The sequence below is a fragment of the Amborella trichopoda genome, chromosome 11 (assembly GCF_054954075.1).
Source record: "Amborella trichopoda isolate Santa Cruz 75 chromosome 11, AtrichopodaSantaCruz75HAP2 v2.0, whole genome shotgun sequence".
Lineage (NCBI taxonomy): Eukaryota > Viridiplantae > Streptophyta > Magnoliopsida > Amborellales > Amborellaceae > Amborella > Amborella trichopoda.
Window position 1 is genome coordinate 42,800,887 of NC_142346.1, and position 144,179 is coordinate 42,945,065.

Below are 144,179 nucleotides of genomic sequence, written 5' to 3' on the forward strand. Positions count from 1 at the left end.
TATCTCTCTGTTTCACATAGCCTCGCCACTTCTTCGAAGCCGGGACGCTATGTTTCCTCCATTATCGTTGAAGTCGTCAATCTCTACACTTCCTGTCCTTCTCCAAAGCTCCATCGCCACCACCATCATATCCCATCCAAAATGCCTCCTAATTATGGCTATTTGCATTATGGTTTAAGCCCCGTGTAAAATAGAAGCAAAAAGCTCATATCTCTGAAATCATTGGAGCCCAATTCTCCATAATTGCATGTAACTCATCAATGGATTCGAAGAAGATTATGTGAGAATCACCAAGTCAAAACGGATTTTCTCTAATTTCCTACGACCTTCAATGTCGGTGTGGATCTGTCAAGCTCGAAATGCTCTAGTCCATCCAATTTCTTTGGATTCCTCCAATTTTTACCTATTTTTCATAGGTTTCTTGTTTACCTTTTGCTTTCTTCTTTGGGTTTTTGTTTACTATTTTCCAATTTTCTCTGGTTTTATTGTTTAGTGATTTTTGCCCAATTTTGTTTGAGTTTTTGTTTTTTACCTGGTTTTCTTTTGCCCTTTGTTCGCTGGTTTTACACCCATGTTCCCATTTTCTTTGGGTTTTTTTTTATCGTGTTTTTCTCCCAAATTTATGTGGGTTGTGTTTAATATTTTCTATCAAATGTTCTTTGAGATTTGTTTACTGGTTTTTCACCTAATGTTCTTTGGGTCTTTTTTATTTTTTAGTGGTTTTTACACCATTATTTTTGGGTTTTTGATTATGTTAGGATTTAATAACCCTCTTAGATGTGGAAATAGGAATTCCAAAAGTTAGATCTCACCAATATCAAAGCACGAGCCATAATATGATAAATAAAACATGAAACATACACTGTCACAAAAACACCAAAATTTACGTGGTTCACCCTAAGAGGGCTACATCCACGAGCAAGACAAACTGAAATTAATCTTTGACAAAATCCAATTGAACAAACCCTTTTAGACCCTCATCTCAATTCCACAACTAAACCACATCTCAATTCTACAACTAAACCACTGAAATTAACCTTCGACGAATCGAACAGACCCTTTTAGACCCTCATTTCAATTCCACACCCTCATTTCAATTCCACAACTAAACCACTATCCAGGAAGAGACGCATCTCTATCCATAGCTAAATCAGAAGAGACCCTTGAAAGCAATCGAGACTTTTCTCTCATTTAAGAAACTACTCAAAATCTTCACAGGAGCCACTTCTCTATCCATAGCTAAACTGAAAGAGACCCTTGAGAGCAACTGATACTTTTCTCTCATTCAAATGATGACCTACCCAAAATCTTCATAGGAGCCAGTTCTCTATAAGAAATCAATCTATATGAGGCACAATCTACCTTTATAATAAATCAGTCTCTTAATCTACACGAGGCACAATCTACAAGAGGCACATATGTGGTGTTTCTCTCAATAAGAAGCTTTCTAATCTCTAAGGAGGTGAGTTATCATTCTCATATGGTGACCCAAATAGGGCACACCAACTCTTTACATTTTCATACCATATATATAAAGTTAGAAATCCATATTAAATCAAAAACTTCATATAGATGTTACATATATGTCAAAGTTAACAGATATAACAAAGAGTTAAAATGTTATTGGATTTCTATTTGAAACTTATTGATATCAATCTTAATCCCATATGAGATTTTCTTATATGGTTGATTTTTGGATGTCACCATATCCAACAATTTACTCTCTTTTTACCCAATTTCCTATGGGTTTTGTTTATACCCAATTTTCTTTGGGTTTTGTTTGCTGTTTTTTCTTTTAGTTTTCCTGGTTATTTAGTTTATTGGGAAGGTAAATTTGGTGAAGGTGAGTTAGGAGACAGTTTCAGTCTTCAAGAAGCCTGCCCATTTTGAATTGTAAAAGGATAGATTAATGTCAATGGAGATCTCTTTCTATCTCTATCTTACTTTTAGAATAGTCCCTAAAGAACTTGCTCTTAGGAATTGTTACTTCAAATTTCTAAGGCACCCACATGGCCAAGCATTATAATATTTTTTTCTTTATAAAATTGAATATTCATATATAATTAAAAATATTTTATATCTTTGGCGTTTCCTTTCCTATAATGCCATTGTTGGGAACTAGGAATCCCGAGTTGCTGTCTCTATTACATGTATTCAATCGGCTGTGTACAAAATATCGATTTAAAACTTGTAGTTCTGAATCGGTATCCTTCAATGATTTAGAGCAGCTAATTCGTCGTCGATGTTTTCATGTGTAAAACACAAAACATACGACCACTGGTCCTAACCGGTGTTTTTTACACAAAAATATGGTCTAAAAACTTGAAGTTTCGAATTAGCGACAAAAACATGCATTCGAAAAATTTTATATAAGGGTGAGGTTCTGAATAATCAAATTAAGACGCACTTCAAAAATTCATTAGAAGAGGTTGTTTTGATACTAAAAAATCCTCAAATCGATCATCTCGACTTCAAAATGTATGGACTTGAGAAAAAATAGATTTAAAGTATTGGAAATAGTACAACTTGTAATGCATTTAAGGAGGCATCAATTTACGATCAACTTCAAAATGTATGGACTTGAGAAAAAATAGATTTAAAGTATTGGAAACAATACATCTTGCAATACATTTTATGGAGCATCAATTTTCAAGATTATCAAGTGTTCATAGATCTGCTCCATCTACACTATTTTTGAAGGTTTAAATTTTATAACGAGAGATGAAAATAAATTTTCAAGCCATTACAAAGATTTTCAATACTAAAATAGCATACTTCGACACTATTTCAAGATGCGCCTTATTTTGATTATTTAGGGCCTCACCCTTATATAAACGACCCCCTTGACATATTGGCTCCGATCCGATCATTTTGGGATAAAAAAGAAAAAAAACTGCAACGAGAACTGGTATGAATAAATTAGAAAAATATAGAAGGGAAATTTATTCTAGCATCTCCTATTTATTAGGATTTAAAAATCCCACTCATATTTTATAAATTATATTTATGTCTTGTTTTTCAATTTTTTTATTTTTTCCCCACTTTATCATCACTGTGGACTTTAAAAACTGGAATTTAATCTATTAACAAATCGGTGTGGAAATTGAAACGATGAACATGTTATTAGTTCGGATTTTAAAACTCCGAAGCAATTGTTTGAATTTTGGGAAAAGGGTTTAAGTAGTTAAGAAGTGGTTTTGATTTTGAAATTCCAAAATTAAATTTCAAATAATCCGGTTCGAAGTTAATATCTACTAGCTGGTTCATAGAAAATGGGGTCGGAAGAGAGGTCGTTTAACAATCCGTTAGACATGAAATTCGGTGGGTGGAGATTGCTTTCTACGCAGATTTAAGAATATCATTTTTGGACTTTGACCAAAGTTAATCACTGCCCAATTTTATACTTCACAGTAGGGATGAATGTGATCAATTCATACCGAAATCAAGCTGCCTTATTCTATCTTGTTTAAACAAAAGACGACACGTTAACGAAAATGCATAGGAAAATTACAGAGACAACGAGTCCAACCAATATTTTTAACACAACTTTTTATCCAAAACAAATTTTTATAGCAAATACCCTCAAGTAAAAAATATTTTTTTTTTGACAAAAATGCTCTTGTCTATAGATGATGGTGTCACATCAACATCTAAAAAGAATGTCGAACCAAGCACAATATGCCAGATCGAGTGCACATTGTTACACAACAATTGCTGGACAACGCTTTGGGCCTATTATCGAATCGCATGGGCTTGTTGTCGGACCCACATGGGCCTATTGCTGAACCACTCTTTGGCAATGCTCGACCACATGTGCCTATTATCGGTAGCTCTTTGACAGTACCAAATTGCATAGGGATATTATTGGACTGCTCGTTTATATTGTAAGACCACCTTTTTGTACTCATTACATAAAATGTTGAGTAGTGGGTGTTAGACGAGAGAGTGGGCATTTTGATCCTAAAAACTATGGCTTTTTTAGCGTTGCATTGGGGTAAAGTTTGTAATAAAAAAATAATTTATTATATATTTTTTTATTTACCATATTTTAAAAAGGGATCTGGTTTCTATGCGGCCAAACCCGCAAATGTAGAAATGCAGGCCTTTTAATAAATCTATTTTTGAGATAGGTAATTTTTAAGGATATGTAATCACTAATATGGAGTTTTTGAATATGAAAAAATAAATAAAATTAAAAAATTAAAAATAATAATTTTAATATAAAAAAAAAAAAAAAAATGCTTTCCCCTTGTTGGAAAACCCCGAGGGTCAAATGTTTGACATGACTGCGAGGTGGATTTTTTAATCCGCTAAAAGCAGGAGGGAAATTAGCCGCTTGAAATTGAATGTTATTATTATTTTTGTTCCTTTATGGAGAGAGTTGATTTTGAATATTCCATGATCTCATCCATTCCCCATCTGCAACTCTGCAGAGAGAGTCCGTGTTGTGTTGTGTTTCAGAGAGAGAGAGAGAGCAGTCCCTGCTCTAGAATAGAGTGAAATGGGCCATACGGTATCAAGATCTTCTACGAGTGGCCTCAGTTCAGAGGTCTCTTCTCATTCATCTTCGGAATCTCGACGCTCTCGATTCCGGCGATTCCTCAGACGACACCGTCCTCACGATGGTGATCGCGACGATGGAGCCCCCACCACCAAGAACCTCACTACTGAAAATTTCTCCGGAATTGCTCTAATTCAACTCCAAAGCGTAAAACTCTCTCTCTCTCTCTCTCTCCCCCCTCGCTTCAACCCCTGTCATTAGCTATCTTCATTTCTCTTCTTGTTTTACCGGTACTACTATTATGACTTTTCCTCTCCTCCTCTTCTCTTATTCTTCTTGTTCTTCGACTTTTGCTACCAATTTGTTTTCCTTTTCAACTCTCATTTGTCTTTCTTGAAATTTCAGGCTGAGATGCAGTTCAAAGACAAGTGGTTTGCCTGTGTGTCTCTTGGGGAACAGACTTTTCGAACTACCACCTCTGAGAAGTAAGTGGGGTTTCCTGTTTTGTGTTCCATTTTTATGAGTTAATGGGATTTATTGTTTTGGGTTCCATAGTTGAGATTAAGTCCAAATCACTTTGTTGTTTTTACCCCCCTCTCTCTCTACGATACTTTCATAGGATGGAAAGGCTAGAGACACAACACAAAAAGTCATATAAGCCAAGCGGAATGATGAATTTCAAATGCTTTTCATGGCCCAGTGTCAACCCGAGAGGAACTGTAAATCTTTCAAGATCACAATCCTCAGTTATGATCTGTGTATGATATAGATTATGAAACCCATGCATGAAAAAAAGTATGGGTGAGGAGTATTGCAATCTTGTCTCATGAAATGTATAATAACCCTTCGCTCTCATTCCTTCCCCACTCTCAGGGGGGTTTATATACATATGCAATTTGTAAACTACAGTACCTAAAAAAAAAATGAAATTTAAAGTACATCCTCATATTAGGCAATGCGTCACATAACATAATTAAGTGCCTTTGTAAGAAAAGTGTGTGCTACTACCTACCTTAAATAGGAAAAGTCATAATTATAAGTTATAACTCATGGGAGATGCATGGTTTCCGTGTCAGATTCAAATGCTATAGCGCATCAGGCGAACTTTCCTATGGTATGACTGTAATTGGTATTGGCTAGGATTGCAAGAATTCGATAGAACTACTGTTCATTGTATGTCAAGCGGAGGATTTTTTCATAACTGTTTTTATATAATTCTCACCATACGGTAGAAAAAGGGCATTTATCTCTTTGATGTGCTGAATTTCCATATGAATGTGTCACAATTCACTGCATTCAGATAACAAATTGTTCTCCATGGTGCCATACTGCCATCAAACATTTTCTTGGGATTGTTAAAGGATGAAAGGGATGTTGTATGATTATCTTATTTGTTTTTATTCAGGTTCTTGAGTTTTATTATGTCTGTCATCCTTAGTTTATCCACCCCAAAAATTTAGTTTCTTTATAATTATTAGCTTTCATCTTTTTTCACTTGATAATTTCAAATATAAAATGAGAGTCGTAGTGAATTTTATGTTCATTACTTTCATAGTCATATTCGGACTCATTTTATTGCTTATGCATGCTGACCATTCATGAACGATGATGCAGTACAGATAAGCCCGTTTGGAACTCTGTGAGTAATTCTAACTAATCTTTTATTGCTTTAATTAAGAAATTTATCTGTTACATTTCTTATGAAAATCTCATCGTAATGTCATTAAAACTTACATCCTAAGGGATAAGTAATGCATTTTGATGGCTATGTAATGGTTTGATGCTGTGGGGAATGTCTCCCATAAGTATGGACTTGTTTGTCGGACAAAATGAACAATTTGTGAAGATACATGCATACACCAATACATTTGATTAATGGCTTATTGTGCGAAAATCTGAAAACCAGTTTAGAGCCACACGTATATATTGTTCTTTCATCTTTGTTAAATTAGGCACTCTGCCCTGCATATTAAACTTGGCAATTTAGAATTTCAAATCAAACGAATGGTACTTTTTGGTATCTTACTTGGTTTTTTGGGTTTATTTCCTTTTTTTGTTTTCTCTGCTGTCGTTTTTTTTTCGTTGTCACCTTTCTCGGTGATTATTGCTACCTGCTTGGGCCTTTTTGTATCTTTGTACTCCCTTTACCATCAATACAATGTCAAATTTATCAAAAAAAAAGAACATCTCAATTTGAAGAGACATGGCTTCTGAAGCCTATATCAAATACTACATGAACACTATGCCTAGTTTAGCTTAAAGAGCCTTATAAATTTATCATTAAAGAATTCTCTTGTTCCTTGGATAAACTTATTAATCAGTGGAAATGCCTAGGAATGCCTATTTATGGGGGTATTTCTATTAAGTAGAGGCTTTTGTGTCGAAGACAAGGATCTCTTTAGAAGCATTAGGTAGACAAGCAAGTCAACTCTAGATAATTCAAACTGAATGATAAAGACGTCTGGAATGCTTTCTCATCAACGGTATTTCTTTTTTATTTTTTCTTCTTTTGACATAGGTAAACATAATATTCACACTTCAGCTGTCATAGGATTACCTAAACAACCCCATTATACATTCAAATTTTTATTTTGACCATGTGTTACACTCTTACCATTCTTCATTCCATTCTAAGGGACTTTAAATTGTAGATACTCTATTACAATTATCTACTCCAAAGTCCAAATTTGCTCTCCTTAAGTTCTCTGTTCTATGGTCACATGCTCTGCAAAAACTGGTAGAGTTTCCATGGCCACCGCACTTACTTCTCCGAGCTCGCGTAAATTACAATATACCCGTCCAATCACAAGAACAACCACACCTAGCATTACAATCTGCATAAATGGCTACTTTTTGGTGCCTGGCTTTCGCATTCCATGGAGTTGATGAGGATTGACATTATGGCACCTTTCTGCTTTTCACCTAAATAAAAATCTGAAGTTGTTTGAATTCCGCCACTTGTTAATTCTTTATAGCTTAATGTTGATGGATTCGCAAAAGGAATATGAAAACAGTGATGAAAATAGTGAAGCTATCTTCAGGCCCATATTTTAATTAGAGATGAGAATAGTGAACTAGATGTTATTCAGGGTCACTAGAATCTATCTATTTACTAAAAGGTGAAAGCACGGCCACTCTGGGTTGGAAAGAATAGATGAAGTTCTTTCTAAAACCTTTGACATTTGAAAGCGCTTCTCTTAATGTGATAAGATTGCATAGAATGAATGCTCCAATCCAATGGAAACTCTGGGGGGTCATCTATTTAAGTGTTCTTTGTTTTTTTTGGTTGTCTTGTGTTACTGTGGTACATGAAACAAGGCATGTAAACTAAACAATGTATATTTATGCAAATATGGCTGTAGCTGGGATGAGTGGGTTTAGGCATCTTACACCTTCATAGTTTCTTTTGGTTAGCTTTCCCTTTTGCCTGAACTTGATTCTCATTTTCTATGGTGGAAGTTTTGATACTTGTGAGAAAATAAATTTGCTCAAACTTGCTCAATTTCTAAATGTATATTCTTTTATGGAATTATTGGAATAATGATGATAGTAATAGGGGTTACCTTTTATCAAATAATAATTGAAAATGACAAAATTGTTTGATTGGCAGATGAACCACATTAAATCTTTGATTTCTTGATGAAAATCACAAAAAGATGTAAATAACTTTCCCAAAATTTCTCATTATCTTTGTATTTATCTAATCTTGTGAAGCCCATAATTTATATAAATAAATAAATAACTAAATGAATGAACAAAAAATTTAAATTGACATTCTTTTATCTATAAGTTTCTTTATATATTTCTGGTGTATTTACACTCTTAAATGATCTTGAAGCGCTATCTTTGTGGCCCTGCAATAGGCATTTAATTGGCTTCCTCAAGTTGTTTTAGTGCCAAGCTTTGCTAATCCTTGTCACCCATAGGCCCTACTTCTTTCCTTCAAAAAAAAAAAAAAAAGGGACCTATATTGTCAAACACATGCTGCGAGTAAACTATGAGAATTGCGTCGGGGTTAGTAATTTATCAGTTTGATGAAGTATATACTAACATTCGCTTATATTTAACTTATAATGTTCGCTACACAAAATTGAAAAATAAAACAAATACATATGAATATCCATTTCTTAATAGTGAAAAACAAGTTCTTGGGCTGCACATTGTGGAAGTAGCATCACACAGATATGCATGAAAAATGTACATAATGTTTCCATCATGAGACAAATTTTACACATAAAATTCGGAAAAGAGTAAAAGGATAACCAAAAATTCTTTGGAGCCTGTCATGAAACTTAAATTGGAAGGGATACTTCCAAAATCCATGACACTTGAGTGATCATTACCTATTTATTTGGTGCCCAGTGTTCTTAGGTTATGTTCTGTTTTGGTTGATTCTTCTTGTGTTAGCTATTTTTAGGTGTTGGTTTGGAATCTGATATGATTAGCCTCCCTGAACTTTATTTTTCCTTCGTTAAAATGTTTTATTGTGTTTATAAACAAGAGACAATTGTATTTTGCCACAAAAGAGAGGGAAGGGGAAACCCAACTTTGTTTGTCTTTCTTGAAGCTCCAAAACGTTGAAGTTTTGTTCATGCGAATTAAAAAAGGTTCTGCTTGTGTTCTATAATTAAAGTTCTGTTAGCACCAATTCTTGAAGAAGGATCTCCAACTGTGTTTAGCTGCTTCGTCCGTAAATACTAATCTGGAGCTTTCTTTAATAATTACTTTGCAGGAGAAGAAAGTCGTGTTGGAAAGAAATGGGCCTCACATTGCACGCATAACAGTGTTTGAGGTCTGTGATTTTCTCTTGATGCTTTTTCTTCTTAATTAGCTGGAAAAAGCGGTCTCAAAAGAACCTTGCCATCACGAAATGATTTGCAGGTTGCTAAATTGCCAGCAAAAAAACCAACTTGCTTTTGCTGGGAAATCATGAAAAACAAAAGAATATGCAGGAATCTTGTAACATCTTTTCAATACTAAAAATACCAGTGGCATTGAAATGCCGGAATACTAGACTAAAACCTTCTTTATTTCCAGGAACATCTCATACTGAATTTTTTCTGAGATTGTATGTCTATGTTGACAGTTGACAGCTAAATTCATATATTTGGAGTTGATAATTATAATTTATGCACATTGTGATAGAATAGTGCAACAAATTCTGGGGGAATGCTAAATATGCGTGTTTGGGGCTTTGCGTGACCTTATTGCTCCACTTGTATGACCTTCATCAGACTGTGTTTTTAAGTGAAGTGAGGTGTTAGTCTATGGAACTTGGTTCATGTAGTTTGTCTAGAGGGGGACGTGTGTGAAAATTGTTCAAGTCTGAACCTGTTTCCTCTCGTAAAACTTTCATTTATGATATTGTTCAAACTTGCCAATTTTATATTAATCCCAATTGAGAGATTATGCCATATGCCTTCCCTATGTTGCCTTTGGTTTCATTTTGGGTGCTAGTTTTTTGTTTGATCCATTCCCGAACACCCTATTTGATTGAATGAAACCAGTTCCTGCTGAACTCCATGCAACTCCATATGAACGTTCCTTGTACACTTTTGATTGGAAATTTTTTTTTTGGGTGGATGTAGCCTTTCCAATCCAATACTAGGTGGTTATCAATGAAATCAGTGGTTGTGTGGAACTCAAGATATTAAATTAAATTTTTTTCTTTTTATTCAATATACCTGTCACCTGACATCCACTTACATGGGCCACTATACGCTGCTGTAAATTAAATTTAAAACCTTAAATACAACCTAAGATCTTTACTTTTACTGCCAAAGCAAATAAAAACCATCCAAAAGCAATTAACAATCTTCCATAGTTTTGAGTACAATATATGTTCTTGGAAATTCATAGAAAAATATAACATAGGACTGAAAAATAATTAAGTCTATTGGGAAGACTTACTGAAAGGTGCCTGAAGTTACCTTCCACTATAGTTTTGAGTGCAATATATGTTCTTGGAAATTCACAGAAAAATATGAAATATGACTGAAAAATAATTAAATCTACTGGGAAGGCTTACTAAAAGGTGCTTGGAGTTACCTTCACAGGTCTTGATCCACCCCATACCCGATTCCCTGACCAAAGATGGATTTTTGTCCCGTTTGATCTTGCTGGAATTTCAGAGATGTGAAGCTTCCACGAGCAATATCTCCTACCATAGGGTTTTAGAGAGCATAGAAACCTAATTAGGATTTGTAGGAACCCTTAGGAACAAATTAGGGCTTGGCTTGAAGGCATAGAATCCTCCTATAGCTGGGCATACCAGTTTTCCAAACAGCAAAATCCTAATGTGCCACCCTTATCTTATCAAATTTTGGGTGGCATGACCCTTTTTGGAAGGGGGGAGAGAGAAAAATGAATTTTTTTAATGGAAGAGAGAGAGACTTGGTGCATGGAGGGGAGCGAAATGTGTCTTGAGAGAGAGGGGCTCAATGGTGTTTAAATAGAAATTATTGTCCTATTTGGATTAGAATTCCTTCCTTAGGTATTGCTTATCCAATGGCACAAATTGACCAATAGGAACTTACGAAATCAGTGGCGGTGAGAGAGAACAAATCTGAGCCATCCATCTCACAAATCAGCCGTCATGATTTTTGGAGGATTATTAGGAACCTTATCCCCTTATAATTTGACCCAATACCAATTTCTATTAAATTAGAATTATATCCAATCTAAAACTTTCTAATATCTTTCCAAAATCTGTAGGCAGCCAAAATAATTAGAGTTTTGGTCTAACCAAACTTCTAATTAAAACAATCTTTTAACATTTAAAAGATGGAAAATGGTTTGATAGGGCCGCAACTCTATCAAAATAAGTAAAGCCTCGCCTCATAACTCATTGAGAGTTGCAATGCAAGCATTAGAAAACCTTTACATTGATTATCTTTGCTTGAACATTATGGTTTTGAAAAAAAAAAAGGATTCCAGGCTTTAAAATAGTGTATATTGTAACAAATTATCTAGACCGTCTATTTCGCCCTAAAAATAAGTGTTCATAGATTTGCAAGATCTGTATCATTTTTTGAGTTTAAAATATCATTGTCAGTGTTGGAAATTGATTTTAGAGTCATCATGGAGATTTTTGTTGTTGAAAGTGCTTTCCGGGTGAGGATTTGAGGTGAGGCTTTATTTGATTTTCATAAAGCCTTGGCCTTATAGAAACCTCATCCTTAAAAGATTCTCCTAAAATAACCGTTAACAGAAAAAAGAAATGTTACATAAATAAAAGAAAGAGGGTGTGCCACCCAAGAGAGATTAAGTGGTTCCCACAATGGCCCATGTCGCACTCATGGGTGGCACACATGTAGGGCTGGATCCTTGGCCCCACATGTGCCCTTCCTAAATTTCGAAATTACGAAGTTGCCCTTTTGAAGGATTTTACAGCATAAATAAATTTTTAAAATTCTGAAAATTTGTAAAAACATGTAAGAACATTTGTAATACTAAAATAAAATATTTTAAAAGTGGACTGGTACCAATGGGTCAAAATTAGCGACAACAAGGGTACTCCACTTGACTCAAGAGCCATGACCTACTACTGTTTTCTTTTCCAACCCAACAAAGACCCACCCATGACCCACAGTTTTGATGCAGGGCCTTATGATTAGCTTGTCAAAGTTGGACAATAAATAGTGGAACCATGATCATAGATTGTGGATTTTTGTCCCCCTCTTTAAGAGCAAGTCCAATACTTGTCACCAAAGTGCAAAAGTGACTTTCTCTATGCACATGTACACGTGTCCCTCTATAGGGTTGCATTCTCAGTAATGCGGTTGTCATGTATACATGCGGAAGATTGTTGAGGCTTTAGCTCTTACTCTCACACATAGGAAACCACACAGTTCTCCTGGCCTACAAACATTATCCCTGGTTATCTCTCTGACCTCAACAAGGGACAACCCATTGTAAACCATTCTTGGTACTGCCACATGCCCAGGGGTACGGGTTTTGGACATAACCATCGGCATAATCCGCCTAACTTTTGGTCAGTCAACACACACTCCCATTGAAGTGCATATTCCATTATGAATTATCATTTTTACAAGCTCTCTAGGCCTTTAAAGGCCACAAAACCCAACAATCAATTGCTCAATGGATTGCTAGAAATTAGGCTTGGGTCAAGACGGTAGCTGTTGGGTTTTCATAGCACAATGTCTCAAGTTCCATTCCTATGTAACCTTGTCAAAAAAAACAAAAACTAAATGGATTGCCCAGCTACTTCACCAGCAAACCCCCTGCCTTGGAGTCTTAGCAATCAATAGACTGTTTCATAAGTGAAAAACCTATTCTTGACTTCCAATCCACTCAAAGGAGAACTTGAACTATTTCTTCTTCCAGTGTAAGTCTCCTGGGTGGATGCACTGGAAAATCTTAGAAAACTTGAATTTGTTGCAAGTTTTTCTGCCAAGAAAACTTTTTCCATTGGCAACAATCTCCTTAATTGTGCTAGTTTATTTTTCCCATAATTTCTCTATTATGACTGGAGCCAAAAAGCGGTTCTTGTATGATCCTTGGACACCTCTGCTCTAACATACATAAAATGTATGGGATCCCATGCAAGTGACCAACTCTTTTTATCCAACTAATCAATATATCTTCTTTATCATCATCTGATGGATAACGTTTATACTTTTTATTTCTGATAGTTTTTGTTCGATGAATAGCAGGGATTTTATATTTCTTGTAGCCATGAAGACATAGTTGTTTATTATATTGTTATATTATTTTTTTCAGTGTAGGGCTTCATGTCTTATAATTGACTGGTTTTACAGACCAACAGGCTTTCCAAAAATAATCTGATCGGTTATTGTGAGATTGACATTCTAGAGGTTCTCAATCGTGTAAGTTCTCCTCTTTCCTACCTGTGCTTGCTCTCCTTAATGCAAAATATGCTGGTGAATATGAGCTATTATGGTGCTATTTGTGTTGATGTTTTGGCTTGTGAAGAAATGTTTAGGGAGTGTTTGATTGGTGGAACTTTTTGGGAGTAGAAAACCCAAGTTTCACCAAATCAAACTTCCGCGTTTGATTTCACTTGTGGAAGCCGCATACTAGTTGGGGTGGCTTCCTAGAGCATGTAAATTTCATACTATTTTTTATACCTGCCCCTTCCATACAAAAGCATGGAAGGGATGGTTTCGATATTTTGTGGGAAGGGGGACTTTCGCGGCCCTCTCTGCCACAAGCAAACACGCCCTTACTTTAATGAGTTTGGAAAAGCTATCTTCTACAAATATAGATGATTGCACAATAATGCAGGCTATGTTGCTGATTGTTTCTTTTGGGATTTGAGAGTAATTTTAATTGACCCAATTTAGAAAATTATTGACTAGTTGACGAGAGTTTCCCGAGTCCCATTACAAGCACATAATTGACCTCAATTGTGTATTTTCTGTGAATCATCTATCTGACAGTTCCTCATTATTTCCCTGTTCAATATGATTTTATGTTTTTATGAAGCAGATGAATTGACTCGTGTTATTGCATGTAGATATTATCTATTCCCATGCAAATATTGAAAGTTTCAATGTTTGAACCAGTGTTGTTAAGACCAGACTAGTGACCGAACTGGTGAGGGCACTGGTCTAGTCAGGCCGGATTGGTTCACCAGTTAGACTGATCAATTAAAAAAACAAAAAAAGAGAAAATAGTATAATGGACATATTAGAGGTTCAAATCAGGTAGATTTGATGGCCAACTTCCTCCCTGAAAATTTTCAACATTGTGCCAGAATTAGGGTATTTTTTGTGTTATATATATATATATAAATATATATATATATATATATATATATATATATATATATATATATAGAGAGAGAGAGAGAGAGAGAGAGAGAGAGAGACACCAAAGGTGCTCTCTCTATAAACAGTTGTTTCTGAAACCCCAAATCCCAAATCCCAAATCCCAAATCCCAAATGAAATGCCTCCAGTTGAATTAAGAATTACCGAAAAACCACCCAAAAAGCATAAAAGATTCCTCAAAATCGAAAATAATATGGGCACTTTTCATCCTTTAGTTGGCTTGATTGGGACCAACCGGTTCTGTACTGAATCAGTGGACCGCGGGTCCAGTTAGTAACTGGCCGGGTCTAGTCATTGATTGAGGAGTCCATTGGTTTGATGGCCATTCTTTTCCAGGGGTCAAACAGACCAGAAAAGCCACTAGTCCAATTGTCGTTCCAGCCCGGTTAGTCAAGTCTGGTTCAAATAATACTAGTTTGAGCCAATGTAGAAGGGATCAATATGAGTATTTGAAATAGGAATTGGTATTCAAATTATAAACTTCTATTAAGAATGGTAAGCATGGTTGTCAGTAGCTTGGCATATTCGCCTTTTTGGTAAAGCTGGCATGCATATATTGACTGATAAATATGATGGAGATAGAACTTGGGTCTAATTTTGCTCTATATTTGGTTAAGCATGGATTTGTAGTGAATGGGAGACAAGAACCTTGAAGATCCTGCCCGGAAGGTGTTGTTTCAATGTTGGAGACTTTTTTAGTAGTCGTGTGCACTACATGTCGGTTCAAAAGCCTTTAGTCAATCAAACTTTGTTGTGTACTCTCACTTTATTCCCAATTGATTCTCGTAGTGGGTACTTGTTTGAACTGTGAAATGTGTTCTTCCTTTACTTATTTTTACTGTTGCTTCTATCTTGTCTATTGGAAAATTTTCCCAATCATTGCCCTGAAAAATTTGAGCGTGATGTCTGAAGTGGCTGTGGCTTTATTTCGGTCCCGTCTTTTAATTCATTATATTCTCTTCTTCTTGCTCTTCTAGTCCTAATTGAGTCCATTTCCTGCATATCAGTTTTAAAACTGCTGAATATCATGTGGTTTGCACAGGAGTCGGATGATATCTTTGAAGTACTAGATTTGATCGATCCGGTTTCTCCTAGCAAAGTTGTGGGTACAATATCTCTGTCATACAATGTTGAGGTATGTTGGACCATGCACATTTTGCTCTCCTTGAAATTTGTCTTTAGTGGACCTCCATTGACCATCATCTATTTATGTATGGAGGCAGTTACTTGTCTTGTTTATTTTTTCAAGTGAGTTATGCTTAACGTCCATTTTTATTTTATTTATGCATGATACCAACATATGTATCTGTGAAGATTTTATATTTCCTAAAAGCATTACCTCTTTTTCTCTCTGTAGACTCTCATTTCTAAAATCTCTCTACTTATAAATCTTTTTGTTTTGTTATACAAATCCAATGACACATAACTGAAGAAACAAATTGCACTAATGGAATTTTTGTTAATTATAAAAAATAAATTAACAAAAATAAATATGAAATTCGATGACAAGTCACCAAAAGGATTGTATTCATCTCTCCATAAAAATCTCTTTTATGCTTTATCCACATATCGATTTTAAAAGAAAAATCTGTTTTGGAGAAGAGATATGATTGAACAAAAAGTAAAGTTAAAAATAGAAAGGCCTTTACATGCTAATCATGTTTATTAAAAATAGGTTTATAACAATAGTAAATTCTATACACTAGTCAGCTTATCCCAAAAAAGAAAACTCGAGAAAAAAAAAATGACTAGAGAATTAAATGGCCATAAAATTGTACAATGAAAATATTAAAATTTTAATTTAATATTTCATAAATTATTTTTCATCTAATCTTTCTACAGGCCCTTAATGTAACACACATGCCATTAGCTAATATAGCAATATATATGCATTTCTAACCATGCGTATGTGCTCATATAGCATAGACATTTATCTAATAAGACAAGCACATACCATATTTGATCCCCTTCCTTCTCATTCTACCTCTATTTGCATGCATGCATGCATTTGTGAGTTCTCAGTGCATATGTAGGAAGTGTTTATAGTCATGCGCCTATGCACGACTGAGTTTGCTCTTTTGTATGTTACATCAGCCTAATCTTTTTGTTTTTTAATGGCATGTAGGATCCCATAGAAACAGAGAAGAGTTTTGCACATCGCCTCTTGGCTATAGTGGTATGTTATTTTATGTTTCTTGTATTTTCATGCTGTGGATTTCTCTGTTAGAATTCATACTTATACTCAGTTTTATTCATGAAAACACCAAAATATTTTTTATGGCATTTGTCAAATCCATGCACAATATTTTAGGTTAGTGCTTAATTTTTAGGCCTAGTGGTCATCTAGTGTGGTTTCAACCTTGTGCATTTGAAATGTTCAAGTCTATGCAGTCTCTGTAATTTACATCTTGTCTATGTAGATAAACTGTTAACCTTATATTAAGAGTAAAAGAAAGTTTTTCTGTCTTTTTATTTATTTTTTAACTGTTAACCTTGTATTAAGAGTAAGAGTATACAACACACAAAAACTGCCCAACCCAAGGGCTCAAAAAAGCCACAGAAAGCGCAGCAACAACAACAAAACTATACAGGTAAAATTACATGGTAACAGATACAGTTACTAAACACAGTCGCCAATTACAAATATTTGGTAATTTTTTGTTCCAAAAAAGATTAGGGCAAAGCCACAGAAGCTCCTTGCTTCGCCAGTGCGTCGGCCACTTGATTGGCTTCCCTCCAAGTATGAGTCCAAGAGATCTACATATGCCTGCAAATTTCGAAAATCTCATCAAAGATAGGCATGAGTCTCTAGGGTGGTGTAGCCTCTCGTGAGGCCCAGGAAATGACATTTCTTGAGTCACCCTCGACTACCAAAATTGAGCTCCAAGAAGAGTTTAAGTTTTTGAGGCCTTCCAACAGGGCACGGGCTTCCACTGCGGTGGAGTCCGCGATACCAATGTGGGAGGCATAAGAGAAGAGAAAAACTCCATCATGGTTCCTAAAAATGCCCCCTATACCTGTTGGACCTGGGTTGCCAAATGAGCACCCATTGAAGTTGAGCTTGATGTACCAAAGTTCCAGGGGTCTCCAATGGGAGGAGCGGGGGACACACCTGGGTCTATGATGAAGGATGGTTGTCCAATTAAGGAGAAAATTAGAGGCAGAGAGGAGCTTGAAACGGTTGTGGTTGGTGGCCCAGAAAATGACCATGGAGATGATGGACTCCACGATTGAATGACGATGAGAATGTTGTCCCCTGAAAATTTTGTTATTGTGTTCTTTCCATAGGGACCAAAGGATGGCTACTACTGCTGCTTTTCAAAGCATAGTGCCGGATTTGGGCCATATAAGGAAGCCCATTATCTGAAACAGCTGTGGAATTGATTCCGGTGTCACCCACGTCCAACCGAAAAGTTGAAGTAGGTCCTCCCTGATGAAGCTTGCGAAGTTGCAATGGATGAACAAGTGTGCATATGCTTCCTCCTCTGATTGGCACATAGCTCATCTCTTAGGGATTTGAAGACCTCGTCTTTGGAGTTGGTCCACTGTGAGGACTCTCCTATAGGGACCTGTATTCTTGGAGGAATAAAAGGGATCCAGGCCTTGGCAATGATGGACCGTTATGAAGGTTGCAAGAGGGAGGAGCCGTTTACTTTCTCTTTTTCTTTCCTTCTATCTTTCCGCCTTTAGGTCTGCATCGTTTCATTTGGAGGAAGTGGTGCATTATGTACTTCCATTACTTGGTAAAAATAGGTGAATACTGAGACACTGTTTTCTTGTCTGGATGTCTATATAATTATTAATTATAATAAAATATTATTACTTATAATATAATATTAGAAAGCACTTCCATGTTATAAGATTAAAAATATTAGAAAACACTTCCATGTTATAAGATTAAAAATAGTAATTTCCCATATAAAGTGAAATTAGTATAACATCAAACATTTATTAATTCTCTTTACTCGTCCAAAATTATCACAACCTAACGAACTATAATATTATACGTTGAAATTGAAATTATAGGTTTATATTTGATAATCATTTTACCGTACAAATGAGAATAAGTTTGAAATTTGTCTAATTATATCATCTAATTTAAAATCTAATTTACAACTATAACAAAAAAAATACATTATATAATTTATAATATATATATTAATAAGTCATATATAAGATTTGGTTATCAATGTAATTGGTATAATTATTAATTATAATATTATATAATATTATGCTAAACATAATTCTAAAAACAAGATGGCTCTTGCCTGTATATTTTGAATTGCTTGTATATTTTTATAATAAACGTAATTTATTATAAAAGGATCGCTATATTAAATAAATTTTTTTATAATAAATGTAATGCATTAAAAGGCTCACTTTATTAATTTATAATAAACAAGCTTTTCTTCCTCATTTCAATATTTCCATGTTCTCATTATTATTAATGGTAAGTTTGCAGTGCACCTTTGCATGCATAAAGGTTTGGAAGATGCCACACCAAGGAAGATGCACCTCATACCATATGTGTTCTCAAGTTAATAAGTTTGCACGCATAAAGTAGTGGGAATTGTCTCACATCGAAAATTTCAGGGAGAATTCACTTCTATAAAATCCTTGAGGCCCATCTCTATAATTGCCACTGGTTGAGTGGGACGCGTGGCCAGGTGATAGTGATGCTCATTGACCCCGTGATGTCATACTGTGCAAAAACGACAAGTCGTGATGTCAGCGCACCGATTTTGTACATAAATAACACCGAATCCCTTTTTTTGGCCAGATCTAGGATGGTCCAGCCGATTCTTGATCCAGAACCGGATTGGGGCAACAAATTTTTAATTTGACATAGTTTTGTCTTTTTAATCATGCTAGCAGAACTCCAATTAAAAGTCCTTGGATCATTTGTTTCTCAGTAAATATTTTGAAAAATTAAACTTGTGGAAAATATTGAATTTTCTCTTTTTCTCTCCTGTGAGTGCAGGACTATGATGAAGATGACCACTTGTCTTTCTCTGAGTTCAGCGACTTAATTTGTGCATTCGGTAATGAGCTCGCCGCTAGCAAGGTCTGAATGCCGGTACATGTTATGTTTACTGATGTTTAATTGTCACCATTTACTCCTTGCGGATATATTTCTTTCTTATGGTTGTGGTGTAGAACTAGAAACTGATTCAAAATTGTGCTCAGATTGGGGAGCTTTTCAAAAAAGCAGACAAGAACGGGGATGGTGCGGTCAGCATTGAAGAATTATCAGATCTTCTCGCTGTTCAACAAGAACAGTACTAAACTATCCTTTTATATCCCTGCAATTCTCTTGAACCTCTATTAATGATTATAGAAAGCGCAGATGTGGGGGAGGGACTGGATTTATCTATTAATCTTTCACGCTTTCTTAGCTAACTCGCATAATAATCCTCATCTTCTGATCCATGTTTATTTACTCATCTACAACCACATTGGTGCATTTTTTTATCAGATAATGTTGTACAGGTACGCAAGAAGGGTAATTTGAACAAAGTGATTAAAATATTGTATTTTTGAAGTTTTCTAAATCATTTTGCATAGTATTCTTCTCTCCAAACAAATTCAATATATATGTATGGTTCTTCAGTGCAATGTGTATTGCTTTTGCCACGAACAATAGTCCATTTGCGTTTTTGCCAGTTTTCAAGTTATTCCAATTGTTATCCTCTGATAGTCTTGATTAATCCATATTTTGGCATTCATTGCAGGGAATCACTCATAAATTGCTGCCCTGTCTGTGGTGAAAGTCTTGGAAAATTTGATCAGTTAAATGCTGTTATTCATTTGACTCTTTGTTTTGATGAGGGGACAGGAAATCAGATTATGACTGGAGGATTCTTGACTGATAAGCAGGCGTCATATGGGTAGTATCTATATATACACTAACTAGCACTCAATTAGTATGTTTTAATGTTCCTATTTTCGACCCAACAATTCTTGATGTGTTACTTCAATCATTTTATCTGTTCTACTCCAGAAAGTTTTTATATGTTTGTTATTTGTGAATGCCTAGATGGATGTTCAAATTGAGTGAATGGGCACATGTTTCATCATATGGGATAGGCCTCAAGTCCGGATCAGCTTCTTCACACATTCTGGTTTGAATTCAATTCGATATCATATAGTCACTGCTGCAGCAGTGAAATCGATTTATTATACTTCATATTATTTGACCCAATATTTGCACGTCATAGTTTGCCAATCCATACCCACTCTCGGTTCCTTCCATCGCTGGGTTTGGGTTGACCAGGGGACCTATTGGATCAACTGATGATGTTAAAACAATTTTATGATATCTGTGGGTCAGGTTTGCAAACTATGGATTAAGTAAATATTTTTTAATGGATTATGGCTGAAGTAATATCAATATGACTGAAGTAACATTGAATCCTTTGTTCACAATGTGGTTTCAATCTTATGGTAGATTTCAGCTGGTGGACTTGTGACTATATTAAAGAAGTTTAAAAATTAACTGAGTGCCTTTGAGTGAATGTGTTTTACTGTGAAAACATTTACTCTTCTATAAAGTTACAAAGGTTTGTTTCTTACAAGGTTTTAGAAAATGGATCGGCAACCAGGATCGCCCCTCTGGATTTTTGATCTGGTTCGATCAGATCATTGATCCGGTCTATCGAACTGGAAATTAAAAAAATTAAAAAATTAAGTGGGGCTTGTTAAGGGAGTAAAAAAATAAAAAAATGATAGAGTCGGTTATGTTAGAGAATTGGTATGAACCAGTTGGTTCATGGGGTGAACCGACCGATCTTGATATTTTACTGGATCCGGATTGTTGAGTTTTTGTGGCCTTTAAAGCCTAGAGAGCTTGTAAAAATGGTATTTATAGTGGAATATGCACTTCAGTGGGATTGTGTGTTTTGACTAAGTGTTGGGCGGTTTATGGCCCAGATCATGTCCAAAACCCTTACCCCATGAACCAGTTGGTTCATGGGGTGAACCGACCGATCTTGATATTTTACTGGATCCGGATTGTTGAGTTTTTGTGGTCTTTAAAGGCCTAGAGAGCTTGTAAAAATGGTATTTATAGTGGAATATGCACTTCAGTGAGACTGTGTGTTTTGACTAAGTGTTGGGCGGTTTATGGCCCAGATCATGTCCAAAACCCTTATCCCTGGGTATGTGGCACTACCGAGAAAGGTTTGCAGTGGGTCATCCCTTGTTGAGGTCGAAGATATGCCCATGGATGATGTTTGTAGGTTAGGATAACTGTGTGGTCTCCTGTGTCTGGTTGTAAGTCTGTGAGAGTAAGGACCAAAGCCTCTACAAATTTTCGCACCGTCTGCTCCCCAGCCTTCCCTTGCTTCCGTTGACTGTATAGACTCACCTCCCAAGGTTCCTATCGAAGAGCTAAATGACAACTCTGTCATTCTAGACATGTGCCGCCTCTCTGTTGACTTGGTTTGACCCTCCGTAGATTGTACTCTGCCCGTTTCGGCCCACTCGATTTCTATTCCCATTGCTTCTCTCGAAAAAGCCGGGTCTTTCTCTGTTGACCCGCTTCACCTTGTTGTCGCCTCGGGCTGGGCCAACCCAGTAAGATCTACGCATGTTATGGAAACGCCGTCTATGGTTCATGCAACCTTGGCTAGTACGCTCGCCCGCTCGTACAACCCAGCCTCTGACCCTTCGCCTTCCACATCCTCCCCTCTCGGTGTTGACACCTGTATGGTGACTCACCATACCCCTCCCCACTTAGCCCCCTTCTCTTCTTGAGGTCCAACCTCTAACCCCATCCCCTATCCCCTCTACTTTTCCTTTTCTAGCTTCCACCTACCCTAATCCCCTTCTGAAGGTTCACCACGTATCCTCCCCTACTTCTCTCTCCGTTGCCCCTCTTCTTTTCGGTTCTTTGCCGACGGTGCTTCATCTCCCTTTTCCTGCAGCTTCTGTACTTGCCTCCTCGCCGCCTCCCATCCAATCAACCTCTGTCATCATTCACACCCCCACTCCTTCATCATGCCACCCTCCGCCAGCAGACCAGGTCTTCTCTACCCCAAACCCTCCCACCCCTCTACCCTCCAGCTCTCTAAGGTCTGGTCTCTCACCTCTCTGCCTGCCTCCTCTTGTCAATTTCGATACCTCCTTGGTAGAACCCTTGCCTGTGATCGAGGCCTCGTTTGCCCTCACTCCACCTACAGGAGACGCTGCTACTGCTGCAACTGAGATTTCTACATCGGTGGTGACTTCGTCCCATACAACCACCATGGATCCTTTCTTCCACCCTTTTGCTTCACCCCCCATTTTGGTGGGCTTCCCGGCAGACCCCTCTAGTGGTGACCCCATCATCATCTTGGTCCCCTCTTCGCCTATTCCAATACTTGTTCCTAAGCCTTCGGTAGCTCTAAATCCATATGTCGACCCCTTCTCGGGCCTGCTACCTCTCTTTTTCTCCTCTTCTCTCTGCACCTCTTCACCTCAACCACTTCCCTCACCCCCTACTGACCCCCTTCTTGGACCCTACGGACAGCTCAAAGTACTTTTTTCTTTCACCCTTTACTTCAACCCCCTCAATCTCGGACACTACTCTGCCCTTGCTTGTCCCCGTTACCTCTCACCTTTCAATGACCTTTGCAAGTTGCAGCTCAATGGATGTCAATCCCAAGGAACCCATTTCGTCTACTCTTGGTGCCGTTGTTGACCCCCTAAACCCAACCTCATCTTCGTTTGCACCCTTTAATTCGGTAACTACTCCCCCCGCCGCTCAACTCTCCCTGACTACGCCCCCCTCCTCTGTGATCGACCCGTTCGACCTCTCATCAGGCATTTTCAGGCCTACCTCTGCTAATGGACTGCCATTCCCGGTTCTGCCGGCTTTACCCTCCTCTGCTACTATTGTAGGAACGGACTTGCTGGCTCCTACCACTCAGTAGACACAATGGGAGACCCGCTCTCACCCCCATTTGTGGACTCAGACTATGTTAATGGAGTTGACGTTGGCCAAGGGCAAATCCGCAAAGTTTTGAGAGTCATCGGCTTTCCAAACCCATTTGAAGGACCATTCACGGAGTTTTTCAAAGCTGAAGCTCAGTCTAGTCTAGAGTAAGGGTAAGCAAGAAAAGCTCCCGTGATATCTCAAACTTGTTTTCCACTATCAACTATGATCGACCCTCCTCATCCAACCTCTCCTTCTCACCCACTCACCAACAAATGGCCCCTAATGGCTCTCTGGTGAGACGTTCCCTCAAGAACACCCCCCTCTCCGTAGCCCATCAATGCTGATTTTATCCTGGGATATCTAAGGTCTAGGTCTTCCCCACAAGAAGAACGCAGTTAAAGACCTTTGCTTCAGACACCGGCCATCTATTTTGGCCTTGACTGAGACCAAGTTACCCTTCCCCTCCCTGCTTCAAGTCTGGCAGGTTTTTTGCGGCATCGTCCATGCCAATGGGCAGCGGTGTCAGCTGAAGTAGCTTCTGGGGGAATCTGGGTTATTTGGGACCCAACAACCCACTCCTTGGTCTCCCAACATTTAGTCAGATTCTCGATCATTATTCTTTTCTTTAGAATTCCAGATGGGTTTCAATGGAAATTTACCGCTGTCTATGGTCCTAACCTAGACACGCTCCGACCTCTCCTCCGAGAGGAACTCAATCTGGTTGGTCAACTACCCCACCCAGTTTGGTGCCTAGGGGGTGACTTCAACGTCACTAGGTGGTCCCATGAAAGAAAGTCTTCTACGAGGATATCCTCGACCATGTCCGCTTTCTCTGACTTCATAGCCTTCAACAACCTCCTGGATCTCCCCACTCAAGGTGCTCAATTTACTTGGTCAACATTGCATCCAATCCATCTCTTTCAAGATTGGATCGCTTCCTAACTTCTATTAAATGGGACACCTCTTTTCCTCGAACTCATTCTTTGGCTTTACCCAAGCCCACATCTGACCACTGTCCAATCATCCCTAACACCAATCCCTGACATAGTGGCCCCAAACCTTTTAAGTTTGAATTAGCATGGCTGGAAGAACCTTCTCTTTCAACCTATTACCGGCTTGGTGACAGGGGCTATCTGATATGGTAGTTGGTTGTGCAGGGTTTAAATTGCAATGCAAATTGCAGTTACTCAAGGGTCACCTAAAATCCCGGAGTCGGAATCTTCCAGGGTTCCTCGGACCCCAGACCTCAGAAAACCTCCACCTTGCAAACCATTCAGGCCCTACACAATTTGGAAGAAACCAGGGCTCTCTCGGATCTTGAACTTTCTCACCTCCCTGGTCTTCTGTAATGCTTCTCCCAAGGAAATCCACAATCTCTTCCTCTTCCTTAGATGCTTTGAATTTGCTACCGGGTTCAAAGTAAATAACGACAAAACCACTATGATGGGGATCGATGTCAACCCTTACACACTCAGTTCCTATGCTGATATTTGGGGTTGTGGAAAGGAAACATTACCATCCGAGTATTTAGGTCTTCCCCTTTGGAAAACCTAACAAAAGCTTGTGGTCCCACATTGTTGACAAAGTAGACCGTAGATTAGCTGGATGGAAAGGAAGGTTTCTATCCCCAGGTGGCAGGCTAACGCTTATCAAAGCTACTTTAGCCAACATTCCGGTATACTAGATGTCCATTTTCCATATGCCAGCTGCCATTAGCAAGAGGATTGAGCAACTTAGGAGAAGGTTCTTTTGGTCAGGAGCTGACTCTGACCACAAATTCCACTTAATTGCTTGGGATAAACTTTGCCAACCAAAGAATTGGGGGGGCCTGGGTATTAAAAAGTATTGGTACTCAGAATCTAGCCCTACTTAGCAAGTGGTGTTGGCGCTTGCTTACTCTCAGGAACCAACTTTGGATCGACATCCTCAAAACCAAGTATCGTCTACATGATTCTCCTTGGCTCCCTGAATTTAGAGCCAATAACAGGTCTTCAGGCATTTGGAAGTCTTATGTCCTCTACTTTTTAATTCTTTAAACCCCGGATCAGGTTTCATCCCAGATCAAGGAATCAAATCCTCTTTTGGCATGGTCTTTGGCTGGGCCACACCCTCTTAGGGATAAACACCCTGATCTCTATCGTCTTGCTAGAGATCAAGGGACAACAGTAGCCCAAGAAATGCTACTGACTGGGACCCCAGTTTTCAGGAGAACTCTAAATGACCAAGAACTCTCGAGCTTTGCCTCTCTTTCGGCAGATTTACAAGCCTGTTTCTTAACCCTTGCAGGTATAGATTGCATCATTTGGAGTCCTGCCCCGGGAGGCTCTTTCACGGTGTCATCTTTTTACCGCACTTTGTCTCGACCTCCCACTGTCGCCCTTGCACCAACTTCTATTGTGGACCAGGCCTGGGATTCCTTAGCTCCCCCAAAAGTCGAGGTGTTTATGTGGTTGGCCCTCTCTAAGAGAGTATTGATTGTTGATCAGCTGCAAAGATGTGGTATTCAGATTCCCAATCTCTGCGTCTTGTGCTTAGTGGAAAAGGAAACTAATAATCCCTGTGCATACAACCTTTGGGGAGTAGTCCTCAAGTTGTTCAAGGTGGAATGGGTACTACCTGCTGAAGTGACTTCCATTCACCCCTCAATCAAGCCTTTTCCTTGGGCCAAAGCAGGGATTATGCTCTGGAAATTAGTGGTGGCCGCAGCCTTGTTGGCCCTTATGGATCGAGCGTAACCACAGGATTTTCAGGGGGGAATACTCCCCTTGGTCCAAACTTTTCACCAAGCTCAAATCTTCCATCATCTTCTGGGCCACAAATCACCTCGATTCAAAGGAATCCCGGCATCGGCCTTTCACCTAGATTGGAGCAACATCCTTAGACATCATTGCTCTCGTCCCTCCAGGTCTTCTAGCTGGAAACCACCACCACAGGGGATGCTAAAGCTCACTTTCGACGGATGCTCCCCTCAGTAACCCTAGACCGTTAGGAATTGGAGTCATTCTTAGAGACCACCTTGGCTCTATTGTGGCTTCAGTTTCCAAACACATTGGGCATAAAGACTTGATGGAGGCTGAAGTGGAAGCTCTCCTAGAAGGCTTACTACTCATCCAACATCTCAACTTGCCCTCTCTCATTGTAGAGGTTTACTCCAAGAACACCATAACCTCGGCACAAATTCTTGCCTTCCCCCCCCCCCGGTTTTTGGCTCAATCAGTTGATCAGTTTCATTACCTCTGCGGGAATACATTTGTCGTGTGGACGCATGCTTAGAGGGAAGGAAACCACGAAGCTGATTCCCTTGCAAAAGCAGCAGCGGAGATGGATGGACACTAGGAGCTCTCTTCTTTTTTGGTTTTTTCTCTTTTTCTACTCTTTTTGTATGGAGGATCGGCCTCTTTTCTTAGGTTGCTGCCCCTTAACATTAACTTTTCGAAAGAGGCTTTCGATTCCTTTTTCTCCTATCCTTGAGCACCTTTTTTGTGGTTGGCCAAGGTTTTTGTATTCTCTTTTCTCAATTAAAGGTTAACATTATCAAAAGAAAAAAAAAAACACGTGGGACCAAGGATTCAGCCCCATATGTGTGTCTTTTTTAAGAGTGGGGACCACACCCAAAATTTATTTATTTTTAGACAAAAAGTGGTTACACCACTTTTTATGGTGGGCATGCCACTTTTTATGCTAAAAACTGGTCATGCACATTGTAGGGAAAAGGGGGCGCCCCATATTTTTTTAAAATATTTGGTTCAAATTAATTTTAGTTAAAGATAGGAAATGTTTTGTTACCATTCAAAATCATGATGGCTGATTTGTGGATTGGATGACTCTGATTAAATCTCTCTTACCCCACAGATTTTCTAATTATCCTAAAGGTCAAGCTGGAAATTAGACAAGGCATATTTAGATTGGAATCCTATTCAAAATAGAAAATAGATCTTGTTTCTATTTAAACCTATTTGAATCCCCTTTCTCAAAACACTAGCTCTCTCTCTCATGCCCGAAGTCCTCTCTCTCCCTCATGCGATATTTTTCTCTCTCTCCCTTTCTCAAAATTTGAAACCACTTGACCCCTCTTTTTCCTTAGAGAGGGTCATGCTATTTTCTCTCCTCTCTCTTATTTTATTTTGAGTAGCTTCTATTAAAAGAAAGAAGAGGAGGAACTTTAAAATTAGGCTTGCTGATTTTTGGAAAAAAAAAGGGTGACAAAACCTATAGAGAGTGATCACCTCTCAAGCTCAGTCATATTTATTTTCCATAGCGTTTCTATGAACCCTAGTTGTTTTTGAGGTCTCTAGAAAAGAAGTATTTCCTACAAAGCTTCCCTATCTCAGAATTTCCAACAACACCTAAAGGAGTAAAAGTGCACCATCAGTTAGGGAATCGTGTATGGGGTGTACTTAGACCTGTGAGGGTAACTCCAGGTATCTTATAGTAAGTCTTCCTAATAGCCTTAATTAATTTTTAGTATTATTTCTTATTTTTATGTGAATTTTCAGGAACCTTTTTTGTACTAAAAATTATAGTAGAAGGTTGTTTAAAGTTCGTGGATAGTTTCTATTTTCTTGGCAGTGAAAATAAATATCTTAAGTTGTATCTAGGGTATTATTTTAATTTAAAGCAACATATAGTGACCCATGTAAGTGGAATTCAGGTATTTGAAATAAAAATAAACTTTTTTTTTTGGATTTAATACCTTGAGTTCCACATAGCCACTTCTTTCACGGATCGTCTTGATGGATTCCCAATGCAGATCGGCCGGTTTCGAACTAGATCACCGATTTTTTAAACCTTGATTTATTATATGCATCTTGAGTGATGGATATGTACCCTACTCCTAAAAGGTAATATCTTAGTAATTCTATTGTTAATGTTGCTCCTTACAAAAGATAATTACTGAATTACATGATTACTAAAATTCATGAATCCTAACATAAACACGCACACCTGCAACTCTGCCATACCATAAAAGTAAGTTTTAGTAACCAGTAAAACACCAAGCAAATGACCAAATGTCAAACATTAATAGTACCAAGTACCAATCACATGGTAACACGTCCACTTCATCCTCCCATAATATAAAATGAAGATATACAACAATATGACAAGTAAAGGAATGCAAAACAACACTCAATGACTTGAGAGACCACTGATTGTGATTGTGCATATCATTTATCGTCAAGATGTGCTGCCTCTTCTGTATGAAGATATATATCATTTAGCATCAAAATATAAAATGAAGATGTACAATGATATGACAAGTAAAGGTGTGTAGAAGAAAACTTAAATGACCCAAGCGACTAATGATTGTTACTGTGCATATCATTTATCATCAAGGTGTATTGCCTACTCTGTTTCCACCAAATCGGTCATCTCCTCCTCGTCCAGAACTGCAGTGCTCTCCCTCTTAGTGATGCGGCTACCATTGCAGCCATCTGGTTCCAAACCTCAGGGTGGTACTATTCCCCCTAGACAGATTAGTGTTCATACAAATCAACCCGACTTAAAGACCTCTGTGTCTTGCTCGACCAGTTGCTCTATTCTCTTGTCCCAAGACGATCAGTCGATCTTTTTGCACTCTGAAAGTTTCCTTTAGGAATTGGTTGTCTTGGATGAATGGTAGATTATTGAGCCTGAAAAGTTTCTCGTATTTCTGTGGATCTACATGGAGAGAAATATGATTTAACTGAAATAAACTTGGTAACTGGGACTTATTGATGGTGCAAACTTCTGGAAGTTCACCTATTTGCTTACTTTCCTATGACCAACTGTATAAAACAAGTGACTAATAAACTAAGTACCTCCAAGAACATGCTCAACTTGTGTCACAATTGGATGATGGTGTATGTTAAGCTAAAATGCAAAAAGGCCACTTCTATAAGTTACGGTTCTTACAGATATTGTCTATACCAAAGCAATGTAAAATAAGTAACAAATTTACGATACATAATAACAAAATTTATGATGCATAACTAACTTATCAAATAACGCAAATAGATGTTTTATTAGAGCCACCATAGACTACTCTCTGATATCCTTTTTCTTTTCCAGCATTCTCAGTGTGTATTTATAGTTGATCAATGCCTAGGTAACAGCCTCTGGTTCCATAAGATTCGGATTCAGCCTCTATATATGCACTCTTTGAGGGCCTTATACCCTCATTGTTTGGGCCAAGTGTAATTGTGTACTTCATAGTTTATAGAGGATCTCATCTTCTGGACTATAATCAGGTTTGTGCCTACTTGCAGATGGTGGTTTTTAATAGTCAACAAATTTGTGGTCATTATCAATTTCAAAAAAGATTGTGAAAAATGGAATATTGTTACTTGGCAAGATATCACTGCATTTTTGTTTTAGTGAATCTTTGATAATCAGTGATGAAACCTGCTGACAACACCCAAGCTAACAGCAATAATCAGATGGGTGCCTTCTCTTAGAATGAAGATATTATAATAAAAGTGCCTTCTCAATAATCAATGAAGATATTATAGTAAATGTGCCTTCCTGTTAATCAATAAAATCACAGTCATCGTCTTAACTTTGAAAAAGAATGTGAAAATTTTTGAAATACTTCAGTAGGGAATTTTAGCAGAGATTTGTTTAGGTGGATCATTGATAAGTCACATACTTGGATGACCCCCTTTTGGGGTTGTGAGTTAGGTTAAGAAGGTCAGATGCAAGATTTCTTCTCTTTTTTATTCTATATTTTTTCTTGAGGCTGTTTTCTCACTCTGGGTGACGTGGTTGAGTTACCTAAGTTGCCATAGTGAACTGCCTTTTTCTTCTTTGCTTGCCATCACATTTGAATTGCATGAAATTACCTAGATTTTTCCTTGTTCCAAATGTAGAAATGGATTTTATAGGTTTGGATTGAAACTTTAGTGTGATAGGTTCTTTGGAATTTCTGTGCAGTTGTGTTCAATGTGCTATTATGATCATTCCTTAATACTTTGAATTGCGTATTACATTGATATTTATTGTTTAATGCCTTTGTCTTAGACTTGTTAAATTTAAGATTTGGTGTTATATTTTAGTTTCCATTGCTCTCATCAGGTATTTGATAGGAGAACCAAGAGGCTTATAGAAGAACTCATTGATCCCAAAATTGTTCTTTCGTTACGAGCTATTTACCAATCAAAGATTGGTCTAGGGCTTATTGATAAGGGTATGCTTCATTGACTTCCAGGAGTTCTCACCAAATTCTTTTGCTACAAGGTGTTTTAGTTTTTAAGAAACTTACATCCGTCTTAAACAATATTTTTCCAGTACACCTTTTTCTTTATTTTTTCCCCTTTTTCTGATGAGAAGTCCTTTGTCTTGCATGGCATGAACCAGGTCCCCGGCCTGTAATACCGCTTCTCTCTATTTCTAACATTTGATTCAATTTTAAGTCCTTTGTCTGGCATGGCATGAACCAATGTGTTACATTCTCTATTTCTAACATTTGATTCAATTTTATATCCATCTTAAACATTATTTTACAATTGCATGAGGAGCAAATGAGATCGATGTGTTTCCCTTAAAAGGTAACAAGGATGCCTTAACCGCTTCAAAAGGACTAAAACAACACGAGCATACATTCTGGGAATTACCCTAACCTTGTAAAAGAATGTTGTATCCCTTTGATGAAGAAACTGAGGCTCCCCTAAAACTAGCAGACGTGCAACTGGTGGGATTGGGGGAGGAAACACTTTGTGAATAGTTCCGCAACTCCCAAACTTCCTAGTACCAAATTAGACTCCAGGCAATGTTACACTTACCTGTGGCCAATATCCATGAGGCTCAACATGGAACCATTTAATTCACATATTTCTAATCTAATCATCTAAAGTCTTTATCACTTTATATCTTCTTAAGCATGGTCTTATGATCATAACTAAATCCCTTAATTTTATTCTAGCCATAGCATTCCTTGGGAACATGACTAGATTGCATAGTTTTTTCTATTTTACCTGTTGCTGTAACTGTACTATCACTAGTCATACTCTGATCTCACCTTCATGAAAGAGAAGTGTATCTAAATGCCTGCCAATTAGCAAATCCTTGCATGACAAACGTATACCAACTGCTGAAATTCAATTAAAATACTGAAGAAGAGTAACAAAATAGCCCTTTGTGTTCTGAAACTTAGACTCTCTCTCTCTCTCTCTCTCTTAAGTGGTAACTTTACTTCCATTGTCGCAAAAGTGGTAATCCTATTTTTGTTAATTTAAAAAATGATGTGCATTTATAGAAAATTTTGACCAAGGGTGTGGCCCTGGGTAGAGTGGAATGGCAGAACAAGATTTTTGTAGTGGACCCAAGTAGTTGGGATAAGGCTCGGATGATGATGATAATGATGATGATTTAAAGAAGCTATTTACAAGGCTGAGTCTGTGTACATGACTCCATGATGGATCCTTTTAGTTACTAAACCTATTTTGTATCAAAAGTGGCTTCTCTGTTCCTTCCTTTGCTAAGCATCTGCTTTTTCATTTGATCTCTCCATGTATGCTGTATTGATTTTGTAATCTTTGCTTGATGATCCCTTATCTTTTAAAAAACATATGCCAAGGGCAAGTTTTCTCCTTTTTTGTCTCAAGATATTACATTTCTGGAATCATCCTTAGATCCAATACAGGTCATGGTTTCTGGCTCCAGTAAGCATTGACCGTGCCTTAACTTTGTATGATTCACAATTTTGAAATAGAGCAGATATGGTAGCAGAATCTTGCCCAGGTTGTCCCTAATTATGCCCCCTGCATCTGCTGGACCTCGTTTCCCACACTTGCTGCATCTAAGTTTTAACATTCCTTCAGGGGGTGGAGTCCATCTACTAGCTCTCTTTTGTCTTATTGTTTTCGTATATTCTATGTCTACCCAATGATTTTCAAGATGTGACACTAAGTGTCCCCAAAACTCTTTTCTTACTCTGGACCACAGTATGACAGTTGCTCTTATTTTTTATTTTATTTTGTCCACCCGCGACTTTTATTTTTAACCTTTCCAATCAAATCACCCAAGCAGTTGCCAACAGATTCAGTCTTCAAAGAATATGACCGTCTTTTGGAAAACATGAGGTTTACCACTGCTCTAACAAGGCTCAAATGAAGGGGACAGAACTCAGGTGAAGCTAAGCAGTTCCAAAATGAAGGCCCAAATCTCTGTAAGCACACGGTACAATGCAAAAACAAATGGCTCACTGTCTAATCGTTGTCCTTGCACACACTACATATATTTGAGATGGCATACCTCTATTTATCAAATTATCAACTGTGAGCACCTTGTTCAATGTTACCAGCCATGCAGTTGCCGGATTCTTCAATGGACCATGCTCTTTTAACCATGGAGTCTTGTATCAAACTCTTAGTCAAGATGTGATGCATAGATTTAATTGAAAATGTCCCCAGGCATGCTGGCGTTCACATCAAGACATCCCCCCCCCATTTGGCATATTGAAGGACTTCTTCGTGCATAGCTTTGAGTGACTCAACTTCTCCCTTCTTTAGCGTATGACTGAATCCTGGGGTGCATATTGTTTTATGCTGCACCCTTCAAGTGTTCATGAGACCAGAGCCTTCGGTTTTGTTGCCACAGTAACCACCCCTATAAACCGAAAGCAGAGTGGTACTCCTATCCAGTTATCTAACTAGAATCTTGTGCTTCTTCCATTTACAACTTGCCACCTGATATTTTTGATGAAGGCGGAGCAATAACTATTGACCCCTCTCCAAATTCCTGCGATTTTACTTTGGCTTCAATATGCTTCATGAACCCCACCGGTTATTCTATCCCTTGCTTGCTACTACTAGCCTCCAAAGTTGTTCTTTGTGTATTTTAAATCTCTTTAGTCGCTGATGCAAGAAGGGCCTTGTTTGTTTCCTTAATTTTCCATATATCCTAAATGCCCTGCATTTTGTCTACAAGAAAGGACCCAATTAACCAAATGGATGTGATGCCCCTCTTCTAAGCCTACCCATGAAAAGCTCGTCATTATCTTTTTAATTTCTTTTGCTAGGAAGGGACAAGAAATAAATGCATGTAATATGTCGATAGTTAAGATATTATCGACTTGAATAGGGCGATTCTTCCCTCTAAGGATATAATTTCTTTTTTCCAAGCTGCTAGTTTACTCTGAAACCCCTCTAGGTTCCTTCCCCACGTTCCTTTGCTGCTTTCCTATGGCACAGTGGCAAGTCTATGTATTTATTTGGCATTTTATATATGGTACACACTATACTGCTTGCGAGCCCTAACCTATCATCCAGGACCAGAATCTGTAAAAGCCTAGTGTTTTCCATGTTAATAGCTGAAGCTACCGAAGCACCTTAGTAAAACATATAAATTCTTCATTTGTGCCACAGTTGCAATATCAAAGTGTCACAAGACCTTTAGGAGATGACTTGAACGCTGTTAGTAGGCCAGATTGATAGACTTTGCCAAACATACAAACTAAAAAATCAGACACTATTGAGAAAAGGATAAGCTTCTTTTATCCCAAAAAAAAGAAAAAAAAAGAGGAAAAGGGTAAGCTTCTGTATGCCGGGAAATGCCTTTTTGGTGCTCGCTTGACAAGGATAAAGAAGTTGACTGAGGACAAGCATCCTGAAATCCTGCTTCATTTTTCAACGGAACTCATCAACCGCTTTCTCCACCCAAAAACGCGATCTTGACCAACTTCTTTTTTGGTTGTTTTAGTTTGAAAGACAAATTTGTTGCACTGATCTAGCACATATAGCAGAAGGTCAGCACCAGGATTTGGAGTAGATTGCCTTCTAGTTCACAAACCGCACGGCCATTGTGTACTAAAAAATAAGAGTCAGTCCTGAATTTTCTGACTCAACCTTCCTTCCTTTGATCCTCGTCGCTAGATAGCTTCCAGAAACTCTAAATATGAATGATACGACAAAAAACAGACATTTATAAATACATAGTTATGCATAGGTTGGCACTAGGCAGAGGGATAACTATGACCTATACCCAATTTTATAATAGTGAGGATGCATAAGGACGCAATTTTGTGTCTCTACCATAGATAACACAATTACGGTCCTCATGATTTTCCAACTTTATCCTCCTTATTTGGCTTCAAAATTCATTTATCGCTCCCTCATTTCTCAGAATCATGTATAAAATATTATTTTCAGTGAATGGATTCCTTAAACTGCCAAATTTTAATATATTTCCATGTTTTGTGATTGGTTTATTTGCATAATTTAGAAATGATTTTGATTCTGAGAGGAACATGTTTCATCTTTGTGCAGGAGCCAAAGATATCTTGCTCAACATTTCTAAGAAGCAAGGGAAGCGAATGGATTCACCTGAATCTGCTAAAGACATCCCCAAATTCATTGAATTCTTTAATGTATGTGTTTTATTTAAATAAGTGATATTGAGCTATTGAAAGGCCATTGAATTCATTTGATTTTCCTACCTCAATGAAGAAATAAATTATCATAATAATGTTCATATGAATAGGACTATAGAATGACACTAGATGTAGAATGGATATATAAATATATATATATATATATATATATATATATATATATATATATATATATATATATATATATATATATATATATATATATAGATTGTTAACTGTTCTATTTATAAGAAGGGGGATACAAGAGAGTGTAGAAGTCACCCACAAGCCGGGGCTCTAGCGAAAAATAGGCTTACCAAGGAATGGTAGCCCTATACAAAAAATGGCGTTGCATCTCAAAAGTTAACCCAGAATATATAAACAAGAAAAACAGGGTAGCAAAAGACTGTCTCAAAAAAATCGGGTAGTGCCGTTGTGGGCTCTGTCCTTAGTGAGGGTGTCCGCCTGTGCATTGGATTCCCGCCAGGTATGCTTCCATGAGACGACCATATCCCTGCAAATATGAGTAATTTCGTCATAAATTGGGGTTAGATACCAGGGGCAAGGTGAGGAGCCGGTGCCCCAGGATATTTTGGGCATCTCCTTCAATAATCAGGGGTTGACTCCAAGAAGAATTGAAGAGCTTGGGGCCAGTTAGAAGGGCCATGGACTCAGCAAATTGGGAGTCCGCATGGCCAATGTGGCTGGAAAAGGAAGCCAAAGTGAGACCATTGTGGTCCCTGAAGATGCATCCCGCACTTGCCGTGCCTGGGTTGCCGAGAAAGCACCCTTCGAAATTTAGCTTGGTTTGACCCAGGGGTGTTGGAGTCCAATGATGAGCCTGGAAGATGCGCGAAAGGCAGATGCTGAGCAAGGTTTGCCAATTATGGAGGAATGTTGAGGAGGGTCGATTGTGGTTGGTGGCCCAAAAAATGACCGAATGTAGGCCCTCCAGCAGGGCCTCAGGGGCATAGAGATCTTTCTTGTCCTCCTTCGCCCTCATCCATAGACTTATTATGTTCCATCCTAGGGAGGGACGCTGTACTCAATTTTGGTCCGATCTTTTCTGCATTCTATTGATAAAAAAATCCCACTTACTGGGTAATGATTAGAATATCTCCTATGACCATAAATTCATTTGCAAGGAACACCGAAAGAGTGTCAACCTTTTGTGAGAAGCAATTCCATATGTGGGAACAAAGTCTTCTAGGGAATGTTTTTATTCCTGTCAGTAATGCATCTCTCTTGATTCTGTTACACAACTTGTTTTTAATTTTTTTAAATACGTTCGCTAAGATCACATAACAAATAAATCAAAGCATGACTGAAGTAATTGGAAATGGTTCTTTGTTGATCATTCAATTGGGGTCAGCTACGTCTACCTTATTAGATACCGCGTACTCTCTTCATCTAATCCCTGCCTTCGATCTTTTATTGTCTTGCTCTAATCTCCTTATTGTTGTGCCTTTGTTCTGCACCTTACTACTATGTTAACTACAATTTTGTCTTAGCTCTCCTAATTTGGCCAAATGGGAGTGTAGGAAAAGAGTGCAGGAACACGTGGCCCTTACATATTGGGAAATGGACAATGCCATCCTCTCCCTATCAGACAAATGTTTGTTGTGGTCATTTTGAATTTAATAATTCTGTGACAGTTCAAGTATTCTTATTATGGGGTTGGTTTGATATTTATGCCTCTACATGATTCTGATGCTGAAGATCTATGTGGAAAGCTATTAGATTATTTTCTTAAAATTGTATTGTAACCATTCTTATTTGTTCTAGGATCGTATCAACATGGATGAGTTTAAGTACCCCGTCGAACATTACAAGGTGAGCATTTCTTTCAGACCAATAATTCAAAGTTACATTCCTTGGTTAAATTGTGTTTGCAATTAGTGTTTGTCATTATAGAAACTTGTTTACAAACTAATCAGTGAAGATTGATTTAGGAAAATATAAAGTTGTGCAATACTACGAAGTATTCTGCATGACATGGATTTTTCATGAACACTGTTTTGTACTTGAGTATGGAAACTTGATTTCATTATCAGTAGCTTTGAAGCATATCTTGTATTTGATTTTCATTGAACTTATTCTTTTGTTGCTTGTTACTCCTTGAACCACATTTACATGTATAGGAACTGCGATTATGGAGGATTGAGAGCAATGCCATTGGGACAAGAGAAAGTCTAAAATGATTTCCTCTAGCTTCTATGAGACTGACAAATACTACCATTAAATAAAGGAAAATATTACATGATTTAAAAATTGGAAATGAGAACATGGGTCTGTTGCTTCTGCATACTGTGCTTGTAGTTTGGTAGTTATGCAATGTTATGTTTGTATCATGTTATACAGTAATTGTTTTATTCCACTTCCTGAACGTGACTTTGGTTAAGCAATTAATTAGTTATCTTTTCTGTGAAGCCTGATAACAAACTTGTCCAACAGAACAATAGAGCAGCATTTAGGACCCAGGGATTTATAACTAAATAATTCTTAAAGCCCAGTCTTTGAGTTTCATTTTTAAACCAGTTATTCAGCAAATTTTTCTGGTTGGAAATTTATTTCTTAGGTTGTCTTGTTACGGCTGGTGTACCATAAATAACAAGTCATATTCTCTTTTACAAGACTTTTGTTGTCTAATAAGGTTGAAGATGCACTTGATCTCATCTCCATTAATCAGTTCCTAGGGCTTAATTGGTTCAGATTTCATCACCTCCTCTGATATGCTTAAATTTCTTGGTGACTGTTATTTTTGAGACATCATTGGATATGCCATCAATGATTTTGGTGCTAATTTTCTTCTTGTTCATTGATGATTTCACCACTCGCCTTTAAGAATGAGTTTTTGTTTATGCTCTATTCATATTTGTTATGATTTGTAGAGGGATCAAAGTTAACGGCTCTCTAATATTCATTCGTTTTCTTTTCTTTTGTTTTTTAATTCTTGTTGGCTTATGCATTAAAGAGTTTTAGGTCTTCAATGTACTTGCATAAACCGTTCTTCCTCATTTTATTCATCAGGATGAGTCCTTATGTTAAGCAAAATTAGTCAAAAATGGAAGCGCTGTAGCTTCCTATAGCTTGTCCTCTGTAATAGAGTGACCTTTATTAAAAAAGATTCAATTTGTAAGGTATATTTTCAAAGTTTTGAATAACGTGCTTGCAAAAATGTTTTAATGCTTATGGGTAATTTTATGAAAATTTTGAATATATCAGGGTTCTATTTTCTGAAAATAATGTTGTTCTATTTAAATTACTTTCCAGTGATTCGCTTCACTTTGTTTTGGTTTAGGGCCTGAAGCCGAAGACTTTGGCCGATCAAAGCCAAGGGAAACTGATGACTTTGGTGTCTTGGATTTCTTTAATGCAAAATATGTTTCTTTCACATTTTATCTTTATGTTTCTTGTCTTGTTAACATGATATTAGAGCAATTTAGATCTCAGCAGTCTCTTTTGTTGTAAATTTTTTTGTTTCCTTTGTACTTTCCGAACACAGTCAACAATCTTCTGTTTCCCTTTTGTGTTTCCCTGCATGATTAATTTCAGTATCAATGAAAGTCAGAACTCAATACTAAACAATCAGGAAGCCTGCTTCTTAAACACATCCTTATTCGAAAAAGTTAACTTAGGTATTAACTGCAGCAAGAGAAATGACTTACAGAGTTCCAAGTATAAAAAAACATCCTTTTCTGTTCAGTGCTCACCTTTCTTCGAAGATTTTTGAGGAACACAATGTGACTTGATTAATTACATTTATACTCTGGAAAGTAGATATGTGTTTTGAATACATCTAGGTGAACAATGAAATCTAAAATCATTTGTTTGTACTCTCTTGGTAGTAAGTTGTATATTCTGTTGACATAGAATATAGTCCAAATTCCAAATTTTAATTTATTTAATGTTTGTTTTTCTTCGTGAGATATTCCCATCTTTTGTTGGTTTCATTGTCTTTTGTTTCCAAAAAGGTGGAATCATAACACATTTTCTTTATGGGCAGACATTTAATGAATTTTTCATTAGAAAGTTAAAACCAGGTGTTCGACCAATTGCATATGAAGGAAACAATGGTGTGGCAGTTTGCGCTGCCGATTGTCGCTTAACAACATTTAAATCAGTAGATGATAGTTTAAGATTCTGGATCAAGGTAAATTTTCTGTCTTTGGCTTCAATAGTTGATAATTGCATGCTACGAGATGAAGAAGTTCCTTGTTTGGAGTGATAGATTTGTGGAATAGATTCATATAGTCCTCAGATTTTGCTACATCTGCGCTAGTCAAATGATCAGGCAGATTACTTAATGGGCAAGCTTTCTATGCTTCCCCTACAACATAAAACTTATATACTTCCCCTTATCCAACCCTAAATGGAGGGCTAAGATTGCCCCAATCACAATGTCACGTATCTACACTATTTTATTTTTAATTTTTTTTTTCTATAAACTATTTTGACACCAAATTTTGTACGTCGAATCCTCTATTAAACTCACACCAGCGAAAAATATTAAAAAAATATTTCAAGTAAAATAAAATGACCAAAATACCCCTGAAAGTTTCAAGGGGTATTTTGGTCATTATATTTATCGAAAAATTATTTTTAATATTTTTTATAGGTGCACCCAATTAGAAGATGGCACGTACCAAATTTCATATTCATACAATTTGTATAAAAAAAATTAAAAATAAAATACTTTGAGATGTCCGATCTAAGATCAAACGGTGAGTGACTCTCTTGATCAAAATTGGACGGCTGGATGGTAGGGGGACGATAGAACTTCTATGCTATAGGGGAAGCATAGAAACCTTTCCCTTATTCTTTTATTTTAGCTTCACAGGATTGTAACTTAGTTTGTGTTCCAGAGGATATAAAAAGAATAGGTCATTTTGTTTGGTCATTTGGTGCAAACTTTAAGAGTTTGAATGCTTGACCTTCTTCATCTGAAGCTGGATGTCTACCCCACCAAACCAAAGACTAATGAACAAAGGATGTTGTATAGGTGTCATATATTTTTTTGCAATTTCTTGAGTTTCTTCAGGTTTAGCACTCAAGACTCCAGATCTTGGTGGGTTGGTTTCATGACATATTTCTTTTCTGTCAATTCATGGTGTATTTTTTCAGGGTCGTAAGTTTTCTGTTCAAGGCCTCTTAGGGAAGGATATTTGCTACAATGCTTTAGATGAAGGATCTTTGGCAATATTCCGTCTGGCCCCACAGGTAGAGTGATGATACATCTCATGTTTTAGATTTATTTATAATCATGTATGGATAGATTGTCTGTTATCTATTTTCCTATAATTTTAAATGGTTACTTATGAGTTTTCTCCCTAATGGGTACAGGATTACCATCGTTTCCACGTTCCAGTCTCTGGAACCATTGAGAAATTTGTGGATATTCCTGGAAGCTTGTACACTGTATGTTATTATTTATGATGCCATTTTCCATAAAGATTTTACAGAAGACATTTTTGTTTTATAATTGATTTTCCTTTTATATTGCATTCATTGCTAAAACCCAGTGAGTTATCATGAATGACCAGGTTAATCCTATAGCTGTGAATAGCAAGTACTGTAATGTCTTCACTGATAATAAGAGAGTGGTCTCCATAATTTCAACCGAAGAATTTGGAAAGGTATATGAATTTTTTGATGAAGAATAATATTGATGTGAATTCCGTTTTTTCTTTTTTGTCAATTCCTTTTCACTAGTCTCTATTGGTTGTAATGGCTCAGCTGGCTTTTATTATCCCTTGTTTGAATAATTTTATTATTGGAATCCCCTATATTTCCAAGATAGACCCTGAATGAGACATTCTTTCATTACTTTCTTTGGTTCAAGCTCCTGCATTAATTGATGGTCTTGAGACATTCGCTCTTAATTTCTTTGGTTTAAAGGTTTGAATTAATTGGTTGCAGGTGGCATTTGTTGCCATTGGAGCTACGATGGTTGGTAGCATCACCTTCTTAAGAAAGGAAGGAGACTATGTCAACAAGGGAGATGAGGTTTTCTACCACCCCTCTCTTTTGTTTCTTTCTGGAAAAGTTTCACTTTCAGTACTTGACTGCTAACATTCCAATGCTTCTTTCCTGGATTTTGCAGTTTGGATATTTTTCGTTTGGTGGCAGCACTGTCATGTGTGTTTTTGAGAAGGTTAGTCGCTTGTCTCATATACTAAAACAGCACGAGATAGTAAAGGTGCTGGTACTTGGTCTTCATTTTATGAAACTTTTTGTTGTGCGCAGCTTTTAGCCCAACATGCCTTTGATTAATTGCTCTCTCTGTACCTTTCCCTAATGGATTCTGAAGTGTAGATGAGTGTAAGGTCGTAGTGAAAACCATCACCGTTTTTGTTGAAAAAGCCTCAATAATTTTCAGACAAGGATAGCTGCTTTCATATTGCGGTGTTTTAATCTATGTTTCTTATTCTATGAAAACGAGTCTTCACAATAATAATATAATTCATAAATTTATAAAATTTGTAAGATAAACATTAGTTTTCATAGATGCGCTTGTCTTATGCATGAATAGTTATTCAGAGCTATTATTTTTTGAATTTTACTTAAATAATTTCTCTTTGTAGAAGTTTTCAATTTCATCTTGGATTTCCCAAAGGCAAACTAAATTTTTGAGATGTCCCCAGAAATTAGCTGCCTGACTAAACTCTAAGACTGAGTCAAAAGCTTCAATGTCCCTAGTTCAATTCTTTAGGTGTTATTACCCTGAGCTCCACAGGCAATGTAGGCCGCAGAAGGAAGTTGCATCCCTTTTCTTTTGGACTCTCAATACCCATTCTATTTGGACTTTTCTGTTGACATTGTGGTTCTTTGTGAATGCCTCAGTATTATTGACACTGAATTCCCTGGCTGTCACGTTTGTTTTCTATTTCAATTGCTTCTCGGTTTTGAATTCTTCTAGCCCTGTTAAAAGTATGGGGGACCTCCTCTATCTACTGTTACATTTGAATTTTGAACAAAAATCCAGGATGCGATCGAGATAGATACCGACCTCCTTGCAAATAGTGAAAGATCACTCGAGACTTTGGTTTCTGTGGGGATGACATTGGGTGTCTCCAAACGGAGATCGAATGATATCAGAAGGCCTACTTTGGAGGATAGCATCGTGGGCAACCCTACTTAAGAGTGTTAAAACTTTTAAGAATCGAAAGTGACTGCATTTCATATTTTATTATGAGTTGATCTGCAAACCTATTTGTATATTTTGTATTGTTCAAGCTATTTACAACGATGATTAATGTAAAACTTGGTGTAAAGTGGGTTCCAAGGTTTCTGAATGTATGAGACATGTATTTCTAGGATCGAAGTGCATTTTGATATAGGAAGATGATACTTTTCTGTGCTGACACGTGGGTAGGATACATTGCTACCAGTCACTGTTTTTTCTCTTTTGCATGTGATCTCTAATGTTTTCTCAAGATCACATTCATGAGCACTACACACTCTCTCTCTCTCGCACTTGCACACATTTCATCAAATAAGTAATAAGGTAATTCACATCAAATAAGAAGGTTAAACCACATATCCTCTCTCCCCCATCATCGGATAAGAAAGGTTATACCTAGCCCAAGGGAAGGAAGGAGTGAGATCAGATAGAAGGTGAGAGCAAAAAGAAAAAGGGGGAAATATGTATGACCTTTGAAATTGCAATCTCAGATAAGCCCTCGGGCCAAATTGTAATCTGAAATAAACCCTCGGGTCTGTGGAAAGTGCATGGGTTCCCTAAAAAAAAAAAAACAAAAAAAAAGAAAAAAAAAAAGAAAAGAAAAAAAAAAAGATGATTCATATTTTATTATTTTTTAGGGAAAAAGTTTATTTAATTAAGGTGCATCTCAAAAATTCATTGAAAAAGTTTGTTTTGACTCTAGAAAGCTATCTAATTAATATGGAAAAAAAAAAAAAGAGATCTCAAGTTCCAAAAACAGTACATCTTGCAAGATTTTATTTGGACCGTCTATTTTCAAGATTTTTATGCAGGTCAGCTTGATTTTGAGACACTTTTGGAGTCAAATATTTTATAACTATAGATTTTCAAGCCATCCTAAGAAGTTTTGGCACCAAAATTGCATTTTATGACATTTTGATTTGACTTTGATTGTTTAAAGTTGAAATTAATATGAAGTATATTGTTTTTTCACTGTTGAAATTAAAATATTTACTCGTAATTTTTTAAAATATTCTCATCTTATAACTGGAATTTGGGTACTTAATTTAACCTACATGTGAGGTTATTGAGATAAAGTTTGAATGGAGGTTGAGAGAGAAAGGGAGAGTGGCCCAAGGGTCAGGAGGATAGAGAAAGAAAGGGGGGCTTCATAAAATGTGGGTCATAGTCATTAGAAAAAAGTAGAAAAGATAAAGCTATAATTTGAAGAAAAAGATTTAGACAATTAAAAATCCTTCTTTTAACTGGAAGGTCCGTGGGCTTTCAATGGACCTAAGATTTATTTGGGATTATAGTTAAAATGGGTGCTGTTTGTATAGAGCCGAGGCTCTAAACAATTAAAATAAAGTGCATTTTCAAATAGTATCAAGTAATGTGATTTCAATACTGAAAATCATTGTGATAGCCTTAAAACATATTTTCATCTTCAATTATAAAATTTAAAGGTTAAAAAATAGTATAGATCGAGCAAATATGTGAAAACTTGAAAATCTTAAAAATTTACAAGATGTACCGTTTCCAAAACTTGAAATCCATTTTCTTCTCATGTCCATACTTCTTAATGTCAAGATGATTAATTTAAAAAATAATGTAGATCGAGCAAATCTATAAAAACTTGAAAATCTTAGAAATTGACAGTCCAAAAATGTGTTACAAAATGTACCGTTTCCAAAACTTGAAATCCATTTTTTTCTCAGGTCCATGCATCTTGATGTCGAGATGATCAATTTGAAGATATTTGAGTATCAAAACAACATTTTCTAGTTAAATTTTTTAGATGTGCTCTAATTTGATTGTTTAGAGTCTCAGCTCTATTTAAACTTTTTCCTAGTTAAACATTGGGGTATATATCCAAAAGAAAAACGAGGGATAGGCGAGATGAAGGAAGCAAACTAATGTCACCGCCGTCGTACTTCTGACAAAAACATCAAGCCTTATTATCATCGTAGCAAACATAGAAAGGACTGTAATAGATATGCTATGCTCCTGTGGGAGCATTACTATTAATTTATTCCCTCGGGCAAATGACTTATTTGGGAGATTTTTTTATTCCATCTCAATTTTGTTATCTACCTAATAATCCATAGACAATCATTATCAAAATGAAAATTTTGAATTTTGAGCTTTTTAACACTCAGATCTCACCCTCCACGACATTATTTCCAAGTACATGGGGAGTGGGGTTGATTTTAAAAAAAAAAGTACTAAGAGTGAAATTTGGATTTTCTTTTCCTTTTTTAAGGCTAACCTATGGTTGGAAGAAATTATATCTCCAAAATCTTGGTGTGTCCTAACGGGACTTCTAGATTGGATTTCACCCCGAGGAGTAAATAGACATTATACTCCCAAAGGACAACGAAATCTTTTTGCATATTAGAAAATGGTACTATATTCGTGAATATGGGACCACTATCTTTTCTTTTCTTTTTTCTTTTTCCTTCCAAATAGGCTGGAAAGTATTTCTCAATATTTCATAAATAAATGGGGGACTAGATGGGCGTTACTTATAGCAGGTAAAGGCTAACCAATGCTCCTTCAGATTCATGAATGGGCAGAGGAAAATGGAGCTATTTGTTAATAAATTTAATTTGTGAGTAAATGTAATGTGTGAACTGAGCCTTATAACAAAACCACCCACACCTTGAATGAAAAGAAATTTGAGTTAAAGGCAAAAAATGTCCCCCTTACATGAAAAAGAAATTGTAGAGCTGAGAAGCCGCTTTAGGGAATATGATGGGAAGTAAAATGATTTACTAGCTGACCAGCCCACAGCATAGGTCGAATGGCTAAAGATCAAATGAAAAAAAAAAAGGCCGAGATCTGCATGTTAATAAAATTAAATTAAAATTTTGAGAGTGGAGATTGATGGACCTCAATTTTCACATATGTAAGTCTCATCTAAATGCCAAAAAAAAAACAAGAACTGGCACAAAAATATGGGAATAGACTGAGCGCGCTGTTGTCAGCCATCCATTTCATCTCTTATTCAATTTCAGCCATCTTCCTGTAATGAATGATCCAATGGCAACTATAGAGTAACTGAAAATAAATAGCATTTTAAGACCAAAAGTAATGTGATGGCTTCTATTAAAAGCATAAACAAATGACTCGGTCCTCAACTGCAAGCCAAAGAACAAAAGAACCATATAATAATCCTCATGATCATGGCAAGAATATGGTCGTATGGGTCATCACCACCTATCAAGGGTGGGATGTTGGAGTAGGAGTCAATGACTTGCCCATTCTCCCTACAAGGGAGGGCACTAACACTGTCGTACCCTTCACATAATCACCATAGAATGTTACCATGATCCTTCCCAAGAACTAAACATTAACAAGGAGTTTGAAATTCTAGTTTGAAATTCCTTAGATTTCTTTCAACCCTTTTCCTTCCAAATGGATATTAACCAAAACTAACAGGACTAGAAACAAATTTAACAAACTCAAATCATATTTAACATGATCCAGGGAATTAAGCTCAGCCAGTGGTGGGCCATTAACCACGAAGCATCCTCCATCGAAAACACCAAATTGGTGAATGTACAAGGTTGAACTTAAGGCAGATCTCAATTTCCAAATGGCCACAGGCAGTTTACATATAGAATGCTCACTAATAATCTGGACTCTTAAGAGTACGAAATGGCAGGGAAAACTAGAGACAATTGAGGCCACAAGAGAATCATCAATATATACAATCTGAGCAAAGGTTCATAGATTTGAGGCATTAAGTGAGAGAGTGAGCAAAGGTTCATTGATTCTACGCATATGTATATGTAAGAGAGAGAGAGAGCTCATAAATGGAAAAACAGCTCAAGAACAGTAAAAGCCTATAAGGAATACCTTTTGGTTGATAATATACAATTCTCTCAAAAAACGAGAGTGAGATACAGCACTTCCATCCCAAGTAGACGCTCTCCACTTCGGAGCTGTGTATATATTCCTAATTGCAGCAACACTAGAAGTAGAGAGCAACGCATCCACCGTCATCACTCCTCTGAGATCCCTTACATTCCCTCCAAAATGATGTTCATGGGAGATTCTCACACAAGTGGACTGACAAAGCTGGCACTTCAAATTAACCACCATTTCGAAAGCCACAGAGAGATTTAAAAAAGGAAAAAAAAAACAAAAAGACAATGGGTCCAAGTGGATGCTGATCTACCTCGCTTGTTTCCTCTCAATATTGGTATGGAAAGAGCCAAAAACCAAGGATCACAGAGCACACAGTTCCTCGAGGTAACACCGATCTTCCTCCAAAGTCCTTTTGACGTATACAATTCGCAAAAGATTAAACTCTTATAGCCCGTTATGAAGATGATTTCCAGTCAAATGGGAGATTATTGAAGCTATTCACTGTTCCAAGACCATTTAACAGCCTGTTACCCATATCCTGTTGATGGGCTATCCCAGAATCCTGTGGAATGGAAGACACATTGACCCTCCCGTTCAATCCCATAGAGCTGTTCGCCATAGCCGACCTCATACCATTCATAGGGTTCATAGGCATCGGATTTACACCCCCCATGTTACCAAATCCAACTCCATTCGATAAACCTCCATTACCTACCAAACAGTTTGGACCCTTAAGAGCTGGATTCCCCATCTGTGTAATACCATTTACACTTTTCATCTCATTCCCCGATGACCCAACTCCTGAATTCATGTTACCACCTCCATTCACTTGAGAAGACATCATCATTTCTTGAATTATTTGCTGCATAGAGTTCTGAGGGTCATTCGGATCGGCTTCATTATTAGACTGTGTGGGTAGAGGGGCACTATTAGCAGGGGAGTTTGCAGAGTTGGGTAAACCTTGGTTAGAAGAAGATGGAGCTTGGTTTGGGTAAGGAGAAGATGGGTTCGGCTGAGGTTGCTGCATATTGGGGGAACTGACCGATGGGTTTGAAAAAGGACTACTGGGGTTGTTTTGCCTCGAGTTCATGGAGTTTTGGTGGAGAAGGCTAGCAATGGTGCTAGTGGGGGCTGAGGCTGAAGAAGTAGCAATCGAGTTATTTACACTGCTTGCTCCATTACTAGCAGCAAGATGTGCAGGTGTGGCCTGAACAGTGCTCCGGTCATTATTTGCATTCTGAGCGCCAACCTGTTCTTCTGGCTGCTGTTGCTGCCCTTGGGTAGAGAGCCCTGTTGAATTGCCAGTTCTCCTTGGAAAGTTGATCAAACTTGCTGGAGATATAGAGAGAGTTTATGACATTTAAAACATAATACTATTTTTTACTCATATTGGATGCAAAGAGTTCTAGGAAGAATTTATCAAAGCATTAAAACCACAAAATACACTGAAGGATTTAGCACAATAATGTCATAGCTCTGTTTTTCTTCTCTTGAAAAAATTGCATTGATGTCATCTCATTGACACGTGATGCAATGGTTTCTAGAAAGATTTAAGCCATCAGAGACGTGAAACTACCCCATCAAGAAAAGATAAATCCACATAAGTACTAAAGAATTGAAGTACAAGAAAAGTAGATCTTCGAACAGCTCATTTTATTCTAGAAAGATGTTCTACAAAGCAGAAGATGAATAGGTATTCTTGTTCTTTGAACATTAAAACTTTATTTTCAGAAGGCATGAAATGATACCTAACCATAGAAATGGCAAGAATTGAAAATGAATAGAATAGAGAGTAAAATAGCGGATCCATCTTAGACCAATTAAATATGGCGTAATTCATAATATGTAGCATTGCTCAAATTGATCAACAAAACATGTTGCTTGTATATAAATAACTGCACGTGTATATATCTCTCATGGATATATGCATGGATGCGTGCAATCTCATATGAATGGAAGTGCACAGCCTGTAGGCATGCACAAGCTCAAGGAATGGCTTTGGCATAGAAAGATAACCCAGCCAATCACATGCTTTTACAAAATGTAGGGTTTAATAGTCCATATTCAAGTATGCCGTTTCAAATAGGAATTGGGCTTGGAGTTGAATGGTTAGCAATGAACGTCAAGCAACACTACATCTCAAGTTCAATTCCTACCACTGAACTACCCCCAAAAAAATTCCCTTTCAAAGCACATCCGTACTCTAAAAATTGTATTGGCTAGAGGTTATCAAGAGCCCATATCCCACACACATGCTCACATGCATGCACGAAATGCAACAATCCCGCGCATGTACTAGCGTCGACAAATGCACAATGGGAACACGCAAGCGCGCTTGCACACACACATATATACGCCACCGAATTAAGGTTTATTTTTTATCAATTTACATCGATCTTATTAGATACTTCATTTTCGATTCATTATCTAAAAATGACACTTGTTTATTATTGTCTGGAAGAAAACACCCTTAGATTTAAAAAATCGTATTCCAAAAAGAGACCCATAACATTTCAGTCATTTTGAAACGTAGGTAGGAATACTTGTATGTTTATTATCCAATAGTATATCAGGGATAAGCACAATAGAACATGGTTGGAAGTTGTAAGAAAAGATATGGGAACTTATGGCCTCACTGAGGGTATGGCCCTTGATAGTGCAGAATGACGGACCAGGATTTGTATAGCCGACCCCAAATAGTTTGGGAAAAGGCTATGATGATGATATAAAGGGAGATCAGGCATCCTAGCGAGGCGCACAAACTCCAAATTAATATCCCAAGAGTTCATTGAGCCTCACAGAAAGAACTCCGGCCACATATCTCAGGCCAAAGCTCATGCGACATTAAACAGTCCAAGATTCCAAGTTGGGACAAGGATTGATAGTTTTAAACAGAATAAACTTGAAAATGAGAGGCATAAAAACATAGTAGTACTGTAGAAAAAGAAAAAACATAATCCTTAAGAGTTACATTACAAGGTAAGTTATGAAAATTCTCCTTCAATTGATATTCAATGTGGTTTTAGAAATGGTAAAATGGTAGGCGCTGCAACGACAGCCCTGGTGATTTGAAATTGCACAACGAATGTCCTACAGTTTCAATGTGTCAAAACTGTAATTTAATTTTCTAAAAACACAAAAAGACCAATTGAACAAGTGCCAGATAATGAATCTTTATAGATATAGTACTTGTAACTGAGAGAACTCATGATGAAGTTAAAGGTGGCAAACTCAATATGTCAAGTTGATTGCTTCATTCCAAGTAAATGCTGTTGGCTTTACTGTACATAAATCCATAAAAGGACTGATAACAACTTTGAGATCTCTTTTTTGAAAGTAAATTACTGCCTAATTCTGCAATACCTACATAATTCTCTGATATCATGTTATCTTGCTTTATCTCAAGACTATAATTTTATTTTAATTAATACAAATGCACAAAAATCCATCATATAGAAGTGAATGGCATGTAAAATTTGAAGAGTAAGAATATATTGCTAAATTGCCTTCCTCAAAAGCCTAAGATTTAAATTTAAGACAAATATCACCAATTACAAATAAAATAAAAACACATGGACAAAATGCACATGGAATGATGCAAGTCAGACTAACTAATTCCAAAGATTTATAGAGAAATAAAGACCATATAACACTGCAGAATCCATCGCAAGTACCAATCGCTCATAGGATAAAGTCAGTGAAAAATATGGCAATTAGAGCATAATTCACTGATTAAAGAAATTTTCTTTTGGTAGAATACAGACAGAACAAAATGCAAGAATAGTGTCAAACAAAAAAAAGAAAAGAACATACCCATGGGTCCGGTCCTTGTTTCTTGGCTATAGTCAATCAAATCTTTCATACTGTTAACCACTTCTGATATCTGCCGGTCAAACCAAAGTCCTCAAAAAAGTCACATCATCAATCCAGCAAAATTACGATAATATGCCAACGTAAGGAAAATAAAAAACCCAAAGGTAATTGAGTTCATCACTTAGGGTGCATTTGTATAAAATGCCAGGCAAGGATGCATTTGTAAAAACACAGTTGACAAGGAGTGCAAAAATTGTTCGCTAGGAATGCATGCTCGTCAAATGGAGCTTTCACAGATGGGGTTGATAGCATGGTTGCTATTCAAGAGCACCAGCTGTAATTCCATTTTAGCTATCCTTACAAGGCCTAAGAATTTGAACATAACCATATTATTATTCATGGCCTGAAAGGCACAATTTCATTCATACTAAGGGTTCATAGTAAAAGACCTGAAGGCAACGGACATATCTTTTCGTATATCCTAAATCATTCACCAAAGGAACCTCCAAGGATTTCGCTAATTGCTTTGCAGTTGCAGCAAACCTGAAGCACGGCAACAGTTGTATCAATTTTGGGCCTTTAAAAAAGTAATCATCGAATATTTTCAGTAGAAAGAACAGAACTGTATAATATCATGCTTCATGCCAGTTTCAATAAATCAATTAATCCAAATTAGTCCTTGCAACATTTAGACCCAGCAAAAATCCTGAAGAGAGGATCATTGCAATCCTTTGAGATAAATAAGCAAGAACGGAACTCTAACTTAAAGACTCCGTTTGCAAAATTTAGATCCACCATAATCATAGACAACATGATCACTTGAAAATGTACAGGAACAATAGGAAGCTCTCATTAATGTCAAAAAAAAAAAAAAAAAACCAAGGTCAACAAGGATGAGAGAAGACTCACGAATTACAATAATTTTGCAATTCCTGAGGAGCTTGATTCGATGGTGCATTTTGAGATGCAGTTTGATACTTCTGAGCTACTGTGCCAAGTTGGCCAACCTGCATCAGCAACCTGGTTGCTTAGTAGCTACACATTATAAGCATAATCATGCTCCCATGTATCAGACACTTCCCAATACCAAATTTCACTTCAAGTAGCAACAATGGAGATCGAATCCTAATATGAATGCTTTACAAAATTAAACTGACCCAAATTTAACTAAATATAAATTGAGAAGTAAGGTGCTAGGAATTTCCAAACAAAAGGACCCTATTCAACTTAACAGACCTATGAATCCAAAATATACGCACATACAATAGAATCACAAGGCCAATCAAATTTCCATGTTGTGGGAACCTAAGGATCAAAGTTACTGCAACATATAAATTACGAGAAATATCATTATTCTTACAAAGTTTCATAATTATTCTTACATAATCTTCTCATACAGCAAGCATGCAAACTCAAGATGGTTCACATTAATGGGACAGTATAACAGCAAGCAACTCTTTCCGGTCGAATCACTCCAAAAAAACAAACAAATAAATAAAAGAAAATTGCACCTTTCTTGTCAGAGGACGATTTTAGAAAGATATACTCTTATGGGGTAATCAAGTACTTTATATGCATTTTATTTATTAACAGAGGAAAAATGGTAGAGGTCCAGCATCCATTCTAATCATACTTTCAGTACTGATAACTAGACAAAATAACCTAGTTGCTCTTTTTCTTTTAACATGATTTCACTGAAGGAAGAAAAAAACAGAAAACATCAACTTGTATCCAATGTACAGATAGACAAAAGACATGTAAATATGAAACAAGCTAAAAGAATATGATTCTACCCCAGGTAAAGACGAGCAATAGAGACAATTCAATGCAGTGGGACTATCTTGACCATTTGCTCCAGGTGCATCCCTTGATATACCACATTGTAGGCCTCTCTTGAGAGCAACAAATGGTTTTTTTTTTTTAACCAAAAGGTTGATATAGTGACTTTTTATATCAAGTTGGGGATTGTTGTCGTAATAGCTATACTCAGCCTAAGTTTAGTTAATTTGTTCATTTATAGGGAAAGTGAAGTCTAATTAAACCAAGTTATTGAAATCCATCATTAAACGTTTTAGAAAGAGTAGAAGTCCTCATCAAGATGGAAAGTCTTGTTTGTGTCTTTACTATTTAAGGAAGGAGAGAGAGATAGATGTGTTCCCCAATAGTGTAAACCATCCGGGTCATGGGAAAGAAAAGCCCCAAGAGAGGCAGAACTCCTACAAGTGGTTTCCATGAAATTTTGGGTGGTTTCCCAATTAGAGAGAGAGACTCACAGCTCTCATAACTCTTTCCAGAAGCAGTTTAACAGTGGGAAAGAAGACGAAGATGAGCAGATGTAGGTTGAGAGAGCGGTTTAAAAGGAACATAAGCGCATGTTGCCAGTGTTTAGAAACAGGAAACTCTTGTAGCCCAAATCTGTAAGCTCTCATGCGATACTTGATTTACATTACTATAGAAGTAGCCACTTCGGAGTGAAACACATAACTCTAGGTTTCTAGTGGTTTGTGCTTTTGCTATATTTGTTACCCTCATATTATGGGTGTATTCATTTAAACTGTATTTAGATTGATTACATAAATATCTGGCTACATCCTAATAATTAGGATTTCCAATTTTGCATTAAGTGGGTCATTAAAGCCAAGAGTATGAGACTCCATATTGGAAGGATGCATGCCTTGCCTCAGTAGGGACTTTCCTTTCCCAAGATCCAGATGGGGTTTCCCACTTATGGCACATGTTTATCTTTCTCCCTCATTTGTTAAATGGTAAAACACTCAAGGAACAACAAACCAACCTCACAATCTAACTACAAGAACATAATCTTTCTTTTTTTTTCTTCAATTTCTTAGTCATAGTACCTCTTGAGATCCACACATCTACTTAAGGACACTCCATAATGAGGAAACTTATGCTCTTTAAAAACTCCAACCCAAGAAACTCAGGTTAGCTGGACTCCTCACTTTCCTTAAAGGTCAAATTAGCTAAGCTCTTTATTTTATGAAGTTGATATGTATTAAATAATAGTGCACATTTCCATATGCACAATCACGTAATAGTGCATAATTCAATACGCACGACGCTCTGTGTGCAAGATTCACAAAAAATTAGACCTTACGAAATGGCCAAAAAAGGAAAACCTCAAGGTTCTAATGATTTTCCAAAGTATGAATAGATTTGTTATTGTTCATGTTTCCTAAGAACAAAGATTTTAAAAAATGGTTCGGTGACCCAAATTGCATATCCGGATTTACGATCTGGTTCGATAGATCAGCAATTCAGTCTAGTTTGTCAAATTCACTTCTCTGCGGCTGAAAAGGCCAAAGCCTTCGAAGACTGAAGCGAAGCATGGTGTTGCCGCTTCGATTAGCTTCGATCAACTTCGGACTGATTCAGCCGAAGCTTCGGCCGAAGCTTCAACCTCTTTAGCCGAAGCAAAGAAATATTTATATAAAAGTATTTTTTTTCTTTATTTTGACATTTTTATTTTTAATTTTTTCATTCTTTTTATATGTTTTATATATAAATATCTAATTTATTTATATTAAACTTTTTTAAAAAAAGTCTGAATTCTTCCCCCGAATCGATTGAAGTACCTAATTGCTTCATTTTTCTCACCAAACTGAAGAAGACTCTGAAGCGAATCTGACAACTTTGATCCGGTCTACCGAACCGGTTCTTAAAAAATAAATAAATAAATAAATAATGAAGGTGGAGCCGGTTCCTTAAGAACTAGCCAAAACCGACCATCTCATGGTGGAAACCAAACTGATTCCCAATATTCGACGATTCCCGATCCAGATCGGCCGATTCCGAATCGGATCGGCAGTTTTTTAAGCTTTGTGAAGAATGATTGAAGATAAGGCTTTCATTAAGGACACCTTGTTTGGCCAGGTTGTCTGTGATGCTATTGGCCTCACATGTGGTGGAGGAAGATGTTGATCAGGTCACCGCATAGGAAAATTTCCTCAAAGACTAGTTCCAGACTGCATGGGCACGTGTAGCTTCTATTTTCCCAGTTGAACATCTTTTTTGGAGTCATCCTCAGCATAAAAACAAGGTTCAAACACCAATTCAGGTCAAATAATTGGAGCCCTTGGAGTCGCACAAAGGCCTCGATCATGGTCAATATTGAAAGTCCAACAAGCCCCAAGAAAGGTAAAATTGTGGCATCCCAAGAAAGATCAAATTAGATAATCTTAGGAGCAGATTCTGGATATCGCCTAATCAGCAAAGACTTCCTTATCTACCAAATCTAAATATGTTTGAACACATACCGCTCCTTATCCTGAATTGCCAGACTACTTGCTCCTTGACTTTACACTAATCCGTCCATTTTACCTGATTATATCAGTTGCTTAGCCTACTGCTTGCAATATCTTAATAAGGTTAACCAAGGAAGCCAAGATGGGGTCAAAAAATAACATAGGACACTTAACAAGGTGAATCAGTTAAGCTTTAAATATGCAGCTCAGTGTTTCAGTTATTAACTCTCCTAAATGCCGATTTTTGTGCGATCTCATCAAAAGCAATTTTTTCCCAAAAGCTCTTCTTAGGTCTCCAATACACAGTGCAAGCCCTAAAAAGATGAATGGAAGGCCCTCCTTTGACCACCCCAAGTCAAGCTTTTTCACCAGGATGTGACTAGCAGTAAAAATTTATTTTTTGCTCAAACACCTAAAAACATCTTAACACGACCTAGTTCAATAGGCAGTTAGGCACCCCTCTTAAAATATCACAACAGCAGCAAACAGCAGGTGTGCCTTGCTGCAATATTTATTCAATAACCGTCCCAAGGAAAACGATTCTATCCATCATAAGAGGGGACCCTTTTGGAGAATTAGTGTTTCAAAACAAGGTGAGTTCAGGACTCGCCCCAGTCAACTTGCCATGGGACTCTGGCAAGTCCCATGTAAAGAACATGAGACTCACCCAAGTCTCACACTTCTGGGTCCTTTACATGATTTTTGTAATAAAACTGCCACGTACAGTGTTTTACTATCGCTCGGCTGCAAAACTTGGCCCTTCACCTGGCCAAGTAACTTGGGCGAGTCCAAGTCAACTTTTGCAAGAGTTTGGCACCTAGCCACTCAAAGAGCCATGGGAAAGAAAAGTAAAATTTGAGGAAAAAAATGGAAAAATTAAAAACTTACATAATAAAAAATTACATGTATTATGAAAATTGATGTTTTACAACCAGGAAAAATCACAAAAATCTGAAAAATGGATAAATAGAAAAAATAAAAATAAAAATGTATAAAGGATATAAGACACTAATTATAATATCGATAAGTTATTTAGTAAAAATAAATCAATAGTATGAATTTAAATTGAAAAAAATTGACACTTGCCTAAATTTTCGAGGCTGATCCGTCAATCTTCATGTTTCGTGGAAATCGAAGCCTCCAGTCCTTCAAAAGCTTCCCTAGACAACCCCAATCGAAACCCTAAACCAGTTAAGTTTTTTCGAGTTGGATCGACGAGATCCGAGCTCTTAGAATATTTGGACGAATAGTTAATCCGAAAATCAAAATATCAAAAATCCGATCTTCTTGAGTTTTTTTGTAGTAAATAAGTCAATTATTGGATGCAGAATCCAAACATAGGGTTAAAGATCAAATTTCATTAAAGGTCGACTATAAGAAATTACAAGGTTTTGGAATCAAACAAAACCTAGGTAAAAAGCCTAGATCTCTAGAATCCATCAAATTTCATTTTTTTCCCCTCAAATCTAATCTATCATTGTCGTCGTCATCATCGTCGTCGTCGTTGTCGTCAGAGCCTTTTTCCAATTAATTGGGGTCGACTATATGAATCTTGGTATGTCATTCTGCTCTATTAAGGGCCAAACCCTTATATCTTTTCTCACTACTTCCAACCATATCCTTTCTGGCCTACCTTTTTTCCTTTTTGAGCCTTTCACTTGAACTAACTCGTACCTCCTAACAAGTGTACTAGGTCTGCACCGCATGTGGCCAGCCCACTTAAGTCTACTTTCTGTCATTTTATCGCCTATTGGTGCCACACCTAAATTCTCCCGAATGTATTCATTTCGAATTCTATCCCTTCTTGTCTAGCCACTAATCCATCTCAACATACCTATCTCAGCTACACCTATTCTATGGGTATGTTGTTTCTTGACCGCCCAACATTCCGTCTCATAAAGCAAAGATGGTCTCACAGTTGTCGTATAGAACTCGCTCTTTAGCTTCATTGGTATGCAGCGATCACATAAAACTCTGGTTGCACATCTCCACTTCACCCACCCAGCTCTAATTCTATATGCGACACCTTCTTCAATCTCTCCATTTTCAAAGATTATCAACTCAAGATATCAAAAGTGTATTCTTTTTGGTATTTCTTGGTCATCGATATTACTACTTACCTTGTTTCTACTCCTATTATTATTAAACTTGTATTATATATACTGTCTTAGTCCGGCTAATTTTAAAACCTTTAGATTCTAGAGCATCCCTCCAAAGTTCTAACTTTATGTTCACGTCCCTCAAATCTGATCTATCTACTAGATATATCACGCAAAAATTAGTCTATGAATTTTTTAGCTCAAAATAGTAAAAAATGACAAAAAACGGGGGAGGGAAGTTTCTATCCCCTTTTAAACTTCTATAGTTTAGCGAGTACGGTAAAATTAGGGAGAGTCAGCCCGAATCTACAAATACCTAGGCTAGTCTTATATAGTAGTTGCCTGAGTAACTCGAACAAGTTTTGTTAGACTCACCCAAGTTTCAAAGATTGGCCAAATCTAAACGAGAGTTGACTAAGTCTACCCACATAACTTGGGTTAGGACGTAGCGAGTTCCGGCGAAGCCTAGGTTTCAAAAAACTAATCCATGCATGTGACCTACATGTTCATTAAAAAATGTGGGATAGATCTTCTTGCCTCGTGCTGCAAAAGAAATCTTACAAATTATTGTTAAGCATCACCAATAAGGATATCAAGAAAAGCACATCTCATTGGCATAATAGATTTTGTTCAAAAACCTACCTACAACGTTGAAGATTCTAGAAAGGAACAATCGACATCGTCATCAAGGTTCAAAAACGGATTCAGGCACCTAGGCAATTTGGGTGCCTGCCCGCCAAGGCGGTGGGAGCCCTCAACAATATAAACCCCCACCCCTGTCCCCCACCTCAAAAATAAAAAATAGGGGAGTTCTTAGGGCTGGTTTATAGTTATAAGGAGTTTTTAGGGCAATTTTAAAGCCCCAAACTCCTCGGGATCATGAAATAGACAAAAAAAAAATCAATAAAAGAATACGATATATGCTCAATTTCATCGTCCAAGTAATAAAAAATCAATAAATCACCAAAAAAATCAATCTATTAACTACAAACATGTAAATATATCGTAAAAGAAAAAAAAAATAAAAGAAAAAACACATGATTCATAACATAATGTGTTGTAGCAAAATAAAACCATGTGTTGTAGCAAAATAAAACCAAAACCCTCTTTCAAATATGATAATACTTAAAAAATATCAAAATCAAATCGGTGTCGGTGCAAACCTCGTCTATTGGGTCACCAAAAAGTTCTCAAAATCAACTATTAGAAGCTCCAAATCCACCCACGAACTATTGTCTTTGTTTTGGGAAGAAATGGGAAAAATATAAAATTTATTGATTTTTTGAAAATAACAAAATAGTGGGTTTTGAAGGTTTTTTCTCACCCTAAAGGCCACAGATTGTATATTGGGGGTTTAGAATACCCCCTTCCCCCCTTTTTAGGGGGGGAAAATTATGTATTTTACCCTCACTCGAGGGTTTTTTTCTGCCGCCCGAAAATTGTCACAGGGCGGCGCCTAGGCGGGCGCCTAGAAGCAAAACGCCTTATTCACCCGCCCAAATTGCGCCTAGGTGTTTTGAAAATTTCCTCCTGGGCAGTCGGGCGGCCGAATTTTCAAACTATGATCGTCATATGCCATTCAGACTCTTAATTCAAATTTAAAAGCTAATATGTGCTCATTTGCAACTCGAGGTTCTTCAGTAACTGTGCCCCTTAAAGTAAACCTCTGTGGATGAACAATTAATGGCAAAGCACCTTGTATTCTTCTTGATTTACCCCTACGAGTTATTCTATAGAGACTCCTCAACAGGCTCAAGGGTCTAGTATTTGTTACACCTTGTCTCATAGGAATAAGGTTGATAAAAGTGGAATTTCACCAAGCAATAATTCTTTCCTATTGACATTCTAAAATTCTTGGAAGAAGGCATTCTAGAAAAAGTCTGGTCCCAAATCCTCGTCTCTTCCTAAAATAAGATTTCTTTTTATTTTATGAGCTAACCTCATATACAACCTCCTGCGGTCCACACCACATAGTAGTAGTGTATGAAAATTCACTTGTCAAACTCAGGCACCCGCTCAAGTCCATTTGGATCAGGCAGGTACCGAGTTTTGATCTCGAAAAATATCATTCATAGGAACATGGGTGTCTTTGAAATACCCCATTGAGTCGCAAGTAGTGTTCGCAAAACCGGGCGATCTAATCGCTAACCACCCGGTTCCGGTTTTGGGCAGTTTTGGTTATCAACAGGTACTTTAAAAAATAAAAAATAAAAAAATGTATATAAATTCCCAAAAACAAGGAATTTGATTTGTAATGCATTTTTTTAATATTCTTTACATTATGGTAAAGATTAAACTTTGTTTTGGTTACTACTACTCATTTTATATTTTCCCATCTTTTTCAGAAAATTTTAAAAATACCCTTAGGCACAAATTGATTCATTAAGGTCCATTTTTTTCATTAATTTTCTAACTTCATTTGAATGTGTTTTGTTTTATTCATTCTTTATATGCTTTTCATATTTTAGTAGATTTTTTTTGCATCTTTTTTATTTTTTCAACACTTTTTTTTACCGCCCGGTTAGAGCGGTTGAATCGGTCGGTTAAATCGCTTCCTGGCCCGTGTCCGGTTAACCATTCTGATTCGATTTTGCGAACACTGGTCGCAAGTCAAATCCGAGTGTTAACCAAGTCCTATGAAAAATATCCAAGTTTCACACGATAATAATCAGCATGATAATTGGGGACTCAACAAGTTGAATCAACTCGAGACCCTGCTGAATCAGAATTTTCTAATCATTGCAATTCGCATGATGACCACCACCACCACCACATAGTGAAGGGTCACCCGTCCCATGCACTCTAGGTGGAAAACAAAAAAGTGCATGTGTTTATCTGCATGTCCATACGCACAGAAGGCGTCCAAGCACCCAGGTGGTCCAGGAAGGACAACAACTGTTAACTAATCAAGGTGAACTGCCTGAGCCCAGACAAGATAGAATCCCACCCATAGTTAATGGCATCTCCCAACTTAGGGGGCACTTGCACTCTGGAATCTCGTTACAAGAAAGGCATCTTCAAGGGATCTCAATTTTAAATTTTGGGATCTCGATCCCTAGTGTTAGATATTTGATCCTCAACTTAAAGACCAGGATAACAGCCAAACTCATGACACTCTCTATTTATAGCCAGAACATATATGCTCGTTAGGAGCGACCAAGAAGTTGGGATAAAGATCCCAAAAGGTTGGGAGCTCCCTAACATAGGCATTGTATGGACAGCACTCCCTACCATACGAATCCCCTAGGCTTTTACAATCCTCCACTCCTGATCCCCAAATCACTCCCTATCTATGATGGCACCACCCTGCCTCTAGGTGGCCCATCCTTTGATAATACTGATATCACACAACATGGGTCTCTCTCTCTCTCTTCTACAAAATTTTGAAGTCCATAAGTACCACACTCATCTCATCCCTATCTAATCCAATGATCAGTAATTATGCCTTTTGGTCATCTCAGACCATATCTAAGAGTCATTGTAGTTTAATTTTTCAATCTATCAAAATATATAAAAATAAAACAAAATAATATGGCATTTGGAGCCCAAACTACTTCAGTCCGAAGTAATATGTTATCCCCCCTTTTGCCATGAACCAAGAAAGAACACTAACAAACTCATTCCTCAGACACCCAAACCATTTGACAGAAGCATGTAAACACCATTATATCGTCCCCATACAACTGATTTACAAATAAGTATCATGGCTAGAGGACCTAATTCAAAGAAATCCAATCAAAATATCAGGCATGCTCCAAGCTTCTAAGGTCTCATTAGTGGAACACAAGTTAAACCACTCCATGCTAGGTGAACTTGAGGCAATTGATACTCATGTTGATTTAGAGCAAGCTTTTCTAGCAATTTCAGTCATGCAAACCAAAATTTGATCCAAAGATTGTAACATATATCAAAGGACATTATTGATGCAGCAGAGTAATGATGAAAGGCAAACATGTTTTCTTGTGTACCCTAAAAATCAAAATGCAGAAAGCATATTCTATTGAGCAGAGTTTTATTTCTTTTTGAATGATGGTGAATACAATTTTATTTCAATATATCTTTTTCCCATAAATTTCAAAGGTCTCATATTCAACTATACCAGAGATTATATAAATTTTGACCAATCTGAAGCCTTGAGACAAGTACCTGCATACGGCTTTTTGACACTGAATAGTCTTAGAAATATATTCCATGATTATTGCTATAACACATAACAAATAATGTATTTAAATTTGGACAAGCAATAAAGCTAAAAGGGGGCTAGTCCAATGGAACCAGCCACTTTCTAGTTTAGACCTGATTCTTTTTCTTTTTTAGAAATACAATAGCTCTCTTGGTAAATATGGACAGAATATAATGTTATTTAATAATTATCCAATTTTATTGTCACCATAGATGAAGTCAAGTTATAAAAAGAAAATAGGTAGATCGTTACAATTTATATGGGTGTGCACGCGCATGATGTATGCATGCACACATGCACGAGTGTATGTGCAATTGCGCATGTAATTTTTTATAATTGGCAGAGCTCAGATTGCAATCCACAATTCTAAGTAGAGGAAATGCATATCACAATGCTAGAGGATCGAAACCTAGTGCATGTGTTGTGTGCTTCGAGGAGTACACTCTAACCAAATGTTTGTACTGAGATGCCCTAATCCTTATTTAAAAAAAAAAAAGGAAAGAAAGAAAAAACCTCTCCGGAAAATCACAATGGGTTAGCAGTGGCAAGGGAAAAACCCAAAATTAACTGTGGTGATGAAGCTAATGCACCGAGGTGACACGCAATCAATGCTCCATCAGTACTAACATCAGCAAAAAAAATGTAATTCAATTTCAACCCAACTGACACACCAACTTCCCTCCATTTAATTTTTATTCACACCTGGTGAATTACATAAAATAAGCCAACCAAAAGCTAATTTGCACTAGAGAGCTGGCATGTAGCAAGATGTCTGACTATTTTAAACGCATCACCCTCACAATAGTTAACCATTCCAAACATATATATATATATATATATATATATATATATATACATGCACACAAGCACACACAGAGACACATATATGCACATAGTCGAGTCCACATGAACACAACTCATATGCCAGCCGTCAAGAATGAGTCAATTCTGCTGCGCAACTGGTTGGTCTAGATGGCCAAGATTGAGAAGATCCCTCTTCCCAGTCTAAATGTCTCTCTGAACAGGAGAAAGGCCGCAGCAATCCAATTTTAATAATATTCCCAACAAAAAAATCATGCCTAAGACGGAAGCAACATTCATAACAATTCACAAATACAACAACTCAAAAGCTAGGACTAAAAGAAGACCTGAGGTATCAACAATCTTCGGGGAATAAGTTCCTCGTGACTCCTCGCACAAAACTCCCATGAACAGATCTGGATAAAACATTGAGTAACTACATGACTTCAAGAATCATGATGTTTAAATAATTAGGAAAAATGTTTTTTGGGTTTCTAACCTTTAAATCTGTAGAAAAAACAATTCGAAGTTGGCCATCACGCACGACTCGTAGTTTCTCAAATACACTTTCTTGTATTGCTTTTGCATATTCTAAGACTATATGGCCTGACGCTGAGCAATATTCACGCGGCATGTCCACATAAAGAAGCTCTTCCAAGGTACCACTGTCATATTTAATTTTGCACAGCCTTGGTAGGACCTCAACCGTAGTTTCTACAAGAAGACAATGAATTAACGCTAAAGGTTAATGACCAAGATTAGTAAATTCCAAGATCTTTAATTGATAATTCAAAACATCTAAAATTTGCCACCATACTTGTGTCAGTTAAAATGCAAATCAAACCAGCACAGAAAAGTACATTCTGCAAAGTTTAAAGTCAAAATTTCAAAGGTTTTACTTACCAAAACCACGGCCAGGCTTGGTACCACATATTTCACAATGCCAAACATCCTACAAAAGTATAATCACATGTCCAATTGAGTTATATGTAAACTCAGAGTTATAAATTTACTTAGATTGGTAATTTGAAAGGTACAGTAACAAGCTATTTTGTTTCATGATTATGTTAACCACCAAAGAAAACAACTTTCACATAAGAAAGTTACATTCTCACCATCACAAGTACCAAACAACTAGTCATCTACAGTTATCACCAAGAAAAATGATACAACTATAAAGTGATGTAAGTGTTTAGCTACAAGCCTATAACACTAGAGCCATAAACCTGAGGGAAAACACCAGTTGTTTGCCGGCCACTTCCATACAAAGAAACACACCACCGCTTCTTTGCATGCGGAGCAAAATATTCATTGACAAATTTCCGCCAAAATTCAATGCTGTTATCCTGAAGAATGTGGGAAGAAAAAGCAAAGCTGCTAGAATTAGGTCCAATTAAAACAACAAAAAGTAAAGAATTGGACCCCAAAATAACTCAACATTTATGCATGTGCACATATATGGGAAACACATCACATGTGAACATATATGCATCAATAAATATATATCCATATGCAAAAACATGCATACATATACATACTTGAGGTTGGAGTCTAGTTTGGTCACCCATGTTTTCTAAAAACTCCACCCAATATATGGGAAAATAGCAGGTGGCTAAATACGAAGTGGGGTGGATAATCTAACCGCTTTCGAAAGCCAACTTTTAGGTGGCAGCAAACATTGGGTAGAAGATAACCAAACTTGGTTGGCCACACCATCCCCATCAATGTTTTCATCATTATACAAACAACATCACATGAATGTTGACACAAAAAATTAAGAAAGTCTTCTAACCTGTCTATGTTGTTGGTAATACATGTATTGCATCAAACGCCTAGCACAAGTCCCCGACTCATATACAGCAGCTTTCCCACTTGACCCAACAGGTAGAGCTTGGTTATGAAACTGCTGTTGCTGTTGCTGAAGCCTCGATCTTTGTTGGGGAAGGGCCTGCAATAGCTGTTGTTGTTGCTGCTGCTGCAATAGCCTTTGTTGCTGCAAATGAGCAGCCTGTAACTGCATTTGCTGAGATGATGGCCTAGCCATCTGTAACATCTGTTGTTGCTGATACAAAGTTTGGTCACTGTGTTGCTGTTCGAGCTTTATTGGGGCTAAGCTTCTTAGGTTCTGGAACTGTTGAGGCTCTAATTTCACAGGACCCAAGCTCCGCAAAGCTTGCAATGGCTGTTGTTGCCCGGCTTGGTCATTACCCATTTGAGGTTCAAGCTTTACTGGCCCCAAATTCCTCAAAGCCTGTAATTGCTGCCCCGTTTGGTCCCCTGATAGGCCTCTAAGGGACTGCCCAAGACTATTGGGCACATGAAATTGTTGCAGGGCTCTAGCCCCAAGCATTTGTTGGGATTGAATTTGAAGAGAGTTAGATGGGTCCTGACCTTGTGTTTGGTTCTGGTTAAGCTGAAAGTTTTGGACCTCGAGCTGTTGAGCTTGTTGCTGGTCTGGAACCAAGGTACCAGAGCCCATGATAGGTCCATTCGCATTGAGATTAGATGAACCCGAGATTGAAACATTCGAAGATGAGAGAGAAACTGGTGACGCGGCAAAACCCATATTACCCCCAGTTCCCGATAAAGGATCGGTGTCCGCAACCATGTTCACTCCGCCCCTTTGAAGGTTCCCTGAACCTGAAATTCCAGAGTTCGTACCACCAGATTGAGAGCCATTGATGAAGCCCTGGTTAACAGCAGCCATGGCTGAACTACCCCCACCACTTCCTAGGAGTGAAGAAACATTAGCCATATTGCCAAGCAAACTTGCACTGTTATACTGAGAACGAGGCGAAACAAGAGAGGGAAATGCAGATTGAGATGGAACTCCACCATTTTGAGGACCCAAAAGACCTGAATTCGTTCGCAAGAGAGTTGAAGGGGGAACTGTAGGTGCCCCATTACCAATGGGTGTTGGAGGGCCTGAAGGCACCATCTTTTCTCTTAACCCAAAAGAACGTGATGATTAGCTAAAAATATTAACCCTAGTTTCTATCTTCTGATAATCAATCAGAAACCCCACCTTTTCGAGGCCTAATTACTGAAGATACTAGTGGAGCCGTCTACTGTTCGATGATTGCACGAACCAAGCCTAGCTCTTCGTTCTACTCTCTGATAATGGAAATCAAAGAAACCGAGTTTTTATGTTATCCTATGATTAGTGAACCTATCAGGAGTTCTTGTACAAATAAAGCTCTGATAATTGAACCCAAACTAGTTTACAAGATACCCAAGCAGCAAAATTACAGCTCGTAATTCCCATTCAAATATGGGTTCCAACCAGCAATAAGTCGAGGATCACAGATCTAAGCACCAAAGAAAACATGGGTTTCATTTCAATACCAGAATTGAACAGAGAAAGCAGTTTAAAAGCCAAGATCCAATGCACTCTAAACCTTGATCATAAGACATGGATTCGAGCACCGAACAAGTTCCAAATTAGAATTCTTTATGCGTTCTTGCAGGGTTGTCAATAGAGGCAAGCCCTTTGGAGAAGAAGCAAACCACGAAGGAGTGTCCAAAATCAATGCAGAGAGAAGCGCATGTAAAAGTACCTCTAGAAAGCACGGTTCTAAGAAGAACATCCTAGAGAGAGAAAATGGGTTTCTCTCAAACTCCTGATTAATCGCAGTCGCGGGGCCTGCCTAGCCAAGAAACCATGAAAAACCCTGCAACACATGGAGTACACGGCGAGTCCAATCAAAAAAAGATCGCTACTGGAACTACCAGTATATTAAAGAGAGAAAATCCATAGCGGACTGCATCAAGCTCCAAAACCCACTTGCCCAATTCCATTAACGGCTCCTTAAAAGCAAAGACAAGACACCAAGATAACCAAAAAAGGAGAAAATAACCATGAAAACAGACAGAGAGAGATATGGAGAGTTAGAGAGAGAAAGAGAGAGCTCACCTAGTGAGAGAAACTTGGTGCTAAGAAAGATCCCTGCTTTTCCTACTGCTCTCTCTGTACTCTTTTCTCCATGTTTCTCTCTCTATTTTCTATTTTTATACAAATCTTTATCTCGATTTTTCATTCTCTCTCCTCTTTCTCTCTCTTCTTTCTTCTTCTCTCCCAAAGCGCCATAGCGGACGTCAAAATTCTATTCGATGCGGTTCATAGGTTTATTATTCGCCCTTTTTCCCACTTTATTTGTAATTATTTTTGTTAACTTTTCTCTCTCTTATCTCTTCTCTCTTTCTCTCTCTAAAAAGAAAACAAGTCAATATTCATCTTCGCAAAGCCCAATTGCCGAGTCATCTCCCCGACATGTCACACGGCGTCAAAACTAAAAATCAGCGTTTGACGCCCCCAATCCCCTTTTCATTTCATAGCACGTATATTATGATCCCTCAGGATCATAATTTACTTGTACTCCCTCAGCCATAAGACCTATTTGGGAGGAGATTTTTTTTTAATATGAAATTTTTAGAAATACTTAAGAATTAGTAGATGACTATCCTCGAAATAAGTAAATAAAATCAAAACTTGAGTTTAGTAACACTGAAGATCTCATATCAGCATCTGAAAATTAGATGGCCTCTGTTCGTTCTCGAAATTTCTTTTTTTCAAATGCAGAGGGTAAAATTATAAATTTTTTATTGGAATTAATCTACGAATTAAAAAGGTTACATCATCTAAATTTAGGGTCTAGGTGGTGTTTTATCTGAAGGAGTAAACGAACAATATACTCCTGCAGGAGTACATATCTTTTGGCGTATTATCATTCTCTATTTAATTCTTTATTCTTTGAAGTAATATTTAAATAATTAATTAAATTTTTAAATATTTGAATTGCATATTTTAGTAATTCCACCCAGAAATATAAGTGAAAATTATAGGAGAGCGCTTTCTATTATTACCACCCACATTTGGGTGGGCCTAGAGAATACCTGGTGCCGACCCCCATTTATTTATGAGTATTTTTGTTTTTGGAAGGTTTTAATAAGGCATTGTTTTTTGGATGGCACGTGCGAGTTGGTGAAAGCGATTTTCCTCGAAATTCTTACTCTTTGGTTTTTGCACGTGCCGTTGCATTTTGCTGTGGAATGGACGGCCTGGAGGGAATGGCATGTGCCAAAAGAAGATCGTGGCCGTCTATGAGATTCATTGAGAAATAGTTTCCCTTCAAGATATCGTTGTGATAATGGCGCACGAAGTAAAGTTGGCCTTGGACCTCAAATTTTGCTTGTTAAATGACCAGGGTTGCCCTCCATAAACTTGATCATTTCTTTTGGGTAGTGGAGTCCATGTGAGCAGTAAAATCTCTTTATCTATGGCTATACTGGGTGTAAATGGGTGGGGTCTGGTTTGAGTGGACCTGACCCAACTAGGTTTTAGTTCGAACCAGACTTGATCTAGGTATAAGTCGTTGGACCCAAATATGACCCATTAAGTCTGGATGGGTGCGGTTTGTACAAAGCTGAGTTGGAATCAAACCTAATCTAGGTATAAGTCGTTGGACCCAAATACGAGCCATTAAATCTGGATGGGTGCGGTTTGTATAGAGCTGAGGCTCTAAACAATCAATGTAGATCCCACCTTCAAATAGTGTCAAGAAATGTGGTTTCAATGTTAGAAATTTTTATGATAGCCTTAAAATATATTTTCATCTCTAATTATAAAATTTGAAGCTTCAAAAATAATATAGATCGAGCATATCTATGAAAACTTGAAAATCTTGAAAATTGACGGTCAAAAAATGCATTACAAGATACATTATTTCAAAAACTTGAATTCCATTTTTCTTCTCATGTACATGCATCTCAATGTCGAGATGATCAATTTGAGGATATTTGGATATCTCAACGACCGCTTCTAGTGAACTTTTTGAGGTGTGCATAAATTTGATTGTTTAGAGCGTTGGCTCTATATAAACGTTTTTCAATCTTGATATAGATAAAAATGATGTCTATTTATATTTTCATAATATAAACATTTGTTGGGGTTATTTATATATTACTTGCATGATACTAGTCCAAAGCATATATTACATATATAATATCTGGTCCGACCAGCCTAGGTTGGCCTCATCCCTACCCCACTCGAGAAGGCCCATGATGGCCCCATTCTCGAACCCTACCTGGATAGGATCCAGATCCACCTGAACCCAACCCGCCATATCCTATATGTAGGGCACCAGACCCGATTAGGGTCGACCCTACTCAATTGCCACCTCTAGCTATATCATATGGTATTATATGCTATAAATCAATCTACTTTAGGGCCAGTTTGGATGTACCCAAAATTGGAATATTTTTAAATCACAAGAAAAAAAGATTGAGATAGCAATAAGAACCGTTTGGATAACCCCATTGGATTTTATTCCCCATCAAAATAAATTATCACGTCCGACTCAAATTTTTTTCACTTCCCTCATCGTGCTTTTTCCCAACATTCCCGCTCTCAATCGTACTTTCCCAAAACCTTCTCGCTCTCAGTCGCACCTATAAAAGCCTCTCTCCCACTCTCAAGCAGGCTCAAAAAATTTTCAGAGGCAGATGTTTTACAACCTCAAAACATTAGCAGAGGAAGTATGTAAAAGACGTCTCAAAGGAAGGTTTGTAAAGGAGGTCTCTCTTTTGTCCATCCAAGGTACTCTCTACTCTCTCTCATAATAATATTGAACTTTTCAATCCTTCATCTTGTTTCATAGATGCTAACTCAGACAGAAATAATTCCCTTTGAAAATCCAAATTAGGGTTTTTAAATCCAAAAGGGAATAAATTGAGTATAACATATTTCCTTCAAAATAATTCCCTATGAAAACCCAAATTAGGGTCTTTTCTCTTTCTCTCTCATCAAATCTTGATCTTAAATGGAAGCTCTCTCTATCTCTCCCATCAACCGTGCCTCTCTTCGTTCCCAATATATCTCTTTCAGTAGAAACGAGAAACTGCAAGTTTGCAACTCTCGCTTACATATTTGGCTGCTATAGACTCCTCCACCTATGAAGTTGTTATGTATCTTGTAAAGTATGAAATTAGATGGTTCGAATCCTTGTTATGGATGGCAATTTTTTATGAAATATTACTTCGCACTCATCATTGTCTGTGTTAAATGTATGCTGATACACAGCATTTCGGAATTGAGCTTGGACTTGATTGGTTTAATTGTTGACAGTTCCAATACTATGTTCCATGTTATTCTATCATTGTGTGTAACTTGGACGTCGCATTTTGAAAATACGTTGTAGCAATGTTAAACACTATGTTTAACCTAGACGTCTCATTTTGAAAACACTATGTTCATCTGAAAATACGAAACATTGTGTGTAAGGGGAAAAGGATCTGTCGTATCGATGTTTTTGAGAGGGTAAAGGGAAAAGGAAAGAAAAAAAGGGCATAAGCCTTGGTTCTTCTAACTAATACCTTAAAAAAACCTATTGAATTACTTACAAGGGAAAACTTTATATAAGGTTGCAACCTTAAAATGTAGAATCACATATGCACGTCAAGAATCACATAGAACTTTCTCTGATTATCACACAAAAAGTCAGTATTTTATTTAATTTTTTGTATTTTATTGTTTTATACTTATATTGATGAAGTAGCCAATATAACTTTATATAATGTACTTTGATTTTCACTTGTGTTATAGTTTTATATTGATTTTTATGTATCATTTTTTTTGCTAGTATTGTTTTGATATTGTTTATTCTGGTTTAAGTCTGATGTTGATTATGCCTAAACCCTGCTGATTTTCTTTTTTCTTTTTTTCTTTTTTCGTTTTCTGGGTTTCTTACTCTTCATGTTAATATCTTTTTAAATGGTACTTCATGTATCTTAATCTAAATGCCCAAACTCATACAATACTTTCAAACCCCTTAAATCTTGTGATTTTCCAATCCTAGGATTTTATGTTGACCTAATATTTGTTTGATGGAGCTAGTCGTCTTCTATTGTATGAGATGTCATTGATGAAGTGTTCTTGACATAGGTTATTGAGCTAAACATTTATGAATTCCCTGCATGAGTTATAAGCAAGTTATTTTTCATTAATGTTTATGTACAGATTTCTCCATAAACGTGGGACAGCTTTGAGTTCGTTCTATTGACTATTTGCTTTGGTATTTGTTCCATTTTAAAATTGTTTATGTTTGAGCTATGATATATGTGAACTTCTATAGCATCCATTTTACATAAAATCAAGATTGTGTGATAATTTGACAAGTGTTAGAGGGTACCATTCAGCCTAGAGATGTCAGAATATACCCCTACTCTCAAGATCCAACCAAGACAAATTGGAGTGCAACTTACGATGAATTCATGGTTGAACAATTGAAAAAATTACATTTTGCTAGGAAGCGGTCTGATATTGGATGGACAAAAGAGGATTGGAGGTCTGTCTTGGATGCATTTAATAATAATTTTGATGTTGAAAATACCGTACAACAATTGAAAACTCACTGGGCTACACTTAAGAAGCAATATTTTATTGCGAATGACCTTATTAACCAAAGTGGTTTTGGTTGGGATGACAATGCCTATGTTGTAACTGCTCCGAATGGGGTGTGGGATCGATTTCTTCAAGTAGGTTTTTAGTGTTGATTATTCAATTCTTTATTTTCTTTGGTTGTTGTATGAATTTAGCTATGCAAGATGTTTGGAAAACTCACATATTTAAGCAAACAGGCCCATCTTGAAGAAAAACCATTTAGAAATGCGAGCTTTCCCCTTTATGATCAACTTACCGTACTAGTAGAAGGTAAGTTTTTCCATTCTATTAATAGTATTTATTTAACTTTATTATATTGCACTACAATTCTAATGCACTACAATTCTCATTAGAATATGACATTTTATGCCTCTAGGTAAACATGCCACAGGGATATCGACTGTTCGTCAAGAGCCATTAGAAGATGACATAAGTGAACATGAAATTGAGCAAAGTTCACAATCAAACCCACATTATATTGCAAATGAGAATGATTTGAGCTCTTCAGATGATATGCCTATAGACACCCCTGAAAAGAACAAACGTCAGCTGTTGTGAAATTAATTCCACATCGTAGTAAGAAAGTGAGGTTTAGTCCTGCAAGTAGGTTAGCAGCAGCTGTTGAAAATTTAGTCAGGGCAGACATGTCAACCTCACAAATATTGCAAAAGCCCACAGAAAATTAGGAGTTTTCATATCAAAAGTGCTTGATAGGCTTAAATCAAAGTGAGCGTGTGCAAGCAATAGATTTACTTGTTAATGAAAAGGTGGCCATTACATTTATGACTCTCGAAGGAGAACTTCATTTGGATTGGCTGCGTTCTAAATGTCACAGAGTAGAGTAGACACCCATTTTGTGTTTTTAGTTTTTTTTTTTTTGTGGGGCGCTCTTAATTAGTGACTTGAAGAGCTTCCTAATCTTCGTATAACTTTTGGACCTAAATTTTTTGAGCAATATCTGTGAAATGTTTGTTGATTTTTAAGGCATGTGTGAAATATTTGCTGATTTTACGTATCCTTTTTCCCATTGATTTGTGATCTTAGAGAAAATGGCTTAATGTGCAAACTCATATGCACCTCTAATACTATCTTCTTGGTCAGATTCTAATGCACATTGACGTAATTTTGTAGTAGATGTTTGTTTGAGTTAGATATATTTCTTAAATAATGCATTTGTTCACATAATTTTTTTTCAATTTCGTTAGGACATCTTTCATTTATTTCATACAGTGAAGGCAAGCATATCAACAAAGAAACATGATTGAGATGGAATTAGCCAAACGGCATGAGAAGCAACGACGTAAGCAACGGTTAATTCTTGCACTTGCTCTTTGCAGTTATAATGATATTTATGTAAACAAGATTCCTCTTCGGAATTCATCTTTATCTGGCTATGCATACATGGAAAAAATACTTTTGGGTCATAGGGAACGATGCCTTCAAGTTTGTCGTATGGAGTTAAACGTATTTCAAAACTTTTGTGAGATTTTTCGAAGTAGACATCTTCTAAATGATACTCGAGGTGTAAAGGTTGAAGAGCAGTTGTCAATGTTCTTATATATCCTGGGGAAGAGCTCAAGCAATCGTACAGTCCAAGACCGTTCCAACACTCAAGTGAAACTAGTTGTCATTTTGAGAGAGTTTTCAATGCAATACATAACTTATCATTCGGTTATGTTCATCTACCTTCAAGTAGCACACATCCAGAAATTCGCAAAAAAAGCATATATTATCCTTTTTTCAAGGTACTTATTTTAAATTTATGTATCTTTTGATAATTTTGGGAAATTGATGATTAGTTTTAATTGAAGTTTTATTTCTTTACTTTTTGAAGAATTGCATTGGGGCAATAGATAGTACCCATATTCATGTGAGTATTGGTATTGAAGAGCAAGCTCCATATTGGAACAGGAAAGGCTTTTTATCACAAAATGTAATGGTAGCTTGTTCTTTTGACCTTCGCTTTGTATATGTACTTGTTGAGTGGGACGAATCATCATCGGATTCTTCTGTGTTAAAAGCTGCACTAAAATCTAGTTTCAAGGTTACCAAAGGTCACCGTTATTTTCCTTCCTTAAAAATTTTATATTTGGTGGAATATTTAAACGTCATTTCAAGCTTGCTAATAAATGTCATAGTCCTTATCTACTTCCTACAAATTTTTTGTTATTTTTAGAATATATATATATAACTTTTGTCATTTATATGCATTCAAATAAATATTATCTCGTTGATGCGGGTTATGCGAACACACAAAACTTCATAGCTCCATTTAGGGGTGTGAGGTATCATTTGAAGGCTTATGGTCAGGGAAATTTAACCCCACAAAATGTAAAGGAGCTCTTCAATCTTCGGCATTCATCTCTTCGGAACGTTATTGAATGTGCATTTGGTGTGTTGAAGAAAAGATTCCCTATTTTGAAAGTGGCAACAACATATCCTTATGAAACACAAGTTAAGATTGTCGCTGCTGCTTGGACTTTACATAATCATATCCGAACTATAACAGGTGGTGATGATTGGCTCTATGAGGAGTATGACAGGGATTTTACACGTGGATCAGTTGAAGGAACAGATATTCAACATAATGATGTAAACCCTCAAGCTAATAAAAATGATGGCGATCAACTGCAAGATCATATTGCTAAAGCACTTTGGGATGACTATTGTACTCACCATTGAGCATAATATGGCACATAGATATAATTGGTTGTAATCATGTTTTCTACTACTCTCTTTTCTACTTTAGATTTTAATATTAATTGCTTGGGTTATCGTTCATGGGTTATGGAGATGGTGTGAAACTCTCATTTTTAAAAATATATAATTGTTCATTCTCCTCTCTATGCCCATGGAAAAATTCGAATTTTTCCAAATTATAAGTTTATCAAACGCATGAAAGAACAAAGTTAAAAATCAATGTTGGTCAAACATTTTTATGTAATTAGAAAAAAAAAAAATACGAATTTAGAATTTATTGCAACGCATCCAAACAGACATATTTGGCAAATAAAATTTTCTTATCATATTTCAATAGATGTCCAAACAGTCTACCAACGTAATAAAATAAAACGATAATGCTTCTCAATTGAGGGGAAAAAAATTGCATTCTTTTTCAATCTGAATATTTTTCCTTTGACATCCAAACTGGGCCTTAGCTATAAAGTCACAACTATCTCTAGCAATTAAATAAAATCTCCACAATACTTGAAGTATCAAATCATAGTTATGTTGGGAAAAAAGAGAATAACAAAAAACAAACCAGGGCATAAAGTGACAAAATGCGAATTATTTTTTATTCCAAAACAAAATGTACACATTAATTTCTTTAATTTTATTCTCAAGACAAGAAGGGATAAAATTCAAAATGAATACATTCGGAAGAATTTAGGTGTAGTACTACTTGGCAATAAAACGAGATAAAGTAAACTTAAGTGAACTGGTTATGTGCTATGCAAATACAACACCTATTAGAAGATACGAGTTAGTTGAAGTGGTAAACCCAAAAGGACCTAGTTAGAAGCAGTAAGAAAATATATGATGACTTACAACCTCATTAAGGGTATGACACTTAATAAAGTAAAAAGATGGGTCAAGATTCATATAGCCGAACCCAATTAGTTGGAAAAACACTCTGAGGATGATGATGACAAGAAAAGCACTCCTGAAGTCTTTCGAAATGACTCTCTCTAATCGGGTGTCAATTTCTATGTCAGTGGCTGCTTGATAGTACAACCCTATAATTGTCGAAGAGATTATGAGAGGGTATAAAACTCACTTCAATGGCAAAAAGTGAATTGCACAAATCATTATACTGTTGAAAAAACTTGAAGAAAGAGATGGACCCACTCTTAGGATTAAGGCAGTGTCTTTAGACTATCGATCGCAAAGATCAAGCTTTTAACAGAACTGTGAGAACTCTATAAATTTATGTGTACCTCTCTATGGCCATGAAACCATTATTAAAGATGGATGGAGGAGGCCATTCTTCAACGTTCGGCTTCCTCCTGAAATCTCTGAGAAAACGTGGCTCTGTAATCCTGGGAAGTGGGTGGTTCCTTTCTAGCCATTAAATAACGACACTCTCTCTCTAAGAAGCCTCCATTTTTTAGTGATAAGCATTAAATTATAAGAAAGATAAATATTGCACGTTTAAAAGCCCCATGGCCACACATACGTACCAACATCTCCTACTTGGCCATGAGGGCCAAATATATTGAAATATCATAAAGTTTTTACCACTTAATGAATTTAATATTTATGTGCATATTTTTGTCATGAGGCTTTCACGCAAGTGCGGTTATACATCTCATAACAAAAAATATCCAAAGTCATGTCATGGTTTTTCACGCTAATGCGGTTTTTTCTCTCATGGCTAAGACATCAAAAAATATCCCATTTGGGAGTTCCTGATTTAAATATTTTTAAGTCCTATCAAAACTACATGCTTTGATAATATTTATGTACTCAATCCTTTTGTTAAAGGGTTAGCAATCATATCTGAAGATAGCAAATAATTTACAGTTATTTCATTCTTTCCAATAATATCATAAATATAATGATAATCAATTTCAATGTGCTTACCCTTAGAACTATAAGCTTCATTTCTAATTGATGAAATAACAGCCAGATTATCACAAAAGCTTTTAACAGGTCTGTCGGCTATATCCAGCTTCAAATCATTTATGAAGCGTTTAATCCAGACGGCATAAGTTGTAGCAATGCTACAACCAATATACTCGGCTTCCATTGTATACCGAGCTACACAACCTTGTTTCTTATTAGACCAAGAAACACATCCACCACTAAAGAGGAATACAATTCCTGATGTTGATTTTCTATCATCTGAGTCTCCTGCAAAATCTGCATCAGAGTACCCAGTAACCTTTAAGTTGTCAGCTTGGAAACACAACTTGTAATTTTTATTTTTCTGAATATATCTGAGTATCCTTTTTACAGCTTGCCAATGAGTCAACCCATGATTACTCTAAAATCTACTTATAAGACCATATGTAATACTCAAATCAGGTATTGTACACAACATGACATAATTTATGCATCCTACAGCTTGAGCATATGGAATTCTTTCCATGTCAGCTTTGTCACTATCATTTAATGGACACATTTTCTTTGATAATTTTAAGCTTTTACAAACAGGTGTATCTATGGGCTTGCAATTTTCTATCTTAAATCTCTTTAAAATAATTTTTAAATAATTTTCTTAAGATAAACATAGAAGTCTTGAACTTCTATCTCTTGTTATCGTAATGCTTAATACATATGAGGCTTATCTCATATCTTTCATCTCAAAATGGGAACTTAGCTATAAATTGGTATGGTTAATCATGTCAATATCATTATCGGCATCAAAATATCATCCACATATAGTGACAATATAACAAAATTGCTCCCACTGTTTCAAACATATACACAATGGTCTACCTATTGGCTATATAACCAATTTCAGTGATTGCATTATGAAAAGTAAAACCAGTACCTAGAAGATTGTTTTAGACCATATAGAGATTTCTTAAGTTTATATACTTTGTCTTCTTGGCCTTTTAATTACATATCATTTTGGTTGTTTCATGTATATATCTTTTTTTAATTCTCCATTTAATGAAGTTGTTTTGACATCCATCTGAAATAATTCTAGATCATAGTATGCAACTAATGCAAAGATGATCCTAATGGATGAAAATTTTGCTACTAGAGAATAAGTTTTTACATAATCTATGCCCTCCCTTTGGATAAATTCTTTAGCTACCAACCTAGTTTTATATTTATCAGTGAATCCATTTGCATTAAGCTTTTTCTTTAGGACTCATTTGCAATCGATGACTTTTCTATCTTTAGGGAGGTCAACCAACTCTCAGACTTGATTTATTTTAATAAAATCAAGTTCATAATCCATGGCTTGAGTCCACTCAGCTGAGTCATATGAGCTAATAGCATCACTATAGCTACGAGGTTCATCTATTGTATCATCACTCATTGAAAAGTAATTATCTTCATTCATAAATACATAAAATTCTTCTAAAGTCATAGGTGCTAGTTCTTTTAGGCCTATCTGGTATACTTGATTCAATTGAATCATTCTCACCAAATGTAGAGGGAGTCTGAGAAACAGGGTCTTTCAGACCCTTATCTTTATCAATTCATGTAAGTAAATATGCTTATTTAAAATATTTTCATCAACTATATTTTCTAAGAAATGAGCATCACGACTCTCTACTAATGATCTAGTATGATAGTTATAGAATCTATACCCTTTATAATTTTTTGAATAGCCTATAAAAGAGTATTTTATAGTTTTACTTTGTAATTTATCTCTATTTTGTGGTGGTATAAGCACATGTGCCCAAGAACCCCAAACTTTCAATATAGTAAGGTTAGGTTTCCAACCTGTCCATAATTCATATGGGGTCAAGTCTATAGATTTAGTTGGAACACGATTAATGATATATATTACAGTGTTGAGAGCCTTACCCTAAAAATGAGGTGATAAATTTGAATGGCTCATCATGAACCTAACCATGTCCATTAGAGTTATATTTCTCCTTTCAGCTATACCATTTTATTGTGGTGTATATGACATAGTTGTTTGGTGAATTATACCATGCTCCTTACAAAATTCAGAAAATAAGGCGGAGCAATATTCACCTCCCATATCTGTTCGAAGAATTTTAATATGTCTACCTAACTGATTTTCTACCTCAGCTTTATATTCTTTAAATGTTGCTGATGCATATGATTTCTTACAAATTAGGTATACATATCTATAACATGAGTAATCGTCTATAAATGTTATAAAATATTCTATACCTCTATGTGTTTTCACATTTAATGGGCTACATATATCAGAATAAACAATACTAAGTAGTTCACTAGACCTTTTCCCTTTAGGGAAATGCTTCTTAGTTAATTTATCAAAAATACATGGCCGACATGTTTTGAACACAATTTCTCCTAAATTGGGAAGCAAGCCTCTTTTAACCATTTGATTCATTTTGTCTTTATTTATATGTCTTAATCTTAAGTGCCATAAATATGGATCATCTATACACATTAAAGCATCAAAAGAACCAGAAAATGATGAACTTTTATTAATATTTAGTCGGTACAAATTGTCAACTTTAGTACCGTATACCAAAGCTCTAGAATGCTTCCCAATGGTAACCCGACCAGACCTGAACCTAATTTCATAACCCTTGTCTTTTAGCCTTGGGACAGAAATCAAATTGCGCATCATATTGGGCGCATATAATGTATCAGTTAATAAGAGATTTATTCATCCTGGTAAACCCAGCTTGAAAGTACCAATACATAGTACATTGCAGTAGGTGTCATTCCCCCAATAAATCTGCTGGTTACCGACGCAATCTCTTTCTATTATGTGAATTCCATCATTGGTCCTCGAGACATGTCGAGTGGAGGTTGAGTCGACTCACTAATTTTTTAGATTATGATCGGCAACTATTGATTTTAGGACTACGCAGATCAAGTCCTTTTTCTTATTTTGATTATTTCGAACAAGGTTGTTATTTTGGTTCCTATTTTTATTTTTCAGCTTAGGACAATTAAACTTAATATACCCAATTTCCGTAGAACAAAAACAGGTCTTCTTAACCTTATTTTTTTATTTTTAAAATTTCTCCTCATTCTCTTATACCTAGTCTTTTCTGATAATTGAAAGGTTTCTTGAGGAGGGAGACTGTTAAGGACAATGGACACTTGCATGCGATCGGGGACTGGATTCCCAACTGCAGCAAGGTCCTTTGCGAGCACTGTCATTTTAGTGACATCCTCGGTCACTGAGTCTGTTTCTTTCATTCTGCAAGAATTGTATTTTTTTAACAACAATTGTACATGGGTCTCAGAAGTGGTCCCATACTTTTCAGATAGGGCGCATATCATACTTTGAGTTGTGGTGTAATCCTCAAGGACTCTAATTAAATCATCTTCTATAAAACTCAACATAATAGTCTTAGCTACTTTGTCATCTTTTAACCATTTTTCAAGTCTCTTTCTGGTTTGACCATTGACATTAGGCTCTAAAAATGGTGGTTCTGTTTCTAGGACATAATCTACCCTATCTTGAAAAAGAATATATCCAATTTTTCTTTTCCACATAGAAAAATTGGTCCCATTGAGTTTTTCAAATTTGGATAATTCTGACATGACTAGCCTAGATGCCATTTTAAATTTTTATATAATATCTAAAAGTTCAAAAACAAATTTAATTGTGTTTAAGAAAATGTTGTCTGCTAGCTAAATCAATAAGTTTGCCAACTCTCAGTGAGCTGCAACTTCAAAGAAAAAAATTTCTCGAACAGTTTATGTTCACACTGCTGTGATGCAACAAAAAATTAATAAAGTAAGGCAATAACTACTTTTATGTCAAATATTGCATAAGAATAATTTTTATAAATATGTGATTATGTCTTAGCACAAGATGGAGAGTTTACAATGATATTTGATATTTTTCAATAAAAAATATGGCATTGCATAATCACAAAAAAAAAAAAATTCATAAAATCAAGATCATGAAATTTTCTAACTTAAAGAGACCAAAGCATAGGATAATTATGCAATGCAGTGACAATTATTATGCAACTAAAATATGTAAAAAATCCTTAAATTATAGGTCACAAATAAAAATAAAAATAAATAAATATATGCAATTGGTACATAAGCCTTTACTCCAATAGAATTGACACGTGCATAATAAGATTCAATAATAATAATATGCATTAATTTTCAACAACAAAAAGATGGAAGAAAGAAGATGCCAGCTACCTGCATAGAGTAGAATTTTTTTTTTTTTTTTTTTTTTACAATCTTTACAAATTATTATTATTATTCTTATTAATTTTATTAGAAAATAAAGAGAAGAATTATTTGCTTTATTTTCAGTTACTTGACCGTGGGCTCAAGTATGTACTGTATCAGCAACTTGATCTGAGAAAAAATAACTACACAACTTGTTCCTGCTCTGGAGAGAGAGCCTAATATTGAGACGTAGAGATAGAGCCTAATATTGAGACATATGTTAAGTTACGATAACTCTTCTATAACAACTTTAAACTTATTTTCTCTCTCTTCCTATTCATTTGACGATTCTTCTAGCGTCTCTATCTCTTTAACTTTTCTCTATATTAAACAGAGGACTCATCCGAGTACGCCATGATCACGTAAGCCAAACGCAATCTAGAGAGAGAAATATGACAAAAGAAATTACAAAGAGAAAATATTCCAGAACCAACAATACCAATTAAAACAAACACTGAATCGCAAATGATGACTAATAAATTAAGAGGGAGAAATTTATAAAAAATAAATAAATTCAGACTATTAAATTTAAGATTAGAAAAAAAAATTTACAGTAAGATATACGTGAATGACAAACCACACTATCAAAGTTATTGTAAATTAAACTCAGAACAAGAAATAAATAAATAAATAAATATATATATATATATATATATATATATATTTGTTTAGGGGTTTATAGTTGATGACTATTCTAGGAACACCTCGTTCTTTTTCTGCATTATTTTCTATGTAAAAAGTGGCATAGCTCCATGGGGATGAGCTAGGCCGTATTAATCCTTTAGCTATGAGAGAATCTATTTCATTTTTACATATTTATACCATTTTTGTGCTCATTTGAATTGGTCGAGCTTTAGTTGGTATTTTTTATTCAGAAAAGGTTTCTTCATAGGGTAGTGATACTATATGTTTATATCGATTCCAAAAAGCAGTGGGTATTTCGCTACAAATTTCTGTTTCGATTTGCCTTTTAATTTGACTTATTGTTTTTTGAATTTCAAGTAGTAACAGTTGTTTTTCAATTGTTTTATATTTTATTTCGGCTTGTAATTGAGATAAAAATGTTTCTTTGTTTTGTATGTTTTGTTTTACATTATTTATTTCTTTTATTTTTGGTTTATTGATAAATTCAAATTTGATTTTTATTCCTTCTATTGTTGATTCTATTCCAGTATGGTCTATATTTATCGGATATAGCATACTGAAAAATGGAGTTCCTAAAATCACAGCTTGATTTAGTCCTCTGACCATAATAAATGGTAGTTCTAAGCAAATTCCATTATTACATATAGCAGCATTTAATAATTTATAATTGATTTTTAATTTACTTCCATCGACTATATTTAATACTTGTGTTGTTTTCTGAAAGTATTTTGTAGGAACTAGTCCTTCGTTTATACAATTTAAATCAGCACCTGAGTCTATTAAGGCTAATGTTTGGAAGGTAAATTCGTTTTGAATTATGATTTTAATTAATGTGTACCATTTTTTGTTTAGAATTTTATTGATTAAAATTAATTGAAGTTCTTGGTTAAGATTAGAGGATTCAGGTTTATCTTCCATGTTATGTAATAAATTCGCAAATTCTACGTCATCTTCATCTTCAGAATTATTATCTGTGAATTCGGTTAATTCCAATAATTTAATTCTGTTTTTTAACTTAATCAATTCAAATTTTACTTCATTAATTTCGTGTTTTAACTCAGCAATAGTGGGTTCTTTTTTACTATTATTCTTTTGGCCAATTCTTTTCAGAATTTATAAGAGACTATATTCTTCGGGTGGTTTAATTAATGGAGTTGGTTTATTTCTAGCTTTTGCTATTTGAATATATTGACTGATTATGGTTCTTTTATCTTCAATATTAGGTATTTTGTCTATAATTTCTAGAATTAAATTGTCTTCTTTGATAAGGGTATGGCAAGAACATTTATTATCTTGGTCAGATAAAAAGGATGTTTCATTTAATAAATCTTCATCTAGTATTATTCCTATATCTGATTCGTCATCAGAATTTTCTGAGGATGAGGAAGAGGTTGTATCGATATCATTATCTTTATCATAAAGTTGAATGATTTCATATAACTGATTTCTTACATTTTCATCTAACATTAAGGATTCTATCTTTTTCTTAACATTACAGTTAGTTTTATAATGTCCTAATTTTCCACATTTATAACACCGAGGTATTTTTCTTTTATATCTTTTTCTGTCTTTGGGTTTTTTCTCATATTTTTCGTCTTTATATTTAGGTTTCCTTTTATGATATAGTTTTTTGTATGATTTCTGTCTTTTTTCTATCTTTCGATGTTTATGAGGTTTATTCTGGGAAAGATCTAAACTATATCCGAATTGTTTCCAAAAGTCGCCTAGTTCCTTTTTGCCAGTCATTTTTTGTTTTATAAAATTTGTTTATATGCAGTTCAAATTAATCTTTAGCGTAAAAATTCGAGATAGTATTCATACTACTTGGATTCTAGTAGATATCTCTGTTATTTCCCTTATTATCATTTTGTGTTGCTTTCTATATTATACTGCGCTATTACGTTCTCTATTAGACTATACTACAGTGTTTTCAATGATTTAAAGATAAAATTAGATAAAATCCAATTTAGATCTTGGCATGCATTTTGGTATCAGAGCCACTAAAACTTCTTAATATTTACTGTTAGACTATTTTTAGTTGTGAATAGTGTTTAGCTGATAAGTTTTTACTAAAATTAGCTATTTATACGGTAGTGTTAAGACTCATTGTCGCCCAGTCGATACAGACCCGTTAGCAGAGCTGTGAAGATGTTCAATGGTAAAAATCAAAGGCTGATAAAATAGCTTGCCAACGAGCAAAAATTTGTTTAGAAATAAGATTTTGAACATCTTTTTGCAGAATATCTTTAGCAGATTTACAGTCTGTTCGAATAAGAAAAGAAGTATTGAGAATATCACTTTGAAACTTATTTACACAATGCACTAGAGCTAAAATTTCTTTTTTAATAGTCGAATAATTTTGCTGTGCAGAGTTCCAAGCTTTAGATTTATATCTCACTAATTGTTCTTTATTGTTATTACTTCATTGTTTAAGAATTCCACCTAATCCCAGTTCTGAAGCATCGCATTCAATAATTTTAAATGCAGTAGGATCGGATAAAACTAAACAGGGTAATTCTTTTGATTTGCTTTTCAAAGTCGAATAGCATTAGTATGTTGATCCGTCCATTTAGGCGGATTCTTTTTTAATCGATCAAATAATGGTTTGACAATAGTAGCAAAGTCTTGAATAAAATCTGCTATATAATTTGAACATCCTAAGAAACGTTGTAATTCTACTTTTGTTAAGATTACATTAGGAAATTTACTAGAAAATTCAATAGCTCTATCAATAGGAATGATTGTGCCTTGGAAGATGTTATGTCCTAAGAATCGGACTTTTGTTTGGCAAAGAACTAATTTTTTAGCGGAGACGACAAGTCCCGCAGTTTTTACTGTATTAAGGAATATATTTAAATGTTTAAAATGTTGATGTATGTCAGTAGAAAAAATAAAAACATCATTGATGTAGACTATCATAAATTTTAAATAAAGATTAAATACATCATTCATAATTTTCTGGAATCCAGATGGGGCATTTTTTAATCCAAATGGCATAACGTTCCATTCATATTGTCCAAAAGGAACATTAAATGCCGTTTTATAGCGGTCTTGTTCATTTATTTGTATTTGCCAATAACTTGAATTTAAATCAAATTTTGAAAAAATGCAAGCATTGATAAGTCTATATATATATATATATATATATATATATATATATATATATATATATATACCAAAAAAAAATTTGGGACCTGTAGATTATGAGCCCACTACGCTTCTACAACTTGCTCTGATACCAATGTTGAAAAAACTAGAAAAAAGAGATGAACCCACTCTTAAAATTAAGGGCATTATCTTTATCGATCACAAAAATTAGGCTTTTACCAGAATTGTGAGAACTCTGTAAATTTTTGTCTACCTCTCCATAGCCATGAAGCCCTTTTTAAGAAGGGATAGAGGAGGCATTTCTCCAACGTTCTGCTTCCTCATGAAATCTCTGAAAAACCTCATGAAATCTCTAAAAAAAATTGGCTCTGTAATCCTAAGAAGTAGGTGGTTACTTTCTTGCCATTAAATAACGGCACTTTCTCTCTGTAAGATGCCTCCCTTTTTTAGTGATAAGTATTAAATTATAAAAAAGAGAAATATTGCACAACGTACTAACATATCCACCTGAGCATACATTAGAGAGACAAAGCTTAACTAGCTTATCTGTAGGTACAAATACAAAGCCACTACAAAGAACAAGAATTGCATTATTCATTATACACCCTTACTAAATGTCATACTGGGGCGAGAGAGAGCAAAAGCAGCTCAACGGTCCACCCCATCTGGGGCTTTGTGAAACCACATATATAACATCACGAGAGTATGAGAGAGAGAGAGAGAGTGCGTGCATGCGTGCGCACGTGCACGAGTGAAAGAGAGAGCCAGCCAGCCCAACAACAAAGGGCAAGGGCTCAAGCTGTGGCTCGCAAGTCCAATCCTTTCGAGAAGGAGCGGCGCCACCAGACCTGAAAAGCCCTGCTCAAATCTGGGCATTCCCTCCCCCCTTTTGCAAAGAACTCTATCCATCTCAGCAGCAATTGTCGTTGCTGCTTCATCGGAAGCGTGAGCACAGTCTGGCCAATCGCTTCCTCCAAAAGTCTCATATCAAGCCCCTTATTACACCTTTGTAACCACCCAAAGTCCATGAGCATGGGCCCAAGCCATGCTTTTAGCACTTCATATCTCACTTCACCATGACATTGAAGTTTCCCTCTACCCATCGAGATAAACAACATGGCTGAAACCCTGTTAACTTCATATCGAACCATGGCTGAAGCCTTCTCGTAAAGTCTCAATAGCTCAGACTGGTTTGCCCATATCATCACAAAATCTTCAGCAAATTGCCTATCTATAAGAATATCTAACACCCAATTTAGGTTGTCTACCTGATGTGAGATCCGTCCAATCAACGGCTGAGATGAGAGGTCGGGATCGGAGCTGGTGGCCTGTTTAAAAATACCCACCAGCAAGTCTAAGCAAGACTGGCATAAGCTATAGAGATCATCCTTGTGGAGATCAAAAGGTGGGTTGCTTCGATGGGATGGGCTCCTGGATAAAAGGCCTTGGAGTACGGACTTGAGTGAGTTCCTTGCTTTTTCATCGGTTGCCTTGGTGACTTTGTGAAGAAGATTGAGTGCAAGTTTGTTGGGTACAATTTGTGGTTGCGGATTCAACCTGGTTAGCACATCTTGAGATAACGACTTGTCAATAGTACAGCGAGCTAAGAGACTTTGGAGCTTTTCCTCTTCCTCTTCACTCCAAGGGACAGCTTCGATATAGAGGAGGCATGACTTCACACCCTCATCAAACATAATCATCGAAGATACCTGCACCACCAATATCAAAATAAGTCCTTTTTGAATCGAGAATGTCACAATGATAATGTATTTGTAGAAGAAAAAAGAACTAAGAGTGGCAGATATTAATTCTACCACACCCATGACCATCGTATCTCCAACCATCTCCCGGTGGGAATGGATGGTGGATGTGGGCTTGGGGGACCATATCCCATACTTTTAGAGGACTGTGATACAGAGGATGACCGGACCTTTTAGATCAAACTTCAAACTTAAAAATGAGAGGCAATATTTCAACTCATGCAGCAGAGTTTCTTATATTGTTTGTGGAACCCAATACTGAAATGGACCCCTAATGGCATATATGGCCAGTAGCCTGAAAGAAGATCTAATACAGAAGGAGATACAAATCTCCATTTAACGGATCCATCAATACCCCATATAAATATATCCATCAAAATAATACCTTTCTTTTAAATTGATGATCCATTAACAGAATATCATATTATGTCCCTGCAATTTTCGTGACGACATGAGAGATTTCCAAAATGCTCCCACTAAGTCACCCATATTTAACCCGCAAAAATGCACAGTGTGATTCTACTTCACAACTCCGATAAATCTCAAAATTGCAAAGAGATATCACTGATGATGTCTCACCCAACAAGACTTGGATCACTTTTTTATCCAGCAGAATTGGATGGGGGCATTTTGAACAAATGGACAAAAATAATTAGTGAACATGGAAAGGGATATTACTTCACAAACTCAAGTCAGCTTGGGCTTAGCTCATCGGTATTAACTAACTCTAGCAAGTAGCAACTTCTGGAAATTAGTTAATCAGTTAATATATGTAACATATTATTTGCACAGAAAGACCATATCAAAGGCAAGACAGTGGAGAGCATGGTGGGTAAGCATGTCCTTATCACACAGAGGATGTGCAGGTTTATATGTTACACTACCACAGTACAATGCATGATCATAGAGCACTCTCACATCGGATAAATTGGACAGCAGACTAGCTAGTGTGTGCAAATAAATTTGTGGGTAATTTCTAAACTTAGAAGAGGCTCCTAGGCCATTCAGCTCCTGTACAACTGGGTGACCCTTTAGTAACCTAACCATCAGGTTGAAGGGAGGGTGAACTGGTCTTTGCACCCTCATCGTAACCTAACCAGCAAGAGGCCTGGTTAAACCAGACAGGGTTGAACTGACAGATAACTACTTATTGCCAAATTGCCAAATTGCCAAAAACACATGCACGAGGTAAACAACCAAAACATGACGGCTTAATCTGTCGTCATGGTGGCGTGTGGTTCATGAGGTAAACAACCAAAACATCATCAGATGAAAAAGGCCATGTGATGTGCCATGGATGCATCCGTACAGCAATTAAATAGAATTTTCTGCAGTAATTATGAATGATGATACTGGCTTATGAACACGCATAGGTGTGAGTGTACCACATAAATCATCCCACATCCAATTGAACGAGACTTGTCTGCATGCTAACAGGCACCTGAAATCATTCTGAGGAAACTCTAACAGTGACCTGGGGCCATCAATCAAAGGTACAAGCCCCACTCACATCATCATCACCATCAGAGCCCTTTCCCAACTATTTGGCATCTGCTACAGGCCCCCACTCACAACGCAGCTAAAATGGAAGGCTAGGGCTACAATATGATGCAAAGTCCGTGCATTAAAGGGGCCCAGTTCAGATCGACATGTAATGAAAGAGCCTTGGATTGCAATCAAGTTTTATTTGTGACAATGTTTATTTATCTGGACAACTTTTTGCAGGTTAGACATTTTGATAGTGATTGGTTGTCTCATGCAAACAAATCAGAAAAATGCAGCTCAGAGAAAACAAAATGCACAACGAAACAAAAGCACAGGGCACCACGCTTCACAAACAAACAAAAAAATCAAAAACAAAAACAAAAAAAAACATAAATCACCACTATAATGGTCATGATAAATGGTAATAGCCCATGTTCATTATGTTATGTAATGGTCATGGGCAGGGAGTATAAAACTAAATAATGGGATGTGATATAAGAAAATCCGTCACTACCCAAAGGTGTAATGCCCATCATATCACATTTCAAAACATTTGAAAATTCAACAGGAAAAAGGGGGTCCTACCCATTATTACGCCTATTATTTCTACTTTTTTCAGAAGATGGCTATTTAAATCATTTAGTTTTAAATATTAATTCTTACTCAATTAATAAAAAATACAATTCTTACGACATTCACATTGGCTGTTGTACCCATTATTTTTTAAAAGATCGTAATATCCATTTTTTAAAAACCTAGTATGTTTTAATTATTCTATGTTTCCCTTTTTCCGTCATAATAATCACAAAGTCATTGCGTAATGATAACCTTAGAATAGCTTCAAGCCAACATAACATGATGAGTGATCAAAAACCTGCAAACTAGGTTGACTCAGTCACTGCCATAATCAAGTTGACTTGCCTAGTTGTACAGTTGACTCACAAAAATTTGGGTGAGTTTTTCAAATTCTATAATAAGTTAAAAATAAATCAATAAATGTCTATGGGAAGGTTAAAAACTAGTTTGTGACCAAGTCAACCACACACCTATGACTTGACTAAATGCCACTTCTATAACAAAATCACACGCGCACGCACCAACGTGCATGTCTGTATGTACCAAAACGTGGGCGCATCCATTTTTTCATAGATAAAACTCGGCAACTAGCCAAATCGAGTAAAATCTCTGAGTTTTCTCAAGTTGAAAATGAGATTTTAATCACTGAAAATGAGCATGTGCATCTGCCTGTAAGGGGAAGGAATTAAGCAGGCAAGAATATCAAAGGATGGCAGCAAATCTATTTTGTAAGACGACAAGAGTGAGTGTTAGCTTTCAAGGGTTCTAATTGATGAGTTAGAGGAGTTCATGGAGCAGTTAGAACCCATTCCAAGATATATATGTAGCAAAAGGTTACTTTCAAACACAGAAAAACTCTATAACAAAGGTTCTGTCACAAACTTTGATGCTGTTGTTTCTTTGTTTTTACCATTTCATGATGATCTCTCTCCAATGAGAACTTAACCAATGGATGAAGGAAGTAGGTACTACAACATCCCTATCTGTAAGCCATACGGCCCAGATTTTTGCTACCATCGTATCCCCTCTTTCTCATCCAGCACTTCAAATCTATCTCTAAGGTCATTATATGCACCTTCCCCGTTTGCCATAGGATCTATCTAATTACCTCATCCCCTCTTTCACTTCACTCTTTCCAAAGCTTTTTCCATACTGAGTCTTCAACTTCTCAGTTCTCACAGCTGGGTCAAACTTAGCAAAAAAAATTTGCTCCTTATGCGGGTCAAGATTCAGTGGGATCTCATGTTGGACCACATAACCCAATCACCACTTTGAAACTGTGTCCCAGTACTCTTCATGTGCTTTAACCACATAGGTTGGAACCTAAAATGCCCAAGGTACCACCATCTAAGTTGGTATCATCCAATAGCAGCCAATGGTCCAAAATAAGCCCGTGCAAAATCTTTTTGGACAACTTCAGGAACTATCTTACTGAATTTCAAACTGATAAAATGAGCGAGCCTAGTCATGATTGGATCTTATTTGTTGGCCTTCCATGAAAGAAGACCAACAGGAAGGATGAATATTTTTTTTGAAATATAACAGGAAGAATGAATATTGAAGTATGATAATCACTAAACCCACAGTTAACAGCATCCAAAAAGATAATCACTAAACCCAAAACAACAGCGAATGGTAATAGCAAATTATGGACAAAAGTTTTTATTAAAGTTGTTTACGCGAAAAACACAATACCAGATCCAATTCTGTTTAACAATTCCATCATTTGGTATCTAAAGGTCTGGAAAAGGAACCCACAATTTTTTGTTGAAGATAGGTTAACTTGTATTCGAAAGAAAAGTACTTACATAATTAGAACCGAGAAAAGACGGCAGCCCACAAGCTGGGTGCTCAGACTACAAAGGAAACAAAAGGGTATCACTATTGAACCAAATTGTTAGTGTTCTTCGGTACGTTTACATTTCTGGCTCAAGACATTTGGCCTGAAATCAAGAATCGAATCCAGAGCTCAGATACACCCCAATCCAAGAGTGAAATCAAATTATTTGAAGTTGAAATCCAGACTTCTCGAAATGCATTCACTCAACTACTCAAACCCATTTCACTTTCGATCAACTACGAATCATTCTGATGACAGTCCACAAAATGAATATACCCCGTTAAGATCATTCTTTATTAACCAATAATTGAAAAATAAAAGAAAACAATTTACTTTGTTCTGAGTGCAACCAGCTACTGCATTTGCACTATTTACAACTAAACAAAACCATATAAGATAATGCAAAAAAAAAGTTGCCTACTTAACCCAGGAAATGAGCAAATAATGATATACACAAGATTAATAAGTGTTTAACTTTAAACTATTTAAAACCTGATAAGGAGGGAGGGAGAGAAACAGAGAGGGAGGGAGAGAGAACCCATTTCCATTGCTTAACCTAGAGAGACAGAGTCCAAGTACTGGGTCATGGAAAACATCACAGCTTCAACCCATACCTCGAGCATTCGAATAGCACGAGAAACCCCGGCATCCATGAGAGTCCTTGATACATCCTCAGAGTACATGAGCTCCACAGTTCTCTGAAAGGACTCCAACTCGGACACATCTTCAACCTCTACTGTAACCACACCATCACCATCTCTAACTCCCCTCCTCTTTGATTCTAAAATCTTATCTGCGAACCATGGACTACAAGAACTTAAAATCCTAGAATCCACCTCCATAGCCAAAAAACCCCCACTCCTCCCCCTCAATCTCAGCCTCACATCACATCTCCCTCCATCTCGCCGAAAAATCGGCCTCTCTGCAACACCGGCAACCGGAATCTCCTTTTCCGGGCGCCGGACGACCTCCCTCTCCGGATATTCCTGCAATTGCACAGGAGGACGCAGCAGCTCCGGATCATGAAGCCCTGAACCTAATTCAATCGGAGAAACCCTACCAGGGGACAAGATACTCCTCAACCCCAATTTGCTCGGAGAAGGGGGCTTCGAGACCTCTGGTTTAGTGTTGCGATTCGAGTTTTTAAGTTCGGGCGAACTTTTCGAGGGATGGTCGACAAACCCCAACCCTAATTTTCGGTGATCAGGGCTATCTGGAACAGCAAATGAGCAACACCATGGCCTTCGAATTTTAGGGTTTTTCCTCCGAGTTAGCCGAACTTTTCGCAGCGGAGGGGAGGAATCCGCCATTAGAGAAGCTCCAGAGCTATGGCATTGAGAATTGTAACAATTTTACAGGAGACAGAGGTTCTGGTTTGTTAGGGTTTTCTATGTATTTTAGCATTTGTTGTGTTTTTCCTTTGTTTGCAAGAGGGTGTGTGAATTTTATCCAGTTTTGATGGTTAATTAATAAAATGAAAGTGAGAGAATATAAAAAGGGCAAGAGACATATAATAAGGAGAAAGGAGCATTGGTTTTGGAGTAGCCAGCTTTTGGTTTTTTGGCTTTGCTTTTGATGACATGGCCTAGGTGTTTTCAGCCTGGAATCATAAAAGGAGAAGATTCTATTTAGAAATTTAGGGTTGGAATTCTCATGAAAAGGACCACACAGTCTTCAATCTTTTTTTTATATATTTTGCCAAAAGATCCATGCTCCATTTACTCTCATTGGCATAAACCCAATCTAGGAATATTTTTAGGAGTCCAAATTTTGAGAGTGTGATCTGTATGCTCTATTTAATTTAAAATTTTTCAAATTTTTTCTTCCTTGGGCTTGAAAAGAAAATGGCTCAAGATTGAATGGAAATCATATATTTTTTAGAGGATGAAATGTAAGTGTTGAAATACTCAACCTTCAATTTTTTTTCCTTTTTAATTTAATAATCTAGTGGTTTAGGTGGTTTACAAAATTTTAGATCAAATAATGTCTTCCCAAGTTAGTCTTCTCCCCGAGGGAGTAAGTATAAAGTATGCTCTTACAAAAGCGTAATATTATTTTTTATAAAAATATAAAATAAGTACTTAAAAAAAAATAACTAAAATACTCTTTAAGTGTATTTTGGTCGATCGAATTATTTTTGAATATTTTTCAAATGTGCCCTAGCTAGGCGCATGAAATCCTTTAAATTTTTGTCAATCTAATTTTTAAAAAATTAAAAAATAAAACCAACAATACATAAAATGATGCCATAGTCCAATAAAGGGAAGTCGACACTTCCAAGCTTTTCTCTTCTATGAAGGGATTAAAGCTATAACTTCCCAATGTTTAGATATTCAGAAGTTTCACCTCCTCGACTACACGATTTAAAATGCTCCATGATTTGGAGAGTTTTAAGTTTTGACTCATAGTTTAAATTTTGTGTTGCCAATGGAGGAGTGCCCTGTTTGTTTTTTGGCTTTTTTTTTTTTTTTGCCCTTTTAATTGGACATGGGAAAGTTGCCCTCTTAAACGACCACTGGATATGCAAATTTATAATTTAAATTCCAATATTTCCCATGTGAAACATATTTTTTCTTCTAAATAGCCCTTGATTTTTCGAGGTGTTTGACCGTTTTATTGATAGTTTCCCTTACCCAAAAAAATTATTGATAGTTTTCCTTACCCAAAAAAATTCTGCCTCTTCCAATCTCTTTTTCCCACAACAATTAAAATTTTCATAAGCTATAATGAATGCTATATTCTCTTCTCTTCTCCTGAAATAATTGAAATCCTCGGCTTCACGCCCTAAAATGAGTGAAGTTTGCCACTTCCTCACTAAATTAAGAGAAATTTATGCAAAAATCCATGTGAGTTTCTGTTATTTAAAATTTTCTCCCCAAAATTTCCATAACTACATTCACAACATTTTTTAATGAACTTTTTTGAATGACTAAATTGGCCCTTCTCTGGACCTTCAATTAGAAAAACACGACTTTGACATCTATGCATCTCTAAGTTATAAAAACTCTAGATCTAGGAGAAACATAGGACTTTGAAGATTCGAAGTTAAAGAACTTCAAACTTCAAAGTCTTAAGTTGCTATTGGATCCACATGAGCAACCTCAGTTGCTAGAAGGTGGCTTCTAGGGTCCACGAGCAACTTAGGAACGTGAAAGACCATCCTTCAAGGTCCTAAGTTGTTCCTAGACCCCAAAGTTTCTCCAACTTATAGATGTAGTGATCCCAAAGTTAAACTTCAAACTTTGAAAGTCCGAATGAGGGGTAATTTGATATTTTTTTCAAAAACACGGTATGAAAGAAATAATAGATTATTATTTTTTGTAGGTGGGAGAGGAGGCGGGGCGGGGCGGGGCGGGGCGGGGCGGGGGGGGGGGGGGGGGGGGGGGGGGGGGAGAGAGAGATTTTTAAATAACACAAACTCATGAGAATATGCATGTAAATTCCTTTAAAATTTATATACTAATTAAAATTTTAAAATTGCTCCTCCAATATAAATAAAAAGCAAGTATATAATCTACAAATTTTAAAATATATAACTTTCAATATTTACACTTTTGTAAGATATGTATTTAAAGTTTTTTACAAAAGTGTCATGTTATACATGTTTTTTGTTTTTTATAGCTTTGAAACTACACCCAATGACGGTGCTTCGTTTCTTTGTCCAAAATGAAGAGCACAATGACGTAGATATTGGTTAGAATCATAATTATCAAGATTGGACTGGCTCCGTGGTCTGAGTTCGGTGATCTGATGAGGCAAAACACTTATTGGTGGCTTTGTTGGTATGGTCTAAGGTAAAGTTTAGGTTTGGATACAAAACCCGATCAATTTGCCCAGTTTTTGCCAGACTAATGGGCCTGTTTTAATAGGTAAAAAACAATGTTGGATAACTTTTTTTAATATATAACATATTTTAAAACTACTATTAATATTTTTTTTATAAATATAAAATTCAATCAAATTGGTTCAACTAGTTGTTTGACTAGCTTTGGCTAGACCAAACCCCTCGTTGATTTAATAGTCAATCCGATTATAGCTAAAATGACATTGAAAGATCGAATAAAAGAGATGAGGGCGAGAAAGACAATGTTACGGGTGATCCGTCGCTTTTACTTGGTCGAGCGACCATACTAGTGGAAGAAAGACAATGTTCACTGGTAAACCGTCATTTTCACTTGGACGTACCATAGCAACATATTTATCGTTGTGTTTGTTCCAGTATTTTAAAAAACGGCGAATTATAACGGACTTGCCCGAGTCGACACGAGAATCGGGTACCCCATGTCGATTCCAATGTAATACATATAATCAGGCGTGTCTAGAGAAGAATCGATGGTTCTCAACGATAGTCGACACAGTGACGCGGCTGCCATAGCGGCTTTCACAGAAAAAGCTATTTTTTCCATAAAAAAACATGTAAAAGTCCACCGTTTTTTTATCAATAATAGAGAGAATAAATTTTTAAGTCTATAAAACAACGATTGGGCGTAGATCGAAGCTAGAAACAAATTTTTGTGAATAAATTTGGGGCTTTTTTAGCTGATTAGGGTTTTCCGCCAACAGTATATTTATGTGGTTGTTCTTAATCAATTTGATCCGTTTTTTTTTACTGAATGATCGTGGTAGAATCATAGTCAACAAGTCGGGGAAGATCAATATATCGGCTCACCATAAACTCAGAAATAAATTGTTTTTATTTTAAAAATTCGGATGAAAAAATCATGTCAAACATATGGATCAGCAAAGATACTTTATGTAAAAATATCGCAAATATATCGGACTAGTTTCAAAACATTGGAATGAAAAAAACGGACTTGTTTAAAACAAAATTGAGTAGAAATTAAAATAAATTTAAGTAAAAATAAAAAAATACAATGATAAGTTGTTGATAAATATACGATATGAATTTTCTCATTAAAGGCTTTAACAAACACTACACAAACTTTGTATATAACGCACAAAAAAAAAGAAAAAAGGGACAATGTGAGATAAGTAGAATTGAATTGGGTCCATTCATTTCTCTCTCTGTATGGTGATCGTCCCTTTATAACCATAGTTAAGCAATGGGAAGATGTACACTTTTTTAGTTAGACAAGCAACAAAAGCAATAGACCAAGAAAAAACACAGAACAAGAAGACGAGAAGCAAATACAAAATATACAAAATATTTCATAAAGAAACACAGAGTGATATAGAGAGCATGCATGGGCATAGAGAAACAAAATGTGTTGAGGATTGATGTCTTGTATTTTGAGGAAATAGATTTGTCAAGGTAGAGTCAAAATAACAACTCTTGAGGGACGTTAAAAGCCTGAAGGGCCGAAGGATAACTCTGGGACTTGATATATATCCGTACAAGGGTATTTCGATAATTTGTACCATTTATCTGAGACTCGATATATATCGTTGCGATTAGGAGTTCATCCAAAGTTAAGGGAAAAATACATATCTCTTTGTAAATAAAGAGAACAGAGAGGCGTGAGGAAAAGAGCGATTGTAACCCTATTATCCATTGCCAATAAATAAGCTCTCATCTCCCGTGGACGTAAGCACGTTGCCAAACCACGTATATCTTTGCGTTGGGGTCGGTTATTCATTTCTTTTGTGCTTATTTATTCTTCTTGTTTTCGTAGATTTCTTTTCGTTTCTATAAAATGGACATAAAATCTCGGATAAGATGAAGAACACGGTGGACATAATCCCTAATCCAAGATTTCCAGTCATGAATTTGGTTTGGGGATTGATCCCTAATCTGTTTTATTTTTATTTTTTAAGCTTTTGTTTCAGGGATTTCCAATCATGGATTAAGTTTAGGGATTGAGCTCTGTATGTTTTATTCATTTTTATTATTTTGAGGTTTTTGTTTTAGGGATTTAAGATGTTGTATAAATTGTGATGATCTAGGTCTTCGAGCCCTGATGAGGGGGGGGGGGGGGGGGGGGGAGAGAGAGATTTTTAAATAACAAAAACTCATGGGAATATGCATGTAAATTCCTTTAAAATTTATATACTAATTAATACTTTAAAACTGCTCCTCCAATATAAATAAAAAGCAACTATATAATCTACAAATTTTAAAATATATAACTTTCAATATTTACACTTTTGTAAGATATGTATTTAAAGTTTTTTACAAAAGTGTCATGTTATACATTTTTTTTGTTTTTTATAGCTTTGAAAATACACCCAATGATTTCATCTGGGGTGCTTCGCTTCTTTGTCCAAAATGGAGAGCACCATGACGTAGATATTGGTTAGAATCATAATTATCAAGATTGGACTAGCTCCGTGGTCTGAGTTCGGTGATCTGATGGGGCGGAACACTTACCGGTGGCTTTGTTAGTCTAGTCTAAGTTAAAGTTTAGGTTTGGATACAAAACCCGATCAATTTGCCCAGTTTTTGCCAGACTAATGGGCCGGTTTTGACCAAATTAATAGGTAAAAAACAATATTGGATAACTTTTTTTAATATATTACATATTTTAAAACTATTATTAATATTTTTTTTATAAATATAAAATTCAATCAAATTGGTTCAACTAGTTGTTTGACTAGCTTTGGCTAGACTAAACCCCTCTTTGATTTAATAGTCAATCCGATTATAGCTAAAATGACATTGAAAGTTCGAATAGAAGCGATGAGGGCTAGAAAGACAATGTTACGGTGATCCGTCGCTTTTACTTGGTCGATGGACCATACTAGTGGAAGAAAGACAATGTTCACTGGTAAACCGTCATTTTCACTTGGATGTACCATAGCAACATGTTTATCGTTGTATTTGTTCCAGTATTTTAAAAAACGGCGAGTTATAGCGGACTTGCCCGAGTCAACACGGGAATCGGGCACCCCATGTCGATTCCAATGTAATATATATAATCGGGCGTGTCTAGAGAAGAATTGATGGTTCTCAACGATAGTCGACACAGTGACACGGCTGCCATAGTGGCTTTCACAAAAAAAACTATTTTTTCCATAAAAAAACATGTAAAAGTCCAACGTTTTTTTATCAAAAATAGAGAGAATAAAATTTTAAGTATATAAAACAACGATTGGGCTTAGATCGAATCTAGAAACAAATTTTCGTGAATAAATTTGTGGCTTCTTTTAGCAGATTAGGGTTTTCCGCCAACAGTATATTTATGTGGTTGTTCTTAATCAATTTGATCCTTTTTTTTTGTTGAATGATTGTGATAGAATCATAGTTTGCAAGTCGGGGAAGATCAATATATTGGCTCACCATAAACTTGGAAATAAATTGTTTTTATTTTAAAAATTCGGATGAAAAAATCGTGTCTAACATATGGATCAGCAAAAATACTTTATGTAAAAATATTGCAAATATATCGGACTAGGTTCAAAACATTGGAATGAAAAAAACGGACATGTTTAAAATAAAATTGAGTAAAAATTAAAATTAAATTAAGTAAAAATAAAAAAATAAAATGATAAGTTGTTGATAAATATACGATATGAATTTTCTCATTAAATGCTTTAATAAACACTACACAAACTTTGTATATAACGTACAGAAAAAAAGAAAAAAGGGACAATGTGAGATAAGTAGAATTGAGTTGGGTACATTCATTTCTCTCTTCGTATGGTGATCGTCCCTTTATGACCATAGTTAAGCAATGGGAAGATGTACACTTTTTTGGTTAGACAAGCAACAAACGCCATAGACCAAGAAAAAACACAGAACAAGAAGACGAGAAGCAAATACAAAATATACAAAATATTTCATATAGAAACACAGAGTGAGAGAGTGAGCATGCATAGGCACAGAGAAACAAAATGTGTTGAGGATTGATGTCTTGTATTTTGATGAAATAAATCTGTCAAGGTAGAGTCGAAATAACAACCCTTGAGGGCCGTTAAAAGCTCGGAGGGCCGAAGGATAACTCTGGGACTCGATATATATCCGTACACGGGTATTTCGATAATTTGTACCATCTATCTGAGACTCGATATATATCGTTACGATTAGGAGTTCATCCAAGGTTAAGGGACAAATACATATCTCTTTGTAAATAGAGAGAACAGAGAGGCGTGAGGAAAAGAGCGATTGTAACCCTATTATCCATTGCCAATAAATAAGCTCTCATCTCTTGTAGATGTAGGCACGTTGTCAAAACACATATATCTTTGCGTTGTGGTTGGTTGTTCATTTCTTTTGTGCTTATTTCTTCTTTTTTATTTTCGTGAATTTCTTTTCGTTTCTATAAAATGGACATAAAATCTCGGATAAGATGAAGAACAAGGTGAACATAACCCTAATCCAAGATTTCCAGTCACGAATTAGGTTTGGGGATTGATCCCTAATCTTTTTTTTTTTTTTTTCTTTAAGCTTTTGTTTCAGGGATTTACTAATCCAAGATTTCCAGTCATGGATTAAGTTTAGGGATTGAGCTCTATATGTTTTATTTATTTTTATTTTTCTTAGGCTTTTGTTTTAGGGATTTAAGATGTTGTATAAATTGTGATGATCTAGGTCTTCGAGCCCTAATTTGGATGGATTGTTTGGAGGAATTTTGCTATTTTGCCAAGTCAAAATTTGGGATTTTTTTATTCAATGGTGTTTATGGTATTTTATTTCAATTTGATTCAATGGATTTGAGTATAAACCCTAAGATAATAAACCTTAACAATATACTTGGGGATAAAAATTTATTATTTAGGGAAGTTTTGTTTTTTATTTGGGAAATAATATACTTTTTAGAAAGTATGGAAATGAAAATTACATAAAATAGGAAAAAAAATTTCATCTTTTAGGGGAAAAAAAATACAAGTATAAAGGCAAAGTTTTTTTGGACCGGTTTTTTCATAAATATCAATAAGGCGTGTTTTAAACGTTTATGTGAAAAAAAACGCGTAGTTTTGCCAACCTTTTCAAAAAGTCACAGTTTTAAACGTGTTTTTAAAAAACTCCATGCTGTTTTAAAAATCGTTTTTTAAACACCGACTTGCTAACTATGGGTAGAACAAGCTTTCATCAAAACTAGGTACGATTATTTGTTGTTTTATATTTTAATTTATGAATTTTGTTTTTTGAGCTTGTGTTCTTCCCCTTTTTCACCAAAAACTTCATCAAAATTCATAAAAATTGGTCCTTTTTTTTTTTTTTTTGTGAATAATGAAGAAGAATCACTATTTAGGTCTATGAAACATCAATTGGGGTTAGATTGAACCCAAAAAATGGTCGGATTGTGAATTTCTTGATTGATTTTTTAGTTTTTTTTAGCGGATTAGGGTTTTCCGCCAAATCTTGATTTATGTGGCTGTTCTTCATCAATTTGATCTTTTTTTTTTTGTTGAATGATTGTGGTCGAACAAGCCTTCATCAAAATCAAGTACAATTGTTTGTTGTTTTATATTTTAATTTTACGATTTTTTTTAGCAAAACTTTTTTGAGCTCGTGTTCTTACCCTTTTCAACAAATTTTTTTTAAAATTTTTTTTATTCAATTACTAAGCTAGTGTGTCTTTGTGATTCCAGTGATTTGGTTTTTCCTGCATTCTACTAATAATTTTAGGAAAAATTAGACATTTATGATATCTAAAACTATGATATCTAGTAGAAAATGATGAATTTGACATTTATCGAAACAAGAGTTTTATTGAATTTAGTCATCTTATTTGTGAACGTGGGAATTTGTTGACACTTACTGTTATTTGTTTAATTATGTTGTTTAGCATTTTGCGTCAGCAAAATTGATATTCATCAGTAATACACTAATATAGTCAAATATTCTCTCAAAAAAAGCCTTACCCTTTGCATCAAATTCCACCTGTAAATTTCCTACGCAATATATTAAGCAAATTCTTGAGATCAACTAGGTTACTATTGTATTAAGACTTATCTGATAATTTCATATGCTTGGTAGCACATTTAAAAAGCAATGGGGTCTCTTGCAATTCACTCAAAAAACTCAAAACTCTGTTTCAAGGAGAAAAACAAATGGGTCATTTGGATGCTAAATTCCTCTTCTTCATCCTCACCAGTCTCACACTCTGTTGCTTAGGTGCATAGAACTGAAAGAAAGGTTAATGCGATCTTGTCGAAGAACATATATATATATATTATTCTTCTTTTCATTCATTTTTTTTTATTTTTCTTTGCTTTTGGCGAAGATCACTTACAAGTAGTCTTATTACAATAACTCTTGCTTCAAATAAATTAAACTAACAAATCCAAGATCTTAAAAACCTTGATATCATTAAACTAATTTTCTTTAAACAAAGAAAATGTTCATAATTCTTATGCTTGAGAATATAAAGATAATATAATTAAATATGATAAGAAACAAAATGAGAGTGTCGGAGATTTCCTCAATCGGGCTTATTACAAAGTACACTGAGTCATCACTAGGGATCAATGATCAGCCTTCAATCTCAACTGGGAAAGCAAGTTTAGGCCAAACCACACTAATAGAACATGAACCCCTTTGATCACAAACTCAAACCCCAGGTGAATTCTCTTAACAACCTAGTTTGAGAGAGATGAATTATCTTTTTGCTAAACCATAAGACCCTTAGCCATAAATCAATAGTTGAGAGATAGGAGACAGTATAACTCCATAACCTAAACCATTAGGTTCTTTCACAATGTGAGAGAGAGAGATCAAAGATTAGAAAGTGATGCGTGCCCCTTTTGGCTTTCATGAGAGAGAAGTTTTTCTTGAGAAAGAGAGAGAGAAATTCTCAGTAGGGCTTGCCCTTTTGTGGGATATGAGAGAGAAATATGAGAATTAGATATAAGAGATAAGGTGTAGAGATTTTTGGATAGAGACAATCTTTTTTAATACGTTTTGAATAAGATTAGGGTTTTTCTTGGCTTGCATCTTCTTGTGAGATTGAATATGAACCATTGATTTTGTGTGACTTGTGGGGTGAGAGATTTGAGCCATAATCTTGGGTGATTTGTAGGGTGAGAGATTTGAGCCATGATCTTGGGTAACTTATGAGGTGAGAGATTCGAGTCATCCATTCCATCGATGGGCTACCAACATTACGGAAGGTTCATGAACTATTATCCCATTTTTCTAAACTATTTTTCCATAAATAGAAATTAAATAAATTAAATCTAATCAAAATATTGTGCATACTATAAAATAGCACAAGTCTACTCAATATCTCCACAAAATATTTCAAAGATATATCAAGTCAATATTTAGTCAATATCTTCCGATCGTATTGCCACCTTTTTGAAATATGGTGGGCCCATGTGCACAATGGGCCCCATGATCTTTTATATATTTAAAATTAATAAAAGGATTTTGGAATATTATTTGAATATTTAAACCATTGTAAAATCAATATCTTTAATTGTATAAATCCAAAAATTATTAATAAAATATCCAAGGGTTCATAAAATATTAAATAATAATCTTAAAATAATTTTCATCATAAAACAAGCACAATTAAATTAATTTGATGGGAAATGGATCCATATATTTTATGGTTTGAATTAACAATCATGAGGCACTCCACTTTCCACTGTGGACTACAGACCACACTTGCTTTATCAGACCAACCCAGTGTTTCTCATGACCCACAGTCCAAGCAAGGGTTCATTAACGGGTTACCAAAGTCTGGACGATGAGTCAAGGGGTCACAATCCCAGTCTGTGGATTTCAGGTCATTCTCTAGAGATGAGTCAAGGTCATCAATACCTTATGCGACCACAGCTTTATGACGCATAGGAGTATCTCTCATACATGCATACGCTTCCCCCTAAAAGTTGGATATCTAGCTTTTCCGAACGATCTATCAATATGTATGTCGTATAATGGATCATTGATGAGGTTTTGGCCCTCGTCTCTGTAAGCTCACCATTACACACAAGGGTCACTTAATCATTTGGCTCATTCATCCAGGCATAAGTTCCGACCTCATCAAGGGATAGCTTAGAACCCTTATCGGTTTGTTCTCTATGCCCAGATACCTTGGTTTTCCAACCAACTGACCTAGATCGTCAATCAGAGTCTGGTATAAGCAAACATTGTTCGCTTAATATGGTCTACGAGGGACCACACTCTCACCGAGTTCATGTTTGACTATATTATTTTATTTTACAAGCACACTCATAAGGCCTTTAAAGACAACATAAACCCAACAAAAACCTCTCTCTCTTCTTCTATAGACCAAGTACTTGAAATTTTCAAGAGAGATAAAGTATGAAATGAGATGATTCTATGAAAATAAAGAAAGAAAGTGATTTTTTTTTCCATCCTGCTGCTGATTGTCTACTCAATTTAGAGTTATCATTTTCCAAAAAATGGCAGCATCTTTGAATATTGAAGTGTTCCACGTAATTCTTAATTAAAATTTAATGACATTTTTTCTTTAAAATTTTAAATAACCAGGATCTCGAGTGGCTTTCTCGTGTGATGCAAGGAGCATCAGTTAAAAGGGGGTTGTCCTCTCTCTCTCTTGAAAACAATAAGAAACTTGCCATGCAAACCAAGGTGCTTCTTTCAAACCCCCAAATCCTATATCCTATATGGGTTGTGTAACTGTGTAATGACCTTGGATCTTTTTGTATCCAGAGAAGAAATCAGCAGCCTGAAAAACTCAAAAACTTTAGCAATTCCATGGATTAAAAGCTATTGAATCAAATTCCTCTCATATCAATATCAGCAGCATCACACTGAGACGAGAAACTTCAAATGAGAAAGAGTTCATATCACTCATGCCCACCTTAAACTCCATAAAGTCTGCCCTTGTTAACCTCAAGCTCATTCATTGGATCAGTCTCATTCTTAGAAAAAGTCATTGAGAAATAAACACATATCATGCCTCGAATTCATGCAATTTTTAGAAAGAGAAACGAGTCGGTACTCACAGGGCATTGGGGGAGCTTTTGAGAGAGAGAAGAGAGAGGGTCGATGGATAGGGTTAGCTAGAGATTAAGAACAATATCGTCTTTCATTTTGGTATTAGGTCGTATTTTATGAATTGTATATTTTATTGTAGTCCATATATGATGATATACTTCATTAATAATAATTTTATACTTCTCATTTTGTGTGATGTAAATTTAATGGTTAATAATAGTTCGTATAGAGAAATAACATCTCAAAATTCGTATATCGATGCAAAAAAATGAAAGTTCTTAATGTAGTACCTTAATTTCTTATTGGATTCCTAAAAAGCAAAATTTATAAAGTTTTTTTATATTTTTTTTGGATTTTTTTAAGGCTAAATCCGATCGATTCGGCTGATTTCCGATCTAAACCGATCTAGCACCGATCTGTTTTTTAAACCATTGGTTTGTTCAAATTTTTCTTAAGCATGTACAATGTACTCCCCCTCCAAAAGCAAAATATACACTGGCTTCTATAGGTAAAAAAAACCCTAGTTAGGAATTTGATCTAAAATTTGATTCTAATTTATAAATTAATTAATTTTAAAAATGATTTTGAGTTCTTAAAAACCATCGGATTTGACCTCTATAAGATGGAGTCTATGCATTCGATGTTAGAGACAGATTTATGCGCCATTTTGGAGCCCTTCGATGGCTCGGTTTCAACAGCAGACTAGGATATTCCGAGTCATTCCATTGATCAAAGTCTGTCTATTTTTTTGGCGAACTTGAAGCTGAGGATCAATCCATTGAATCTCATCACATGTTGATATCGTAGGGCTTAGACAGTGCTAATAAATTGTAGGAACCCAAAATAGCAGCATAGGAGACCTTCACATTTATACAATAAAAGTTCACAGGGGTGGTTTTCCTATTGTCATGTGGTTTGCTGGGTCCACTCAAAAGCTTCATAGGTACATTTAGACACCATGTGTGAACAACTAGGCAACCCTTGTATTGCACTCATACTTTGCTCAGCAAAAATAAATTATGTCCCTTTTTTATTTCCAAATATAAAATTATTTTGTAAAATAATCCGTATCAAAATAGATTTATTTTTGTTGAAAAAAATAAATCACATAAAATTGGGGAAAATACGTACATTCCTTCCTTTATAATTCTAGTGGAATTGATCTCTTTTCTTGAATTAGTATTTTATTTTATTTTATAACTTAAAAAAACATATATTTTATTTTCGTTTTAATTCGGTTAGGAAATATAATCATCTTCACATTTGTTTTTTCTCTGTAGTGGTCAAGCTTGCACCCTCAAATTTTATTGAAGTTTTCCTTTTTATGGTCTTGGTGGCAAATTATATATAATTTGGACGTATGCTTCATGTCGAAAATATAATTTCCCTATTTACATGTTGACAGGTAGGAATGGAGCTCTTGATATTTTGTTGTGGCTTTGCGTCCTAAGCATACATGCTAAGCCCCCCAATTTCACGACCAAAATTATTTATTTATTTATTGACAATTTTTGTAACCAGCAAAATTATTCATTTAAGAAAGGGTGTGGTTTCTATAAGGTTGCAACCTCCCAAATTTTATCATAACATGTAATTTTGGAGTAAAAAATTATTAGGATTATCTCAAAATATATTTTCATATCTAATTATAAAATTTTAAACTCCAAAATGGTTAAAATCAAGTAGATCTATAAACCTATGAAAATCTTGAAAATTGACGGTCTAGATGATGTGTTGCAAGGTGCACTATTTATGAGACTTAAAATCTTTTTTTTTTTCATATTTATACATTGCAATGTCAAGACGGTCAATTAGGGAGTTTTTCAACATTAAAATAATATTTTTCGATGGATTTTTTAGGTGCATCTTTAGTTTTAAATTTTAAGGTTGCAACCTTATATGAACTTTTTTCCTTTAAGAAATCTACCCATGTCATGAGACTAACATCAGCTAACATTTTCATGTCAGAAGTAAATAATAAGCCTAGTAAAGATCATGAAAACTCTCTCTCTCTCTCTCTCTCTCTCTCTCTCTCTCTCTCTCTCTCTCTCTCTCTCTCTCTCTCTCTCTCTCTCTCTCTCTCTCTCTCTCTCTCTCTCTCTCTCTCTCTCTCTCTCTGTAATGAAACAAAGTTCTCCTTTATTGAGCCCTTCAAGCTTTTGGTCTAAAATGAGCGGATAAATATGGATTATTTTTTTTATCAATAAAAAATTAAAATTATGTCTAAAGTTTGATCTAAACACTGAACTTTACATAGTAAAAATCTAATGGGATTTTGAGATTATGAAGTTTGATCTAAACTTTACATAGTAAAAATCTAATGGGATTTTGAGATTATGGGTTAGAACTGGAAAATTTTGGAGAAGTGCCCTTAAACTCAGTTCAATGCTATGTAAGTTTGTTTTTAACTAATTATTATTTTTTCTTTTACCTTTGCATATGAGTGGGGTTCTAGTTGCGGAAAATTGGTTCCAAACTTTTGGTAGAATGCTACTGACAAATCATAATAAAAGAAATGCAATTATTTTGTTGCTAAAATTCAATTAGAATACTTGCCAAAAACCAAAGAGATGCTGCTCCCTTGGGAGCATGCTGTGCATTTGCTCCTTCTGGTAAACCTGAAAGTTAGGAGTACCTTTTAGACACAACTCCAAAATTTGGGGATTTAACCTTTTGAATCTAGGGAGCAACCTCAAATAAATGAAAAGTCAAACCTCACAGAAGTAATCTTTTCGACCTAGGGAGCAACTTCAGATAAATAAAATTTTAAATCTCATGTACTTGAAAAAGTGCCAAAATGAACAGGGGCCTCTAATCTTTGGAGGGTATTATCCAAGTGTTGACAAAAACCAGAATCCATTTCTTTTTTAAAACATAAGCCTCCAGTGATTCTTTGGTGGACCGCAAAATTTCAAAAAGAAAATACTCCCTAGTAGCTCTTTTGCCCAAAGGGAGTTAATATGCAATACACTCATGCGAGAACATGCTTTATGTGCTATTAGCGGAATGAGAGAAAAAAATAAAGGAAAAATATATAATAAGAATATTTATATTTTGGTACAAGGAGGTCATAATTAATCTTTACCATTGGATGTGAAATTAGAGGGCTATATTTGTTTCATTGATCAAGTCCAAACTTCAAAACAAATTTTCTCGAACTTTGTGATACACCCGAGCTATCAAAATTTACATCAAGTAATTGTGACCTCCATGTAGTAAGGGTAAATGATTTCATTGTATATAATCCCAAAAATAAATGCTAAGTTTTCGTGGTACAAGTTGGGGCATCCGTTACTGCTGCAAGATGAGGAAAATTGTGCATTCTCGCTATAGTTAAAGGGTGCGGTTTGTATAGAGCCTAGGCTCTAAACAATCAAAGTAATGCGTACTTTCAAATAGTATCGAGAAATGTAGTTTCAATGCTAGAAATCTTTGTGATAGCCTTAAAAAATATTTCATATTTAATTATAAAATTTAAAGCTTAAAAAATAGTGTAGATTAAGCAGATATTTGAAAACTTAAAAATCTTAAAAATTAATGGTCAAAAAATGTGTTACAAGATGTACTATTTCCAAAACTTGAAATCCATGTTTTTCTCATGTCCATGCATCTTGATGTCGGGATGAACAATTTGAGGATATTTGGACATTAAAACAACCTCTTCTAGTAAAATTTTTGAAGTGGGCTCTAATGTGATTGTTTAGAGCCTCGGCTCTATATAAACTTTTTCCATAGTTAAAAGTTGGGAGCATCAACAACCCAAGAGGTTACCATTTTATTATAGGTTGTGGGTAACCCAAGTTCGCAAATCCATTATTTTATTTGGCAAATATTTATACTCTCAGGAGTAGACTAAGCATTTCCCTCGGGTAAAGCCCAATTTAGGATTTAATCATATGACTCCAATTTGACTCAAATTTTGGGGATATAACTTCTCCAAGTCATAGACTAATCTAAGTATGAAAAGAAAGTGTGAATTGAACTTCCTATGTTCTAGAAAAACACAATGTCTCAAAATTGAACAAAGACTGTCAAATTATTTAAGGGTGAGATGGAAGAATAAAAAACACTCCAAATTCAAAATTTCCGTTTGAAAATTATCATATAGTGATTCTCGAGTGGTTTATAGAATTTCAAACTAAAACATTCCTCCCAAGTAAGTCACATAAGTAAGGGAGTAAATACATAGTATGCCCCTGCAGGAGTACAGCACACGCATGGATTTTCTTTTGACACTGGGTAATGGAAACTTCCACCCCCTAAAAGGCTCACATAGGGTGAACCATATATGATATATTCTAATCCTCCACTTTACATAATACAAATATTTATTTGACATCCGATATCCTATTTGTTTAGACGGCTTTCTAATGCCATGGACCACACTGGACCATCCAGTTAAATAATAACCACCATTGAGGAAGGAGCATCTTGGAACTCTTGATAGCGTACATGCTTGAGATCTTTATCTCTAATCTTGTGCACAAGAATTATTATTTAGGAAAAATTATAAAAACCACCTTAAAATGGACTATTTATGTAACTTACTCCCACCCCGATCTTTTCTCTCACTTTTTTCTCCAAACACCTTTTTTCGCAAATAACGCCCCAACTCAAAAGTAGCATGAAATAAGATTAAACTACCTTTGTTTGTTTTCACACGGCCTTCTCTCTCTTATTTCCCATTTTTTTATTTACCCATACCAGTTTCACACTGCACTCTGGCAATATAAACGAGCGTTCCGGCAATCTTGACATTCCCATCCGGCAATGCAGGCTGTGTGTCACAGCGCTCCGGCATTTTGAGAACGCGATCTGGTAGTACAAGCAGGCGCTTCAGCAGTTCGCTCCGGCAATGCAGGTTCTGGAGCCACAACGCTCCAGCAATAGAATATCACGCTCCGACAATGAACACAACGCACTCCGGCAGTCAAATGATGCGCTCCAACAATTTAGGGTAAAAGCCAACTATAACTATTACAAAAATAACTTAAAAGCCAGGCTTTGTGATAGTTGTAACTTTTAAGGTGTTTTTTGTAATTTTTGTAAATAGTTATAGCTTCGGGTAAAAGCCAAGCTATAACTATTTTTAGGACCCTGGATTTTAGGAATGCGGATTTCTAACTAATGACCAACTTAAAGAAAGGAAAAAAAAAAATCTCACATTTTATGCTCAAAAAAATAAAATAAAACTCCCAGATTAATTTTGAATGGGAAAAATCTAAACGTTAAAGAACGCCAATTTTATTTATTTTATTTTTTTTGAAAATAATTACATAGTAATTTTTAGATAGCTCTTACAATTACAGCAATATATATATATATATATATATATATATATATATATATATATATATATATATATATATATATATATGTGTGTGTGTGTGTGTGTGTGTGTGTGTGTGTGTATTTTGAGAGCTAACTAAGAATCACTAGGTAATTATTTTAAAAAAGTGTAATGTTTGGGTGCTTACACTATGGAGTCATTCATCGTTGCACTCAACAAATTTGGACCCTTATAAACCCTTGTTTTATACATGAAGCTTTTTTTTTTTTTATGAAGGGTATTTTTTATTATTAGGAGGGGTGTGATGTCATTGGGGTGTGCCATCACCCATATCCTTATTAAAAAAATGTTCTATGTACAAAACAAGGGTATAGTAGTGCTCAAAATTTGTTGAGTACAATGATAAATTATTTTATATATATATATATATATATATATATATATATATATATATATATATATATATATGGGAAAAATTTATATAGAGGCTCTAAACAATCAAATTTAATCCTTCCTAAAAAATTCCACTAGAATATATTGTTTTGATGCCCAAATATCATCAAAATGATCATTTTGACATCAAGATGCATGGACATGAGGAAAAAATAAATTTTATGTTTTAGTGTATTTTGTAACGCATTTTTTGACTGTCAATTTTCAAGATTTTCAAGTTTTCGAATTTGTCAATCTACATTGTTTTTTAAGCCTTAAACTTTATAAATAAATAAAACAATATTTTTTAAGGCTATCGCAAAGATTTCCAGTAGTGAAACCATATTTGTTGACACTATTTGAAGGTAAGCTCTAATTTGTTTGTTTAGAGCTTAGGCTCTATAAACACTGTACCCATATATATATGGGTGCGGTTTGTATAGAGCCTAGGCTCTAAACAATCAAATTAGGGCCTACCTTTAAATAGTGTCAAGAAATGTGGTTTCAACACTAAAAATCTTTGTGATAGCCTTAAAATATATTTTTATCTTTATTTATAAAGTTTAAAGCTTAAAAAATGGTGTAGATCGACAGATCTATGAAAACTTAAAAATCTTGAAAATTGACGGACAATAAATGCATTAAAATACATTATTTCCAAAACTTAAAATCAATGTTTTTCTCATGACCATGCATCTTGATGTCAAAACGATCAATTTAAGGATTTTTGGGCATCAAAACAATCTCGTCTAGTGAAATTTTTGAGGTAGGCTTGAATGTGATTGTCTAGAGCCTCGGCTCTATATAAACTTTTTCTTATATATATATATATATCCCAAGCGACCTTTTTCCTCAATGAGTTAGGGTATAGTATGCTTTCATAGAAGCATGGTATACATGCTACATCATTTTCGTGAATTTTCATTTTAACTATATAATTTGTTTTGAACAAATTTCTAAATACCATTAGGAGATGAACTATTTAACATTCTACCGGTATTATTTGATTTAATTTAAAAATATTGGTCACATGAGTTGGAATAATTCTAAATAAGTAGAATGTCAAATAAATCATCTCTCATAAGTATTCTGGTCTTTTTTTTTATTGGTCATATATTGTTATCTTATGATTATTTTGGTTCCAATAACCAATTTGGGGGCTTCAATTTTTAATTATTCAGACATTTTGTTTGTGTTTTCCGGGGATATAAATTGCGAAATATCCTTCCTTTTGTGGGATTTATAGTCGTTATGGATATAATTTTTTTGGAGCATCAAATGATGAGTGACTTGTGATTGGAATCAATCATTTAAACCTCAACAATCATCGATTTGAAAAATAAATGAATTTTAAGCTCTAAAATTGTTACTTCTTGTAAAGTGTTTTTAAGGATGTCCATTCCAAGTGTTTGCAGAGAAAAATAGAATAATTTTAAGCTCTAAGATTTTTACACTTAGAAAAGTTTTGTATACGTTATCCATTTTAAATGTTTGTAGATTAGTTGAATTTTTTAGCTTCAAATTTCATAGTCAAGGGCCAAAATAAAAATTGCAGGCCATCGCAAGAGTTTCTAGATCCAAAATCATGCTTTCCAAAGGTGTTTCGCAATATGGTTTTGCCAAATACAATACCATTATGGCCTCACGGAAATTGCACAACCTACATAAGTCACATTGTATAGTTTATGGGAAAATTATGCAAAATGGTATGTTGTTATTGAAATCTAAAAATTCCCCTATATCTTTTATAATATAGGATGTGGTTTGCATAAGGTTGGAACCTTAAACAATCAAATTAAAACACGCCTTCAAATTTTATCATAAATATAACTTTGGTGTCAAAAATTCATATGATGGATTGAGAATCTATTTTCATCTCTAGTTATATAATCTGAAACTCCAAGAATGGTTCAAATCAAGTAGATTTATAAACCATTGAAAATATTGACAATGGATAGTCCACATAAAGTGTTGCAAACTACACTATTTTTAGGACTCAAACTCTTGTTGTGGCGACCAATTAGAGGGTTTTCTAATATCAAAACAATATTTTATGATGGATTTTTTAGGTGCACCTTAATTTTACATTTTAAGGTTGCAACATTATATATATATTTTTTCATATTTATAATATGATGCAGATCCATTTATTGAGAGCTATTTTAACATTAATTTTATCTATGCACTGGATTAAGCTGGAATATGGAGTTTATGTGATTCTCAGCCTCACTCCTCAAATATGTAAAAGTACATAAAAATGAGAATTGAAAATAAATAAAATGGCCAAAATACTTCTATAACTTATAGATTTTTGCTGATTATTTTATTTTATATATTTTTAATAGTGCGTGATAGTGAGAAGTATGAATGCTACAAATTAAGCTTATTTTGGTATATATATATATATATATATATATATATATATATATATATATATATATATATATATATATAAACTAAAACTACAACACTAACTTTCATGACTAGGACTAAGTGTAAAATACATAATATAAGGACCTATATTTAAATTCTAATAATGAAATGAGGATTTTTTTTCCCCTCAAGTTTCCCTACTTTTAATAAGAGTAATGATCCTGTATGACCCTCCCCCACCCATGTATGTAGGACCCCAAAGGATCATTATTAAAGTTGGTTGCATGGATCTCTAGAAAAGTTATCACATGGGTGTGGGACTTGACTTTTCTATAGATCCGTACCAATTTTAATGATGAATGTTTGGGAGTCCTACACACATGGGTGGGAGAGGGTCTCATATAATCATTTATCTTTTCATAAAGCTATCATATTTACACTTTATGTTGCATTATTAGCAAAACACTATATTCACCATTCACGCTTCCAACATACAATCGAGATGAACCATTTTCTGCTTAGGCAACATAAATGCACATGAATAGAGAGAATAATAGTAATGCTCATAATTTCGCTAGACTAGCTTCTCCTTAACTTTCTCTCCCCTTATTCTTTTCCTTCCCCTCTTTCTTTCTGTCCTTTTTTGCTTTCATTGTTTCATCCTTTTGTAAGATGTTATTCTTTCAGTGAATCTCAGTTAACGTTAAAAAAAAAAAAAAACAGAAATGTAGGTGAAATGCACGAAAATATTACTATATATAAATCAATAATTTAACCCGATGATCCAAATTGGGAATTGCCGATTCGAATTGAGAATCAGTCAGGACCAAACCAATTATGAAAAAAGTCAGGACCAAACCAATTATGAGAAAGTATTTGTGCCTGCCTTGTCTCTAAAATCACATTTCATATTTTGTCTTTTTATTTATTTATTTATGTAATATTTTTTAGAGAAAGTTCATATAGAGCACATGCTTTAATCAATCAAACCAGAGCCCACCTTAAAAATTTCACTAGAAGAGGTTATTTTGATGCCCAAATATCATCAAATTGATCATCTCGACATCAAGATGCATGGCATGAGAAAAACTGGATTTCAAGTTTTGGAAATAGTACATCTCATAATACATTTTATTACCGTTAATTTCTAAGATTTTCAAGTTTTCACAGATTAGCTCGATCTGCACTATTTTTGAAGTTTTAAATTTTATAACCAAAGATGAAAATATATTTTAAGGCTATCACAAAAATTTTCAGTATTGAAACCATATTTCTCTACACTATTTGAAGATGCATATAACTTTGATAGTTTAGAGCCTCGGCTCTATACAAACCGCACCCATATTTTTTTAGGTTCCCAATTGAATTTTTAAAATAATTTTTTTTTTAGATTGGCGATCAACAATTTGACACAAATTGGTAGATAGGAAGATCCACCACCCCATCAATCCTAATTTTGAAATACTGGTATAAATGATTTGCTCGTATAAGCAAATATATATATATATATATATATATATATATATATATATATATATATATATATATATATATATATATATATATATATATATATATATCCCTTTTACTTTGCAATTACTAAAAAGTTTATATAGAGCCTAGGTTCTAAACAATCAAACCAAAGCCTACTTGAAAAATTTATCAAGAAGAGGTTGTTTTGATGCCCAAATATCCTCAAGTTGATCACCTTGACATCAAGATGCATGGACATTAAAAAAAAAATGAATTTCAAGTTTTGGAAATAGTGCATCTTGTAATGCATTTTTTTACTGTCAATTTTTTAGATTTTCAAGTTTTCATAGAACTGCTTGACCTACACTATTTTTGAAGCTTTAAATTTTATAATTAGAGCTGAAAATGTATTTTAAGGCTATCATAAAAATTTACAGTATTGAAACCACATTTCTCGACACTATTTGAAGGTGGGCTCTACTTTGATGGTTCAGAGCCTTGGCTCTATACAAACTTGGTTTCAATACTAGAAATCTCGATGATATTTTTAAAATATATTTTCATCTATAATTATAAAGTTTTAAAACTTAAAAAATAATGTAGATCAATATATCTATGAAAACTTGAAAATTGACGGTCCAAAGATGTGTTACAAAATGCACTATTTTCAAAACTGTAAATCTATTTTTTTCTCGTATCCATACATCTTGATGTCGAGATGATTAATTTGAAGATATTGGACCTCAAAACAACCTCGTATAGCAAATTTTTTTTGTGGGAGGGTCCAATTTAATCGTTTAGAGCCGGGGCTTTATATAAACTTTTTCTTTACTAAATTGACATCATAGACATCGACTAACGAAATAGTTATTTCTTTATGGCAGTGAAATTTATTTGCATGCGCATTCTTATGTTTATTTTTGTGCTCCCTATATAATGGCTGTGATCTTGATCACATGTGGGATTGAACAGGTTTGGCAATTGGTATAAGAGGAATAGTTTTTTAAAGATTTTGAGCCAATTCCGCATTGCAATGGGGTCTGAGAAACCTAGATTCACATCAGATTTCCATGGAAGACCTCCCTTTCCCTTTTCTCCTCCTCCAATTTCTTCTGCAACTCCTGCTTCATCAGAGCATCCGCTGAATCGAGCTCCTCCTCCTCCAAGCTTTAATGGCATCCCTCCGCAAAACCCACAATTTGTTTCTCCAGATTCAGTCCTCAATCGACCTCCAATCATGGCTCCTCCTCCAATTCCCACTTCCTCTGCAACTGTTTCGCAGCATTCTTTTTATGGAAATCCTCAACCGGGGGTATTTGGACAAAGCCTCAATCGACCTCCTCCTGTTGCTCCCCCTCCTCTTATTACACCATCTTCTACGGGTTCAGAGCCTTCTTTCCATGGAAAAGCTCCACCACCGAGCTTTAATGGGCCTTCTCAACAGAACCCTTGGTTTGTTTCTCCAGATTCAGGGCCCAATCGACCTCCTTTCCCGGGTCGACCAGCCATGGCCCAAGCTTTTACCCCTTCTGGCCCGCCCACCATGACTGATCAGCGATTTCAACCTTCAATTCCACTTCGCCCTCAATCTCAGATGCCTTCTGTTCCTTTGGGCCCTCCACCTCAAGGTCTATCAAGCTTCATGGCTCAAAGACCAGTGAACCCACCACCTCCATCATTTCAAAACCCTACTCTTCAATCAAGTGGACCAGTTTCTCAGCCATCGATGCAAGCTTTCTCTGGTCTACAAGCTAGTGCACCAGTTTCAGCGCCCCCAACCTTTCAAGCCAGACCAGCTGGTTTTTCTCAGCCTTCACCTGTGATTGGATCTCATGGCTTGTACCCTAGAGATTCTGCTACTCTTGCCCAGCCTAATCAACCGTTTATTGGGGGGCCTCATGGTTATTACCCTGGAGATTCAGTGCCACCAAGTGCAACAGGGCGTCCTATAGGAGGCATTCAGGGTTTAGCCGAAGAATTCGAGTCATTAACTGTGAACTCAGCTCCTGGATCAAGGGATGCAGGGCTTGATCCCAAATCACTTCCAAGGCCATTAGATGGGGTTTCAGAGCCTGCTCCTTTGTATCCTCAAAATTGTGATCCCAAATTTCTCAGGCTAACAACCGCTGTAATACCCAATTCGCAGTCTTTGCTTTCGAGATGGCATTTGCCCCTTGCTGCAGTGGCTCATCCTCTTGCAGAATCTCCTGATGGGGTGGGTAACAGTTTTTAGCCCTAAATCATTTAGCTTTTTCGTAAGAGATTTAGTGGGTTCGTTGCAATTTGTTTGGTTTATTGTTTACCTTTTTGTTAAGGTCATTGAGTCTTGTGTATCAGGAGGAAGTGCCTATTGTCAATTTTGGGACTTCTGGGATTGTTCGATGCCGAAGGTGCCGCACTTATGTGAATCCATATGTTCACTTTGCAGATGGAGGAAGGAAGTGGCGTTGCAACATTTGCTCGTTGCTTAATGATGGTAGGGCAACCTCATTTGACTGTTTGGTTGTTTTCAGATCATTTAACTGTTTCTTGTCTTAATAACTGAAGTTATTCCTATATGTGAGAACCTGTTGCTCTTTTTTCTCTCTTTGAATTTTTTTTTTCCTCATTTGTATGCCTGGTCATTCAAGATAAATGTGGCCTTTTCTTGGATCAGTTGAAGTACAGTACTACATATAAAAAGCCATGTTCTTCTTTACTGGTTTCATTGCTTTTCGTTTGGATGTATAGTTTAAATAAGTTATCTGGCTACTCGGCTCTGAAGGTTTTGTTGACATTATTCCTAGAGTAGTTCCCTAAACTTTCCTGTTATGAATCTGGAAAATTGTTTTATGCATTGGGGGATGTGCTTCCGTATTAGCGCCCCCCTATGCATCCAATATCCATCTTAAAGATGGGTGTAGAAAAATGGTGCCTTACTACAACTTAAATCCAAAGGTGCTAAAGAAACATCAACAAATTTTGTTTTGTTTTTTATAGACATGTTCAGCATAGTTGAGATTTTCGACCCATAAATTGTTGGATCTAAATACATGTCTAAATGGATTCGAGAGAGCACTCATATCAATAGATTAGTTGGCAAATTGACCATTATAAGCATGAAGTAGAACTGCAAGGAAAATTAAATTTGTTGATGAAGAAATAACATAGAATAAGGGTGCTTATGTAGAACATGAAGAGTTGAAGGACCAAAACCTATGAAGGAAGAAAGTAAAACAAATTCCATGCTCTCTCTTCCCTCCCCTCCCCCCCCACCCACCACCCCCAAAAAAAAAATAGAAAAAGAAAAAAAAGATGTCATTTTGTCCTTGTCTCTTAGACGTTTGTTGATATATGGAAATGATTTGGGACCTCTTTTATTATTCACTATGTAGTCTTGGGTGATTTCTTGGCTACTTTGAGAGTCTCTTCTTTTGGGCTAATCTAATGGGACTTGTCTCCCCCCTTGTTACTTTAAACATGGTTTTTTGTATTGTGCGTAATAATGTCATCAGAATTGGATTGGCCACCAATCCACTCAGGGGTTTGGTCTAGTCAAAATCGGTTAGATGGCCGGTTTGAAATTGTTTGATCGGATTTGCAAAAATAAAAGAAAAAAAAGAAATAATAGTTTAAAGACATAACATGAATTATAAAAATTCGTAAAATAAAAATGCACGCAACTTTGTTTAACTAGGCATACTAGTCTAAACCCACTGGTCTGATTTGTCAAAGCCGGTCAAACATTGGTTTTTGACCAGTTTCGACAACCCAAATTTTGCTTTGAATGGGACCAGCCAAGGCATTGGTTGACAGTTGGGTCCGGTATTGAAATTATGGTGCATACTTACGTCGCTTGTCGACTTCCGTGTCACTTTCTTAGATAATCCATTAAACTCAGAGGCCAATTGACAAATTCTTGGTCAATACTTGACCAGTCAAAATAGGTTACTAAGGATTAATTCGTAGATATTCAATTATTCAGAAATTCCTATGCATTTCCTTCATGGATTCTTAAAAAGTCTGTAACCTTACAGTAAATATTAATAGGTGCAAAAGTACATATCATGATTTAACTTTTAAGTAACTTATGTAAGCAAGCATAAAAATGTGACTTTTGTGGCTATGTGTGCCAATGAATCCTATCCACCCATGCTTCTCTAAAGTTCTATGAATTTGTCCAAAAAGCCTAGCCATACAAATATCAAAACTTGTGTTATGACCTTTTTGCACACCCACTTCATGTTTTAAAAGACGATGCATATTCCAACCATTGTTGAGGTATATAGATTATTAAGAAATGGTCCAAGAAGCTTTCAAGTCCCCAAAGTTGCCTTGTCTGTAACATCTTTCAACATATGCCTAATGGATGAGAGATTAAGAGCAACTGAGACTTCTCCTTTTCTTGAATGTCCTTTTTGAGAACTAGACATCATTAGTGCCATGCAGCTCCTCAGAGGATAACGTCCCCCACCTTCGAGCCGGGTTGCACGTGAGACTTGCATCTTGAGAGAGCTAAACTTGAAGGCCTCTGTGGGCCACGTATCTTTATAGATCCAGCATCTCCCAACATCACCAACCGTTATTTCTTTGATTAGGTTCCAATTCCATTTGGGCAGCAGGCTTCTTTCATAAAGTTAGTTGCTTAAACTCGAAGATGATGTCAGCCTTCGGTCTTTCTTCTGTTAAAGAATTTCTCTATGTCCTCTGGATATAATGATCAACCAACATGGGAGTCTTGAAAGTGGTATGAGCCTAAATTAGTATGTTTGCTAGAGTCATCTTCTTATGATTGACATGTCAATAGAGAGTGAAAGTAGAAATTTTTCCTCTATCCAATCTTGCCGTAATATTGGTGACCTCAAGATCGTATATTGGTTTTCTTGGGGCCCTAACAAATAAGGGAATACTTGAGTAAGCTGGAGGATTTTCCATGCCTCCTCCATGGACCCAAGTATTCTTTCCATTCTCCCATCCTTCCTTCAACCAAGGGTGTGGTTTCTCTTAGATTGACCTACTAACTTGAAACCTTTAGAAAACATTTTGGGGGTCAAACCAATTTGGCCTAGACCAAACCCCGAACTAGTTCGATGGCTGGTTCAATTACGATAATACTGGTTCAATCAATGTTCCCATAAATATAATTGAGTTACTTACAGAACGGAGGGCAAATCTTCAATATGCTATCTTCATGTGAAAAATTCTTAATTCAACCCAGTTAGTTGCCTTCCTATAGAAATCAAAAGTAAAAACCTTCAAATTTTCCTCCATATTGGTAAATGATAATAGGCAGAGTGGCTCCCTTGCCTCAATATTAGAACTCTTAACTGAAGGAATCCTTTTAGGCAACTGCGAGTCATAATGGAAGAGTATTTTTAGTGGATCTATACATATTCTCATTGTCAGTGTTAAAAAACTCAAACGCATTGGTTGATTCAGTCATTGCAAAAACTGAGTCAACTCACCGAGTTAAACAGTCAGCACTGGCAAGTTATTCAGAGTTTTTGAAACAGACAACACTGGTGAGTTATTCTGAGTTTGTATAGAGTTTAAAGGAATGGAAAGCGTTAATGGTGGGATTTGAACCCAATTTGACACCAAGTCGAGCTATTTTCATACCACATTGGATAATGTCATTGGTACGACAAAATAATACTAAAAATTTTATATGAAAAAAACATGGGCACATCCTGAGTTCTTCATTTGCAAAGTCGCCCAATGTATGAGTCTAGTTGACTTGACAATTTTTTTGTACTTGGTAATGAGTTTTTATTTGCTACTCATTACTAATGATTTTAAATTCTGATGGTAGCTCTGGACACAGCCTGATATGGATGATTATGATGTGGCTCTGGATTGAGCCTGGTCCAGAGCTGAGTCTTAACAAGTCAATTGAGCCTTGTCTCAATAAGATACTGCAACATCTCTAGAAAAAAGTAGGCAGACACATAATAGTAAGACTCGGGCAAGTCTGCTGTTAAACCCCAAGACTCCCCTTGTTGCCGATCCGAGTCAATTAAGGGCCACTATTGCAACTTTGGGGTCAAAAGTACTTAATGTTTTAGTGTTCTCGCTTATCAAAAGACTCTTCATAAATGCTAGATAACATGAGGTCGATTTGATAAGAGCTCACCCTCTTTTAAGTTCATCGGCTGCAACTTTGTCTTTAGTTGGCAATGAGTGAGATAGCGAAGACTATCTAGTTTATTTTCTGCATATAACTGCAATCGATGCCCTAAGGGGAATTTTTTTGTTTTTGTTTTTTTTTTCTGTCAATCTACTTTCTTAGTGGATTTCAAGATTGAATGTGTTTTTAGGGAGATTAAATGTCTTTTTCGATGTTGCATTTTATTTTCTTATTGGTAGCCATGGATTCTTCTTTTTTGCCTTAGCCATGAGCCTCCTCTGTTTTTTTTAAAATTTTCATTGTGTATGTGAATATCTTGAAAGAGCATAATTTACTTTCTTAGTTTCATCTTGTATTTTGCTGTGTGAACTGTGAAAAGTATCGCGTTTTGCATATTTTTCCCCTGTATTCCACGTGAGTTGATGCTATCATACTCACAGATATTGGAGAACTCTTCTTGGCTCTATATTGGCATGGTCGTCTCTTTATTATAACATTCTTATACATGTCCATTTCAATTTTTTACATTCAGTTCCCAGCGATTACTTCGCCCATTTGGATGCCAATGGTGTGCGAGCCGATATAGATCAACATCCTGAGCTTACAAAGGGAAGTGTGGAATATGTTGCTCCCACTGAGTACATGGTTCGGCCTCCTATGCCACCGCTATATTTTTTCCTCATTGATGTTTCACTATCGGCTGTTAGAAGTGGTATGCTTGAGGTATTCTCCTCCAAATTTATGAACTGTTTCTACGTCTGTTTTTTTTGTGTTCCTTGCACGCAGTTATTGTATTATATTAAATGGCATAGATTCTGAAAACGTGGTGATGTAAACATAAATAATGTTTAATAAATTACCTCGTGAAGCTTGTAACAAATAAGAGGCTTTCTTGCGAAAACCATAAAAAGTTCTATAGTTTTAACAAATAAGAGGTTTTCTTGGAGTTTGAAGATTATGGAATCTAGTGAGAAATGAAAGTTATGCACCTGGGCATCTTATTTTTGTTGAACATATATATATATATATATATATATATATATATATATGTATAATATTTGTAAAACTTTTGGCATTGTTTTTATGCTGATTCCGAGCATTGTATGGCAGGTTGCAGCTAAGACCATAAAGTCCTGCTTGGATAAATTGCCTGGGTTTCCCAGAACCCAGATTGGCTTTTTGACGTTTGACAGCAGCTTACATTTTTATAACATGAAGGTGGGCATTGCCTCGCAACAAATACTCAAAATTTTGTTGGCTTTGAGAGTCGTATTGTACGACTTTGGTGCTTGAATGTTCCTTTTGAGGAGGTCTTGTTGTGGCAGAATGTTGCTGATATGTGTACTTTTAGGGAAGCTGATGAAATGCAGTTTTTTGCTTGTTTCAGTCATCATTGACGCAGCCTCAAATGATGGTGGTGGCAGATTTAGAAGACATATTTGTACCATTGCCAGATGATCTTCTCGTTAACTTGTCAGAATCAAGAGGTGTTGTGGATGCATTTTTGGATAGCCTGCCTTCCATGTTTCAGGACACTGTAAATGTAGAATCTGCTTTTGGTCCTGCTCTCAGAGGGGCTTATATGATTATGGTGCGTATGCTTTGTGCTCAGGCATATATTACGATGTCTATATGTAAACTTGTCATCATTTGGATGTTGATAAAACTGCATTTCATCTGTTTGGTTTAATGGAGATTGTCTTTTCCACTTCCAAAACAGCAACAACTTGGAGGAAAGTTGCTGGTCTTCCAAAGCACATTGCCATCCATTGGTGTTGCTGCTCTAAAACTACGAGGGGATGATCCTCGTGTTTATGGAACAGATAAAGAACATACACTTCGGATAACTGAAGATCAATTCTATAAGCAAATGGCTGCAGATTTGACCAAATATCAGATTGCAGTGGATATTTTTGCATTCAGTGACAAATACACTGATATAGCTTCATTAGGTGACAATCCTGCCAATAAATTTTTTCTTTGGGATTTTTACTCCCAAATATGAGTCCCTTGACATATAATTCTCTTCATTTAACAGGAACACTTGCAAAATATACGGGCGGCCAGGTTTATTATTATCCATCTTTTCATTTAGGCATTCAGGAAGAGAAATTCAGACATGATTTGGCCAGGGACCTTACCAGGGAGACGGCTTGGGAGGCTGTTATGCGCATAAGATGTGGAAAAGGTTTCTGATGACATGTTTGTGTTCTGTCAAGTTTTTGTCTCTTAAGATGTTTTTTTCTTACAAGACTGGACACTTTAATTATACATGCTTTTTTTATGCTGGATCATTTTAAGATCATATCAAAATAATGTTTTTTGGTTGTCCAGGGATCAGGTTTACAACTTACCATGGTCACTTCATGTTAAGGACCACAGATTTATTGGCCCTTCCAGCTGTAGATTGTGATAAAGCTTTTGCAATGCAATTTTCTCTTGAGGAGACGTTATTGAATACCCAGACAGTATACTTTCAAGTTGCTTTGTTGTATCCTCCTCCTTCTCTTGATATTATTTAGAAGCAATAGCAATTATGGTAATTTTTTGAGATTTCTAGGTCATCAAGAGGCATGGTTGTTATTCAAGAGAAGTCTGTTTGCACATCATCAGAGCTTAACGTTAAGCTTCCTGAAGAGGTTGTTCATTGCCAACCATTAGTTGGTGGTCTTCTATATCTAACTGATAAGAAGCCTTAATAAATCTTGTTTAGTTTGGACTGCATTACATCATCTATGATAAAATATGTTCTATTAACTCTTGCACCTGCTACATTGTCTAATTAAATAGGAATTTTGGGATTATTTTGAAAGCTGACGAGTATTGGGAAGTTTTCCACCCATTTGTTTGTCTAGCTTATAGAAAATGATGGTTGTTGAGCTTTTCATTAGGCTTCCTTATCTCATTGTTTCATAACTTTCTATATACATGGCCATCCCTTTCAGCGATACTGTGCAAGGAAATTTCTATATAAAGCTTGAAGACCCTTTTGTCACCTAATCTAAGTGAAATTTCTATATAAAGCTTGAAGACCCTTTTGTCACCCAATGATAAATAGACAATAGGAATCGGGCTTGGCCTTGAGTGGCTAGCAGCTGACTTTTAGCAGCTATATCTCAAGTTCGATATTCCTACCACCAAACTATCAAAAAAATAAAAAATAAAATAAAGAAGATAAAAAAGAAAAAAGAAAAAAGAAAAAAAAAGCAATATATATATATATATATCTATATAGGGAAAAGTATAAAATGAGACCATTTATCTTTGGTACAAGGTTGTCACAATTAATTTTGACCTTGGATGTGAAATTGGGTGGCTACATTTATTGCATTGACTAAGCTCAAAGTTCAAAAGAAATTATCTCGACACATCCAAGCTATCAAATTTCACATCAGATGGTTGTAAGTAATTGTGACCTTCTTGTATAAAAGATAATGGTCTCATTGTATACAATTCCATATATATATATATATGTGTGTGTGTGTGTTTATATTTTTATTTATATTTATAGGAAAAGTATAGAATGAGACCATTTATCTTTAGTAAAAGGTGGTCTCATTAATCTTGACCATTAGATGTGAAATTGGGTGGCTGCAATTATTCCATTGATCAAGCTCAAACTTCGAAAGAGATTTTGTCAACTTTGTGACACATCCAAGCTATCAAATTTCACATCGGATGGTTGCAAGTAATTGTGACCACTTTGTATCAAAGGTAAATGGTCTCATTGTATATATATATATATATATATATATATAAGGTGTGGTTTGTATAAGGTTGAGGCCCTAAACCATCAAATTAGGCACACCTCTAAATAGTCTCTAAAGATGAGCTCTCAGTAGCAAAATTCTTTGGGATTGCCTGGAAATTTATGTCTCTAATTAGATTGTTTAGGGCTTTTGTTAAATTACATCGAAATAACCTCTTTTGTTAAATTTTTCAGGTGCGTCCTAATTAGATTGTTTAGGGCTTCAACCTTATATAAAATTTTCCCACACACGTACGCACGCACACACACAAGGAAATGTTGGTGTAGGCCCACTAACCTACAACTACATATAGAATCTGGGCCGATCTGACGGATACGACCTCATTTCGTATTTGAATTTTTTTTAATTTTCTACAAATTCAAATCATGTGATATTTTAGGTGTCTATTCTGCGCATCAATGCGCACCTAATAAAAATATTAAAAAATAATTTGCAAAATATAAATTGACCAAAATACCCTTACAATAATTTGGGGGTATTTTGGTAAATTTATTTTTCACGAAATATTTTTTTGATATTGTTATTGGATTCTAATATTTTTAAAGAATACACACCCAAGATTTCAAGCGATTTGGATTTATATAAAAAATTAAAATTCAAATATGAAATGCAATTTTGATCATTGGATTTGCTCAGATTCAATCTAGGCCGTTGGGCCATATGTAGCTATAGGTTAGTGGGCCTACGCCAGCATTTCCCATATATATATATATATATGTATGTAGTTTTTCTCTCACTTGTGACTGGGCCCAAATTGACTATATATTTCTTTGTACCACTAGTCTTGATTCCTCAAGTTAAGGTGGCAGATTGGCATCCCGAGTTTTTTTTTTTATATTAGGATGAAAATGGGACTCCTTTTGAAAGAAGCAATTTTACAGTACAAGTCTGCAAAATTTATACATACCTCAGACAGGCTCCCCAACATCCAAGAAAGGGAACATTACTTCTTTCACATGCCAAACACCTTTTGTATGCCTTCCAATTTTTTAATGCTTAGCTTCAATTGATGGAAATACGAATTGTCAAAGAGGCTTTTGTGAATCTTATTTTGCATTCTTGGTCCCTAGGATTCACATTGGAAATGATTTTTTTCTGGTATCCACAGAAGAAAACTGAGATGAAAGTCCTCAATCAGACACAAGCTGGCTTGACTTGCAACTGTAGCATCCGAATGGTACCTAAGTTGGAAATACTATCCTATTACATGCTTAAAACGAACACAGGCTGCATTTTGATGAGAAGCCTTCTTCTTCCTCTTTTTTGGGGTTCTGATTCTGCTACACACATACATATATGTTGCACACGCACACACACACACACACACACACACATATATATATATATATTTCCTGTAGCATATAGTCTACACTTCCGAGTTGCTTTCTTGATTGTATTATGTAATTTTACCATCTCTGCGACTTCTTGATTTGAGGAAGTTACACATTTTTGGTTTTAATGCATTTTCATGGTAACAGTCTATATATTTTCTTAGTATAAAACTACCACTCTTGGTATGATAGAACTTATCCAATACTTTTATATTTTATGATGGAAACTTCCTTAACAAGATAAAAGGTATACATCATCTTCTGGTGAGAGACGTATCAGAATTCATACAATTGCAGTTCCAGTGGTATCAGATCTTGGAGAGATGTATCGGCATGCTGATATTGGGGCTGTTACCTTAGTACTGGGTAGGCTTGGTAAGCGCTATTTCTATGACATAACAACCCTTTAGTGTGTCCTCTCGTTGTTGAGTTTTTAGAGATTGGCCCTAATTATATTTTTCACAAACAAAACATCTGCAGCAATAGAAAAAACGTTGTCCAGTAAGTTGGAAGATGCACGCCAATTTATACAGTTGAGGATTGTTAAAAGCCTTCGAGAATATCGGAACCTTTATGCAGTTCAACATCGAGTGACTGGGAGGATGATATTCCCTGAATCACTAAAACTCTTGCCTCTGTATGGACTGGCATTGTGTAAGTCCATACCTCTTCGTGGAGGACATGCAGATGCATCACTTGACGAACGCTGTGCTGCTGGTTACAATATGATGGTTGTGCATGTTCAAAGGTTATTGAAGCTTCTCTATCCCCACTTGATCCGGCTTGATGAATACCTGATAAAGGTATAACCTTCTATTTCATGCAGTTTTTTAGAAAAAAGAAAATATTTGTTTGGCTAGGTGCGAGCAAGTAGCTCAATTGATGAATGTATGTCCTATGTTTTATTTAGGGACCTCCAAATGCAGATGCTTCTGGGGAAGTATCAAAATTGTTACCTTTGAGTGCTGAGAGCTTAGATCCAAGTGGCTTGTATATTTATGATGATGGATTTCGCTTTGTTATTTGGTTTGGCAAAGTTTTGTCCGCGGATATTGTAAATAAGTTACTTGGACCGGAGATATCTGCCTTTGCGGACCTATCCAAGGTAATTATCATAACTTTCATTTTTGAGAGAAATTTATCTGAACTTTCATTCATTGTGCTCTTTGTAACTCTTGTAGGGTTAGTACTTGGTACCTATTATTTGTTTTGTACATATATATGTATTGTACTATCGCTAGACAAGGTCATGGTTTTCTCCGTCCACAACCATAAACTGTTAGTGTCTTCTCATCTATATATATATATATATATATATATATATATATATGAAATAACTCTTGTGTTAATAAGGGTTAAAGGTGTATGATTGCTAGTGAGTCCACTATTGTGTTTGATTCATGCCACCCATGCCTGAATGAGACACATAGTGGGCTATTAAATGGAAAATCTCATTGAAGTTGTGTTTGAGTTCCTTGGGGAAAGCAAAGAGTTGATGATGTTTTTGGAATCTCCTTCAGCCAAAAGAGTGCACTCACAACTTCTATCAGACTTTTCGAGGGCTATGAGCAAATCCTGGGCTTTGATTGTGGTTGCATCTGAGACACCAATGCGGCTTGAAAATGTTAATAGTGTGGCCCTTGTGTAGCTTTCAAAAACACCCCCAATACCACCCATGTGCCGGGGTTGCCCAAAGAGCATCCGTCAGGTGATCTTTGTGATGCCTTTTGTATATTCGTAGAGTCAGGGCCCTGAATGGCTGGAGACATACCTGTGAGCAGGGCTCATCCCCAATGGTCCCGTATACGCTATTTCCAGGCAACAATGGAAGGTGGACTTTATGACCTTATTACTTGCGTAGGCTGGAAAAGGATGGAAAGGACCAAAGGTTCTTATGTTTTTTAACATGGAAAGGAAGTCACCTATAGCCAAGGGAAGGATGGTCTTTTGATCTTAAATATTTGGCATAAGTAAGAGTGGCCTTGGTACGCCCTCAAGGTGCCTTCGCTGTAAACAAGATACGTGCAAGCCCTTGGTGAAAGTCCAGGTGACCAGGACTTGAGATCCATAAAAAGCACACCCACTTTCCTTGAATAAAATCTAGTTTTCATTTGGTTTGGTTTCACAAGTAATTGTGAAAAGTTCGGACCAGCAACCACCTTAGATAGAGATTCTTGTGAGAAGTATGTGTCACCAAAGTAGCAATCCTGTGGAAGAAGTGAAGCGCTCCCATAGAAGTAGCACTTATGTAGGGGGAGGGAAGTGCTCCCTCAGAAGTAGCACTCCTGTGGAATAAGTGAAGTGCTCTCACTAAATGATGCAGGACAACATTATTTACTAACCCCCTTTTGAAAACTACTAACGGTTTCAAAAAAGTGCTAACTCACTACTGACAATTAATGTTAAAAAAAGAAGAAAGTTTTAATTTTTATTATTTTCAAAGGTTGTATATTTTAATTGTAGTTTTAGGGTTTATTTTTAGAGCTTTTAGGTTTATTACGGATTCTATTTATTTATTTATTTATTCATAGGGGTAAGTTTTTAACATTTTTTAAGAGCGTTTTGGACTTTTATGTTTAGTTAGAATATGGGTTTCTTCCTTGTATAGACAAGTAATGCCATTTGAACATTAAACATAACATAAATAGAGGTGTGTGCCTCGTTAGGAAAATTTTAGGCTTTTGATTCCACATGACTTTACTTTCCAGAAAAGAAAGAGTTCAAGCTTTAAGCTTTTGAACCCTAGCTTGAGGGAGGAGTAAACTTTAGGGTTCCTCCAAGTTTTTTGCATGTGTTTGGCTTGAAAATCGTGTTGCTTTTATTGTTCTTCAAATTTCATCGGAATCAATTTAGTATTAGAGCTCAGGGTTTCTTCACCAACAAGGCTAGAACGCTACAACCAAGTCCAGGGTTTATTGATTTTGGGAAGCCTAGATCTTGCTGATTTCAGTGAGTGTTTATTGGTTCTCTGCCTAGTTTGGCAACAAGAAGGCTCTGTGAAGGGGGGATTTTCGTAGATCCACTTCGTGATCCTAGGGATGAAGAAACTGAGAAACTCAAAGGCAAGTGCAATAGTCGATGCAACAGTTTGTGAGCATCATTCGTGGGTAAGACGGCGATCTCTCTACAAACGAAGATGTCGAGTACAAACTCTTTTTACCTTCGTGCTCCGCATTAAGAATCAGTTAAAGAGGAAAGTAATATAAGACCTAGACATGGGGAACTTCACTCTAGGGTTTTCGATTTGGACGACATTCTTGATTTGATGCAAGTTTTAGATTGGGATTTGCCACTAATCTTTGATACATATTTATATGATGAACAAGATCTTTAAGGAGATATGATCTACAATGATGAACAAGATTTTATGGTTGAACCGATCTTTGACGAAGAAAAAGATGGACTCCAAGAAGAATCAATAGCTAAAGTTGTTGGTTCAGTCATTGAATCTAGCGCTCATGTTGAAGATGCAACGCTAGTATATTCTAGGACTGAGTCTAGGCAATTTCAGCAGGGTTTATATAGTTCAACTAATGCAATTTCAACAAATGTATGTGTGTAAACAATGTTTATTGATATAAGAGTGCCCTTTTCCTTGAGGGTTTCTTAAAATTGTTTATGAATATATCAATTGCTTTCAAAGCCTTCGCTTCATTACATAAACGTTGTATCTTGATTGGGCCAATAAACCACAAGTCCAAGGATTCGAAGCATAATGTTCAGGGAAGAAGATTGTGGAACTAATGCGAAATTCATCTTGGCCTACTTCAAAACTCAAGGACGATTCTTCTCTAGCTAGTAGAGAATGATGTAGGATACTTAATTTTTAAATTTTATTGTTTAAAATAATGTATATTTTAATTTTAATTTTAGAGTTTATTTTTAGGGTTTTTAAGTTTTTAGAGATTCTCGAGTTATTTATTTATTTACCATTCACTTGTTACTATTCAGGGTATTGTTCATGGATTACTGTTCATAGGGGCATTTTTGAAAATTTTGATATTATTTAAAAAATACTTACTATGTTTCAATTAGGGTATCGGTGTCAATTTCTTGTATGGAAAATTAATATCCTTTGAACTATTTAAGAGGTGCTTGGAACCCTTAACTAGGGAAACCAAAGCTTAGGCTTGGAACCCTAGCTTGGGTGAGGAAGAAACCCCAGGGATTCTCTTAGTTATTGTTAGTGTTTGGCTTGTTTTCTTGCTTATTTTATTGTTCTAATTAATTTCCCATATCAATTTTTCTTAGTCCAAATTGATGTAGGGGAAATTTGAAGAACAGTAAAACAACAAGATTTTAGAGCCAAACACATGCAAAAATTTGGAGAAACCCTAAAATTTACTCCTCACCCAAACTAGGGTTAAAAAGCTTGGAGCTTTCACTCTTTCTTTGTTGAAAACAAAGTCACATGGAATGAGCCACAAGGCTCCACACACTTCTATTATGTTCTTTTTAATGTTCAAAGGACTTTAATTGTCTAGACAAGTAAGAAATTAACACCCATGTCCTAACTTAAACATGCCTATAATACTTTTAAACGATATTAAAAAATTCAGAAATACCCCTATAGACAAATTACTCATGAGCAATTCGTGTGAATAGGACCTACAAGCAATATCCATGAATATTTAACTAGTAGTAGTAAATAAATAAAAATATAAAAAAAGCCGACAATACTTAGAAAACTTAAAAACCCTAGAAATAGCCTAAACTATAGTTAAAATATACATAATTTTAAATTGAATAAAAATTATAAATGGGAATAATTTTGTTCTGCAACATTCTCCCCTGTTTGGATAAACATGTCTTCAAGTTTTGAAGTAGGCTATGATGAATTTCGCATTAGTTCCACAATCTTCTTCAACCTGAACAATATGCTTCGAATCCTTGGACTTGTTTATTAGCATAATCAAAATACAACGATTATGCATTAAGGGTAGGGCCTTGAAATCAATTGATATATTCATAAATATTTTTGAGAAAACCTCGAGGAAAGGGTTCCTCTTATATGTCGATAGTCTGTTTAGCCACTTAAACTTTACTGAAATTGCATTAGTTCAGCCATATAACCGTGTTGAAATTGTCTAGGCTCAGCCTTAGAAAATACCACGACCGCATCTTCAAAATGAGCGTTGGATTCGATGACTGAACCAACAACTTCACCTAGTCATTCTCCTTGGACTCCTTCATCTTTTTCTTAAAGATCGGTTCAACCATGAAATCTCATAGTATCATCGCAAACTGGATCTTCTACAAGATCTTGTTCTTCATGAAGTATGTATCGAAGATTAGTGGTAGATTCCAATCTACATCATGCTGATTGCTAACAAGAAAAGAGCTCTGTGATAGCTTGTTGGTTCCATGTTCAAAACATCTCAAGTTCAAGGCGTGGATGGTTGAAAACCCTAGACGGATTTTGAAAACCCATGTTCAAAATAAATAAATCTACATCTTGCTGATTTTTGATACCACTTATGTCAAAATCAAGAATGTCCTCCTTCAAATTGAAAACCCTAGACGGATGTTCCCCAGGTCTAGGTCTTCTATCACTTTCCTCTTCAATCGACTCTTCATGCGGAGAATGGAAGTGAAAAGGATTGTGTTTAACATCTATTTGGGCGGAAAGATCATTGTCTTGCCCATGATGATTCTCATAAACTGCTGTCAGTGTTTCAAAAAGCGTTAGGCAGGTCCTAAGCGGCCTGGGAGGTCCAGGTGGCTTGGGAGGTCCAGGCGCCCAGCGCCTAGGTGGGTGCCCAGAACCTTGGCGGCTCAGTTGAATCCAAAAAGGATGCCCATTTGAATAAAAAAAAGGATATATAGTATAAAAACTAAAAATTAGGTATTTAGGGAATTTACTTTTTGAGTTTGATTGCTCAATCTTCAAACTTCCACCTCTCAAAATCTTCTAAAGAACCCCCCAATAGATTTATAAAACATCAAAAATTAAATCTAATATCAATGGGTGATGTTTTGATCAAATTTTGTCAAACTTTGAAAAACCTTTCTATCTTAAAGAAATCACAAAAAACTAGTTTTTTGGAGGCTCTCTCTCAAAAATAGGCTCCAATAAGTTTTAAGTTTCAAATGAACTTAAAACCATTCTTCTAACCCTTTATATTTTTTTAAAAAATCAATGCAAAAAAAAAAGAAATTCCACCTCTGGGCAGCCGTCCAGGGCTGGGCGTTGGGTGCCCGCATAGGCGGGTTCCGTACTGATTATGCGGGTCTGCCCAAGGATTGCTGCCCAAATTGGTCGCTTAGGCTTGCGCCCCACCTAGATCGGTCTGCTTTTTGAATCACTGTCTGCTGTATCAATTGCTAATTTCCCTTTAAGATCTTCAATTTCTTTATCTCAGGGATCACGAAGTGGGTCCATAAAGCCCCCTTCTACAGGTCATTTTTATTGCCATTGGTTCGCTGAAATCATAAACCCTAAGCAGAGAATCAACAAAAACCTCCTTGAAATCAGCAAGGTTTAGGTTGAATGTAGCAAAATTTGGCCCAAAATCAGCAAACCCTGGACTTGGTTGTAGTTTCTTGGCCTTGTTGAAGAAACTTGAGCTCTGATACCAAATTGGGATATTGATAGAGAACACTAAAATTAGCAAGAAAACAAGCCAAACACTAGTAGAAGCCTCCTCACTCAAGCTAGGGTTCAAAAACTTGGAGCTTTTACTCTTTCTTTTCTTAAAACTGGGTCACGTTGAATGTGCCATAGGGCCCCATGCACCTCTAGTTATATTCTATTTACATTCCAAGGATGTTAATTGTCTATACAAGTAAGAAATTGACACTCATGTCCTAACTCAAACATAAAAGTTCAAAATACCTTAAAACAATATAAAAATTGCACAAATGCCCCTATGAATAGTTATCCATGAACAATATCTGTGAATAGTATCTATGAGATGTAATTAATGAATAGTAAATAAAGATATAAAAAGGACTCTAGGGTCCCTACAAAATCTTAAAAACCGTAAAAATCAACGCTAAAATTAAATTTAACTATACATCCTTTGAAATTGAATAAAACTAAAAATCCAAATTGATGTAGGAAATCGATAGAGAACAATAATATCAAGAAAATTGATGGAAAAATAGTAATATCAACAAGAAAACAAGCCAAACACAAACAATAATTAGGGGAAACCCTAGGGTTTCTTCCTTATACCCAATGTTCAAGAAGGCAGAGGGTGAGTGCAATGATACTTGGGCTGCCAACTCGAAGGGGGGGGGGGGGAGGGGGGGCTCTAGACCCTTGTGAACTACAAATCAAACTTAAACATACATGACTTTGAACTGTGAATAAAATAGCTAAAAGTAACATTAAAACAATGCAAATTACTAGCCATAAATAGGAAATGTTAATTTTCTATCATACTTTTCTCAAATCTCGTGATATCCATTACATCTTGCAACAAACAACACAAAGAAAAAAGTCAACTTACAATTCTAGAGGCATAATCTAGGAAAAGTAGTCTTTTAGATAACAAATATCATCACCATTATCCGTGCCTTATCCCAACTATTTGGGTCGGCTATAGGTTCAAGATTCATAAAAAGATGCGGCAAAGTTTTATGCTGGTTGTCGTACCTAACACCACCCTCCTCCTATTTGGGACCGGCATGACTGGGTTGGGAGAGGCCATGGCAAAGTTTCTAGATAACCAATATGATGAATTCAAATAGGAGATTGAGTTTCATCATCACTAGCAACATATTGTCCATGTCCACGGACCACGGCCAACATGAAATGCACGTGAATCTGATGATGATGCCAAGTAAGTCATCCTCCTCCTCATAATGACCTTTTTCCGCTGTCTTCTCTCAGTCTGCTTCATCCTCCTCTTTGTCTTCTCCTTCTCCTTCTCCCTCTCCTTCCCCTTTCCCTTCTCCTTTGCCATCGCCTTCCCCTTACTCCAAGTTTGAGATCTAGTAATTCGTATGGGGCTCAATGCTATACCAGTCGCCACATGTACTTGGGTCCATGTCAAGCTCTCCATCCTCCTCAACCAACCATTCGCTTGTTTCATCCAAATCTTTGACAACTATGGGTATTCTATGGTGCTCCTTCAGCTTCTGATTATACTGAATGGAAACAAGGTCGTTTAGTCTCTCTTTCTCAAGTTTATTTATCTTCTTGGTATGTTTCTATTTCATAGTCCATTGAATTGTAAATATGCCCATTTCCATTTCTTTTTCACTATCCACAAGGAGCAGTACTTTTTACAAGTGGCTCAAAAAGATCGATGCAATACTCAACCCACTTCAAAACTGGGGTCTTGTAACAATGTCATTCATCATTTTCTCCTTTGCCTCTTTAGACCGCTTGCTTTCCTTCCAATTTGAGGAGACAAATATGGTTCCAAGCTTGTCTTTTTGGTTGGTAAGAGAATCCAAAGATAAGTATGAAGTTGCAAACCTTGTGATCCCTGGCCTCACCAAGTCAAGCCCCTTTTGTATACTTCCTCATCATGACTTAAACATTGGCTGTAAATGAAAATTGTTACAACTTTTGCTTTATCTATTATTCCCTTAACCACTGTCCTCTTGCCAATTGCCTCAAGCATCTGATCAATGCAAGGTGCCATGCAAGGCGTCCAGCGTCCAGAAACTGTGCAGCCCCCATATCTCCAACAATCTAGCAGCTGCCATATCGGCCTTAGCCACATCAGCAACAACTTGCATGACATGTGCCTCCCCCACCTCCTCAGTAGACTTTCCATTACTCCAAATATGAAACCGCATCACGAATCTTATCAGATGCATCATTGGACATCAAAAAAAAATGTTTCCGTAGGACAATTAACCAGTAAATTCATAATACTCTGTCCTCTTATCGTTCCAAGTATATGTTAGAATGGTCACCCCACATATGCCCCATGCATCCTTGTGGGTCTTCAGGTACTAATTTCTGAGCTCCTCCTCTTTTTTCAATAAAGGAACCTTGACCTCATAAGTATATCATGGTCCTCTACGAGGTCGATCTTTTGGTATAAGCCTCGGACATGATCGACAAGTGGAGCAAGAGATATTGTAGAGAGAAATCCGCAAAAGTTCAAACTTATGCAAAAAACAGTTTACGTGACCTCTTCGCGCTTCGATGGCCATAACTCGACATCCGGTTGTCAGATCAATCTCAAAATTGGTGCATTACGATTGTGACTCAATTATTATGCCCTACAAGGCACTAAATGCACAAAGGACCCGTGTATTGCGCAACATGCACCACACATTGCACCCGCACGCTTTAAAAGCGAACTACGCTCTGCGTGATGTGTACCATGCACTATAGAGATGAGGCAGACGCGAATCACGCACCCACAACGTTCAGCCGCGCATGACGCATTGTGCCTACATCTGCTCACTGTGGGGTGGCTGTGATCACTACCTAACGCGTGTTTTTATGCAACTCAATGTCCACTATTCATGTGCTGTAGGGGCCCTATATCCTAAGCCAAACTGCCCCACTGCCTCCAATAGAGCTTGGAAGTTCTTCAAACTGGCAGTATTAAAAACCAGACATGCTTGATACTTCCATCGTGCTACATACTGATTAACCTGATCCCTATCCTGCTTCTTCAAATGATTCTCTAGACTAGTCTGAGCCTGCACCCTTTCTCGAACTACCACCTTGAGATCGGCAAGGGGAAGAATGTATCAATAGGCCCCTGTCTTCGAGGCCTATTTTACCTAAATGTGCTTGTTTCCATAGATATTTATAGATCTCGTCATGTCTTCATATTGTTTCCTTGTCTCTTCTCTGTTCTTTTAAAAGTCCAACATCTCTTTTCGAACATCTTCAGGGATTTGAGTACATGGTGCTACATCCCTTCTAATGCCGGCCAAATTCTATCTTCAATCGATTAATGCTAGCATTGTACTCCTTTTTACAGAATTTGCAAGCTACCATATTCTTGTGATTAGGATTGGGACAAAACCCATATTTCCAACCTGGATCAGCTTGTCTATTTGAACTCGAGGAAGGCATTGTCACCTACAACCCCAAGTTATAACCTAATCTTGAAATTACACAAAACCACCAAAGTCAAACTTTATCAAGGCATGTATGTTGGGAAGACTGGCCTTTATCATGGCAATGTGGCCAATGAATGAGAAATCTACTTTTTCAAGCTGCTAGCTTGCACTGAGATCTATCAACGACTGGATCCCATAAGGTCCTTTTAGGTGTACATAAGCACAATGGGAGGCCAAGGTATTTGCTAGGTAGTGTATCTGTGTCACACCCTACTCTTCAAGCTTACAGCTGAACCTTGGCCTGAGGGATGGCTATCCCAACGAGTTTGGCTTTGACATATTGACCTTTAGTCTGGAAGTGAGTTTGAAACACCTGATGAGCAACCTCAGGTGGTGGACCTGCTGTGGTTTGGATGGGAAATTGGTGTGCCACTTTGTGAGGTGGAGAAGCCATTGAGCAGACCTTGGCTGTATTATCTGGAGATGGAAGCACTGAACATTTCCACAATAATCAAAAGAGGAAAGAGGATGGGGTCTCTTTGGAGGAGGCCCCTTGATGGAAGGAAGAAGTCATGAGGACTTCTGCTAACCAAGATGGACAAGAAACAGAGGAAACACATCCTGAAATCCAGGCATGCAATATTCTGCCGAAAGTCCGAAACCTATCAGTGCCATAGCCTGATCTAGAACCTGTCACTTTACATGATTATAGGCCTTTTCAGAATCCAGTTTGAGGATTAGGCCAGAAAATGAGGTGTCTGGCATGGATCAAAGAATCTGTATTTCTTGGACAAAAGCAGCTTGCAGTGGGGATATGACTTGGCTAGGCACATTGCTCAGGCAGGAGGCTAGCAATTTGGCTAATACATAGCCTTCACAAAAGTCTATCACTCAATCATCCTCTCTAATGTCTGCTTGACATTTTCTAGAATTGTGATTTTCTTCATTTAACAAATGTCCTAGTTGCGGAGTGTGTCATGCATTTGTGTGGTTCTTTTCCAAGATGTCTTTACGTGGGATATCTTTTACGTAGTGATGTTTATTTTGATGGAGAGCATGCGAAAGGTTTACTTTTCTACTGATCTGCACGATTGTGACAGAAATTCTAGATTAAATGGGCCTGGGCGCCTAGTTTTTGGGGTAAGTAATGGATGGAGTGAGGATTTGAGTGTTGACTATGCTGGAGCTTTGTGGCAATTTTCTAAGTTATTAATTATATATATTGGCTTTGACACAGTTCGATTCTCCGATAAGAAGCAGCAACTTTGACAAATGCCCTGTCATCTGCATATTTGATGCAAATCTTTTCATTCATTGATGGGTGTGTTGGTCTATCCACTCAAAACCACCTAAGGGGCTAAATTGACATGCTCTACCATGTGGGGAGCTCAACCTTACAAGATTGGTTCATCTTGTCGCACGTTTGAGAGGATTCATTCGATCATTCCTAAGGCTTCATTCGGGGGTTTGCTGAAAAAGTATTAGTAGGACATAAGTCATAATCAGGAGTTGGTGCAGGCTATGTGGCTGTTTCTATTTGACATAATGTTGATGGAGTGGCCAGCAGATTTATTGAAGATTTCGTGGGCGATCTATGATGGGGTTGGCCTGGACTGTTCTGCTCCCCTAGGGAACTCAATAATGTCTCGAGGACAAAGGACGTGGAGAAATAGATTCTGGGATATCTCAACATAGATTGGATCAGTAAGGAGTTGAATAGTTTGGGTAGGAAGGGCAAGTGCTTGAGGTGGATAAAGGACTTGTTCAAATTGGAATGTCAACAATAATGCCGGATGGCAATGCCCACTTCTTCAGAAGGTGCAGAAGTTCACACTTGAAATGAATCTCAATCTCTCAAGTTCTATACTGGAGTTCTTCAGAATATGCATGTAAGGTCAGGTGGGTGTATCTAGACTTTGTTACTTTTGAGAGCAGTCTTGGTAGGGATGGGCCTTTACTGATGATGAAGACGGTGGTGGTTGCTAGATTAATAGAATATTTTGTTCATCTCTATGATATGAACTCGAGAAATGGCATTCTCTTTATTATTATTGTTTGCATTTTCTTGTGCTTGATTAATTACGACATTTAACTACCTGTCAAAGCGGTTTTATTTTGTAAAACTGATGTGTTTGATGGTATTCTTGTCTTGAAATGCAGGTCAAGATTAGGGAACAGAATAATGAAGTGTCGAGAAAACTTATGAGAGTATTGGAAAGGATGAGGAAGGGCGACCCATCCTTTTATCAGCATGGCCTTCTAGTTAGACAAGGGGAGCAACCAAGAGAAGGCTCGTTGCTACTACTTAATCTCATTGAAGATCAGATAGGGGGGACAAGTGGCTACCTGGATTGGATGGTGCAGATGCACCGCCAAGTCCATCAAAATGTTTAGAGGTTTTTGTTTTTTAAATCCCATCCATTCTGTTTGCCTTTTATCAGTCCGATTTTCACTCCAGTTTTGTTCATGACACATATTGGTTGCTTGCCCCAGAAAAAGGAGGAGAAAATGATTCCCATAATGAACATTACCCGAATATCCAAATCTTCAGGTGTCTTGGTGCTCTTGGGTTTTGTTTTAATTTTATTTTTGTATTTTTGTTCTCCTTTTGCTCAAGTTAGAGTTAATGAGTTCATTGGATTGTCTTTTGCCTTTTGATGTGCCTCGATTTTTTTTTCTATAAATTATGAGAAAAGTGATGAATAAGATGAGTTGTATAACTCTGTTAATAAGGGTGCACATGAGCTTTTCTTTCCTCACTGAATGAGGGATATGGTTGCTGTCGTCTTCGTTATTACTCACATGGGCATTTGCTGCTAGCTTTGACTATAAGCCATTCTAGGAATTTACCCATTCAACCCCTGATATATGCTTTGTAATATAGGAAAATATAGGAATTCTAGGAGTCATTATCTTGAAGAGTTGGAAATGCCTGTGCAAAATGAGGGTTTTGGAGAAATGCAATGAATATTGCGTCAAGTATCATGAATTCTTAAATTCTCATTGATTTGGCTGTAAAACCAGGGGGATTTGTCCTCAAAAGTGAAGCAGGTTCTGCTTAGCCCCACTTCATGCTGCTTCATCTGAAATCTTCAGCCAAAAACAAAGACCTTCCTTTATATATAAAATTTTCATTTTTATTTTTTGTCATTTTTTGAGAGAAACCAGAGGACTTCACCAAAGGCAAAGAGGTTACAAAGCAAATTTGGCATTGTGTGTTGTCCATTTCGCCACTATTTTGAAACAGTAGAGCTCCTATTTGGTGGGAGGAGTTCCCATTGGCGAGGGTGCATTTGGTTCGCAGGAAATCTCTCTTGGAGACTGATTTTTGAGAAATCAGCTCCTTTCTTTGAAATGCTGCTAATTTGTATGACGGAATGAATATCTGCATTTTGGTACTCCTTTCTTTGAAATGCTGCTAATTTGTCTGACGGAATGAATATTTCTACATTTTGGTACTGCTTTCTTACGAAACAAACATATGAAGACAGCTTGATCAAAGGAAATCTCTCGCGGAGAGAGATATTCCATGATCCAAACGAGCCCTAAAAAAATGAGCAGTGGCAACTGGACATGACTGACTTCAAATGAGGTCCATTTTTCTTTAGAAATTCGGTACAAATCGTTTAAATTTACAACCTAAACGGTGTCAAGATATGGATAAACCTATAGATATTTTCTTCTGGGACTTTGGAAGAATGGGGGAGATTTTCGAATGAGGAAGGGATCCAATTGCTTTGAAAGAGAATAATTAAATTTCAATTGAAATGAAATCTTCAGAAGGAATTAATGAAGGGTGAGGTTTGTACGAGGTGCCTTACTTGTATTGTAGAAATAAGGGGTAACCTCTAAATTTGGTCTAGAGAAGTAGTTGTAATGCTGGAAACTGATTGCTTGAAAATCTATTTTTATTTCTAGTTATGAAATTTGAAATTCTAAAAATGGTATAGATCAAGAGGATCTTAAACACTTTTAAATCTTGAAAATTGATGGTTCAGATAATTTGTTACAAGATGTATTATTTAAGTGGGATTTAAAATTCTACCATCAGGACACACTCCTCTCTATAGGATTTCTTGGTGCACCTTACATCAAGGTTGAAATGTTATATAACTTTTTCCATTAATGGAAGGACGTCAATTCAAATTTTGGCCCTTCAAATTGAGAGAGATCTAAGAATTCTCACTATTTTTAGATTCATGACCAAATCGATATAGCGGGATTTTTCATTCACATTTTTCACCAATAACACTTTCGAAGCTCTCTAATCCCCATATTTGGAGTATCCTACTTTCCTGCAATTCATTGGCTTTAATAAGTAACAAGCAATCGATATTCCATGATCAAAGGTGTAGTACTGCTTGTAATAGCATCCTATATATTCCAAATATGGTTGAAAGAAAGAAAATCTCTATTCGATTAGGTTTCTTTCTGTTGGGCCTATGAAATAATCTGTTTTTGTTTATTATTATCAATGAGTTGATTGTTTTGCTCGTGGTTATTCAATTTTAGAACTAGTAATTGATCAAATGGAAAGAAAATCCCCAAATTCGGGCGTTGAAAATTGTTTGCGATAATTATCACAATGAGTTTTTTTTTTTTTTTTTTCTGAAAGACGCGAAAAAGGCAGTGCTAGTAATTCTAGATGAAGGAAAGGTTTTTTTTTTTGGGTTCCAACGGTGAAACACGGGAAAATGGGGCTATTGTTGGGTGGGTCAGCCAGCTCATCTGTAGATGTGCGGGCCCCTTAAAAATCTTTTTTAAAGATGGATTTTGGATCTAAAATTTTGAGATTTGTTAATTTTGAGATTTGTTAATCTCAACCATTGTGGTTATTATACATATGGATTTTTTTTGAAAAATAAAATTTATATATATTTTTAATATGCTTTTCCATCCTCGTATAGTGAAAGCACCAAGTTTTTGACGTCCATATTTATACAATGGATGTATGATGCATGAGGTGATGACACTGACCGTGTTCTTTTCACAAATCAATCAATTCCTAGGTTTGGCAATTTCGATCGGATTGAGCCGGTTCAGACTAATTTGAAACTGTCGGGGACTGATTTAGAGTTGGATTTTGTGATTTTTGTTTGATTCGAGGATTTTCTGTCCCTAAATCTAACAACTTTTGCTATTTGTACCTTTTCCATGAAAAATTTGGAAAATGGTGAACTAGATGAAAATCACCGTATCAGGTGAAAGCAATGTTGTGAAATTTGTTTCGCTTCGGCTGAAGTCTTTGGATCGTCGTCCTAAACCGATGCGAAGCGAAGCTCTAGTGCCTCCGCTTCAGCATGCTTTGGGCCCCTTTGGTCAACTTCCATCTGATTTGGCTTCTTCTACAGAAGCTTCAACCTCTTTGGCCCGAAGCACAAAATTGTTTTAAAAAGGGGATTCTGTGCTTTGGCTTGCGTCGGTGTGCTTTGGCCAGCGTCCGTGTGATTCGGCCTCTTTAGTTGAAGCTTCGGCCCCTTCGGCCGAAGCATAGAATTGTTTTTTTTTTTATTGATTTTATTTTTATTTTTATTATTTTTATATATTTATATAATGTTCTTAAAATTTCTAAATCTTCTTCCGAATTGACCAAAGCTCTGAAAAGCTTTATTTTCCAAATCGAAGAGAACTCCAAAGCGAATATCACAACATTGGGTGAATTTGTTACTCTTTCAAATTCTTTGGCAGGAAGAATTTATGAACCCAAAATTATATTCTTTGCATGATTCATAATTAGGAATTAGATTTGAGATCTGGAGATAAAAGTAGGGAAATTTATATTCAGCCTTTTACACTTTTGATACCATTCCAATATTGTGAGTTTTTTTATGGTATTTTGAAATTAAATCAAACAACATGGATTCAATGATAAATAGTTCATCTCATTTCGGTATTTTGATAAGTTTAAGGGAAGTGCACGTACAAAATAAAATCACATTTCAAAACCCGCATGCACGAGATCTCTGCATGCCCCTTTTGAAAATTGAGACTCGAAAAATTACCTTCACGCAAAAATCTGTATGATATCTATTTCAGCTCGTGAGTTTGAAATTTGAACCCAGTGCATATTTAGCATATAATAAAGAGATATGTAGATAATGTGTTACAAAAAGAAAAAAATAAAGGCGTATAAGGGCCTCAAATATATACTACAAAAGCACTTAAAAAAATCCACTAGAATTTAACTGTGCTTCTTTGTTTTGGGATTGTATTCAATGAGATTATTTACCTTTGATATAGAAAGGTCACGATTACTTACAACCATCTGATGTGAAATCTGATAGCTTGGATGTGTCACAAAGTTCGTGAAAATTTCTTTTGAACTTTGAGTTTGATAAATGAAATAAATGTGGCCACCCAATTTCACATCCAAAGGTCAAGATTAATTGTGAGCACCTTGTACCAAAAATAAATGATCTCATTATATACTTTTTCTTTTTTCTTTTCTTTTTTTCCTTTATATTTTAGCTTATCTAGTGCTTAATTTGGTCTCCCTAGCTTGTTCACCCACCCGCCACACACACACACATACACAACGGAAGCAAACCTCTCTTTTAAATCTTTATTTTTAAATTTTTTTGAGATGCACTGATTTGGACCAGTCGAAACCGACAACCTGATACAGATCTATGGGGTGGACAATCTACCTTACCAATCTATGTTTTCAAACAATAGTATGAATATTTTTAAAATTCAAATTCTAAAAGCAGTGCATTATGTAACACATTATTTAGGCCATCTATTTTCAAATTTTAATTGATTAATATTTTTAGGAAAATTTTATATACGATGTCAACCTTATACCATATGAGTAAGGTGCACCTAAAAAACCCACTAGAGAGGTTGTTCTTATGCTAGAAAACCCTCAAATCGACCATATCGACTTCAAGATTCATCGACATGAAAAAAAAGAATTTCTAATCCTAAAAATAATTCATCTGTCTAACATAATATATGGACTATCCATTTTCAAGATTTTCAAGTGTGTATAGATATGACTGATCATCACTATTTATGGAATTCTAAATTTTATAATTGGGGGCAATAATAGATTGTCATATTATCGTAAGGCTTTGCGGCACTGAAATTGTATTTTCGTTATAATTTTGAGGTGCACCTTAGTTCAATAGTATAAGGTTGACACCTTATACAATCCTCACCCATATTTTTATAAATGTGTTGTATATGCTAGACAAATACCCATAAGAGATGAACTATTTGACAATTTTCAAGTGACGTAACCAAGACAGTGGAGATGGCTTGATGCTGCGCTCTGCGTCCTCGACGTGATATGACCCAACCACTACAACAGATGAATGCTTGCCTCCCTCCCTCACATGATTCGCTTTGGGTGATGGTGGGGTGGCAGCCGTGTTGCGACATGTCCGGATCGAGCAAGGCAGTGGTTGACGGTCGTGACTTGATGTCACCCGACATGATTCGCTCTGGGTGATAGTGGTGGAGATAGCTTGATGCTAAATTGTTGCGTCCTCGACATGATAGGACCTAAGTTCTGCAGTGGAGAAAACTTAGCCACATGATGAATTATCTTCGGAAAAATTAGGTAAATATCTATTTTATTTTTCGTTATTGCGAAACTACCTAAAACTTTTTGTTCTTACTTATATATCCGTTTTCGAACTTCATAACAATTTTTTTTTTTTTTAAAAAAAATGAATATAACCATTTTCAGTTTTTCAAAAAATAAAAAATTTAAAAATTTTCAATTTTTGAAAAACCGAAATTTTAATAATTTTGATTTTTGAAAAACCGAAACTTTTCCCTCTAAATGTGCACTCAATTTCGTCCTTCTCTAAAATTGGTCCAAATCTTTAATTCCTTATATATAATATGATATATAATATTGTTACTACTATTACTCAAATTGTGTATTAGTGAAAAGCATACAGGCATTTTTGGTATCAAGTTTTGCCTATTCCACAAAAATAATTGAAACGACATAAGGAAAGAAAGATTTGTCTAGGAGTCCCATCATCTTTCCAAAAAAAAATTCATTTTCCCAATTGAGCTTTTGATGTGATCAGTTGCATCAATGGCGAGAGGCTTTAAAGATTGATGCAAGGTTTTAAAGATTTGATGCTTCCATTAGGTTGCAGGCCCAATGAAATTGAGAGATTTTCATAACTTTGAAGCTCTAAGCATCATCCAACAAAGTTTTTCTACAAAGGGGCACTACAGCCCGCAATGGTGAGGAGCCTGCAGACAAGAGGAGGGGCAACAACTAGAAAACAAAGGACAAGCAACCAATTTTAAGATTTTCCCCAAATAAAAAACTTTTTCCCAAATAAAAAACACAATCAATTTTAAGATTTTCCCCAAATAAAAAACAGAGATTTTCCCCACATAAAAACCAAAGGGCAAGCAACCAATTTTAAGATTTTCCCCAAATAAAAAACAAAAACAAAGATCTTCCCCAAATAAAAAACAAAGGGCAAGCAACCAATTTTAAGATTTTCCCCAAATAAATTCTTTAAAAAATAGATTGACTCGAAGCATTAACATGAATGTGTAGAGGTATGCACTATAACCAAAAAACCAATTCATGCTCAAGTTTAAATATTTGAGCATACATAATATTGATAAACAATCAGTACAACATACATAATATTGATAAACAATCAGTACATAGGCTGAAGCCAACTTGGACGAGTCCCCAAATAGTGAAATTCAGTTTTTCAAAAACCAAAATTTCGGTTTTTAAAAAGCTAAAGATAGATATATTCACCTTTTTTTTTTTTAAAAAAAATTGTTATAAAGTTAAAAAATTGGACATTTGAGTAATAATGGAAACTTCTAGATATTTTTGTAATAATAGAAAATAAAACAGCTATTTATGTAATTTTCCCATTATCTTTTTAATAGATGTTTTAAATTAGAATACGGAGATTTGGATAAACAGTTAATCTCCTCTGAGTTGATAAATTCTAATTTGATTGTTTAAAGACTAGGCTCTATACAAACCACACCTTTTATATAATTACGCGCAAAAATAAATTACCACAATCACATTGAGCCTTTTAAACCTGCAACAAAGGTAAACAACACCTGTTGAGCCTTCTAAACCGGCAACAAATGCAACACTCGTTGCAAAAGGGAAAAATTTGTTTAGAGCGTAAATGATCAAATTTAAACCTACCTCAAGACTTTCACTGAGATTGTTTTGAATGCTTAAATATTATCAAATTGATCATCTCAACATCAAGATACATGGACATGAGAAAAATAAAGGATTTCAAGGTTTGGAAATGATGCATCTTGTAATGCATATTTGAATTGTTATTTTTCAAAATTTTCAAGTTCTCATAGATCTGCTCTATCTATACTATTTTTAACGCTTTAAATTTTGGACACAGTTTTTATGCGGCCAGCTTGCAAAATGTAGAAATGCGGGCCTGACAATAAATATATTTTTTAAATACAATTTGATCGTAAATTTTAGAGAATATATAATCTGTCATATGGAGATCATGGATATGAAAAAAAATAAACAGAAATGAAAAGTAGAAATAATAGTTATATTAAAAAAATATTTCGATTGTTAGTTAAACTTGTTTTTAAACGGACCACTAATTTGCATCGATGGATGCTTTATACCTCTGGATCGCATATTGAAGAAATGTGGTCCATCCCGCATGAAACAAATTTTCTTAATTGTGTAACTAAAGATATGAAAATATAATTGGGAAAATTTTATATGTAGCTCTAGACAACCAAATTAGAGTCTACCTAAAAAATTTCACTAGAAGATGTTGTTTTGATGCTCAAATATCCTCAAATTGATCCTCTCAACATCAAGATACATGAAAATGAGAAAAAAATGGATTTCAAGTTTTGGAAATAGTATATTTTGTAATGCATTTTTAGACTGTCAATTTTCAAGATTTTCAAGTTTTCATAGATCTGTCGATCTACACTATTTTTGAAACTCTTAACTTTATAAATAAAGACGAAAATATATTTTAAGCCTATAACAAAGATTTTCAGTATTGAAACTAGCTTTCTCAACACTATTTAAAGGTGGGCTATAATTTGATTGTTTAGAGCCTAGGCTCTATACAAACCGCACCCTAATCAATATAATTTAAGGGAAACCATATTTCTCCGAGTGCGGTTGAATTAGAGCTTAGGCTCTATACAAACCGCACCCTAATCAGTACAAAGCCTATGCTCTAAACAATCAAATTAGAGCCTACCTTCAAATAGACAACCTATAAAAAATTGAAAATCTTGAAAATTGATGATAAAAAAATACGTTACAAAATACACTATTTCAAAAACTTAAAATCCATTTTTTTCTCATGTCTATACACTTGATGGCTAGAAGATCAATTTGAGTACCAAAACTACATCTTCTACCTAGTGAAACTTTTGAGATAGGCTCAAATTTGATTGTTTAGAGCCTCGGCTCTACATAAACTTTTCCCGACGCTATTTGAAGGTGGGCTTGGTTTAGAGCTCGGCTCTATTCAAACTGCACTCGTGGCAAAATGCATCATATTCAGTAGTGTACCTGGTTTTTTCTAACACTGCGGAGAATTACCGGTTGTAGCTTGTCTTGAGAGAGAATGAGACATATGGGTTCTCTCTCTAAACTTGCAGCTTGTTTTATGGAAACTCTTAGAGCAACAATCTCTGCATTTCTCTCTTTTATATTGGAGAGAGAGAGGAGAAAGATGGTTATCTTGCCAGATGATTTGATGATCCATATATTTGCAGCACTGCCAGTGAAGTCCGTATGCAGATTTAAGGCGGTGTCGAAATCATGGAAAAAGTTGCTATCCTCACACTACTTTGCCATTACCCATCACTCTCTTTCTACCTCCCAATCTTTCTCTCTCCAACTACAAGGCCCCTACAACGACCAAGAAATTCTGTATGCGAGTGCTGAGAACATTAAGGATTTGTGTTCCGGTAAAAAAACAGGGTTTCAGCTTCAAGGCCTGAGATGGATTGCCTGCCACAATGGCATTGTGTGCTGTCTCGTAGTTTCGGAGACAGAGGGCTCTTTCTTCTTTATTGGGAACCCTTTAACCCAAAGAGAATTTGTCGCTCTGCCAAAACTAGATTTTCATGTTCGTTATAATTCCTTTGGATTTTACTTTGACCCCATTAATCAAAACTTCAAAATAGTTGCAATTACTTGTACAGAGACTGGTGCCTCTCTGATATTTGATTCATCAATTGGGGAATGGAGGTGTCCAAGAAATCAACCACCTAATGATATTGATCGTCGATGGTCGGTAGTTTCTGTTGGTTCTGAATGTTATGTGTATTCTTTGTATACTCTATACTTGCAGGGTATGGACCATCTAATGTGTTTTGACATGGAGAGAGAAGAATGGGAAGTAATCCATACTCCAATTTGGCTCGCTAGCTCATGCTCTTACGAAATCCAAGAGAGGGATGGTCGGCTTTGTATAATACAGTTAACTGTAGATGAAGTAGCACAAGCACAGATATGGGTTCTACTTCAAGATAAGAGGTGGCAGCAGTTAATGAAAACAGATTTAGGGCAGTTGGGGCTTCATAAATTGGAGGAATTGGGGGTGGAGTTTGGAGAATTTCGCATACATCCAGAATTCTTGATTGGTGACACATTACTTTTGAACATGAACATCTTGGCTATTGATGGTCATTCAGATGTTGGTTCATGGCGGCAAGTTGGTTGGTGGAAGGTACAATATAACATAAAGAGTGGTGAGCTAGGGAAAATGGTTCAAGATGCTCAAACCAGGTTTTTCATGTATCAACCCACACTATTGACCTGCAAGAAGGAAAAGGATGGAAAAATACATTTGGGGTAGTCTATAAGTTTGGTTTATTTACATCTCTAATGAAATCTTTGTTTTGTGATTAAATAAATAATGAAGTCTGGTCTCTAATTGGCTAGTCTGGTCTCTAATTGGCTAGATTGGGTACTGTGGAATGTTTTTGCTTCTTTTTTCATGGATAAGTAAGCAGGATTGAACCCAAAACTCACTGTTGTAACAAAAAGATCTTCTATTTGAGTGAGGGGCTCAAACTTGGCCAGTTTTTGTGTAAGTGCAAAAGTAAGTTTATATTATTTTCGAAAGACAGTTTATTTTAGACGTTAATTCTGGAATTCTCATGTGAGCATTGCATCGTTGTAGCAATTGATTGACATTTGCAGTACATTATGAAAACATGAACTGTCAGTACTTTGCACTTCATTGCGTCAGTTTCTTTTATTTGAAATTGGGGTTTCTTTTACATCTTTGTGTGTTTTGTTATCCATGCTCATTGCTGCGTTGTTATTGTAAGACTATTTCGAGTCTTTGAAAGCATTATATGCATGATTTCTAGTGTATGAGTGTAATAGACTGGTAGATATTGATTGTAATGGTCTGTCAATCAAGGGATATGTTACTCTTGATAACTCAAGCCGTCATGTTACCAATATGAATAGAAATCTGTTTCTGAAGTGAAACTCCTGCAATGTTACCTGTCTTGTTCTTTTTTCATTTGTATATAATGGGAATGAAGTAGTGCTTTAATTGTTTCTCATGTTATGGTTTGATAAACTCAGATTAGCTAACTGACAAGTTCATTTTAACAGAGAAAATAGTTCATTTCTTTTAGTTGTGAAAAATGATGTAAACGTTAAACTTCAAACTGCTTCATGGATTAGAGACCAAGGCTCTTGTAATCTTGAGCGTACACTTCAATCACTCTTCCACCCTTCATAAGTTGTTTACATGATGCTCTAAAAAGCAACTTTGTAGAATGCAGCGTTCCTGGGCTGATTTCTACGAGCACTTTGTCTCATCCAATCTCTTGCCAAAACGCCAGTAGTCAATCATAACTTTGTTTTGAATCCATAGTCATGTGAAGCATCTATGGAACTACTGCAAAATTGGGAGCAGGGAAGAGACAGTACTATTTTCTAACATGATCCCTGTCCTTACCATAGATATGATGACTCACACAAACTAGTCTATTAAAATTTCACATGAACTAGTCTATCGAAATATCATTGTGTTTCATTGAAATAATCCATCCATGGTGCACACTTCTAACTTTAACTTCATTTCCATTTTTCTTTTTGTATGTGTGTGTGTGTGCGTGTGCGTGTGCTCACATGCTGACAGGTGCCAT

The 144,179-nt window shown here is 36.0% G+C and overlaps 5 protein-coding genes across 8 annotated transcripts; 3 read left to right on the forward strand and 2 right to left on the reverse strand.

Moving 5' to 3' along the window:
* Positions 1-4,008: 4,008 nt before the first annotated feature.
* On the forward strand, positions 4,009-41,937 carry LOC18448287 (phosphatidylserine decarboxylase proenzyme 2). 4 transcript variants are annotated; one of them, XM_006858344.4, is made up of 21 exons: positions 4,009-4,708; positions 4,907-4,986; positions 6,116-6,140; positions 9,234-9,293; positions 13,282-13,350; positions 15,357-15,449; positions 16,440-16,490; positions 19,296-19,379; positions 19,502-19,593; positions 20,047-20,202; positions 20,352-20,436; positions 30,282-30,393; positions 34,472-34,572; positions 36,361-36,408; positions 38,582-38,728; positions 39,700-39,795; positions 39,919-39,993; positions 40,119-40,211; positions 40,495-40,581; positions 40,679-40,729; positions 41,561-41,937. In XM_006858344.4, exons 1-21 carry the CDS (start codon positions 4,502-4,504, stop codon positions 41,714-41,716), a joined length of 1,968 nt encoding a protein of 655 aa, XP_006858406.1. In that variant the 5' UTR covers positions 4,009-4,501; the 3' UTR covers positions 41,717-41,937. The 4 variants fall into 4 exon arrangements, with proteins under 4 accessions (XP_006858406.1, XP_088708551.1, XP_088708552.1 ...); XM_088852425.1 differs by having other exon boundaries at positions 4,657-4,708; positions 19,296-19,391; XM_088852426.1 differs by lacking the exon at positions 6,116-6,140 and having other exon boundaries at positions 4,657-4,708; positions 19,296-19,391.
* Positions 41,938-45,420: 3,483 nt separating this feature from the next.
* SEU (SEUSS transcriptional co-regulator) lies at positions 45,421-64,751 on the reverse strand. Its single transcript, XM_020676038.2, has 10 exons — positions 64,682-64,751; positions 62,561-64,439; positions 61,995-62,114; positions 61,672-61,720; positions 61,268-61,482; positions 61,116-61,184; positions 50,333-50,430; positions 49,873-49,966; positions 49,424-49,493; positions 45,421-46,942 (listed from the first exon to the last, which is right to left on the reverse strand). The coding sequence occupies exons 2-10, from the start codon at positions 63,704-63,706 to the stop codon at positions 46,065-46,067; spliced, it is 2,739 nt and encodes a 912-aa protein (XP_020531697.1). The 5' UTR covers positions 63,707-64,439; positions 64,682-64,751; the 3' UTR covers positions 45,421-46,064.
* A 17,609-nt stretch (positions 64,752-82,360) lies between these two features.
* LOC110008489 (PRLI-interacting factor) lies at positions 82,361-88,843 on the reverse strand. Its single transcript, XM_020676139.2, has 2 exons — positions 88,066-88,843; positions 82,361-83,499 (listed from the first exon to the last, which is right to left on the reverse strand). Exons 1-2 carry the CDS (start codon positions 88,759-88,761, stop codon positions 82,585-82,587), a joined length of 1,611 nt encoding a protein of 536 aa, XP_020531798.1. The 5' UTR covers positions 88,762-88,843; the 3' UTR covers positions 82,361-82,584.
* A 21,968-nt stretch (positions 88,844-110,811) lies between these two features.
* Positions 110,812-133,771, forward strand: ERMO2 (Sec23/Sec24 protein transport family protein). Its single transcript, XM_006858348.4, has 12 exons — positions 110,812-112,066; positions 112,189-112,327; positions 116,490-116,680; positions 117,068-117,175; positions 117,345-117,548; positions 117,678-117,909; positions 117,996-118,145; positions 118,292-118,448; positions 121,306-121,433; positions 121,539-121,861; positions 121,969-122,163; positions 133,203-133,771. Exons 1-12 carry the CDS (start codon positions 110,885-110,887, stop codon positions 133,434-133,436), a joined length of 3,243 nt encoding a protein of 1,080 aa, XP_006858410.1. The 5' UTR covers positions 110,812-110,884; the 3' UTR covers positions 133,437-133,771.
* A 7,606-nt stretch (positions 133,772-141,377) lies between these two features.
* LOC18448292 (F-box protein At5g49610) lies at positions 141,378-143,249 on the forward strand. Its single transcript, XM_020676064.2, has one exon. It carries the CDS (start codon positions 141,629-141,631, stop codon positions 142,865-142,867), a length of 1,239 nt encoding a protein of 412 aa, XP_020531723.1. The 5' UTR covers positions 141,378-141,628; the 3' UTR covers positions 142,868-143,249.
* Positions 143,250-144,179: the final 930 nt, after the last annotated feature.

Bases quoted from the DNA above. Each gene is read 5' to 3' on its own strand.
- LOC18448292 (XM_020676064.2), top strand. From the start codon at position 141,629: ATGAGACATATGGGTTCTCTCTCTAAACTTGCAGCTTGTTTTATGGAA.
- ERMO2 (XM_006858348.4), top strand. From the start codon at position 110,885: ATGGGGTCTGAGAAACCTAGATTCACATCAGATTTCCATGGAAGACCT. The intron at 118,449-121,305 runs GTATCCTCCTCC...ACAAGATAAAAG, and splicing joins TACTTTCAAGTTGCTTTGTT to GTATACATCATCTTCTGGTG. The intron at 121,434-121,538 runs GTAAGCGCTATT...AAACATCTGCAG, and splicing joins CTTAGTACTGGGTAGGCTTG to CAATAGAAAAAACGTTGTCC.
- SEU (XM_020676038.2), bottom strand. From the start codon at position 63,706: ATGGTGCCTTCAGGCCCTCCAACACCCATTGGTAATGGGGCACCTACA. The intron at 62,115-62,560 runs GTTAGAAGACTT...CACATTCTTCAG, and splicing joins ATTACCAACAACATAGACAG to GATAACAGCATTGAATTTTG. The intron at 46,943-49,423 runs GTATGTTCTTTT...CTATATCTCCAG, and splicing joins AACAAGGACCGGACCCATGG to CAAGTTTGATCAACTTTCCA.
- LOC110008489 (XM_020676139.2), bottom strand. From the start codon at position 88,761: ATGGCGGATTCCTCCCCTCCGCTGCGAAAAGTTCGGCTAACTCGGAGG. The intron at 83,500-88,065 runs GTATGGGTTGAA...TTGGTGGTGCAG, and splicing joins GTGCTATTCGAATGCTCGAG to GTATCTTCGATGATTATGTT.
- LOC18448287 (XM_006858344.4), top strand. From the start codon at position 4,502: ATGGGCCATACGGTATCAAGATCTTCTACGAGTGGCCTCAGTTCAGAG. The intron at 4,709-4,906 runs GTAAAACTCTCT...TTGAAATTTCAG, and splicing joins CTCTAATTCAACTCCAAAGC to GCTGAGATGCAGTTCAAAGA. The intron at 40,212-40,494 runs GTATATGAATTT...AATTGGTTGCAG, and splicing joins CAACCGAAGAATTTGGAAAG to GTGGCATTTGTTGCCATTGG.